Source organism: Sphaerodactylus townsendi, linkage group LG06 (assembly GCF_021028975.2).
Source record: "Sphaerodactylus townsendi isolate TG3544 linkage group LG06, MPM_Stown_v2.3, whole genome shotgun sequence".
Classification (NCBI taxonomy): Eukaryota; Metazoa; Chordata; class Lepidosauria; order Squamata; family Sphaerodactylidae; genus Sphaerodactylus; species Sphaerodactylus townsendi.
The window spans coordinates 118,243,638-118,372,235 of record NC_059430.1 but is presented as its reverse complement, the minus strand read 5'-3'; the positions used below and the strand labels follow the sequence as shown (position 1 = coordinate 118,372,235).

General features: G+C 42.5%; 2 protein-coding genes across 56 annotated transcripts; one reads left to right on the top strand and one right to left on the bottom strand.

Annotated features, from left to right (window-relative positions):
- The first annotated feature begins 11,880 nt into the window (after positions 1 to 11,880).
- On the top strand, positions 11,881 to 87,943 carry LOC125434739 (uncharacterized transmembrane protein DDB_G0289901-like). Of its 50 annotated transcripts, XM_048500354.1 has the most exons (56): positions 11,881 to 11,998; positions 13,183 to 13,197; positions 17,894 to 17,917; positions 19,950 to 19,954; positions 20,264 to 20,288; positions 20,557 to 20,586; positions 20,849 to 20,878; positions 21,142 to 21,171; positions 23,211 to 23,249; positions 23,515 to 23,544; positions 23,807 to 23,836; positions 25,875 to 25,913; positions 32,665 to 32,703; positions 33,556 to 33,594; positions 34,734 to 34,769; positions 37,071 to 37,103; positions 47,217 to 47,270; positions 48,473 to 48,520; positions 48,963 to 49,016; positions 51,064 to 51,111; positions 51,546 to 51,599; positions 52,531 to 52,578; positions 53,022 to 53,075; positions 54,240 to 54,287; positions 54,748 to 54,801; positions 57,656 to 57,703; positions 58,147 to 58,200; positions 59,597 to 59,635; positions 60,609 to 60,662; positions 60,888 to 60,935; positions 61,329 to 61,382; positions 61,608 to 61,655; positions 62,058 to 62,111; positions 62,539 to 62,583; positions 64,013 to 64,048; positions 64,810 to 64,842; positions 66,227 to 66,259; positions 68,882 to 68,917; positions 69,489 to 69,524; positions 69,798 to 69,833; positions 70,084 to 70,119; positions 71,576 to 71,611; positions 72,733 to 72,768; positions 73,036 to 73,071; positions 75,612 to 75,647; positions 77,570 to 77,623; positions 78,154 to 78,207; positions 79,659 to 79,712; positions 81,796 to 81,849; positions 82,278 to 82,331; positions 83,028 to 83,081; positions 83,769 to 83,822; positions 86,769 to 86,813; positions 86,975 to 87,028; positions 87,206 to 87,253; positions 87,737 to 87,943. In XM_048500354.1, the coding sequence occupies exons 1-56, from the start codon at positions 11,891 to 11,893 to the stop codon at positions 87,740 to 87,742; spliced, it is 2,379 nt and encodes a 792-aa protein (XP_048356311.1). In that variant the 5' UTR covers positions 11,881 to 11,890; the 3' UTR covers positions 87,743 to 87,943. The 50 variants fall into 50 exon arrangements, with proteins under 50 accessions (XP_048356311.1, XP_048356317.1, XP_048356313.1 ...); XM_048500360.1 differs by lacking the exon at positions 23,211 to 23,249; XM_048500356.1 differs by lacking the exon at positions 23,515 to 23,544.
- A 3,757-nt stretch (positions 87,944 to 91,700) lies between these two features.
- LOC125435930 (eggshell protein 1-like) lies at positions 91,701 to 108,219 on the bottom strand. Of its 6 annotated transcripts, none has more exons than XM_048502450.1 (12): positions 108,018 to 108,193; positions 106,121 to 106,144; positions 103,982 to 104,023; positions 103,247 to 103,288; positions 102,005 to 102,029; positions 100,912 to 100,928; positions 100,673 to 100,714; positions 98,998 to 99,036; positions 96,746 to 96,775; positions 95,931 to 95,966; positions 93,162 to 93,191; positions 91,701 to 92,041 (listed from the first exon to the last, which is right to left on the bottom strand). In XM_048502450.1, the coding sequence occupies exons 1-11, from the start codon at positions 108,069 to 108,071 to the stop codon at positions 93,180 to 93,182; spliced, it is 363 nt and encodes a 120-aa protein (XP_048358407.1). In that variant the 5' UTR covers positions 108,072 to 108,193; the 3' UTR covers positions 91,701 to 92,041; positions 93,162 to 93,179. The 6 variants fall into 6 exon arrangements, with proteins under 6 accessions (XP_048358407.1, XP_048358403.1, XP_048358408.1 ...); XM_048502446.1 differs by having other exon boundaries at positions 100,912 to 100,953; positions 101,988 to 102,029; positions 108,018 to 108,167; XM_048502451.1 differs by lacking the exon at positions 100,912 to 100,928 and having other exon boundaries at positions 101,988 to 102,029; positions 108,018 to 108,199.
- Positions 108,220 to 128,598: the final 20,379 nt, after the last annotated feature.

Sequence of the window (128,598 nt, the reverse complement as noted above, 5' to 3'; positions counted from 1 at the left end):
GCAGCAAGTGGTAGGCCCTTGGGAAGGTGGTCCTGTTCCCTACCTGGGGCTGTGGTCAGAGTCAGCACTAGCCACTGTGCAGCTCCATTGATGGGGAGCACCTGCACTTAGGAGGGGTGGCATTAGGATGGGCAAAAGTGAATGCCACTACTCAAGAGGCCAGACAATTTGACTCTGATGGAGCCGGAAGCTCAATCAGGTAATAGCACCTGACCCTTCTTTCAAATCAAGGTAACCAAATTAATGGAGGCATTGGGATCTACCAAATTCCTAACAGTTTTTTTTTTAATCTTACAAAATATTTTTGTTAAATGTCTATGGTGGAGCAAGACCAAGTGAAGAAAACCTTTATAAGATGGGTGGGCCTTTTGAATTTACAGTTTTTGCCCTTTGGCCTCCAGAATGCTGCTGCGTCCTTTAAGATATGTTTGAACAAGTTGCTCAAAGGGATAAGTCAGTGTCTGCATTGATTATGCAGGAACACTCAGTAAAACCTGGCAAGAATATTGAACTCACATCAAACAGCACATTGAGGATGCTGGCTGAGAAACAAACAAAACCAAAAGGTGCCGGTTTGGAATGCAACAAGCAAGATATCTGGGTCATCTTGTGGCTAGAGGGGCCATTTAACCAGAGACCCTCAAGATGAATGCAATTGTGAACTGGCCCTCGCCCAAACTAAGTACCAGGTAAGAGCTTTCCAAGGCTTGCTGGATTACCACTGAAGGTTCAGAAGTCTAGCCATTCCTTGTTTTTGCTGACAAGTCACCCCTGACTTATGGCAACTCCTGGTGAAATGTTCAAGGCAAAAGACAATCAGAGGTGGTTTCCCATTGCCTGAAGGGGAAAAAAAAGATTTCCAACATCTATAGTGAAGATACAGACATCTCCGGGGCCTATGGGGAGGTAACAATAGAGCATTTATCCTGTGTTACCTTTGAGAAATAGTGTGTTACTAACTGTGAGGAGATTCAGGGAAATATCCCAAGAAAGATGTTCACTATGTCAAGATTCTGAGATCCTTGGGTTTGGGGAGATATTCCAAGAAAAATCCTTTTTCTCTCCTCAGGAACACCTGTCATTTCTGTAAAACTGTGTGTGTGTGTGTGTGTGTGTGTGTGTGTGTGTGTGTGTGTGTGTGTGTGTGTGTGTGTGTGTGTGTGTGTGTGTGTGTGTGTGTGTGTGTGTGTGTGTGTGTGTGTGTGTGTGTGTGTGTGTGTGAAATTGTAACTTTTCCACAGCAGTGCTTCTGCTCTGCAGTGACTTTTTCCTCTATATTAAGTTGTCATCTGTTGTATGTATACAAAAATCACCTGGTGTGGACTGAAGGACATCAAGACTCAAACAACAAGCTGGGCTTTCCTCATAAGTTAAAATTCCCAAACTCACAGTAACTTTCAAGTTACATTCCAATGTCATCATTCAAATAGTATTATATTATCATTATTTAATTTTGCTTAATATCACAGCTGCCAGTTCTTCAACTGGTTGTTGGCTTTACATTATAATTCAAGCCCCACCCATAGGCCTTGGACATTGTAATGTATTGGTGAACTATTCATTCAGATCCCAAGAGGGCTGCCTTTTGAATCTGAAGAGATGTTGATTTTGTCAATTTGAAAATGTTTCAAGTGTCATCCTAGTGTTTTCCAAATGGCGCCCAGGGTGCCAATTACCACTGGGACGACCTCTACTGGTTTGTGCCATAGTTCCTGAATCTTGCTTTGTTGATAATGGTAACTTTTTTCTCCTCAATCACTGTGATGTGCGGTGTATTATGTGCCAAAACTTTGTCCGTTTAGATTCAAAAGTCCCCAAAGATCTTGACCTCGCAAGACCTTTCTGTGACCTTCTCTGGACAATGTTTCCACCTGTTTGTAACTGTTTTAATGTTGTAATTCTTGCATAAATTATTATTATTATTATTGCGATTATTACTATTATGTACATTTGTAGGCCACCCTTCCCCTTTCAGGTATCACATTTTGTAATCCGTTTCTTGATTGACTGAATAGATATAGCATGGTTGTAATACACCTTGAGTCCAAGTGAGAAATAAACAAATAAACATAAGTAAAAAAATATTTTTTAAAAAATACTAGTCCTCACTGTATGTTATTAATCTAAGAACTCAGAATCACACCTATTGCCAATGGATTTTTTCCAAAAAATTACAAGGTGATCTGCCCTTACTCACTGTGAAGTATACTAACAGTTAGTCTTCACTCCTCTTCAGTACTGGAGAAAATTGCAAGCAGTAGAACAGAAAGAAAATGCAAGTAGTAGGTAGAATGCAGTACTAAAAGACATAGTGCTCAGGGAAGACTGTTCCTTAAATACACTTTCTAAAAGGTGATGTCCATATTAATGGCTGACTAAAACTTTATGCAGTCCAATCTAGCTGGGATGGGCTACCAGCCCTCTCATCCAAGACGTCAAGAGGATTCTGTATAATTGCAGCCATTGTTTAAATGTCATAATCAATCAAAATACCTTGCCAATCTGTTCCAGGTTGTCATTCATCCTTTCTCAGCTTCCTGTTCATGAGGAAAAGACATGGCCAGTATCACTTTTCATTGGTTGGAAACCAACTCTTGTACAATCCAACAGCATCAAACGCTCACGGGTAGTCTGGTTAAGAGAAATGCTGGCCTGTGCCTCATTTTTGTTACATAATTCCATTTGGCTTCATTTAACGGGTGTCTCTCATTTTGACAATCCTTCTAACCATTTTGACAAACTTTCTAACCAAGGAAACCTGATCCTTTTTCCTGTCAAGAAAAGCAAACAGTAGCTACAGTGACAGGTCCCTAAAAACTCACACAGTCTATGTTGCCCCAGGCTGTTCCATCTGTTCCTACATCTGTTGTGAACAAAGGATTCCATTTATGTATTGTTGGCCAGAATCACTGTGGTGTTGTGTGGTTTACAGACTGTATGGCCATGTACTCGTAGCATTTTCTCCTGACATGTTGACTGCATCTGAAGATTCTCTGAAGATGCCAACCACAGATGCAGGCAAAACGTCAGGAGAAAATGCTACTAGAACACGGCCATACACCCCGGAAACCACACAACACACCAGATCCTATTTATATTGAGAGGCAGTTGGGATCATAGCACAGATTTGACTGTTTACATCTTGGCAAACTACCCTTGAACAGGGGAGCTGTGAATACACTATGCATTGCATGGTGATGATAAAGAAAACTTGATAAAGAAAAATGCAGCAGGGCACTTAAGACTGATAGTTCTCCCATACCAAAGAATGACTATTGGAAACACAATGAATAATGAATACTCAGCATACCATCCTGTTCTTTCATAATACTTATGAATACCCACCACTCTGCGCTGACAGCCCAGTGGCAGGACAGTCTGCTTGGCTTTCCAGTGATCAGATGTGCTCTAAGAGTCCACCCCCAATGCCTCAAGTAAGCCCTCCAGCTCGCCTTCTTCCTTAGATCAAAGTTGCCAAAGACTGCACTTGGAACTAGCTGAGCGACGAAGTTGGCTAGATCATCTGTGTGCCATCTGTAAGTAGCCTACAGGATCAGCTCCATGAGGCAAGACATGCTAGGGCAGTGGTTCTCAACCTGGGGGTTGGGACCCTTTTGGGGGTCAAACGACCCTTTCACAGGGGTCGCCTAAGACTCTCTGCATCAGTGTTCTCCATCTGTAAAATGGATAAATGTAAGGGTTGGGGGTCACCACATCATGAGGAACTGTATTAAAGGGTTGCGGCATTAGGAAGGTTGAGAACCACTGTGCTAGGGCAATCCCCGCCACACAGAAAATAAGAGGGACAGTGCAGCAGCAAACTCTCTGCAGAATGCTATTTCTGAAAGCCTACTTCTCAGCATGACCCCTGGACTCTGCCTCTCAGACTTGCTCTCTGGACTTGCTTTTTTGGACTTTTGTTACTCAGTTGGCCAATGAGCCCTGTTGTTTAACTAAGACTGGACTCTGACCATTGCTTTGCCTGGTGTTTTGGGGACTATTTTTCCTGTTAAATAAAGACTGTGGACATTTGCTAACTTCAGCCCGCCTCCTTGGCTTTCCTGGCAGCCAGCCCATGACAATCAGCTTCATAGATCTCCCCAAATGTTCAATGACCCATAAACTTTCAAATGGTATCCATTTAAAATTTCTTAAGCTCATAAAGATAAATGACAGATAAAATATTTTAAAAATTAGAATTCCAATATTTATGTTGAAACCTTAACCCAACAGGAAACACTACAGATTGCGCAATTTAACCTCAATATATCTGAAAATGTTAATGCTGTATCTTGCTTGCGGTGGGGTGTGTGTTACCTTTTGGTTAGCTGATTAATGGCATATCTTATGGTGGATCAATATAGAAAATGGGCTTAAGTTTTTTTAGTGAAAAAAACTGTTTGTCTTATTTACACGGATAATTAATTTGTAGTTTGGGGAACCATCTATAATTTATTGATTGACCTGCAGATCTGTCCTCCTGAAGGTGTTTACCTTTTATCCAGAATGGATGCATATGCCCCCCCAACCCTATTTTTGGAAACAACATTTTTTTTATTGGAAGAAGTAAAATAATATGCTTACACATGGTAAAAGACACACAGAGAGAGAATTTGGAAGAGACCTAAGATTTAAAAAGAGAAGAATAGTTTGGGAATAAAGTGGGTCCTTGTGAGGAGGGTAATAGCTACCTATCTTGAAGAGGATAAGGTCCAAATTGCAGCGTTCAATGTCTGCATTGAATTCCAAGGAGGGTAGAGCAGTGCTTTGCACAATGCAACTAGACCAGGGTTTAATCCAGAAAACACTGTTTGGACAGCCTAGATATAGGAAAATTTGGCTGTTTAGTGATGTTAAGAGAACTAATCTTTCTAAACAAAGGAGGAGAACCAAGGAGAACAAATTCTGATTGGAAGGAATAAGTTGGGAACAGACTTCTGAGAGGCAATTGGGGATCTCCACCATTTTATAAAGAGGTTATCCTCAAAGAAATTCATTCAGAATTAAAATGGAAAAAGGTCCAATTTTATTAAAGAATGAGAGAATTTTCAAGATCCTAAAAAAATACAGAAGAGTGATAGCAGGAATACAAAAGAGTATTGGGAAGGGAAATATTTACCACTCCAGAAGTGAAGAGGTCCAAGGAATGGGGGAGAAATGGTAGAGTGCAAGAAGGAAATCCAAATGTGATTTGCCATGAATTTGGGGGTTTTAGTTGTAGGAGAAATTGACCCTCTGGCGATGATAAGACAGGCAATCCTCATGGAACAAAGCCAAGTTTTATTCCCAGGCATGGATAATGCTGTTGGAAATGATTGGATTGGATTGGATTAAGACCGCAGAGCACCCAAGACTTGATGAGTTTTGGGGCTGTGCTGATGAAATGAAACCAGTGGAAGGTTGATGGCCTGTAATAGCTGACCAGGAGGTTTAAGATTAAGTTAACCTTTGATGAAAAGGTTGCAGGACAATGTAGTTGGTTTGTTGATGACATCAGGGTGCAGACATTGGCAAGTTCCTACTCTAAACCCTGGAACCCACCAAATCTCATAATTTCATTTGGTTATTTCTCCCCATTCATAAACACCCTATGGTGTTTCATATCAAATGGAATCATCCAGCTCAAACTGATCCTGTTAACCCAGTCCAGATTCTAATAAAATCTACTGAAAGATCAGGGTTGTTTAGTTTAACCTCTACAAGCACATGCAGTGTGAAGCATAATATAAAGGCCTATCTCCAGTACTGTTTGAGAAAGGTCCCCAAACATCATGCTTGCCAGCCAAAAAAAAGTGAATTCCACACAGATGTGAATCAAAGGGAGGGTAGGAAGCTTTTGCCAGTAATTCACTGAGGATATGGGAAAGCTTTCACTATGGGAAAGCTTTCAGGGTATGGGAAAGCTTTCAACAGTCCATTCTAGAAGCTCTCATTCTCCCCCCTCCCAAAAGATACAGTCTATTGTGCCTGTGAACTAGGAAATGTTATTGATTGATTGATTGATTGATTGATTGATTGATTGATTGATTGATTGATTGATTGATTGATTGATTGATTGATTGATTGATTGATTGATTGATTGATTGATTGATTGATTGATTGATTGATTGATTGATTGTTAGACTTATATACTGCCCTCCCCCGGAGGGCTCAGGGCGGTTCACAGCAGGTAAATAAATAAACACCATACATTTAGTAATGGTGTACATTAAAACACAGCGTTCAATCATAAAATAACATTATGAAGTAGAAGTCACCATTAGCAAGGGCTGATCCGCATGGGCCAAAAACAGCAGTGTGAAAACAGTATAAACCTTTTACACCATTTTAAATCCTTTTACACCATTTTCACACCGTTTTCACACCGCTGTTTTCAGCCCATGCGGAATCAGCCAAGGTCTCTACTTTTCTTCATTTCCCTTTTCTTTGGAAACTAGCCAGTCTCTATACAAAGGGGATAAGTGGTTGTTCTTTGGAGAATTTATTAGCCACTGAGGAAATGGGCAGCCCGATCCAGAGAGGGGGGAGGTTGGACCCATTTCTGGAGCTAGCACAGCCCTGTGCTGGCATGGGTGCCCATCCCACTGACACAAGCAGCAAATGCACCGGTGGAGGGGGGTTACTTACCCCAGGGGGTGGGTGCTGTGCAGCTCAGCAGCAGCCAACCTGGAAACCATTGTTCCTGCCTAGGTGCATCCTGAGGATGAGCCACAGGGTGGACCCAACCTTAGTTGGCTTCCACTGCCTCATGAGCCCCTGTGCACCAGCAAGGCCAGCTCAGAGATATGCTACGTTTTTCATGCCATATCTACATTATCCTCTGTGGGGGAGTCTCACCTCCAGGGCTGTTTTTTGTCAGTTTTTTTGGAGGGAATGGAGTGGCAGCAGAATGGTGTCATCCCTGCACACCAGTTTACTTTATAAAACATGATATTAGAAGACTACGCAAGTCAGGAATTCTTTACCTGTACATGAACATCAAATCTCAGTTTGGTTTTGGTGTTTCAAGGGAGAGCTGTTTTCTATCCCTAAGCCAAGGGGTAGACAACCAGATTCACGGCTGATATTCTTGAGGGGAAAGGGAAGTCCCATTAAACACACTTCTTTCCAACATGGTCCCTGCAGTGACTATCTCTATGAAGCTGGAGAGTAATACCAGAGGGCAACACTAGATGGAACTGCGTAGACCTTTATAAGGTCCTGCCAGATAACCCTCTATAAACAGAGGAAACTCTCTTATTAGGTCTAGCCTGAAGGAACATCACGGGAGTGACTGCTTTACTAAGACAAAAAGTGTTTTTTTAATTAAAACATGTCCATATGCCAGTTTCAACACCCACATGATGAGAAAATTGTATTTAAAACCTTTAAATAAATATAACCCACACATCATTTTCCTCAATTGTTTTTCTTTCTTTTGTATTTTTCTTCCACTCCGCAAGGAGCAAATAAACAAGAATTATTTCTTAAGTAGTGAAAACAGTAAGAACACTGACATTTCCCTGTCAACCAGGAAAACTCATCTTGCCCCAGGCTATTCCATCCATTCCTTTTTTGCTTCTTCTGAACAAAGGCATCCCATTAATGATGACAGGCAAATGGGATCTTAGCTTGGATGGGCCATTTAACAGATCACTGTACGAACATGTCTTGATATCACCCAAGAACCTGGGCACATTGGAAATAAACTGGACATTGCATGCATGTAGGGTGACTGCATATTTGCTAGTGCATACGAAAGATTTTTGCTACATTAGGGCTAAAAAAAAGGAATTTGGAAGTGCCTGTGTCCATCTCCAAGTCAATGTAGTGGGTATCTGTGGCGGGCTCTGAACTGGAGAAAAGGGTTCAATTCCCCATTCTACCACATGCAGCCTGTTGGGAGACCTTGGGCTAGTCATAGTTCTCTCTCAGCCCCACCTACTTCACAAGGTGCCTACTGTTGGTGGGAGAAAAGGTGATTGTAAGCCAGCGTGGTGTAGTGGTTAAGAGCAGGTAGGTTCTAATCTGGAGAACTGGGTTTGATTCCCCACTCCTCCACCTGAGTGGCAGAGGCTTATCTGGTGAACCAGGGAGCATGGGAGATGAGGCCATGGGCAACTGGCAGCAACAGAGCCAGCTGGCTGGTGTTCAGAGTGGCAGCAACAGCAGCCCAAGAACATGGGCAGCAGAGGTTCCAAATGTGCTCTCCACATGATCTTTTCAAGTTGTGCCCAGGGCCTGAGCCCCTCCCTCCCCCCACAATGCCTATGATGCCATCGGTCTTGAAAGTTAGCTGTTACTTCCATATCCAGTATCTTGGTGGGAAACCTGTGGGAAACCTGCAATAGAAGACCTTGTTCATTATTCATTATCTTGCCCATTGTACGATGATACATGGATTACATTTATAATAAAATGGCTTATGGGTCAAAATGTACCTCAGACTCTGATTTTTTTCCCTGCTAGCAGATGTTAACCCAGTCATCAACTATAATGTTTCTTTGCTTTGGCTGCAAAAGAATCTGCTCCAAATTTATCTCTACAACAAATGACTGTATAATTTCTATAGTAAGTGGGCACCCAGTTGATATAAATCAGTAGAGTTCCATCCTTCCATCCATCCACCCACCCACCCACCCACCCACCCACCCATCCATCCATCCATCCATCCATCCATCCATCCATCCATCCATCCATCCATTCATTCATTCATTCATTCATTCATTCATTCATTGCATTTTAAACCACCCTCCCCCAAAGGGCTCAGGGCAGTGTACAACAGGTAGAATATGCAATCTAATAAGCTAAAATAATGTATAATAAGTTAAGCAATTTAAAACTAACAGCAGTAAAAGTAATAAAAATTGGAACCATTTCATAAAAGCAGCTGGTGATATACCCTCCCACCTCCCCACTCCTCCCTTGCGCCCACAGGAGGCCCAGATGGGTTTTTTTTGGATTTATATCCCCCCTTTCTCTCCTGCAGGAGACTCAAAGGGACTTACAATCTCCTTGCCCTTCCCCCCTCACAACAAACACCCTGTGAGGTGTGTGGGGCTGAGAGAGCTCCGAAAAGCTGTGACTAGCCCAAGGTCACCCAGCTGGCATGTGTGGGAGTGTACAGGCTAATCTGAATTCCCCAGATAAGCCTCCACAGCTCAGGCGGCAGAGCAGCGAATCAAACCCGGTTCCTCCAGATTAGATACACGACCTCTTAACCTCCTACGCCACTGCTGCATTATCCTCAGCCCGGCTGGCCAAATGCCTGGTGGAATAGGTCTGTCTTGCAGGTCCTGGGGAAACTTATACTTATATATCCAGTCCTTTATTGTTGGTATTTTCAGGAATTTCCATTCTTTAGCATGTAAGATTCTTGCAGCGGTGATCATATACAATACTAAAATTCCATTTTCTTTTTTAAATACTATACCTGTGCTTGGCAAGTGGTGTTTTACCACTTTTATACATTGTTCATTGTTGTACATGGTTCTATATTTGTATATTTTAATTGATGAGATCCTATATTGTAATGGCCTTTGGCTGCAAACAATAAAATGTTTGGTATGGCATAGAGTTCTGAGAAGTGGGGAGGCTGCAAGGACTTGCTAGGGTCACTTCATCTTCTCCTGTATCTGCTTTCCACAGTATTTCTCCTTTCTTTCCCCCCGGCATGTCCCATCTCGCCTCTCCTTTCCCTTGCTTCCTTTTCTCCTTCCCACTGACCAACCAAACTTCCTTTTATCTGCCCTCCCAGTCTTCAGTTTTATTTATTTACTTCATTTATACCTCACCTTTCTTCTGAACGGAGAGCCAAAGCAACTTACATCCTTCTCCGCTCCATTTTATGTTCACAGCAACTAGGTTGAGAGCAAGTGACAGGCCCGAGATTATTTAACAAGCTTTCATAGCACAGTGGGGATTTGGACCCAGGTCTCCCAAATCCTAGTCTTTCTAAGCACTACACCATAGAGGCACTCAGCTTTTCCTCTTTCCCTCCCCCTGGTAGAAATTTCTGGAAAAATCTGTCCCAGTGGCAAGTGGTGTTATGGTCACTGCCAGGCACAATCAAGTTACATAAGTTGTGTGTAGGGTGCTGCTGGAACCAAATAAGTGAATTTAGTAAATTGCATGCAGAGGTGTAGCTCCAAGGGAACGGGGGGCCAATGCACCAGGCACGTACCCATGTGGGGGCGTGGTGAGGGCATGGTGGGGGCAGGGAGGGGGCGTTGCGGGGCAGGCAAGGGCACGGAGGGGGCGTTGCGGAGCAGGTAAGGGCAGGGAGGGGGTGTTGCGGGGCAGGGAGGGGCAGGGAGGGGATGTTGCAGGGTGGGGGTGGAGGACATACCAGTGCACCGGGCACTTCCCCCCCTTGCTACGTCTCTGATTGCATGGTATCAATTTGCCCAGTGGTTGCTAGTGGCAACTTGGCACTGATAAGTTCTCCCTTCATGGCAGGAGGGATGGAAACAAGGGTTAGCTGAGTGATCCAAATACCCTTAGAAAAGTCCCTGTCCCTTCTCCCCTTTTCCTGACAGAACCAAAGTGTGAAGAATTACAATATTCTCCTGGTTGACTGGAAACTCTCACAACTGAAATTTCCTATTTCTTAACAGGTACAAGCACTGCTTGTATTTGAGGGGGTTAACACACAATGCAGGTTTTTATCATTTTAATTTCAGATTTTCCTTCAAACCTGGGGCATTTGTCAAGTTTGTAGTCTATCTTGTCTGTTCAAATGGGTCCACAGTCTCCACACTGAGAATTAGATGTTTGAACAAGTGTGGGAAGTGCAAAGACTTATGGTAGGGTTTTCAAGAAGGAAGGAGATAAATCTGAAGGCAGGGAAACAGATAAAAGTAGGTTGGCTATTGGATGGGAAGGAGAAAGGAAATTAGGATAATAGGAGAGGTTGCGGGAGCTCTTGATTCCTTCTCTCTTTCCCATCCAACAGCCAACCTACCTTTGTCTGTTCCCCTGCCTTCAGATTTATCTCCTTCCTTCTTTCTATGGTAGGTTGTCCATGAGCAAACTCTGCTTAAGCTGTGCAGTGTTAACTGAGTCTGGCCCAGTTGTTCAGTGCGGAACCTGCAAGATTTTGTATAGGGTTCCTCTTTAATCCCTGTATCTTTTTACCATTTTGGTTTGTGTGAGTGTGTGATTAAAGTGGCTCCAAGTTGCCTTATGGAAACCTCATAGTGTTTTCAATGCAAGAGACTAACAAATGCCATTTGCCAGCACCTTCCTATGTACAGTGACCCTAAATTCCTTGGTCATCTTCCATCCAAATGGTTCAACTCTGCTTAGCTTCTGAGATCTGATGAGATTGAGATACACTGGGCCACCCAGCTTGTGACAAAGGGTTAAATCTGTGTGTGACTGTGTGTTTTAATAACAGATTTTTCAGCAAACCCATAGCTTTTCTCAGGCTTCAAAAAAGATCTGACTTGTCTGTCCAAGGTCCCGTTCTCCAGATGAAAGTATCCACAGATGAGGCCACGTTGACAACTAGATATATTGATGTTTATTAAGTATGAAGGTGTTATTGAGAATGCCACGTCCCCTCTCACTATCTTTTCCATTTTTATTGAGAATATTAAATCCCCTCCCAATGACTTTTCCACTGTTGTATATTTCATAAGTGTTTTGTGAAAGGGGTTTGTAATGTTGGCCTCTTCATTTCTAATGGATATGTCTGTTTGCATGTACTTAAAAAGAATAATACCATTTACTCTTTGGCATCAAATTGGCCTCTGCCCTTTGGAATCAATATTTACCCTTTATAGGATTAGGGTTAACCTTTCCTGATTGGCAAAAATGATAATTGTCCATAATTATCGTGTTTGTCCAACCAGCCTTTAAATACAAGGAGAGGTGCATGGCCCAAATGCAGAAGATCTGGAGTCTCTGTATGGTTGACTTCATACTTGAAATGGGTGAAAGAGAATTCAAGATGAAGTTCCATGCCGTGGCTACCGTTCTTGTAGTCCTTCTCATTTCTCCAAGGGAAAGTGGATCAGTAAGTATGCATTTTGCTCTTTAAAATGACTTTGTGATGGGCTTCATTCACATTAGTCAGGTTATTCAGGAAGACTCAGTGATAGATATGATTACAAACTTTCTAGGGATGCAAAGGGTGCTGCAAAAGACCTAAGCTAATAATCTGAGAACGTTCCATTTTTTTCTGTGCACGGTGTTAAGAATTCTACAATTAGAGATCACTTCAAAAGTTGTTTGATTTCTTTTTTTTAATTTGCCATTAGACCACACTAGAGGTGTGTGCTTGCAGAATTATTATTTTTCCTTCATTCTGCTTTGGAAAGTTGGGAAGGTCTTTTTTTTCTTTATCATTAAGTACCAGAGGTATTGTTATCCCGCTGGAAAGTTGTTCTGGAGGTATTGGAACAATGCTCCTTATGCTGCCCTTCCCAACATTACCATACAACACGAACATTTTCAAGTGTCTTTCCCTCTGGAAGCAGGAAGAACTGGGAGGGAGGGAGGAAATGTAAGGACCTTCAGCACCAGTTGCTCTGGGGCACATCAAGCACTTCAAAGCATAATTATTTTCAATGAGTGGTAGAGCTGGCCTCCTTAGCTCAGAGTTGGCCACTGAAAATAAGGACTTTTAAAGTGCAATGGTCATGAAGCTGCAGACTGTGAAACATCTCCTCATCTGATATTTCCAATATAGATTTGGAGAAAATATTGGAATCTGGGAAGCCTTTCATGGTAACAGATAGTGCCAATCCGATCTGATATGGTAAATATTGGGCAAAGTATGAGACAAGCAATATCTAATTGCCCACCCCTAGACAATACATGCTTCCTATTTTCTGTCTAAAGCAGTGGTGGCGAACCTTTGGCACTCCAGATGTTATGGACCACAATTCCCATCAGCCCCTGCCAGCTTGGCCAATTGGCCACGCTGGCATGGGCTGATGGGAATTGTAGTCCATAACATCTGGAGTGCCAAAGGTTTGCCACCACGGGTCTATAGTGTAATACAATAGTTAAAGGTAACGTTCTGTAGCCAGCAGGTCCAGAGAAGTAGCTTCGAGCTTTGACTAAAAAGAAAATCATGCTGATTTAAATGATTTTAGTACATAAGGTGCCACTGGAGTGCTGTTTTATTTAGATACTAAGAAGTGAAATTGTGTCTATGGGTATGAAGAAATAACTTTTTTTCCCCTTTTCCTTTAGGCTCCACTCCTTGGGGTAAGTATTGCAAATGGTCGATACATTAAGATAAACTTCCCAACACCCACACATGCTTCAAGAATTCTATAAATATTTCTCATACACAAAGTGAAAACTGTATATTTGCTACTGCAAATGGGCAGCAGGTTACATGTTATTTTGTTTTACCAGTGGTACACACAATGCACAATGACCAATTTGAGATGCCCTATAACATTTTTTGTGGTTTTAAATAGAGAATCTGATATACACCTGGGCCCAATGCTAAATCCGTATTCAGTGCACAACAGTGGTTCTGATATTTTGCACCCAGATGCGCAGAGGTTTCTTCTGGTGAATAACCACCAGATTCCTTCTGGTGAATAATCTTGGAATTAAAATGGGCTGCAACCATTTATTGAGACAGAAGCTGGGCAAGCAAGAGGAGCGCGTTCATTTTGCGGCCGGTCAGCACCCCGGCATCAAACCCCAATCATATTGGGGAGGACAGAGAGGTCCTGGACCATCTGGGCACCCACCTGCTGTGGCCCCCTTCCTGCTGGGGTGTCAGGTTCGAATTGCAGAGGCCTCTGTGGAATGAGCCATGAGCCCGCCCCACCCCAAGCCTCTTATGGAGGCCCCCAACCATGGGGAGGGCCAGCGTGCAAGCTCGGCCTCCCCTAAAGATGCGCTCCTCTGCCCAAACTGCCAAGGCTGTGACAAAATGAGCAGCACAAAAGCCCTGCCCAAATAGGGAGGGTGGGTGGATCAGTTTGGTCCCGGCGTCGAAGAAGGCCGGAGCAACCGCGTGCTCCCTAATATATAGGGAGCGTGCGCCACCCCTAACACTCATGGGCATCACATAATTGGGCCGGGTATGGCTCAGCCACACGTCCAGTCCAGGGCATGCATGCTCACTGCTCCGGAGCTCACCATGTGCCCTGCCCCCTGTCGCAATTACGGCCCAGTTGATTCTGGGGTTGTTATTTCTGAGAGACAGCAAAATAGGTTTTATTCATCTCTAACATCCTTTTTTTTGCCGGAAAGGTTTTGTGTTTGTCAGTTTACCCCACTTTCTAAAAATGTCTTTGCAAATGGATAAAGCATATTCAAGGGTTTAAGATTGCCCTGAGCCACCATGAGCCCTCCAGACAAAAATTCAATTTGGGGCCCTCCCACGTGATCTGATCATAGCCAAATGAGATTGGCTTGCTGTTACTATTTATTAGGTAAGAAACATTTGAGGAAAAGGGATAGAATGACTAAAGATTTTACTTAACTTAGGCCCCTTCTGCACATGCAGAGTAATGCACTTTCAGTCCACTTTCAGTGTACTTTGTAGCTGGATTTTACTGTGCAGAATAGCAAAATCCACTTGCATAAAATTGTGAAATTGGATTGAAAGTGCCTTGTTCTGCATGTGCAGAAGGGGCCCTACGCAGGGCACACTGCAATAAAATATGGTCCCATCCATCATCTCTAGGGCATGGAATGATGGTGAACTTTCCCCCTCTCCACCACTTTTACTAACTCCAGCTATGGGCTCATTTACCAAATGGCAAAGCTGCTCTTGGGACAGAGAAGCTCTCCTGTGCAGCTGAGGAAATGGGGCAGGGAACTGGAAGCAAATGATTAGTCTTTTGCAAGGGAGCAGATGATGAGGGGCAATTGGCTGCTGCTGTGCAGATCTTTCTATGGCCCTTTCCGCACGGGCCGTATATGGCGCCCTGGGGACGGCAAAAACGCTGTCCCCAGGGAGCCGTTCGCACAGGGGGCGCAGTGGCTTCGCAGCCACACCGCCCTCGCTCCACCCGAACGGTGCGAAGCCGCCGTTTTCCAACCTCGCTTCCCAAGCGAGGTTTATGGAAAATCGAGCGGCTTAAGTCACGCTGCCGTGTGGCGACGGGCAGTGGCCTCCAAGGCTGTCTTCCTCCCACCTCATGTCCAGTAGACCTTACCTGTCCCTGCGGCTCCTCTGGCGTGGTCGCTTTGCAGGTCTGGGGACACCCCCTTCTGCCCTGCGACTCTCCCCTGGCGAAGCATCAGGTCGCAGCCCTGATGACAGAGCAGCGCTGTGCCATCGTCCCGGGAGGTCCTGGGACCGTTCATGCGAACGGTCCCAGAGGGGTCAGGTCGGCGTCATGTACGCCGACCTGACCCCTACCTTGGCCGTGTGCGGAAACGGCCACAGTGAGAGAATAAGTAGAAAGAGAGCAGGCAGGGGAAGCTGAACTAACCCCCAGCATCCACCAGTGTGCTTCTGTATGAGAGAGAAACAGACACAGGCCCCTTCTGCACACACAAAATGATGCGTTTTCAAACCACTTTCACAACTGTTTGCAAGTGGATTTTGCCATTCCGCACAGCTTCAAAGAGCACTGAAAGCAGTTTGAAAATGCATTATTCTGCATGTGCAGAATGAGCCACAGAGAGAAAATGAAAGAGAGAGAGAGTGAGATAACTCATAGCCAAAGGGTCAGAGAAGAAGCATTCAAGAACAACTAAACTCTGTTGTATTGGCTGAAGGCCCTTAAGCTCAAACAATGCACTAGTCACTATGATCAACGATATGGTTTATGCATCTGATGTTATTTGAATCCCAGCCTCCCATAATAAGCCAATGGACTGAATAAGCATCATATATCATAGAAATGTAAATTAAATGTATCTTGTTTTGATAAAAAAAGAGATGTGTATCATAAGAATCACAGTAAAACAACTCTGTCTTCCTACGTTTTCAGAAGAAGATACAAAATTCTATTAAATCAGATGAGGCGATTATAAGTAAATTAAATAATAACTTCATCCCAAACTGCAATGTAAAGATACCAACCCGAATAAGGGTAGTGCAGGGTATTCTGGGTATTCTATAATGCATTTTCAAACCACTTTCACAACTGTTTGCAAAAAGATTTTGCTATTCCGCACAGCTTCAAAGAGCATTGAAAGCAGTTTGAAAGTGCATTATTTTGCATGTGCAGAAGGAGCCTATAAGTTGTGCTGTGTTCATGTCCTTCATTAAAAAAAACACCTTGCAAAGCATTCCTCTTCTCTGGCCAAGAAGAGTTGCATGCTAACAGAATTTTAAACCCAATGTCCACAACTCCATTTCAAACCCAATGTCCACAACTTCTTGAGTTAAATGATCCCTCAAAGCTGAAAAGAAACTGTTCAGAGGGAATATTGGAAAAAAACCAATGCCGTAGTTTCATATTCCTGTAAAGATCCTTGGTGGGAAACCTCAGGTCACAAGTTCAGCAGTGGGCTGGCCATTTTTGTCTCATGAGGTTTTCAATAGCTTCTGGTGCCAATTCAGAGGATGTCCTCCTACACCTTCACAACCCTAAGACAATTGATCAAAACTAGCAACATTGACAGAATAAATAATTGTTAGGCTATCCAAAAGTCAAACACATAATATCCAAGACCAATTAGTCTCGTTCTATAGAGAAACTGTAAGAGAATATCTTCTGTCTCTCAAGGCACCTCCTAAAGGAGTTTGCTCCCAAATTTTGATTCTTCAGTAATCTCTTGGAGAAATCATTGGCAGTGTATTTCTGTATTTTGGGCAGGATTGTAATCAATACTAAAAATGTGTCAGTATGCCTATCTTTATTACAAGCATCCAATCTATGTCAGATGGAAAAATGTAGATGGAAATCTAAGAATGATTTCATCTTCTTTTTGTGTTCCCGTATAACCTCTTTCTTCTGCAAACTGTCTTGGTTCTTTGGCAGAGTTTCTGGGGTATGATTTTTCTTATTACTTTATTATATCAGACAAATGTGTCCCCCCTGTTTCTTCAGACACACACACATAATAACACTGGCCATAATCAAGGACATGACTAATGAACTGAATGGTATCAGAATCCCAAGCTCTCTGAATAAGACACCAGAGAAAGGTAAAACTAATTTTTGCTTCTTTACCAGGCAATTCCTTATTCGTTCAATGTGAAAGAAAAAGGAAAGAATCCTTTTTACATTCTTCAGTGAGCCATATAGAGTCAGTGGCTGTTTCCGCACAGTCATAGCTTATACTCAGGGGTCGCGTTTGGCACATATGACATAGCTAACGCTACTCCATCTGGGACCATTCGGCGACTTAATAGTCCCGGTAGAGAAGATCTGGCAAGCAGCCTGGCTTGCCAGAAGGCTAAACATCGTGCCATCGCCCGAATGCCTTACCATCCCTCTGACCTTCCGGCACATTGCCCAGGCCAGGGGACATGCCTCCCTACCCTGTGCAACTGCTCCGGAGTCACAGGACAGGGGGGGAATGTCCCCAGGCCTGGGCGACATGCTGGAAGTTCGGAGGGATGGTAAGGCATTCGGGAAAGGGAGGAATGGCACCTTCCATTTGCTGCCATTCAACTCGAGGGTTGCGATACAGCAGCGGCGGCCATGTGAACTGCTCCCCAGGGATGCTGTTTTTAGCATCCCTGGGACGCTGTATTCCGCCTGTGCGGAAACAGCCCATGATTAAAATGGAGTGGCTATTTTTGTTTCATCAGTTTTTTTAACAGGCAGCACCCAAAGTTTGATTCTTCAATAGGCTCTTGTGGAAATCATTGGCACAGTATTTCTGTGTTTTTCTCAGGGTGTAAATCTATACTAAGAGAGTGTCAGTATGACAATTCCCCCCCTTTTTAACAACCATCCAATCTAATTGTGAAGGAACAGTATAGATGGAAATTTGAGATTGACTCCACCTTCTTTTTTGTGTTCCTGTACAGGGCGGACTCGGAGGAGGCTCTGCGGTATGATTTTTCTTATTACTTCATTATACCAGACAAACGTGTGCCCCCTGTTTCTTCAGAAACACATACATAGTACCATAGGCCATTATTTTTATGCATTTATTTATTCAGTATTGGATTTGTATACCGCCCTCCACCGGAGGGCTCAGAGTGGTGTACAAAATAAACATATACTGATAGGGGAAAGTTAAAACTGGTACAAATATAATACAAGCCCTGCCTCCTTATTAAAACCAATAAACAGCACTACAACCAGCACCCGAGAACTAAAACCAAACCCCCCTGGGGGAACCCGAAAGGCCCCCACTAAAATGTGCCACATAATTAAAACAACCAGAAAACCAGGGGAAGGGTCAGGAGACAGGGGGCAGATGATTAATGAACTGAATGGTGTCAGCATCCCAAGCTCCCCCACCAAGACCAAAGAAGTGTTGTGCAGCAGAGAAAGGTAAAACTACATTTTGTTTCTTTCCAAAATTGTTCCTTATTAGTTAGGTGAGAAAATTCCGTTGTGTGAAAGCCTTTCATGAGATACACAGTGCAGACAACTGCTTTTCTTTCTGCTAGGATAAGTTTCACATTAAAGGAATTTAAAATTTGATGAAACAGCAATATGCTAGCTATTTCTATCAAAAAGAGTAATACGCTAGCTATTTCTGTCTCATGCGATCTTCATTGGGATTTTTTGCACTTGCATGTAATGCTGTAAGCTGCATAAGCATTGCGAGTGCAATAATCGCAAATTCGTGATGATTCGCTTGGCTGTGAGGATACATCGCTGCATGCCTGCATACATGTGTAGCAGGAAAGATGGAAAAAACAGAAGTCTGTCCTTCTGAGGGCGCTTTTGCCATTCCTTCTGAAGACATTTTTTGCCATTCCCGGAGCTCTGTTAATGGCCCATGCAGAATCCACCTCTGTAGAGAAATCATCAGAGAATATCTCCTGTTTGTCAAAGCACCTCCTGAAAAGTTAGCTCCCAAAATTCGATTCTTTAATAAGCTCTTGTGGAAATCATTGGCAGTGTATCTCTATCTTTTGGGCAGGGTATCTATAGTAAAAATGTGTCAGTATGCCTATCTACTTTATTACAAGCATCCAAACTATGTCAGATGGAAAAATGTAGATGGAAATCTGAGAATGATTTCATCTTCTCTTTTGTGTTCCTGTACAACCTCTTTCTTCTGCAAACTCTCCTGGTTCACTGGGTGGTGTTTCTGGAGTATGATTTTTCTTATTGCTTTATTATACCAGACAAGTGTGCGTCCCCTTGTTTCTTCAGACACGCACACATGATAGCACTGGCCATAATCAAGGACATGACTAATGAACTGAATGCTAACAGAATCCCAAGTTCTCTCTGTAAAACACCAGACCAAATAAATGTTGTGCAGCAGAAAATGATAAAACTAATTTTTGCTTCTTTACCAGGCGGTTCCTTATCAGTTCAATATGAAAGTTTAACTGTGTTGTAGCCTTCTACATGAAGAAACATAAGTTTCATCCCATTCAACGTTCCCTCTTGGTCAGAATCCTTTTTACATTCCTCAGTGAGCCATATAGAGTCAGTGATTAAAATGGAGTGGCTACTTCTGTTTCGTCAGTTTTTTAATAGGTTTCTCATGCCAGTTCAAATTGTGTCTCCTACACCATCCCAAAAACATTCCAATCAAGCATCAACACCAGATGGGTATGAATACCTGTTAAGATATACAAATGCCAAACTCTCGTTGCTGGATTCAGCACAAAGTAAAAGTAACAATTGTGGACAATGTAAAATCCGTTTTTGGTTGTGGGGACTTTTTCCCAAGCACCTGCTGAGGAGGTAGCTCCCAAAGTTTGATTCTTCAATAGGCTCCTGTGGAAATCATCGGCACAGTATTTCTGTATTTTTCTCAGGGTGTAAATCTATACTAAGAGAGTGTCAGTATGACAATCTCCTTTTTTTTTACAACCGTCTTTCTAATTGTGAAGGAACAGTGTAGATGGAAATTTGAGATTGACTTCACCTTTTTTTTGTGTTCCCGTACAGGGTCTTGGTTCACTGGGCGCTTTCGGAAAGCTCTGCGATATGATTTTTTCTTGTACTCTTTTTTATACCAGACAAACATGTGCCCCCTGTTTCTTCAGAAACACATACATAGTACCATAGTTCATTATTTTTATTTATTTATATATTTATGTAGTATTGGATTTATATACTGCCCTCCCCCGGAGGACTCAGGGCGGTGTTCAAAATAAACATATACTGACAAGGGAAAGTTAAAAGGAAAGGAGGAACAGTGTAGATGGAAATTTGAGATTGACTTCATCTTCTCTTTTTTTTTAATTCCTGTAATAGGAATGTAGTTCACTGGCCGGAGGTCCTGCGGTATGATTTTTCTTATTACTTTATTATACCAGACAAATCTGTGTCCCCCTGTTTCTTCAGAAACACATACATAGTACCATAGGCCATTATTTTTATGCATTTATTTATTCAGTATTGGATTTGTATACCGCCCCTCCCCCCCCCCGGAGGACTCAGGGCGGTGTTCAAAATAAACATATACTGACAGGGGAAAGTTAAAAGGAAAGGAGGAACAGTGTAGATGGAAATTTGAGATTGACTTCATCTTCTCTTTTTTGTTCCTGTACAGGGTGTTAGTTCACTGGCCGGAGGTGCTGCGGTATGATTTTTCTTATTACTTTATTATACCAGACAAATCTGTGTCCCCCTGTTTCTTCAGAAACACATACATAGTACCATAGGCCATTATTTTTATGCATTTATTTATTCAGTATTGGATTTGTATACCGCTCTCCCCTGGAGGACTCAGGGCGGTGTTCAAAATAAACATATACTGACAGGGGAAAGTTAAAAGGAAAGGAGGAACAGTGTAGATGGAAATTTGAGATTGACTTCATCTTCTCTTTTTTGTTCCTGTACAGGGTGTTAGTTCACTGGCCGGAGGTGCTGCGGTATGATTTTTCTTATTACTTTATTATACCAGACAAATCTGTGTCCCCCTGTTTCTTCAGAAACACATACATAGTACCATAGGCCATTATTTTTATGCATTTATTTATTCAGTATTGGATTTGTATATCGCAGCCTCGGGAGGACTCAGGGCGGTGTTCAAAATAAGCTTATATACTGACAGGGGAAAGTTAAAATGAAAGGAGGAAAAGTGTAGATGGAAATTTGAGATTGACTTCATCTTCTCTTTTTTGTTCCTGTACAGGGTGTTAGTTCACTGGCCGGAGGTGCTGCGGTATGATTTTTCTTATTACTTTATTATACCAGACAAATCTGTGTCCCCCTGTTTCTTCAGAAACACATACATAGTACCATAGGCCATTATTTTTATGCATTTATTTATTCAGTATTGGATTTGTATACGGCCCTTCCCCCCCCCCCCGGAGGACTCAGGGCGGTGTTCAAAATAAACATATACTGACAGGGGAAAGTTAAAACCGGTACAAATATAATACAAGCCCTGCCTCCTTATTAAAACCTATAAACAGCACTACAACCAGCACCCGAGAACTAAAACCAAACCCCCTTATCCCACTGGGGGAACCCAAAATGCCCCCACTAAAATGTGCCACATAATTAAAACAACCAGAAAACCAGGGGAAGGGTCAGGAGACAGGGGGCAGATGATTAATGAACTGAATGGTGTCAGCATCCCAAGCTCCCCCACCAAGACCAAAGAAGTGTTGTGCAGCAGAGAAAGGTAAAACTACATTTTGTTTCTTTCCAAAATTGTTCCTTCTTAGTTAGGTGAGAAAATTCCGTTGTGTGAAAGCCTTTCATGAGATACACAGTGCAGACAACTGCTTTTCTTTCTGCTAGGATAAGTTTCACATTAAAGGAATTTAAAACTTGATGACACAGCAATATGCTAGCTATTTCTATCAAAAAGAGTAATACGCTAGCTATTTCTGTCTCATGCGATCTTCATTGGGATTTTTTGCATATTGCATGTTGCAGCTGCATAGCATTGCAGGTGCAGCCAATCGTATTGCGTGATGATTCGCTTGGCTGTGAGGATACATCGCTGCATGCCTGCATACATGTGTAGCAGGAAAGATGGAAAAAACAGAAGTCTGTCCTTCTGAGGGCGCTTTTGCCATTCCTTCTGAAGACATTTTTTGCCATTCCCCGAATCTGTTAATGGCCCATGCAGAATCCAATTCCTCTGTAAATCATCAAGAGGAATATCTCCTGTTTGTCAAAGCACCTCCGAAGTTAGGCTCCCCAAAATTCGATTCTTTAATAAGCTCTTGTGGAAATCATTGGCAGTGTATCTCTATCTTTTGGGCAGGGTATCTATAGTAAAAATGTGTCAGTATGCCTATCTACTTTATTACAAGCATCCAAACTATGTCAGATGGAAAAATGTAGATGGAAATCTGAGAATGATTTCATCTTCTCTTTTGTGTTCCTGTACAACCTCTTTCTTCTGCAAACTCTCCTGGTTCACTGGGTGGTGTTTCTGGAGTATGATTTTTCTTATTGCTTTATTATACCAGACAAGTGTGCGTCCCCTTGTTTCTTCAGACACGCACACATGATAGCACTGGCCATAATCAAGGACATGACTAATGAACTGAATGCTAACAGAATCCCAAGTTCTCTCTGTAAAACACCAGACCAAATAAATGTTGTGCAGCAGAAAATGATAAAACTAATTTTTGCTTCTTTACCAGGCGGTTCCTTATCAGTTCAATATGAAAGTTTAACTGTGTTGTAGCCTTTCATGAGAAACACATGTTTTCATCCCATTCAACGTTCCCTCTTGGTCAGAATCCTTTTCACATTCCTCAGTGAGCCATATAGAGTCAGTGATTAAAATGGAGTGGCTACTTCTGTTTCGTCAGTTTTTTAATAGGTTTCTCATGCCACTTCAAATTGTGTCTCCTACACCATCCAAAAAGCATTCCAATCAAGCATCAACACCAGATGGGTATGAATACCTGTTAAGATATACAAATGCCAAACTCTCGTTGCTGGATTCAGCACAAAGTAAAAGTAACAGTTGTGGACAATTTAAAATCCGTTTTTGGTTGTGGGGACTTTTTCCCAAGCACCTGCTGAGGAGGTAGCTCCCAAAGTTTGATTAATAATGAAATCCTGTGGAAATCATTGGCACAGTATTTCTGTATTTTTCTCAGGGTGTAAATCTATACTAAGAGAGTGTCAGTATGACAATCTCCTTTTTTTTTGCAACCGTCTTTCTAATTGTGAAGGAACAGTGTAGATGGAAATTTGAGATTGACTTCACCTTTTTTTTGTGTTCCCGTACAGGGTCTTGGTTCACTGGGCGCACTCGGCGGAAGCTCTGCGGTATGATTTTTCTTATTACTTTTTTATACCAGACAAACATGTGCCCCCTGTTTCTTCAGAAACACATACATAGTACCATAGGCCATTATTTTTATTTATTTATATATTTATGTAGTATTGGATTTATATACTGCCCTCCCCCGGAGGACTCAGGGCGGCGTTCAAAATAAACATATACTGACAAGGGAAAGTTAAAAGGAAAGGAGGAACAGTGTAGATGGAAATTTGAGATTGACTTCATCTTCTCTTTTTTGTTCCTGTACAGGGTCTTAGTTCACTGGCCGGAGGTGCTGCGGTATGATTTTTCTTATTACTTTATTATACCAGACAAATCTGTGTCCCCCTGTTTCTACAGAAACACATACATAGTACTATAGGCCATTATTTTTATGCATTTATTTATTCAGTATTGGATTTGTATGCCGCCCCCCCCTGGAGGACTCAGGGCGGTGTTCAAAATAAACATATACTGACAGGGGAAAGTTAAAAGTAAAGGAGGAACAGTGTCGATGGAAATTTGAGATTGACTTCATCTTCTCTTTTTTGTTCCTGTACAGGGTCTTAGTTCACTGGCCGGAGGTCCTGCGGTATGATTTTTCTTATTACTTTATTATACCAGACAAATCTGTGTCCCCCTGTTTCTTCAGAAACACATACATAGTACCATAGGCCATTATTTTTATGCATCTATTTATTCAGTATTGGATTTGTATACCGCCCCTCCCCCCCCCCCGGAGGACTCAGGGCGGTGTTCAAAATAAACATATACTGATAGGGGAAAGTTAAAACTGGTACAAAGATAATTCAAGTCCTGCCTCCTTATTAAAACCAATAAACAGCACTACAACCAGCACCCGAGGCAAAGCCAAAACCCCTTAAGAGTCCAAAAGAAGGCCCCACTAAAAATGTGCCACATAATTAAAACAACCAGAAAGAAAACCAGGGGAAGGGTCGGGGAGACAGGGGCAGATGATTAATGAACTGAATGGTGTCAGCATCCCAAGCTCCCCCACCAAGACCAAAGAAGTGTTGTGCAGCAGAGAAAGGTAAAACTACATTTTGTTTCTTTCCAAAATTGTTCCTTATTAGTTAGGTGAGAAAATTCCGTTGTGTGAAAGCCTTTCATGAGAGATACGGTACGAACAATTGCTTTCTTTCTGCTAAGGAAGAGTTTCACATTAAAAAGATTTTAAAAACTTGATGACACAGCAATATGCTATTCATTTCTATCAAAAGAGTATCGCATTTAGCTATTTCTACCGTCATCATCGCGATCTTCATTGGAAGGACTTTTGCATATGTGCATGTTGCAGCTGCATGAACTTTGCAGGTGCAATACAGCGGTGATGAGCGACGCATTAAGCTTGGCGGTGGGGATTCATAGCTGCATGCCTGCATACATGTGTAGCAAGAAAGATGGAAAAACAGAAGTCTGTCCTTCTGAGGACGCTTTTGCCATTCCTTCAGAAGATGTTTTTGCCATTCCGGGAGCTCTGTTTATGGCCCATGCAGAATCCACCTCTGTAGAGAAATCATCAGAGAATATCTCCTGTTTGTCAACGCAACTCCTGAGGAGTTAGCTCCCAAAATTTGATTCTTTAGTAAGCTCTTGTGGAAATCATCGGCAGTGAATCTCTATATATTGGGCAGGGTGGCTATAGTAAAAATGTGTCAGTATGCCTATCTACTTTATTACAAGCATCCAAACTATGTCAGATGGGAAAATGTAGATGGAAATCTAAGAATGATTTCATCTTCTCTTTTGTGTTCCTGTACAACCTCTTTCTTCTGCAAACTCTCCTGTTTCACTGGGTGGAGGTTCTGGGGTATGATTTTTCTTATTACTTTATTAAACCAGACAAGTGTGCGTCCCCCTGTTTCTTCAGACACGCACACATGATGGCACTGGCCATAATCAAGGACATGACTAATGAACTGAATGCAATCAGAATCCCAAGCTCTCTCAGTAAGACACCAGACCAAATAAATGTTGTGCAGCAGAGAAAGGTAAAACTAAATTTTGCTTCTTTACCAGAAGGTTCCTTATCAGTTCAATGAGAAAAAGTTCAGTCATGAGAAACAGCATGTTTTCATCCCATTCAACGATCCCTTTAGGTCAGAATCCTTTTCACATTCCTCAGTGAGCCATATAGAGTCAGTGATTAAAATGGAGTGGCTATTTCTGTTTAGTCGGTTTTTTAACAGGTTTCTCATGTCAGTTCAAATTGTGTCTCCTACACCATCCAAAAAGCATTCCAATCAAGCATCAATGCCAGATGGGTATGAATACCTGTTAAGATATACAAAAGCCAAACTCTCATTGCTGGATTCAGCACAAAGTATATGTAACAGGTGTAGGACAATGTAAAATCCGTTTTTGGTTGCGGGGACTTCTTCCAAAGCACCTCCTGAGGAGGTAGCTCCCAAAGTTTGATTCTTCAATAGGCTCCTGTGGAAATCATTGGCACAGTATTTCTGTATTTTTCTCAGGGTGTAAATCTGTACTAAGAAAGTGTCAGTATGACAATTTTCTCTTTTTTTTCAACCGTTCAATCTAATTGTGAAGGAACAGTGTAGATGGAAATTTGAGATTGACTTCATCTTCTTTTTTTTGTTCCTGTACAGAGTCTTGGTTCACTGGGCGGGCTCGGTGGAGGTCCTGCGGTATGATTTTTCTTATTACTTTATTATACCAGACAAACTTGTGCCCCCTGTTTCTTCAGAAACACATACATAGTACCATAGGCCATTATTTTTATTTATTTAGTTATTCATTTGTTTGTTTGTTTGTTTGTTTATTAAGTATTGGATTTATATGCCGCCTTCCCTTGGAGGGCTCAGGGGGGTGTACAAAATAAACATATACTGACAGGGAAAAGTTAAAACTGGTACAAATATAATACAAGCCCTCTCTCCTTATTAAAACCAATAAACAGCAATACAACCAGCATCCAAGAACTAAAACCAACCCCCCACCACTGGGGGAACCCAAAAGGCTCCCACTAAAATGTGCCACATAATTAAAACAAACAAAAAACCAGAGGAAGGAGGTAGGAGACAGGGGGCAGATGATTAATGAACTGAATGGTGTCAGCATCCCATACTCCCACACCAAGACGAAATAAGAACATAAGAACATAAGAACTAGCCTGCTGGATCAGACCAGAGTCTATCTAGTCCAGAACTCTGCTACTCACAGTGGCCCACCAGGTGCCTTTGGGAGCTCACATGCAGGAGATGAAAGCAATGTCCTTCTACTCCTGCTGCTCCTGAGCATCTGGTCTGCTAAGGCATTTGCAATCTGAGATCAAGAAGGATCAAGATTGGTAGCCATAGATCGACTTTTCCTCCATAAATCTGTCCAAGCCCTTTTTAAAGCTATCCAGGTTAGTGGCCATCACCACCTTCTGCGGCAGCATATTCCAAACACCAATCACACGTTGTGTGAAAAAATGTTTCCTTTTATAAGTCCTAATTCTTCCCCAGCATTTTCAATGAATGCCCCTGGTTCTAGTATTGGCCGAGAAAAATTCTCTCTGTGGCATTTTCTGCCCATGCATAATTTTATGGACTTCAATCATATCCCCTGAGAGCGTCTCCTCTCCAAACTAAAGGAGTCCCAAATGCTGCGATCTCTTTCTCATAAGGAAGGTGCTCCAGCCTTCAATCATCCTTGTTGCCCTTCTCTGCACTTTTCTATCTCTTCGATATCCTTTTGAGATGTAGCGTGACCAGAATTCGCTTAGCAATGCTCAAAGTGCAGTCGCACCACGGCTTTATATAAGGGCATGACAATCTTTGCAGTTTTATCAACTCCTTTCCTAATTATCCCCAGCATCGAGTTTGCCTTTTTCACAGCTGCCATGCATTGAGTTGACATAGATGCCCAAATCCCTTTCCTGGTCTGTGACCCACGTGCTTTTGAACCCTTGTAGTGTGTAGATGAGAAGTTTGAAGTTTTGCCCTATATTGCATCACTTTACATTTTGATACATTAAACTGCATTTGCCATTTCTTAGCCCACTCACCTAATTTATCAAGGTCCGCTTGGAGCTCTTTGCAATCCTTTGTGGTTCTCACCACCCTACATAATTTGGTATGATCTGCACACTTGGCCACCACGCTTCTCACACCCCTATTTCCAGGTCGTTTTATGGAATAGGTTAAAGAGCACTGGTCCCAAAACGGATCCTTAAGGGGACACCACTCCCGACATCTCTCCATTGTGAGAACTTCCCATTTATACCCATCCTTTGTTTCCTGTTCTTCAACCAGTTTTTAATTCATAGGAGGACTTCCCCTCTTATTCCTTCATTGCTGAGTTTTCTCAATGGTCTCTGGTGAGGAACTTTGTCAAAAGCCTTTTGGAAATCCAAGTAGACAATGTCCACTGGTTCCCTCTTATCCGCATGCCTGTTTACACCCCCAAAGAACTCTAGTAAGTTTGTAAGACAGGACTTCCCTCTGCAAAAGCCATGCTGACACTTCCTAAGCAGGTCTTGCTTTTCTACATGTTTTATAGTTTTATCTTTAATGATAGATTCTACTAATTTACTAGGAATAGATATCAAACTGACTGGCCTGTAATTTCCTGGGTCCCCTCTAGATCCTTTCTTAAGGTGTTGTGACATTGGCCCATCTTCAGTCTTCAGGGATGGAGGCAGATTTCAGGGATAAGTTGACATTAAAGTGAGAACATCAGCAATTTCATGCTTGAGCTCTTTAAGAACTCTTGGATTAATGCAATCTGGGCCAGGGGATTTGGTAGCATTTAGTTTATCAATGGCTGCCAGAACTTCTTTCTTGCCTACCACTAGCTTCGCTAGTTCCTCAGATTTGCCTCCTAAGAAGCCTGGTTCAGGTGCAGGAATTTTCCTCACCTCCTCTTGGGTGAAGGCAGATGCAAATAATTCATTCAGCTTCTCTGCAATCTCCCTGTCATGTTTTAGCACATCATTTGTTCCTTTGATAATCTAATCGGGCCTCACCGCTTCCTAGCTGGCTTCCTACTTTGTTGATGTACTTGAAGAATTGTTTGTTGCTGTGGTCTTGATGTTTGCAGCCATCGCGTTCCTCATAATGAAATCGCACACTTTTGCCTCCCTTACAGCTAACTTGCTTTCTTTTGCCACCATTTGTGTTCTCTCTGGTATTCTCCATCAGTCAAGTTGGACTTCCATTTTCTAAAAGACATCTTTTTTTCCTAATAATTTCCTCAATTTCCCTTGTTAACCATGGTGGCTTTCTTTTGGACTGGGCGCTGCCTTTCCTAACCTGTGGGGCCAGGACCACGTTACTGGTCCTACACAGCAGAATTAGTTGAAGAAAAACTTAGTTAGAAATAAAAGCAAAAGACATCTGACATTAGAAACAAACAGACAGTTTTTACTTAGCAGAATTTAGATAAGATTACAGAATGTGAACTCTCCCGAGGGAGAGACACACCCCAGTGCTCTCAGAATTAGAGAGGACCAGAATTTAGAGCGTTACAGGAGGAGGTTGAAGCCCCTCCGGGTGGCTCTCGAAAGAGGCACACCCAGTAGAGGAAGAACCTTATTTTTTATAGATGCAAAGACGTCACACAGTCCATCCCCTTACTCACTTATTAACCCATACAAGCATGTATGTTCAAACCCCATTGGTCAGAATCTGTCTCCTTGTCACATGAAGACAGCCTGTATTCTACATCAAAGCGCTTTACATGCTGTTGATTGCATGTCACTCTCCTGAATCTGCCCTATGCAAAGGGGCAGCCATAAAAGCTTCATCCCTCTGTCTCAAAGAAATAGGTTTCTGTAGTTTGGCTCCCCGAGAGAGATATCCCCTTCAAGCAATGCAGGCTTGACATTCCTTTGGATCATAAAACTTCCTTCTCCCAGCATGAAATGATTCTAACAATTCCCCAGTTTGAAATGTTAAAACATTTAACAGATTTTACATACACTGATTCTAAAACAATAGAAGAATTATAGTGAAATACTAATACATGTGAATTTCTCATTATCATTTCTGTGTTCATTTTAACTATATAGAAAAACACTTTGTAATTTAACTAATCACATTCATGTAGCTAGTTCTAACCCAAAAACCAAAGTTATAAAATTGCATATGTCTGTTGTCACGTTGGCCCCTAGTGCCAAGATACTAAAGATGTTATCTTGCTTGCCTGCATAGTCACTGACAAGCTGGTAACATTCCTTTGACCTGTTGCAAAATGCAGGCTTTTGGTCACTATACAGAAGCTCCCCGTTTGATTCTTGGCTTCTTTTGGTTCAAACTTGGATTTTCCATATGGCTGTTGATTAAAATACAATTTTTTTATACACATTCTGGCCTGTCTCCACAAACCTGTGGAATACATTCCAGCTGAGCTTTTATTACTGTGTTTTTAAATAACCTCCAAAGCATCTTGGACAGTTTGACTCTCTTGATTTTCCACTTTCAGCTTCCTGCACACTATCCCCTCATCTTTTGAGAATTTCCCTTTCTGAGAGGAGCAAAGGTAAACTACAACTTAGCAGTTGTTACTTGTTTGCCTTGCAGGGTCGCTGAATCTGATGACTTAGCATTGTGAGTGGCTGGAACTGCTATTGGCTCAACAACACTGACTTCCCACACCCAGGTTCCTTGGGTCCCACATTAGAATTAGATCTAGGGTCCACCTCTCCTGGTTGGTTCCACAACCATCTGCTCTAAGCCACAGTCAATTAGCAAATCCAGGAATGTTCTCTCTTTACTATGACTTGAAAATGCATTTTTCTAGTTTATATGGGGATAGTTAAAATCACCCATTACCACTATATTTTTGCTTTTGTTGGCCTCTCTAATTTCTTTTTCCATCTCAGAATTCTCTTGTGCGCTTTGGTCAGGGGAATGATAATATATTGCTAATATTAAACTATCCTTCACCCCTAGTATTGACATCCATAATGCTTCTGTAGAGGAATCAGCCCCCCATTGTCTATTTTATCGCGACTTTTCTGTCTCTCCCCACCCACCACCAATAAAAGCCCTGTCCTATCCTTCCTGTAGGAGCCTGTAAACTGGGATAACATGCATCCCACTGAGGACATATCTCCTCGATCCACCGTAATGTCTCTGTGAATTGCTTACTATATCAATGTCCTCCTTCAAAACTTTCTGTACTCCAGCTGCCCCATTTTAGGTCAAAGGCTTCCTACTTTTTTAGCATTAGAGACACCTGTATACTGTCTCTGTCCTAACAACACGGATTTATGTAATGTTTTGCCCATCAGAGCCTTTTGTAGTAGACACTATTACTTATCCACATTGCTATGCTCCTACTGCGGCTTGTATGGCGGTTGATTTAGGAAAAACCTCCCCTCTCTGTCTGCTTCCCCATGGACACTGCTTATTCCAAACCGAAGTCCACCTCCCGGCTCCTCATACCGGCATTTCCCCAGTGATCAGTTTAAAGCTGTTCTGCCACCTTTTTTTAATGTTGGCGCCAGCAGCCTGGTTCCTCTTTTGGTTAAGATGGCTTGAAGCCCGTCCCTTTTCAATACAGGCAGGCCTTCCTTGTTGTCCCAAAAGGTTCCCCACGTTCCTGAGCAAATCCTGAACCCCTCTGCCTTACACCACCTTCTCATTTGAGACCCTGTATCTCTGCTTGCCCACAAGCTCGTCCCTGTGCGTGGAACAGGTAGCATTTCTGAGAATGGCACCTTGGGGGGTCCTGGATTTTAACCTGTTTCCTAGCAGCCTAGAGATTTAGCTTCCCAGAACCTTCTGGCTACACTTCCCAATGTTGTTGGTGCCAATGTGGACCACAAAAAATAATGGCCAGCTCCATACCCAGCGCACTTTGTCTAACAGCCTATCTGAATAGACAAAGTGCTTGACATCCATAACCTTAAGCGCCAGGCAGGCCAGAGTGCACGCCATGCATTCATCAGCCTCTCACTGAAACCCAACTCTCTATATTCTTAATGATCAAATTGCCCACTACAAGGAGCCCTCCACCTCCCCGAGGGGTATCCTCACTGCGAAAGGATATCTGATCACCAGCTAAGGAAGGGGTCCCATCTAAAGAGGAACATCTTCCACACCACCTCAGACTGGCACCCTCCATCCCACAGACTCTCATTCTCCATGACATCCTGAAGAGATGTCACAGGAGATGGGACCGGGCTGTTAGGTCCCTAGAAAGCCTTGTCTGTCACCCACTCCTGCCTCTCTCTCTCCAGCTTCTCCAGGTCTGCCCGCCCATTGACTTCAAGAGAAGCGGATACATTTCCTACCAGGTGCCAGGGGCTTATTGGCGAAGGCACACCCGCGACCTTCTGTGTCCTGAGTGGCGAGATGGTGAGTAACAAACAGAAAAAGGCTAAAAGATTATGCCCATTAGTAATGATGAAGCTCAGTTGAATCTCTGGCCCCACTACACTGTTTTCAGATTCAAGGATATCGGAATCAAAGTGTAATGTGAATCTTACTCCTTTACCTTTTACCCGATCTCCCCAGATTTATTTAGATTACACTACTTGCTGGACAATCCTGATCCTTCTCTGTGTATGATAGTGGCAGACTTTCTCCTGGAAATTACTAAATGCCAGTAGATTTCCTTCCACTTAACATTTATTTCCTGTATTGTGTATGTTTTTAATCAGTTTTTTACTATTGTTGTACTGTTGTCTATGCCAATAAAGGCTTGGTGATGTGGCACATTTCCTGAGTGCCAGGAGCTCACTGTAGCGAGGGCACACCCACAAGTTCTGTCCTAGTGGCAGATAGTCATATATGTGACACTCAGTGCAAAACACTTGAAAGCCCCGCGCCTTTATCGTCCTGCCACCTTCATATCTAATTTTGTTTAAATATTCAAATACAGATTTTAATGAGCGTCTCCCCGTTCATCCCATTCAATGATCCCTCTAGGTCAGAATCCTTTTCACATTCTTCAGTGAGCCATATAGAGTCAGTGATTAAAATGGAGTGGCTATTTCTGTTTCATCAGTTTTTAACAGGTTTCTTATGCCAGCTCAAATTGCATCTCCTACACCATCAAAAAAGCATTCCAATCAAGCATCAACACCAGATGGGTATGAATACCTGTTAAGATATACAAAAGCCAAATTCTCTTTGCTGGATTCAGCACAAAGTTAATGTAACAGGTGTAGGACAATGTAAAATCTGTTTTTGGTTGCGGGGACTTCTTCCAAAGCACCTCCTGAGGAGGTAGCTCCCAAAGTTTGATTCTTCAATAGGCTCTTGTGGAAATCGGTAGCTGCCGTATTTCTGTATTTTTCTCAGGGGTGTAAAAAATCCTATACTAAGAGAGTGTCAGATATGACAGAAATCTCAGCTTTTAATACCCGTCCAATCTAATTGTGAAGGAACAGTGTAGATGGAAATTTGAGATTGACTTCATCTTCTCTTTCGTGTTCCTGTACAGGTTCTCGCTTCAAAGGGTGGACTCGGCGGAGATTCTGTGGTATGATTTTTCTTAAAACTTTATTATGCCAGACGAATGTGTGCCCCCTGTTTCTTCAGAAACACATACATAGTACCATAGGCCATAATCAAGCAGATGATTAATGAACTGAATGGTGTCAGCATCACCAAGACCAAATAAGTGTTGTGCAGGAGAGAAAGGTAAAACTACATTTTGTTTCTTTCCAAGATTGTTTCTTATTAGTTAAGTGAGCAAATTCCATTGTGTAAAAGCCTTTCATGAGATACACAGTGCAGACAATTGCTTTTCTTTCTGCTAAGAAGTGTTTCACATTGAAATAAATGAAAAATTGACGAAAGAGCAATACGCTAGCTATTTCTGTCTCATGCGATCTTCATTGGGATTTTTTGCATGTTGCATGTTGCACCTGCATAGATTTGCAGGTGCAGCAATCGTATTGCGTGATGATTTGCTTGGCTGTGTGGATTGATTGCTGCATGCCTGCACACATGAGTAGCAGGAAAGATGAACAAAACAGAAGTCTGTCCTTCCAAAGGCGCTTTTGACATTCCTTCTGAAGACGTTTTTGCCATTCCGGGAGCTCTGTTTATGGCCCATGCGCAATCCGCCTCTGTAGAGAAATCATAAGAGAATATCTCCCGTTTGTCAAAGCACCTCCTGAGGAATGTGCTCCCAAAGTTTGATTCTTCAATATGTTCTTCTGGAAATCATTGGCACTGAACTTCTATATGTTTGGCAGGGTAGTAACCTATAATAAAATGTGTCAGTATGCCTATTTACTTCATTGCAACCCTTCAAACTATGTCAGAAGGAAAAGTGTAGATGGAAATTTGAGAATGATTTCATCTTCCCTTTTGTGTTCCTGTACAGGGTCTTGGTTCACTGGACGGACTCAGCGGAGGTTCTGCGGTATGATTTTTCTTATTACTTTACTATACCTGACAAACATGTGCCCCCTGTTTCTTCAGAAACACATACATAGTACCATAGGCCATTATCGAACAGATGATTAATGAGCTGAATGGTGTCAGCATCCCAGGATCCCTCACTAATCTAAGTAAGTGTTGTGCAGCAGGGAAAGGTAAAACTAAATTTTGCTTCTTTCCAAGATAGTTCCTTCTTAGTTAGGTGAGCAAATTCTATTATGTTAAAGCCTTTCATGAGATACACAATGCAGACCACTTCAATTTTCATATTCACAAATCCACTGCTATTTTTGGTTCAAGGAACCCACACACAGGGGAAAGGAAACAGTGTTGGGGAAATATTTTAAAAAATCAATACCTCCATTTTGTCCTCCTATTCAGATGTTCAGTGGACCACCACTGCTCAGTAATTTATCAGTGTGTATGTACTTTCTATCTGTGATGCAATGAGACTTTGGCTTTGGAATATCTTAGCAGTTCCTATTTTGAACTCAGCTGGGTACTGACATTCATTTGGAATAGTATTTTGAAGGAGGCATGAGAAACCAGTTTTAAAAAACCTGTTGAAATATCCATGCCATTGTAGTTCCTGACCTTTATACCTTACTGAGGAATTTAAAAAGGATGCTGAAGTAGAGGTATCATGAAGATTGATTGAAACGTAGGCTCATTCCTCACATGCAGAATAATGCACTTTCAAACTGCTTTCAGTGCTCTTTAAAGCTGTGCGGAATAGCAAAATCCATTTGCAAACAGTTGTGAAAGTAGTTTGAAAATGCATTATTTTGCGTGTGTGGAAGGGGCCATGGTATTTCTCATGAAGGTCTGTAACGCAATGAAACTTTCAAACCAAATTTATAGGGAACTGCCCGTCAAAGAAGCAAAATTTAGTGTTTTGATGAATTCATTTCCAAGTGCAGTTTGCTGATAGTCTCTTGTGGGAATCAGAAGTTGAACATATCTATTGTTTTTGCAGAGCAGTAATTTCCATTAAAAGACTGTCAGCACGTTGAATGTACTTTAACAGAACTATCTTATGTTCTTATCTGAGATATCTCTGAAGTTACTATGGAGGGGTAATGTTAAGAATGACTTCATCTTCTCTTTTGTGTTCCTGCTCAGATTTCTGGATTAAACATAGTGGATGATGCTCATGTGGTATGATTTTTCTGATTATTTTCATATATCAGTCATAGTTGCAATGGTTTCAGAATCCCAAGTTCCATGTCTAAGGCTGTTTCCGCACGGCCTTTTTATGGCGCCCTGGGGATGGGAAAAACGCCGTCCCCAGAGGCCATTAAGCTGGCAGGCGGCTGCTGCAAAATGCAGCAGTGCCGGTACCCTGACTCGCAACTCCCCTCCCTCCAGAGGCGTCGCGGGCGCCCAAAAGAAACAACCACTAAAAAAAGAGGTTGTTTTGCACCAACAAGCGTGTTCGGTATTGCGAACATCTACGCCGAGGGAACCATATTTCTCCGATCCAACTCACCTTGTCCCCGTCGTGCGGCCTGCTGGCCTCTGCAGCCCCTCCCTCACTTGTCCCTCCGACCCCTGGAGTGGTCGGGCCGAACAGTGACTCGTCGAGGCTTCGAGGCCAACAGGCCAGTAAACAATGGAAGCGAAGAGGAAAAAAGCGAAATCCCATCGCGAAGACCACCACCATGTCCCCCGCCGGCCTCCTGAGGAGCGCGCCGCGTCTTGCATCGCGAAGAGCGGCCTCATACGCCCGCGGCAAGAATTCTTTACCGCAGTGCAGAGCGCCCTCGTTTACCCGTCTTGAAGCGGCCTCTCTGTCACTGGACAGAATAATGATCTTGCATGATGAGCCCTTAAAGAAAATTGTATGTGAAACTCTCAGATTGTGTTCACTGGCATGAGAAACACAGTATAAAACATTGCTTTTCTATGTATGTTAAAAAAAATTCAAATTTAATGTCCAAAAATCTGTCAGTTGTTGGAGTAAAGGATCCCACAAAACTGAAAGGGAACTGTGTTGAGGGAATGATTAAAATATCATGACCTCCATTTAATATTCCTGTTCACATCCTCAGTGGGCCATTTCTGGCCAGTAATGCAGCAATGCGATGGCTATTTCTGTCTCCTGCACTGGCTTCTTCTGCCAGTCCAGAGTGAGTTCTCCAACACTTTTAGAACCCTGTGCCTAACAATACCAGCAAGGTTAGGACTACTAACTGCTATTTTACACAGAATACATTTTTGCCAGTATCTCTACATTGGAAAGGCTTTAAATCTCTCATAATGTATTTGATAGGTTTTTAATACGAGTTCAGATGGTGTCTTCTTTAATCTTCAGAACATAGTGCCATTGAACTATCCCTACCAGTAGGGTTAGGATTAATAGCTTTTGTAAAATCAAAATCATAATATCCTGACTGAAAACAAATTATCCTTTCAGCAGATGAAAACCATGGCCCTTTCCGCATGGGCCTCTATGCGCCCCCACACTGCTTAGCAGGGAATTCTGCCGGTGGGGGTGGAGAACCAACGCATGAGAGGCTGACTCCGCTACATGCAGAGCGCCTCTTCCCCTTCCCTCTCCCACTTACCTGCGTTAAGCTGTAGTCACCCTGCTGGCCTCCCTAAGCCCCTCCCACGCTGCCCTCCGACCTGGAGGTGGGAGACACCTTTTATCGGCGAACGGAGGCTTAGGAGAGCGGCAACAGAGCGAAATGGCTGGCGACAGGCTGAAGAAGCTAGCGTGTTCCTAGCCGGTGCCGTTTGCACCGCGCCCGCCGAAGGCTACGCTTTGTTTTCTCAAAAACAACCCTTTAAACAGGTGTTTTTGAGGATGGCCACAACGCCGCCCTGAGGGGAAGGGGAGCCAGATGCGACTTTGCTTTCGTTTCCAGCTTAGCGCCGCCGCCCTGTCTGCGGCAATGACGACTGGAGGCAGCGATTTTTTGCGTCCCCAGGCCAGCGTTTTTATTACGTCGCGAGGAAGGGCCCATGAGAATATTAGCTCTCTCAAAGCACGTGCTCATCTGCTCTTTCCCAATGTTTGATTCTCTAGCAGACCCTCGTGGGGATCATATTTCTGCATTTTTGGCAGAGTAGTAGTAATCTCTATTGTAAGAGTGTCAGCTCCCCAAATCTCCTTTATTAGAAAATTTCAAAATATCTCTAATGGTATTGTGCAGATATTATTGTGAGAATGTCTTAATCCTCTCTTGCAAATCCATGAGCAGCCGTGAAGGAGACAATTTTATAAATTCCACAGTATCCGAAGCCCAACCTCACTTCCTCAGATTCCAGACTGAGAAAGTAGTGTCCAGCAGAGAAACATCAAACTATATTTTGCTTCTTTTCAGATACTTTTTCCTTATCAGTCATGTCTCAAAGTCTCATTGTTTTATAGCCCCTCCAAAATATCTCCAAAGGAATTGTGCAGAGGGACTTTTCAGAATGAATTAATCCTTTCTTTTGGGCTTTCCTTTCCAGTTGGCTCACGACGTTGTAGACAAAGCTTTACAGGTATGATTCTTATTATTCTTTCATTATGCCAGTCAAATCTGTGTTCTCCAACTTCTCCAAAAACATATACATAATACAACACAACAACCTTCATTAGGCATTTAAAATATGCTCTAGAGTGTTACAATATACATAATACCATCATTTACATTTAAGGGAATCATTGCGTGCAGATGGTGAGACCCTTCTCCGCCAAAATAATGACACAACTTCGACCGGCTGGAAAATGGGATTGGGCAGCTTGACTAATTTTATTAACTATACAAACATGATTAATATCAACTATATACAGAGAAGCTGAGGGCCAGCAAGCGAGATTACTTAACATCAAAGAGTTCCCTTTAATCTCCATTGGGGCCCACTGGCGAGGAAGAGGCCCCAGAGGAGTGAAAACTCCGGCTTCCACCCTTCCTGCTCCTCCTGCTGAAGGCGGGCACTGGCTAAGCCCATGGCGATCTACCCGGCCCGCCATCCTCTCCCATGCTTGCTGGGGTTGTGCCGGGCACCGGCTAAGCCCATGGCCAGCCACCACGAGGCCGGCCTCCCCACTCCCTGGGGTGTGGGGCAGCGGCATGACCCAGCCCTACCGGCCTGCCAGCTTGCCTGCCCCACCCCCAGCCCTTCCGCAGGGCACAAGCCTGGGAGAACCTGCTGGATGGCTCGTTTTCTCCCCAGATGTTGCGACTTCCGTTGCCAACCCGCCAGGGACTTTCTGCGACAATAAAAGGCCAAACAACAACCACTTACTCATGGGGAGATTGGGTGGGCCAGCAGCTTTTCTGAGTCTGCCATGCGCCTGGAAGGGCGAGGCTCTGGAGTGTGGTGCCCTTTATATGAGCCAGGCTCCTCCTGCCTTTACCCGGCCCGGAGGCCAATCAATGCACCCTTGTTGCACGGCATAGCCGTCTGGCTATGCTTTGCAAGGCTATTTTGCCTCCTTGGCTCACCCCAGCAGCAATGGCTGTACCTGTTGATTCAGTAGCTGCTTTTTGCGTGCAGTTGGTGAGACCCTTCTCCGCCAAAATAATGACACAACTACGACAGGCTGGAAAAATGGATTGGGACGCAGCCCAGTTTATTAATATACAAACATGATTAATATCAACTATATCAGCATCCCATACTCTTTTTTGTTCCTGTACAGGGTTTTAGTTCACTGGGCGGAGTCGGCGGAAATGCTGCGGTATGATTTTTTCTTATTACCTTATTATGCCAGACAAATTTGTGCACCCTGTTACTTCAGAAACACATACATAGTACCATAGGCCATTATTTTTATTTATTTCTTTATTTAGTATTGGATTTGTATACCGCTCTCCCCTGGAGGACTCAGGGCGGAGTTCAAAATAAACATATACTGACAGGGGAAAGTTAAAACCGGTACAAATATAATACAAGCCCTGCCTCCTTATTAAAACCAATAAACAGCAATACAACCAGCATACAAGAACTAAAACCAACCAGCGAAATTACGCCAGTGGAACCCAAAGGAGCCACATAATTATGAAAACCAGGGAAGGGTTGAAGTGACGGGGCAGTTGATTAATGAACTGAATGGTGTCAGCATCCCAAGCTCCCCCACCAAGACCAAAGAAGTGTTGTGCAGGAGAAAAAAGTAAAACTACATTTTGTTTCTCTCCAAGATTGTTCTTTATTAGTTAGGTGAGCAAATTCCGTTGTGTGAAAGCCTTTCATGAGATACACAGTGCAGACAATTGCCTTTATTTCTGCTAAGAAGAGTTTCACATTAAAAGAATTTTAAACTTGATGAAACAGCAATATGCTAGCTATTTCTATCAGAAAGAGTAATACACTAGCTATTTCTGTCTCATGCGATCTTCATTGGGACTTTTTGCATGTTGCATGTTGCAGCTGCATAACTTTGCAGGTGCAGCCAACCGTATTGACTGACGACCCGCTTGGCGGTGGGGATTCATAGCTGCATGCCTGCATACATGTGTAGCAAGAAAGATGGAAAAACAGAAGTCTGTCCTTCTGAGGGAGGTTTTGCCATTCCTTCAGAAGATGTTTTTGCCATTCCGGGAGCTCTGTTTATGGCCCATGCAGAATCCACCTCTGTAGAGAAATCATCAGAGAATATCTCCTGTTTGTCAAAGCAACTCCTGAGGAGTTAGCTTCCAAATTTTGATTCTTCAATAAGCTTTTGTGGAAATCATTGGTAGTGTATCTCTATCTTTTGGGCAGGGTAGCTATAGTAAAAATGTGTCAGTATGCCTATCTACTTTATTACAAGCATCCAAACTATGTCAGATGGAAATCTGAGAATGATTTCATCTTCTCTTTTGTGTTCCTGTACAACCTCTTTCTTCTGCAAACTCTCTTGGTTCACTGGGCGGAGTTTTTGGGGTATGATTTTTCTTATTACTTTATTCTACCAAACAAGTGCGTGTCTCCCTATTTCTTCAGACACACACACATAATAGCACTGGCCATAATCAAGGACATGACTAATGAACTGAATGCAATCAGAATCCCAAGCTCTCTCAGTAAGACACCAGGCCAAATAAATGTTGTGCAGCACAGAAAATGGTAAAACTAATTTTTGCTTCTTTACCAGGAAGTTCCTTATCAGTTCTATGTGAAAGTTTAACTGTGATACAGCCTTTCATGAGAAACACCATGTTTTCATCCCATTCAACGATCCCACTAGGTCAGAATCCTTTTCACATTCCTCAGTGAGCCATATAGAGTCAGTGATTAAAATGGAGTGGCTATTTCTGTTTCATCAGTTTTTTACCAGGTTTCTTATGCCAGTTCAAATTGTGTCTCCTACACCATCCAAAAAGCATCCCAATCAAGCATCAACACCAGATGGGTATGAATACCTGTTAAGATACACAAAAGCCAAACTCTCATTGCTGGATTCAGCACAAAGTAAATGTAACAGATGTAGGACAATGTAAAATCCGTTTTTGGTTGCGGGGACTTCTTCCAAAGCACCTCCTGAGGAGGTAGCTCCCAAAGTTTGATTCTTCAATAGGTTCTTGTGGAAATCATGGGCACAGCATTTCTGTATTTTTCTCAGGGTGTAAATCTATACTAAGAGAGTGTCAGTATGACAATCTCCTTTTTTTTACAACCGTCCAATCTAATTGTGAAGGAACAGTGTAGATGGAAATTTGAGATTGACTTCATCTTCTCTTTTTTGTTCCTGTACAGGGTCTTGGTTCACAGGGCGGACTCGGCGGAAATGCTGTGGTATGATTTTTCTTATTACCTTATTATGCCAGACAAATGTGCGCCCTGTTACTTCAGAAACACATACATAATACCATAGGCCATTATTTTTATTTATTTATTTATTTATTTAGTTTTGGATTTGTATACCGCTCTCCCCTGGAGGACTCAGGGCGGTGTACAAAATAAACATATACTGACAGGAGAAAGTTAAAACCAGTACAAATATAATACAAGCCCTGCCTCCTTATTAAAACCAATAAACAGCAATACAACCAGCATACAAGAACTAAAACCAACCAACCGACACCCCTCCGCCCCCGCCGGTGGAACCCAAAAGGCCGCATAATTAAAACAACCAGAAAACCAGGGGAAGGGTTAGGAGACAGGGGGCAGATGATTAATGAACTGAATGGTGTCAGCGTCCCAAGCTCCCCCACCAAGACCAAAGTGTTGTGCAGCAGAGAAAGGTAAAACTACATTTTGTTTCTTTCCAAGATTGTTCCTTATTAGTTAGGGGAGCAAATTCCGTTGTGTGTAAGCCTTTCATGAGATACACAGTGCAGACAATTGCCTTTATTTCTGCTAAGAAGAGTTTCACATTAAACGAGTTTAAAATTTGATGAAACAGCAAAAAACTTTACCACTGCTGAAGCAGTATGATAACTTCCTTTTACAGCAATAAAGCGTTCAAACAAGCGTTCAAACTATGTCAGATGGAAAAATGTAGATGCAAATCTGAGAATGATTTCATCTTCTCTTTTGTGTTCCCATACAGCCTCTTTCTTCTTCAAACTCTCTTGATTCATTGGGCGGAGTTTCTGGGGTAAGGTTTTTTCTTTTTACTTTATTATACCAGACAAACGTGTGCCCCCCGTTTCTTCAGAAACACAGACATAGTACCATAGGCCATTATCGAACATATGATTAATGAACTGAATGGTGTCAGCATCCCAGGGTCCCTCACTAATCCAAGTAAGTGTTGTGCAGCAGAGAAAGGTAAAACTAAATTTTGCTTCTTTCCAAGATAGTTCCTTCTTAGTTAGGTGAGCAAATTCTATTATGTTAAAGCCTTTCATGAGATAAACAGTGCAGACCACTTCAACTTTCATATTCACAAATCCACTGCTATTTTTGGTTCAAGGAACCCACACAGGGGAAAGGAAACAGTGTTGGGGAATATTTAAAAAATCGAAAATACCTCCATCTTTGTCTCTCCTATCTCAGATGTTCAGTGGACCACACCACTGCTCCAGTAATGCAATTTATCGAAGGTGTGTATGTACTTCTTCATATCTGTAATGATGCAATGAGACTTTTGGCTCTTCTGGAATATCTTTTTTAGCAGCAGTTCCTATTTTGAACTCAGCTGGGTACTGACATTCATTTGGAATAGTATTTTGAAGGAGGCATGAGAAACCAGTTTTAAAAAACCTGATGAAATATCCATGCCATTGTAGTTCCTGACCTTTATACCTTACTGAGGAATTTAAAAAGGATGCTGAAGTAGAGGTGTCATGGAGATTGATTGAAACGTAGGCTCATTCCTCACATGCAGAATAATGCACTTTCAAACTGCTTTCAGTGCTCGCGCTTTAAAAGCTGTCTTGAATAGCAAAAAATCCAATTCTGCAAACAGTTGTGAGAAGTAGCTTTGAAAATGCATTATTTTAGATTCTTGAAAGGGAAGGGGCCATGGTGTTTCTCATGAAAGTCTGTAACGCAATGAAACTTTCAAACCAAATTTATAGGGAACTGCCCGTCAAAGAAGCAAAATTTAGTGTTTTGATGAGTTCATTTCCAAGTGCAGTTTGCTGATAGTCTCTTGTGGGAATCAGAAGTTGAACATTTCTATTGTTTTTGCAGAGCAGTAATTTCCATTAAAAGACTGTCAGCACGTTGAATGTGCTTTAACAGAACTATCTTATGTTCTTATCTGAGATATCTCTGAAGTTACTATGGAGGGGTAATGTTAAGAATGACTTCATCTTCTCTTTTGTGTTCCTGCTCAGATTTCTGGATTAAACATGAGTGGATGATGCTCATGTGGTATGATTTTTCTGATTATTTTCATATATCAGTCATAGTTGCAATGGTTTCAGAATCCCAAGTTCCATGTCTAAGTCACTGGACAGAATAATGATCTTGCAGTGATGAGCCCTTAAAGAAAATTGTATGTGAAACTCTCAGATTGTGTTCACTGGCATGAGAAACACAGTATAAAACATTGCTTTTCTATGTATGTTAAAAAAAATTCAAATTTAATGTCCAAAAATCTGTCAGTTGTTGGAGTAAAGGATCCCACAAAACTGAAAGGGAACTGTGTTGAGGGAATGTTTAAAATATCATGACCTCCATTTAATATTCCTGTTCACATCCTCAGTGGGCCATTTCTGGCCAGTAATGCAGCAATGCGATGGCTATTTCTGTCTCCTGCATTGGCTTCTTCTGCCAGTCCAGATTGAGTTCTCCAACACTTTTAGAACCCTGTGCCTAACAATACCAGCAAGGTTAGGACTACTAACTGCTATTTTACACAGAATACATTTTTGCCAGTATCTCTACATTGGAAAGGATTTAAATCTCTCATAATGTATTTGATAGGTTTTTAATACGAGTCCAGATTGTGTCTTCTTTAATTTTCAGAACACAGTGCCATTGAACTATCCCTACCAGTAGGGTTAGGATTAATAGCTTTTGTAAAATCAAAATCATAATATCCTGACTGAAAACAAATTATCCTTTCAGCAGATGAAAACCATGGCCCTTTCCGCATGGGCCTCTATGCCCCCATGCACCGCAAAGAATTCCCGCCGAGTGCGGGTTTGGCGGCGAGGATGGCAGTGGCGCAGAGGCTGACGCCTTACAGAGTCAGCCTCTTCCCCTTTCCCTCTCCGCTTACCCACTGCATTAAGCTGTGCATTAGCCCTGCTGGCCTCTAAGCCCTCGCCACGCTGCCCTCCAACCTGGAGGTGGGAGGGGCAACATGAAGCGGGCTTAGGATACCGTAACAGGGCCGGGCGATGTTTAACGGCACAGCGGCAAGTGGAAACAAAGGAAGAGAAACAGCGCATGTTCCCCAGCGGTGCCTCGTTTGCACGGCGAATTTCCGCCAGGCTGCGCTGTTTTCTCAAAACAACCGATTAAGCGGGTGATTGTTTTTGAGGAGCTGACCTATTGCCCGCCTCTGAGGGAGGGAAGGGTTGAGCCAGGTCAAGCGGCTGCTCGCGTTTCAGCAGCGCCCATACCAATGCGAAGCTTAAGTGACGTCTGAAATGGCGTTTTGCAGCGCTTTTTTGCCGCCCCCAGGCGGTGGATTTTTAACCCGTCTTGAGGAAAGGGCCCATGAGAATATTAGCTCTCTCAAAGCACGTGCTCATCTGCTCTTTCCCAATGTTTGATTCTCTAGCAGACCCTCGTGGGGATCATATTTCTGCATTTTTGGCAGAGTAGTAGTAATCTCTATTGTAAGAGTGTCAGCTCCCCAAATCTCCTTTATTAGAAAATTTCAAAATATCTCTAATGGTATTGTGCAGATATTATTGTGAGAATGTCTTAATCCTCTCTTGCAAATCCATGAGCAGCCGTGAAGGAGACAATTTTATAAATTCCACAGTATCCGAAGCCCAACCTCACTTCCTCAGACTCCAGACTGAGAAAGTAGTGTCCAGCAGAGAAACATCAAACTATATTTTGCTTCTTTTCAGATACTTTTTCCTTATCAGTCATGTCTCAAAGTCTCATTGTTTTATAGCCCCTCCAAAATATCTCCAAAGGAATTGTGCAGAGGGACTTTTCAGAATGAATTAATCCTTTCTTTTGGGCTTTCCTTTCCAGTTGGCTCACGACGTTGTAGACAAAGCTTTACAGGTATGATTCTTATTATTCTTTCATTATGCCAGTCAAATCTGTGTTCTCCAACTTCTCCAAAAACATATACATAATACAACACAACAACCTTCATTAGGCATTTAAAATATGCTCTAGAGTGTTACAATATACATAATACCATCATTTACATTTAAGGGAATCATTGCGTGCAGATGGTGAGACCCTTCTCCGCCAAAATAATGACACAACTACAACCGGCTGGAAAATGGATTGGGCCGCAGCCCAATTTATTAATATACAAACATGATTAATATCAACTATATACAGAGAAGCTAGGGCAGCAAATGGGTCGCAACATCCCAATTGGCCATGCTGGTAGGGGCTGATGGGAATTGTAGTTCCTGAACATCTGGAGAGCCGCAGGTTCCCTACTCCTGTTCTATGGGCTCATAAGATGCTTTAGAAGAATTTTAGCTTTCATGTGCACAGATGCAAAGCTTATTTTATCTAATGGATCCCCAACACCTTTGAGGTAATGTTGAAAAAATCAGTGTCCCCATTGCGTATTCCTATTCAGATGCTCCTTGGGCCACCTTCAGGCAGCACATTAGTAGTGTGCTGGTTATTTCTACCTCATGAGGTCTTCAATTGGGGTCACATGCCAGCACCAATCATGTCTTCATTCATCTTCAAAACCCCATGCCTAATTAAATTCTTTACCACCAGGGTTAAAATTAGCAGCAGTTAGAATGCCCAAAAGCAAAGGATGTCATACCTTAAGCCAGGACAATTTAGCCTTTGGCTGCAAAGAAACCAGTGCAGAACATTTGCTGTCTTTCAAATCATATGCAGATGAGCTCACTCCCAAAGTGTGATTCTCTCATTGTGGGAATCAGAAGCTGAACATTTCTACTGTTTTTGCGGAGTAGTAATTTCCATTACAAAAAAAATTGTCAGTACATTGAATCTTCTTTAATAGAACTATCCAAGGCTCCTTCCACACATGCAGAATAATGCACTTTCAATCCACTTTCACAATTCTTTGCAAGTGGATTTTGCCATTCTGCACAGTAAAATCCACTTGCAAAGTTCATTGAAAGTGGATTATTATTATTATTATTATTATTATTATTATTATTATTATTATTATTATTATTATTATTATTATTATTATTATTATTATTATTATTATTATTATTATTATTATTATTATTATTAATTCAATTAAAAGTGCATTATTCGGCATGTGAGGAAGGGCACAAGATATCTCTGAAGTTGCTATGGATGAGTAATGTTGAGAATCACTTCATCTTCTCTTTTTTGTACCTGTTCAGATTGCTGGATCATTAAATTTAACAACAACAACTTTTATTAGCCATATAAAATAAGGTCCAGAGTGTTACCAGACATGTGTGAAGTACAAATCAAGAGTACATTTGAAACATAGAAAGACTGTATCTAGCAGTATATGTTACAAGTTCTGTCACTTGTAAAAGAAATTTTACACGACATCTGTATTGTTTAACAGAAGTTCCACAACAGAACTGTCAGAGGCTCATTCCGCACATGCAGAATAATGCACTTTCAAACTGCTTTCAGTGCTCTTTGAAGCTGTGCGGAATAGCAAAATCCACATGCAAACAGTTGTGAAAGTGATTTGAAAACGCATTATTTTGCGTGTGTGGATGGGGCCAGAGTCTCTCTCAGGTTTGTGTAGCGCCACCTGGAAGTAAGCTCGGTTGCTGGCAATGGGGTTTGCTTCTGAGTAAATCCTCCTTGGGTCGTGATTCACTCATGTGAAGCATTGCACGGTTGCTTCAAAGCAAAGCCACTGACTACCACCAAGCTTACTCCCGAGCAACGCACGCCTCTGAGCCAACTGTTTTTTCAAAACTAAAACAGTGATATTCTGGTTAAATTGCCGTGTTGGCACTTTGCAATAAATAGGTGGGTTTGGGGTTGCAATTTGGGCACTTGCTCTCAAAAAGGTTCGCCATCACTGGTCTAGAGGTTGTCTTCTGAAATCATCATAACACAGTTCCATATAACCATCACTACAACTAGGGTTAAAATTAATAACAATTACAAAATCCAAAAGTCAATGTCGTAATGTCTAAGCCAGGACAATCATCATTGTGCAGCAGTTAAATTTTAAAAAAGTTTCCTGTCAAAGGCCCTTTCCGCACGGGCCAAAAGCGGTGGAGGTGGTGGCGGGCTGGTAAAACAGTGTTTTGGCGGGAAATGCTCGCACAGGGGCCGCTTTTCTTTGATTCCCCATTAGACACTTGTGGGAATCGTGGGCATTTCTACTTGTTTAGCAGAGGAGTAATCTATATTTAAGGAGTGTACTATGCTAAACCTCCTTTAATATTAAAATCCAAAATATCTCTCAGAGAACGTTGAGAATGACTTAATCCTTTTTTTGTGTGTGTTCCTATTCAGATCCAGGGTTCTTCAAGTTCTGTTCATCCAGGCCCAAGCAAGGGAGTTTCTAATGTATTTCTTAGTATTCCAGAAAAAAAAACTATTGTTGTTGTCATAATTTGGAGACACATACGTAATACCGCCAGCTGCAATCAAGGAGAAAGTTAATAAATCCACAGTATAAGAAGCCCAGCCTCCCTTACGAAGACCCCAATCCATTAAGTAGCATGCAAGAGAGAAGCAGCAAACTAAATGTTGCTTCTTCCCAGAGCAGTTCCTCATCAGTGACCTCTCAGAGCACCTGCTGAGGAATTCACACACAGTGTTTGATTCTCTGATAGACTCTTGGGGGATCATAGGCACAATATTGCTATTTTTGGGCAGAGTAGTAATCTACATTTGAAAAGTGTCAGGCTCATTCCGCACATGCAGAATAATGCACTTTCAAACTGCTTTCAGTTCTCTTCGTAGCTGTGCGGAATGGCAAAATCCACTTGCAAACAGTTGTGAAAGTGGTTTGAAAATGCATTATTTTGCGTGTGCGGAAGGGGCCTCAGTGTCCCAAATGTTCTTCAGTAGAACTTACAAAATATATTTAAAAGAATTGTGCAGAGGGAATGTCAAAAATTAGTTGAATGCCACTTTTGTGTTCCTGTTCAGGTCATTGAATCATCAAGCTCTCAGTCTCCAAACCCACAAAATATTGTTTCTCAGGTACCTTTTTTATGATTATTTTAATTTACCAGTCATGTTGGTGTTGTCTATCTTCTTCAGAAAACCAAATATAATACGACCCATCACACTAAACAAGAAGATTAATAATTTCAATGGTATGAGGATTCCAACCTTCCTCACTAGGACAACAAATGAAATAATCAATTTTCAGCAGAGAAACTTAAAAAAAATTGTTAGGTGGGAAACTTTGATTTTGTTACAGTCTTTCATGAAAAACAGAGTGCATATCACTGTTATTCTATCTATTCCTGTTCAGATCCTCAATGGGCCACTTCTGGTCATTAATGCAGTAATCTGTTTACTATTTCGTTCTTTGGCTTGGCTTCCTCTACCAGTTCAGAGTGTGTGTTCCTACACTTTCAGAACCCTATATGTAACATAAGCCAAAACCAACAAAATTAGGACTAATAAATGTCACTACATACAAATGTAGAATGGCTTTTTTTCTCTCATAATGTATTTGTATGGGTTCTTATACCAGTCCAGAGGGTATTCTTTTTAATCTTCAAAACACAGTGCCCTCAAAACTGTTACTGCAAGTAGGGTTATGATTAATACTAGTTAGGACATCCACAATATCTCTGCAAGTAGGGTTATGATGAATAGCAGTTAGGACATCCACAATATCTCTGGCCGTTTACGCACGAATGCGGAAGCGCCCGGGTCAGCATACTCGATGCCGACCCAAGGCAGGAGCGAAGCGCCAGCGCCCGGCTGCGGAGCACCGGTGCCTGGCCGACCCAGCGTGTCCCCAGGCCTCCGGCATGTCGCTGAGGCCTGGGGACACGCCCCCTGGCCCTGCGCGCCTGCTCCAGCGGGGCAGGGCAGGGGGTGTGTCCCCAGGCCTCGGCTACGTGCCGGAGGCCCGGGGACAAGGTAAGTACAGGGAGGGAATGGGGAAGCACCGGGAAGCCGCTGCCGTGCGAACGGCAGCGGCTTCCAGCCGGCGTTTCCTCAACAAGTGCACTTCGAAGTGCACTTGGGAAACGCCGGCATCGGGACAGGCTTCCGGTGCGAGGGCGGCGTGGCTGCGACGCAGCTGCGCCCCCTGTGTGAACGGCGGCCTGGGGACGGCATTTTTGCCATCCCCAAGCCACCATTTACGGCCCGTGCGGAAAGGGGCTCTGAGAGAACGTTGAGAATGATTTAATCCTTTCTTTTATGTTCCTATTCGAATCCAGGGTTCTTCAAGTTCTGTTCATCCAGGCCAAAACAGTGGATTTTATAAGGTATTTCTTAGTATTCCAGAAAAAACTATTGTTCTTGTAATAACTTGGAGACTCATACGTAATACCACCAGCTGCTATCAAGGAGAAAGTTAATGAATCCACAGTATAAGAAGCCCAACCTCCCTTACTAAGACCCCAATCCATTAAGTATCATGCAGGAGAGAAGCAGCGAACTAAATTTTGCTTCTTCCCAGAGCAGTTCCTCAACAGTGACCTCTCAGAGCATCTGCTGAGGAATTCACACACAATGTTGGATTCTCCGATAGACTCTTAGGGGGATCATAGGCACAATATTGCTATTTTTGGGCAGAGTAGTAATCTACATTTGAAAAGTGTCAGTGTCCCAAATGTTCTTCAGTAGAACTTACAAAATATCTTTAAAAGAATTGTACAGAGGGAATGTCGAAAATTAGTTGAACGCCTCTTTTGTGTTCCTGTTCAGGTCATTGAATCATCCAGCTCTCAGTCTCCAAACCCACAAAATGTTGTTTCTCAGGTATCTGTTTTATGATCATTTTAATTTACCAGTCATATTGGTGTTGTCTATCTTTTTCAGAAAACCAAATATAATACGACCCATCACACTAAACTAGAAGATTAATAATTTCAATGGTATGAGGATCCCAACCTTCCTCACTATGACACCAAATGAAATAATCAATTTTCAGCAGAGAAACTTTAAAAAATTGTTACTTCAGAAAGCAGTTACTTATCAGTTAGGTGGGAAACTTTGATTTTGTTACAATCTTTCATGAGAAACACAGTGCATATCACTGATCTTCTATGGACTGATAAAACATGCATGTTAAAAGAATTTCAAATTTCATGTCCAAAAATGAGCCATTTGTTAGGTGAAAGGCTCCTATAAAACAGAATGGAAACACTGTTGAGGGAATGTTGAAAAACCCACTTCCTCCATTTCATTTTCCTGTTCAGATCCTCAATTGGTCACTTCCGGTCATCAATGCAGTAATCTGCTTGCTATTTTGTTCTTTTGGCTTGGCTTCCTCCGCCAGTTCAGAGTTTGTGCTCCTACACTTTCAGAACCCTATATGTAACATAAGTCAACACCAACAAGATTAGGACTAATAAATGTCACTACATACAAATGCCATTTAGGGTCATTTCCTCTACTGTAGAATGGCTTTTTTTCTCTCTCATAATGTATTTGTTTGGGTTCTTATCCCAGTCCAGAGAGTATCCTTTTTAATCTTCGAAACACAAGGACCTAAAAACTGTCACTGCAAGTAGGGTTATGATTAATAGCAGATAGGACATTAAAAAAAACACCCCGAAGTCATAATATCATGACCCAAAAAGGTAGCCTCTTGCAGTTGAAAAATCAAAGGAGAATGCTGTCTCTCAAAGCAACCACTGGTGTGTTAGCTCCCGAAGTTTGATTCTTTGATAGACTCTGGTTCGGATCACAGGAACAGTGTTTCTCCATATCTGGCAGAATGGTAATCTATATTAAAAGTGTGTCAGGCCCTTTCCGCACCGCAACGGTGCGGGGTGCGTCGGCTTAAACAATGCCGACGTACCCCCCCTAGGACCGTTCGCATGGACTGTCCCAGGAGGGCTGCAGGCGGCGGCACAGCCTTCGCACAGGCTGCACCGTCGCTGAACGCCTACCTTGTCTCCTGGCTTCCAGCTTGTCGCAGAAGCCGGGGGACCCGCCCCCGCAGCCTGGAGCGACGGCTCTGGAGTCGCAGGCCAGGGGGGCATGTCCCCTGGCCTCTGCAACAAGCCGGATGGCAGGAGACCAGGTAGGCTTTCAGGAAATGGGGGGGGGAATGGTGCCTTCCAGCCGCTGCCATTCGCATGGCAGCGGTTGGAAGCTGCTGTTTCCGAAATACCTCGCCCAGGAAGCTGGGGTTGGGAGACCAACTGGCTTTACACTGCTATGGGGGGAGATCAAGGAGCGCTGCTCGCTTGATGATTGGTGAATTGCCCGGCCGTGCAAACCTCTCCCTAGGGACGCTGTTTTTAGTGTCCCTGGGTTGCTGTATTCTGCCGGTGCGGAAACAGCCTCAGTTTCCGAAATATTCTTTAATATTCTTTCTTTAATATTCTTTCCCAAATATTCTTTTCCCAAATATTCTTTAAAAAGGTAGCCTCTTGCAGCAGATAAATCAAAAGAGAATGCTGTCTCCCAAAGCAACCGCTGATGTGTTAGCTCCCGAAGTTTGATTCTCTGATAGACTCTTGTGCCAGTCACAGGGATAGTTTTTCTCAATACCTGGAAGAATGGTAATCTATATTAAAAGTGTGTCAGTTTCCCAAATATTCTTAAATACAACGATCCAGTATACCTCTGATGGAACTGTGCAGATGTAATATTGAGTATAACTCCATCCTTTTCATGAATTCCCTATTAGACACTTGTGGGAATCATGGGCATTTCTACTTGTTTGGCAGAGGAGTAATCTATATTTAAACAGTGCACTATGCTAAATCTCCTTTAAAATAAACATCCACAATATCTCTGAGAGAACGTTGAGAATGACTTAATCCTTTCTTTTATGTTCCTATATCAAATCCAGGGTTCTTCAAGTTCTGTTCATCAAGGCCCAAGCAGTGGATTTTATAAGGTATTTCTTAGTATTCCAGAAAAAAACTATTGTTCTTGTAATAACTTGCAGACACATCCGTAATACCGCCAGCTGCAATCAAGGAGAAAGTTAATGAATCCACAGTATAAGAAGCCCAACCTCCCTTACTAAGAGCCCAATCCATTAAGTAGCATGCAGGAGAGAAGTAGCAAACTAAATTTTGCTTCTTCCCAGAGCAGTTCCTCATCAGTGACCTCTCAGAGCACCTGCTGAGGAATTCACACACAATGTTGGATTCTCCGATAGACTCTTAGGGGGATCATAGGCACAATATTGCTATTTTTGGGCAGAGTAGTAATCTACATTTGAAAAGTGTCAGTGTCCCAAATGTTCTTCAGTAGAACTTACAAAATATCTTTGTGCAGAGAGAATGTCGAAAAATAGTTGAACGCCTCTTTTGTGTTCCTGTTCAGGTCATTGAATCATCAGGCTCTCAGTCTCCAAACCCACAAAATTTTGTTTCTCAGGTACATTTTTTATGATTATTTTAATTTACCAGTTATATGGGTGTTGTCTATCTTCTTCGGAAAACCAAATATAATACGACCCATCACACTAAATGAGAAGATTAATAATTTCAGTGGTATTAGAATGCCAACCTTTTAAACTATGATGCCATATGAAATAATCACCTTTAAGCAGAGAAACTTAAAAACACATTCCTGTTCAGATCGTTAATGAGCCATTTCTGGTCACTAATGCAGTAATGTGCTTGCTATTTCATTGTCTTGGCTTGGCTTCCTCTGCCAATTCAGTGGATGTGCTCCAACACTTTCATTACCCTCTACTATGGAATGGCTTTTCCCCCTCTCACAATGTATTTTTATGGGTTCTTAAACCAGTCAGGAGGGTGTCCTCTTTAATCTTCAAAACACAATGACATAAAAACCGTCACTGCCAGTACGGTTAGGATTAATAGCTGTTAGGACATAAAAAAACCAAAGTCATAATATCATGACTCAAAAAGTTAGCCTCCTGCAGTAGATAAATCAAAGGAGAATGCTGTCTCTCAAAGCAACTGCCGATGTGTTAGCTCCCGAAGTTTGATTCTCTACTAGACTCTTGTGCGGATCACAGGAACAGTATTTCTCCATATCTGGCAGAACGGTAATCTATATAAACAGTGTTTCAGTTTCCCAAATATTCTTTAAAACAATGATCCAATATATATCTGATGGAACTGTGCAGATGTAATATTGAGTATAACTCCATCTTTTCTTTGATTCCCCATTAGACACTTGTGGGAATCATGGGCATTTCTACTTGTTTGGCAGAGGAGTAATCTATATTTAAACAGTGCACTATGCTAAATCTCCTTTAAAATAAACATCCAAAATTTCTCTGAGAGAATGTTGAGAATGACTTAATCCTTTCTTTTATGTTCCTATCCAAATCCAGGGTTCTTCAAGTTCTGTTCATTCAGGCCCAAGCAGTGGATTTTATAAGGTATTTCTTAGTATTCCAGAAAAAAAACTATTGTTCTTGTACTAATTTGGAGACACATACGTAATACCGCCAGCTGCAATCAAGGAGAAAGTTAATAAATCCACAGTATAAGAAGCCCAGCCTCCCTTACTAAGACCCGAATCCATTAAGTAGCATGCAAGAGAGAAGCAGCAAACTAGATTTTGCTTGTTCCCAGAGCAGTTCCTCATCAGTTACCTCTCATAGCACCTGCTGAGGAATTCACACACAATGTTTGATTCTCCGATAGACTCTTAGGGGGATCATAGGCACAATATTGCTATTTTTGGGCAGAGTAGTAATCTACATTTGAAAAGTGTCAGTGTCCCAAAGGTCCTCAGTAGACCTTACAAAATATCTTTAAAAGAATTGTGCAGAGGGAATGTCGAGAATTGGTTGAACGCCTCTTTTGTGTTCCTGTTCAGGTCATTGAATCATCAAGCTCTCAGTCTCCAAACCCACAAAATGTTGTTTCTCAGGTACCTTTTTTATGATTATTTTAATTTACCAGTCATATTGGTGTTGTCTATCTTCTTCAGAAATCCAAATATAATAAGACCCATCACACTAAACAAGAAGATGAATAACTTGAATGGTATGAGGATCCCAACATTCCTCACTAGGACACCAAATGAAATAATCAATTTTCAGCAGAGAAACTTAATAAATTGTTACTTCAGAAAGCAGTTACTTATCAGTTAGGTGGGAAACTTTGATTTTGTTACAGTCTTTCATGAAAAACACAGTGCATATCACTGTTATTCTATGGCCTGATAAAACATGCATGTTAAAAGAATTTCAAATTTCATGTTCAAAAATGAGCCATTTCTTAGATTAAAGGCTGCTATAAAACAGAAGGGGAACACTGTTGAGGGAATGTTGAAAAAACCACTTCCTCCATTTCATATTCCTGTTCAGATCTTCAATATGACACTTCCGGTCATTAATGCAGTAATCTGCTTGCTATTTTGTTCTCTTGGCTTGGCTTCCTCTGCCAGTTCAGAGTGTGTGCTCCTACACTTTCAGAACCCTATCTGTAACATAAGTCAACACCAACAAGATTAGGACTAATAAATGCCATTTAGTGTCAGTTCCTCTACTGTAGAATGGCTTTTTTTCTCTTATAATGTATTTGTATGGGTTCTTATACCAGTCCAGGGGGTATCCTTTTTAATCTTCAAAACACAATGTCCTAAAAACTGTCACTGCAAGTAGAGGCCCAAGGACAAGGTAAGTACAGGGAGCGAGGAGGGGGGGAAGCCGCTGCCGTTCGCACGGCAATGGATTCCAGCCAGCGTTTCCCCAACAAGTGCGCTTCCCACGGCGTTTTTGCTGTCCCCAAGCCGCCGTTTATGGCCCGTGTGGAAAGGACCTCAGTTTCCCAAATATCCTATAAAACAACGATCCAATATATCTCTGATGGAACTGTGCAGATATAATATTGAGTATAACTCCATCTTTTCTTTGATTCCCCATTAGACACTTGTGGGAATCATGGGCATTTCTACTTGTTTGGCAGAGGAGTAATCTATATTTAAACAGTGCACTATGCTAAATCTCCTTTAAAATAAACATACCAAATATCTCCGAGAGAACGTTGAGAATGACTTAATCCTTTCTTTTATGTTCCTATTCATATCCAGGGTTCTTCAAGTTCTGTTCATCCAGGCCAAAACAGTGGATTTTATAAGGTATTTCTTAGTATTCCAGAAAAAACTATTGTTCTTGTAATAACTTGCAGACACATCCGTAATACCGCCAGCTGCAATCAAGGAGAAAGTTAATGAATCCACAGTATAAGAAGCCCAACCTCCCTTACGAAGACCCCAATCCATTAAGTAGCATGCAGGAGAGAAGCAGCAAACTAAATTTTGCTTCTGCCCAGAGCAGTTCCTCATCAGTGACCTCTCAAAGCACCTGCTGAGGAATTCACACACAATGTTGGATTCTCCGATAGACTCTTAGGGATCACTTAGGCTAACAATATTGCTATTTTTTTGGGCCGGAGAGTAGTAATCTACATTTGAGAAAGTGTCAGTGTCCCAAATGTTCTTCGAGTAGAACTTACAAAATATCTTTAACAGGGTTATGCGGAGGAGAATGTAGAAGAAGAAATTGGTTAGGAAGCGCCTCTTTTGTGTTCCTGTTCAGGTCTTTGAATCATCCAGCTCTCAGTCTCCAAACCCACAAAATGTTGTTTCTCAGGTATCTGTTTTATGATCATTTTAATTTACCAGTCAAAGTGGTGTTGTCTAACTTCTTCAGAAAACCAAATATAACACGACCCATCACACTAAACTAGAAGATTAATAATTTCAATGGTATGAGGATCCCAACCTTCCTCACTAGGACACCAAATGAAATAATCAATTTACAGCAGAGAAACTTTAAAAAATTGTTACTTCAGAAAGCAGTTACTTATCAGTTAGGTGGGAAACTTTGATTTTGTTAGTCTTTCATGAAAAACCCAGTGCATATCACTGATATTCTATGGACTGATAAAACATGCATGTTAAAAGAATTTCAAATTTCATGTCCAAAAATGAGCCATTTGTTAGGTGAAAGGCTCCTATAAAACAGAATGGAAACACTGTTGAGGGAATGTTGAAAAACCCACTTCCTCCATTTCATATTCCTGTTCAGATCCTCAATGGGCCACTAAGTGCCACTTCCGGTCATTAATGCAGTAATCTGCTTGCTATTTCGTTCTCTTGGCTTGGCTTCTTCCGCCAGTTCAGAGTGTGCGCTCCTACACTTTCAAAACCCTATATGACACATAAGTCAACACCAACAAGATTAGTACTAATAAATGTCACTACATACAAATGCCATTTAGGGTCATTTCCTCTACTGTAGAATGGCTTTTTTTTCTCTCATAATGTATTTGTTTGGGTTCTTATCCCAGTCCAGAGAGTATCCTTTTTAATCTTCGAAACACAAGGACCTAAAAACTGTCACTGCAAGTAGGGTTATGATTAATAGCAGATAGGTCATTTAAAAAAACACCCCGAAGTCATAATATCATGACCCAAAAAGGTAGCCTCTTGCAGTTGAAAAATCAAAGGAGAATGCTGTCTCTCAAAGCAACCACTGGTGTGTTAGCTCCCGAAGTTTGATTCTTTGTGTGGCGTTCCCCCTGCCCCTCCTGCAGCCCGGGCTGGCAAACCGTCCCTCCGTCCCTAACCGAGGTGATGTGCCCCTCGTCAGTGGCCCCGGTCTTTGGGGCCCGCACTGCCAGCTGCCGAAACCACAGGGTGGCCGCCAAGGGAGGAGGTAGAAGGACCCTCCTCCCGCTCGCCTGAGGCTTGCCTACACGAGGCTGGGGTCGACCGCCCCTTGGGTGCAGACCCAAATAACCCCTTGAGCAGCCTCCCTTTCCTCCTTCACTCCCTTTCGCGCCTCTGTGTCTCCTCCGCTCTCACTCTCTGTTCTCGCCCCAACTTCTCTGTTCTCTCGCCTCCTTTCCTTCTCCCTCTCTCTCTCTCTCAGTCTTTGTCCCACGCCTGTCTCTTCTGCTCTCGGCCCCCGCAACTCCCTCCCTCGACCCGTTGCGACCAGCCGCGCTCTCCCGTCTCCCTCTTCCTTAAATAGTTTTCCCCCGTGATTGGGGCTGTTTTCGGCCTGGCTGCCGGCCGCCGGCCGCTTCTCCAGCCGCAGCTGCGTTGCGGTCCCGCCGGCCGTTGCCGGCTCAACCAGCCGCAGCTGCGGCGTACCGGGGCCGCCTCCCGCCCGGCCTGCCTCCTTGCCGGCGCTCTCCTCGACGAGCCAGCCGCTGCCGGGTCCCGCCGCCGGCCTCCCTCCGGCCCCGCCTCCCAGCTGGGCGAGTCCGGGGCGAGCCGTCGCGGCAGTCGTGGCGACCCCCGGACACTTTGATAGACTCTGGTTCGGATCACAGGAACAGTATTTCTCCATATCTGGCAGAATGGTAATCTATATTAAAAGTGTGTCAGGCCCTTTCCGCACCACAACGGTGCGATTTCTCCATATCTGGCAGAATGGTAATCTATATTAAAAGTGTGTCAGGCCCTTTCCGCACCACAACGGTGCGGGGTGCATCGGCAAAAACAATGCCGACGTACCTCCCCCTAGGACCGTTCGCATGGACTGTCCCAGGAGGGCTGCAGGCTGCGCCGTCGCTGAACGCCTACCTTGTCTCCTGGCTTCCAGCTTGTCACAGAAGCCGGGGGACCCGCCCCTGCAGCCTGGAGCGACGGCTCTGGAGTCGCAGGCCAGGGGGGCATGTCCCCTGGCCTCTGCAACAAGCCGGATGGCAGGAGACCAGGTAGGCTTTCAGGAAATGGGGGGGGGAATGGCGCCTTCCAGCCACTGCCATTCGCATGGCAGCGGTTGGAAGCTGCTGTTTCCGAAATACCTCGCCCAGGAAGCGAGGTTCGGAAACAGCGGCTTTGCGCTGCTGGGGGGAATCAAGGCAGCTGCTGCTGCGATGTGGTGGTGCCGGCCGTGCAAACCCCTCCCTAGGGACGCTGTTTTTAGCGTCCCTGGGTTGCTGTATTCTGCCAATGCGGAAACAGCCTCAGTTTCCGAAATATTCTTTAATATTCTTTCTTTAATATTCTTTCCCAAATATTCTTTTCCCAAATATTCTTTAAAAAGGTAGCCTCTTGCAGCAGATAAATCAAAAGAGAATGCTGTCTCCCAAAGCAACCGCTGATGTGTTAGCTCCCAAAGTTTGATTCTCTGACAGACTCTTGTGCCAGTCACAGGGATAGTTTTTCTCAATACCTGGAAGAATGGTAATCTATATTAAAAGTGTGTCAGTTTCCCAAATATTCTTAAATACAACGATCAAGTATACCTCTGATGGAACTGTGCAGATGCTTAATGAAATTGAATTATAACTCCATCCCCTTTTCATGGAGCGAATTCCCTATTAGACACTTGTGGGAATCATGGGCATTTCTACTTGTTTGGCAGAGGAGTAATCTATATTTAAACAGTGCACTATGCTAAATCTCCTTTAAAATAAACATCCACAATATCTCTGAGAGAACGTTGAGAATGACTTAATCCTTTCTATTATGTTCCTATTCAAATCCAGGGTTCTTCAAGTTCTGTTCATCAAGGCCCAAGCAGTGGATTTTATAAGGTATTTCTTAGTATTCCAGAAAAAAACTATTGTTCTTGTAATAACTTGCAGACACATCCGTAATACCGCCAGCTGCAATCAAGGAGAAAGTTAATGAATCCACAGTATAAGAAGCCCAACCTCCCTTACGAAGAGCCCAATCCATTAAGTAGCATGCAGGAGAGAAGCAGCAAACTAAATTTTGCTTCTGCCCAGAGCAGTTCCTCATCAGTGACCTCTCAAAGCACCTGCTGAGGAATTCACACACAGTGTTTGATTCTCCGATAGACTCTTAGGGGGATCATAGGCACAATATTGCTATTTTTTGGCAGAGTAGTAATCTACATTTGAAAAGTGTCAGTGTCCGAAATGTTCTTCAGTAGAACTTACAAAATATCTTTAAAAGAATTGTACAGAGGGAATGTCGAAAATTAGTTGAACGCCTCTTTTGTGTTCCTGTTCAGGTCATTGAATCATCAGGCTCTCAGTCTCCAAACCCACAAAATATTGTTTCTCAGGTACCTTTTTTATGATTATTTTAATTTACCAGTCTTATTGGTGTTGTCTATCTTCTTCAGAAATCCAAATATAATACGACCCATCACACTAAAGAAGAAGATTAATAATTTCAATGGTATGAGGATCCCAACCTTCCTCACTAGGACACCACATGAAATAATCAATTTTCAGCAGAGAAACTTAAAAAAATTGTTACTTCAGAAAGCAGTTACTTATCAGTTAGGTGGGAAACTTTGATTTTGTTACAGTCTTTCATGAAAAACACAGTGCATATCACTGAGGTCCCTTCCGCACACGCAAAATAATGTGTTTTCAAACCACTTTCACAACTGTTTGCAAGTGGATTTTGCCATTCCACACAGCTTCAAAGAGCACTGAAACCAGTTTGAAAGTGCATTATTTTGCATGTGCGGAATGAGCCTGATATTCTATTGACAGATAACACATGCATGTTAAAAGATTTTCAAATTTCATGTCCAAAAATGAGCCATTTGGTAAGTTAAAGGCTCCTATAAAACAGAAGGGGAACACTGTTGAGGGAATGTTGAAAAAACCACTTCCTCCATTTCATATTCCTGTTCAGATCCTCAATGGGCCACTTCCGGTCATTAATGCAGTAATCTGCTTGCTATTTCATTCTCTTGGCTTGGCTTCCTCTGCCAGTTCAGAGTGTGTGCTCCTACACTTTCAGAACCCTATCTATAACATAAGTCAACACCAACAAGATTAGGACTAATAAATGTCACTACATACAAATGCCATTTAGGATCAGTTCCTCTACTGTAGAATGGCTTTTTTCTCTCATAACGTATTTGTATAGGTTCTTATACCAGTCCAGAGGGAATCCTTTTTAATCTTCAAAACACAGTGCCCTGAAAACTGTCACTGCAAGTAGGGTTATGATTAATAGCAGTTAGGACATTAAGAAAAACACCCTAAAGTCAAAATATCATGACCCAAAAAGGTAGCCTCTTGCAGCAGATAAATCAAAGGAGAATGCTGTCTCTCAAAGCAACCGCTGATGTTTTAGCTCTCAAAGCTTGTTTCTCTGATAGACTCTTGTGCAGATCACAGGAACAGTATTTCTCCGTATTTGGCAGAATGGTAATCTATATTAAAAGTGTGTCAGTTTCCCAAATATTCTTTAAAACAACGATCCAATATATCTCTGATGGAACCGTGCAGATGTAATATTGAGTATAACTCCATCTTTTCTTTGATTCCCCATTAGACACTTGTGGGAATCATGGGCATTTCTACTTGTTTGGCAGAGGAGCAATCTATATTTAAACAATGGACTATGCTAAATCTCCTTTAAAATTAACATCCACAATATCTCTGAGAGAACGTTGAGAATGACTTAATCCTTTCTTTTCTGTTCCTATTCAAATCCAGGGTTCTGTTCATCCAGGCTCAAGCAGTGGATTTTATAAGGTATTTCTTAGTATTCCAGAAAAACAACTATTGTTCTTGTACTAATTTGGAGACACATCCGTAATACCGCCAGCTGCAATCAAGGAGAAAGTTAATAAATCCACAGTATAAGAAGCCCAACTTCCCTTACTAAGACCTTAATCCATTAAGTAGCATGCAGGAAAGAAGCAGCAAACTAAATGTTGCTTCTTCCCAGAGCAGTTCCTCATCAGTGACCTCTCATAGCACCTGCTGTGGAATTCACACACAATGGCCATTTCCGCACGGACACGCTGGGGGTTGGGTCAGCATACATGACACCGACCCTACCCCCCCAGGACCATTCGCACGAATGGTCACGGTTGCGACGGGGAAGTCGGCTCAGCCTCCGCACAGGCTGAGCCGTCCACCAAACACCTTACTTTGTCCACCGGCCTCTGGCGTGTCGCACAGGCCAGGGGACACGCCCCCGCCCTGTGCAACAGCTCGGAAGTCGCAAGGCAGGGAGGGCGTGTCCCTGGCCTGTGCGATGCGCTGGAGACCGGAGGACACGGTAAGGCGTTTGGGAAAGGGGAGGGGGAATGGCGCCTTCCAGCCGCTGCCATTCGCATGGCAGTGGCTGGATGCCATTGTTTCCCAAAAACCTTGCTTGGGAAGCGAGGTTGGGAAACAGCGGCTTCATATCGCTAGGGGGGATCGAGGGCGGTGCGGCTGCGATGCAGCTGTGCCCCCCAATGTGAACAGCTCCCTGGGAATGGTGTTTTTGCCGTCCCCAGAGCACTGTAAAGGGCCCGTGCGGAAAGGGCCAATGTTTGATTCTCTGATAGACTCTTAGGGGGATCATAGGCACAATATTGCTATTTTGGGGCAGAGTAGTAATCTACATATGAAAAGTGTCAGTGTCTGAAATGTTCTTCAGTAGAACTTACAAAATATCTTTGTGCAGAGGGAATGTCGAAAATTAGTTGAATGCCTCTTTTGTATTCCTGTTCAGGTCATTGAATCATCAAGCTCTCAGTCTCCAATCCCACAAAATGTTGTTTCTCAGGTACCTTTTTAATGATTATTTTAATTTACCAGTCATATTGGTGTTGTCTATCTTCTTCAGAACACTTGTGGGAATCATGGGCATTTCTACTTGTTTGGCAGAGGAGTAATCTATCTTTAATCATTGCACTATGCTAAATTGCCTTTAAAACAAACATCCAAAATATCTCTGAGAGAACGTTGAGAATGACTTAATCCTTTCCTTTATGTTCCTATTCAAATCCAGGGTTCTTCAAGTTCTGGTCATCCAGGCTCAAACGGTGGATTTTATAAGGTATGTGGAGAAACATACGTAATACCGCCAGCTGCAATCAAGGAGAACGTTAATAAATCCACAGTATAAGAAGCCCAACCTTCCTTACTAAGACCCCAATCCATTAAGTAGCAGGCAGGAGAGAAGCAGCAAACTAAATGTTGCTTCTTCCCAGAGCAGTTCCTCATCAGTGACCTCTCATAGCACCTGCTGAGGAATTCACACACAGTGTTTGATTCTCCGATAGACTCTCAGGGGGAACATAGGCACAATATTGCTATTTTGGGGCAGAGTCGAAATCTACATTTGAAAAGTGTCAGTGTCTAAAATGTTCTTCAGTAGAACTTACAAAATATCTTTGTACAGAGGGAATGTCGAAAATTAGTTGAACGCCTCTTTTGTGTTCCTGTTCAGGTCATTGAATCATCAAGCTCTCAGTCTCCAATCCCACAAAGCGTTGTTTCTCAGGTACCTTTTTAATGATTATTTTAATTTACCAGTCATATTGGTGTTGTCTATCTTCTTCAGAACACTTGTGGGAATCATGGGCATTTCTACTTGTTTGGCAGAGGAGTAATCTATCTTTAATCATTGCACTATGCTAAATTGCCTTTAAAATAAACATCCAAAATATCTCTGAGAGAACGTTGAGAATGACTTAATCCTTTCCTTTATGTTCCTATTCAAATCCAGGGTTCTTCAAGTTCTGGTCATCCAGGCTCAAACAGTGGATTTTATAAGGTATGTGGAGAAACATACGTAATACCACCAGCTGCAATCAAGGAGAACGTTAATAAATCCACAGTATAAGAAGCCCAACCTTCCTTACTAAGACCCCAATCCATTAAGTAGCAGGCAGGAGAGAAGCAGCAAACTAAATGTTGCTTCTTCCCAGAGCAGTTCCTCATCAGTGACCTCTCATAGCACCTGCTGAGGAATTCACACACAGTGTTTGATTCGCCAATAGACTCTCAGGGGGATCATAGGCACAATATTGCTATTTTGGGGCAGAGTCATAATCTACATTTGAAAAGTGTCAGTGTTTGAAATGTTCTTCAGTAGAACTTACAAAATATCTTTAAAAGAATTGTACAGAGGGAATGTCGAAAATTAGTTGAACGCCTCTTTTGTGTTCCTGTTCAGGTCATTGAATCATCAGGCTCACAGTCTCCAATCCCACAAAATGTTGTTTCTCAGGTACATTTTTAATGATTATTTTAGTCATAGTGGTGTTGTCTATCTTCTTCAGAAAACCAAATATAATATACTACCCGTTACACTAAATGAGAAGATTAATAATTTCAGTGGTATCAGAATCCCAACCTTCTGCACTATGACCGCAAATGAAAAAATCATCTTTCAGAAGAGATACTTAAAAATGCATTTTGCATCCATCTTTGATGGAATTGTGCAGATGCAATATAGAGAATGACTTCATCCGTTTCTTCGATTCTCCATTTGACACTTGTGGGAATTGTAGGCAGAGCATTTCTACTGGACTGGCAGAGGAGTAGTCTATATTTAAAGAATGTCAAAATGACACATTTCTTTAGCAGAACCATCCAAAATATCTCAGAAAAGATTCTGAGAATGACTTAATCATCACTTTTCTGTTCCTATTCAGACCCATCAATCTTCAAGCTCTCCTAGTTCAGTCGATGTTTCTAAGGTATGATTTTTTATATTACATTAATATTCCAGTTAAATTGCAATGGTAATAACCATATTTCAACAGAGAAATTTAAACACACATTTTGCTTCTTCTTCAAATAGTCACTTATCAGTTAGGTGGAAAACTTTGATTTGTTACTGCATTTCAAGAGAAAGTGCATATCACTAATGTTCCACAGGCTGATAAAACATGCACATTAAAAGAATTTCAAATATCATGTCCCAAAATCAGCCTTCTTGTTGGGTTAAAGGATCTCACAAAACTGAAAGGGCTGAGCGAATGTTGAAAAAGCCACTATCTCCATTTCATATGCCTGTTCACATTCTGAATGGGCCACTTTCAGTCCGCAAAGCAGCGATGTGCTGGCTATTTCTGGTGTTTTCCGGATGGACATAATATCCCGGGGGAAAACCAAGGTCAGAAATACCAGGTTGTTTCTATCCTGGGCTCATTCTGCACATGCAAAATAATGCACTTTCAAACTGCTTTCAGTGCTCTTTGAAGCTGTGCGGAATAGCAAAATCAATTTGCAAACAGTTGTGAAAGTGGTTTGAAAATGCATTATTTTGCATGTGCGGAAGGGGCCTTGGTTTCTCCCTTCACACGGCTGCCTGATATTGCATTAAGACCAGGAGGAAGAACTCCAGGTAATTAGGCACAAACCCCCAGTTTATTTTCATTTTTCATACCAATGTTTCTGCACATGCATGAACATTTCTGTTTTTCTGCTGTTCTGATTGGCTCAGGCAAATGGGGAGGTGTGCGGCCGGGCCTGGCCTTATAAAGGCCCCGGCCCCACCTCCCCTGTGATGTTGGGCTGCTCCAACGTCACCGTTCTGCTCTGGGGCTGCTTGCCGTGGCTGCATGGCAAGCCAGGTCCCCTAGCCTTACAAGCCATCGGAGGCTCGCAAGGCAGCAGGGAAGGAGGCAGCCGTCAAGGGAGGCTGTCCCTTCCCCACCAGAAATGGCGGCCATGGTAAGTCACAGCCACTTGTTATGGAATTTTGATATTCATTGGGCTAACAAGACATGAACATTAGAAGAATTTCAAAATCAGTATCCGCAAGTCCGTTGCTTCTTGGGTGATAGGATTCCAAACCTAAAAGGGAATTGCATTGAAGGAATTTTTCGGGAAATTATAGCACCCTTTCTTGTTACCTTCCAAGTGCTAGGTGGGCTACCTTCATCCACTAATATAGTAAATCACATGCGGATGAGTTTGCACGCGAAGTGCAATTCTCTGATAGTGTCTTGTGGGAATCACAAGCTGAACATTTGTATTTTTTTTGCAGACTAGAAGTTTCCATTAAGAGACTGTCAGTATGTTGAATGTTCTTTAATACAACTATCCACGATATCTCTGAAGTTACTATTAAGTTACTAATGTTACTAATGACTTCATTCTCTCTTTTTTGTTCCTGTTCAGATTTCTGAATCCAACTCAGCAGATGGCATTTCTAAGGTATGATTTTTATGTTTGTTTTAATATATCAGTCACAGTGGTGTTGTCCATCTTTTGCAGAAAATAATGTATAATTCTGAAACATAATAAAGGCAATAGTTACAATGGAATCAGAATCCCAAGTTCCCTCACTATATCACCAGACGCAATAATCATCTTGCAGTGAGGAAACCTAAATAAAAAATGTGCTTGCCCCCCAAAATATTTATTTTTGCTGCTTCTCTCCTGCATGTCCGAAGCTCCGCCCCCCCCCCCGTTTGTGAGTTTTTTGTATTTTAAAGGTTTTTTTGTTTTTGACCTGCAGAGGACACATTTTTAGGCTAGCAGCACTAAAAGGTTATCGTCAGGTGACACTCCAAAGTTATGGACTCCCAAATCGGTGCCCGCATCCCCCATTGTTTCCAATGGGAGCTAATAGTAGATGAAGCATATACATAACTAAAGTCAATACCAGCAGAGTTTGGACTAATAATTGCTACTATATACAAAAACCATATAGGGTCAATATCTGTACACTGGAATTGATTTTTTCCCCTTCATAATGGATAAATCAAAATTGGTGAAACTGCAGACTGAAAAAGTATTGCAGAGGAGAGAAACATCAAACCACATATTGCTTCTTTGCAGATACTTCTTACTTGTCAGTCACATCTCAAAGCCCGATTGTGTTTCAGCTTCTCCAAAATACCTCTGAAGAAATTGTGCAGAGGGAATTTTTAGAATGAATGAATTAATTCCCTCTTTTGGAATTTCCTTTTCAGATTGTTCACCATGTCGCAGACCCAGCTTATGTGGTATGCTTTTTCCTATTACTTAAATATACCAGTCAAATCTGTGCTCCCCAACTACTCCAAAAATGCATGCATAATACCACCATCTTGATTCAAGGAAATCATTAGTGCCTGTAATGGTATCAGCATTTCAAATTCTCTCATTAAGATACCAGACTGAACAATCATCACACATCTGAAACCCACCCCACAAGAAAGCGTTGCTTCTTCCCAAGACTGTTCCATATCAGTTACATGTGAAACTTGCATGGTATTACAACCTTTCATGAGAAACACACTCCAGAACATTACTTTTTTATGGGCTGATAACAGATGCACCTTTAAATAATTTCTGTGTTCATGTCTACAAGAAGGCCTCTGTTGGGTGAAAAGATCCCACAAAACTGAAAGGGAATATTGTTGAGGGAATAGTGAAAAAAAAACACTACCTCCATAACCATTTCATATTCCTGTTCAAATCCTCAATGGGCCACTTCTGGTCACTAAGGCTGTGATGTGCTAGCTATTTCTGTCTCTTGTTTTAGCTTCATCTGCCAGTCCAGAGTGAATCCTCCTACACTTTCAGAACCCTATACATAACAAAAATCAATATCAGCAGGTTTTGGACTAATAACTGTTAATACATACAAAAACCATGTAGGGTCAGTATCTCTACATTGGAACTGATTTTTACCCCTTATAATATATTTTATCAGTTTCTTATTTCAATCCAGTGGGTATGCTCTTAAATCTTCAGAACACAGTGCTATAGAACCATAAGTACCAGTAGACTAAGGTTTAATAATAGTTAGGAGATAAAAACACCAACGTTCTAGTATCATGGCTGAAAACAAAGTAGCCTCTTGTAACAGATAGATCAAAAGAGAATGCTTGCTCAAAGCAACTGCTGATATGTTTGCTCCCAAAGTCTGATTCTGTGGTAGAACCTTGTAGGGATCATAGGCACAGTATTTCTATATTTTTGGTAGAGTAGTAATCTATATTAAATGAATGTCTGTTTCATAAATTTTCCTTAGAAAATTTCAAAGTATCTCTAATGGAATTGTGCAGAGAGAATTTTGAGAGTGTCTCGATCTTCTTTCGCAGATCAAAATTGGTATCCTCGTACTATTTTGTTAAAACCTACATAATACCATGAGCTGCAGTGAATTTATAAATTCCACCGTGTCAGAAGCCCAACCTCACTTCCTCAGATTCCAGGCTGAAAAAGTATTGTGAAGGAGAGAAACGTCAAACCACATTTTGATTCTTTGCAGATCCTTTTTCCTTGTCAGTCACATCTCAAAGTCTCATTGTGTTACAGCCTCTCCAAAATAGCTCTGAAGGAATTGTGCAGAGGGAATTTTCAGAATGAATTAATCCCCCTCTTTTGGGATTTCCTTTCCAGGCTGCTCACCAAACCGCAGATGCAGTTTCTCGGGTATGATTTTTCTTATTACTTAAATATACCAGTCAAATCTATGTTCACCAACTGCTCCAAAAATGCATGCATAATACCACCATCTCGATTCAAGGAAATCATTAGTGCCTGTAAGGGTATCAGCCTTTCAACCTTCCTCATTAAGATACCAGACTGGGCAATTATCGCACAACTGAAACCCACCCCACAAGAAAGTGGGGTGGGTTTCAGTTATTAGTTTGGAGAGGAGGCGGCTGAGGGGGGATATGATTGAAGTCTACAAAATTATGCATGGGGTAGAAAATGTTGACAGAGAGAATTTTTTCTCTCTTTCTCACAATACTAGAACCAGGGGGCATACATTGAAAATGCTGGGGGGAAGAATTAGAACTAATAAAAGGAAACACTTCATCACGCAACGTGTGATTGGTGTTTGGAATATGCTGCCACAGGAGGTGGTGATGGCCACTAATCTGGATAGCTTTAAAAGGGCCTTGGACAGATTTATGGAGGAGAAGTCGATTTATGGCTACCAATCTTGATCCTCCTTGATCTGAGTTTACAAATGCCTTAACAGACCAGGTGATCTGGAGCAACAGCCGCAGAAGGCCATTGCGTTCACATCCTACATGTGAGCTCCCAAAGGCATCTGGTGGGCCACTGCGAGTAGCAGAGAGCTGGACTAGATGGACTTTGGTCTGATCTAGCAGGCTTGTTCTTATGTTCTTATGTTCTTAAAGTGTTGCTTCGTTCCAAGACTGTTCCAGATCAGTTACATGTGAAATTTGCTTGGCATTACAAACTTTCATGAGAAACACACTCCAGAACATTACTTTTCTATGGGCTGATAACAGATGCACCTTAAAATAATTTCTGTGTTCATGTCTACAAAAAGGCCTCTGTTGGGTGAAAAGATCCCACAAAACTGAAAGGGAATATTGTTGAGGGAATAGTGAAAAAAACCACTACCTCCATAACCATTTCATATTCCTGTTCAAATCCTCAATGGGCCACTTTGTTCATGACGCCGACCCAACCCCCCCCCAGGACTGTTCGCATGAACGGTCTCGGTAACGACAGGGAAGACAGCACCGTGGAGTGCCATCGCCCGATCGACGTATCTTCCCTAACACCCACACATACAACAAAAGGAGACAATCATTACAATGGTATCAGAATCCCAACCCCAAGTTCCCTCACCAAGTCACCAGACAGAATATCCATCTTGCAGCAGAGAAAACTAAACACAGATTTTGCTTCTTCCAGAAATAGTTCCTTAACAGTTACATGTGAAGCTGTCATTATGTTATTGCATTTCATGAGGAACACATTACAGGATATTGCTATTCACTGAGCTAAAATGTGCACTGTAAAAGAATTTCAAATTCAATGTTCGCAAATACACTGCTTCTTGGGTTATAGGGTTCAACAAATCTAAAAGGGAAATGTTTTAGGGATTTTTTCAGAAACTAATACCACCCTTCCTTGTTCTCTTCCAAGTGCTAGGTGTACCACTTCCAGTCAGTAATTTGCCACCCAAGGTTGGGAGTGGTACAGATCAGAGTCCCAAAGACAACAATGGCAACACAACACACTAACCTATGGGAGGGGGGGGGGTAATTTGGCCATAACCAAACCATTTTATTGACAAAGGATGATCAAGGTGTCTCCCCTGCCAGGTAAGTATGGATGACAAAGGATGAAAGAAGTGTGAGGTGCTGCATGGTATCTGATCTGTGTACTGGGAAGCCCGAGTGCTGTCCCCCAGTGACACTTTCCTCCAATCCACCTGTTGAAGGAAATCATTAACCTTGCACAGCAATAGTGGAAGAAGGCCACTTCCTGGAGATCCATTTTACTGCATTCCACAGCAATAGTGGGACTCAGCTGGGCAGAAGGCCTCTTGCTGGACAACCATTTTACTGCTAAGCCTCAGTAGCCACAACCTGGGCATTCTGACTTGTGACTTGCTCCACAAAAAAAAAACACTTAAGGAGGTTCCACCAAAGAGGGGTAGCTCCCCAGCTTCCCTCACCATTAGATCAGCTCTAATATAGCAACCCGCCACTCTGGCTATGACAGCGAACACAAACATAAGCATTATAAAAAGGAGGAGAGATGGGTGGGAAACCTGTCATGGCCACAGAAAAAATGGAGGGGCTAAGGGTCGGGTGAAGGTTTATAAAGGCTCCCAGCCAGCCCCCGCTGATGACGGCATGATGATAAGCCACAGGGGCCTCCTTGCCATGTCCTCTCTCGGGCGGCAATGGTGGCCATGCTAAATCGCTGTCGCCCTTTAGAAGTGTGCTGCTTATTTCTGTCTCATGAAGTCTATAATTTGTGTCTTATGCTAATACAGATCATATCATCACGCACCTTCAAAACTCCATTCCTAATGATTGTCTCTACCATGAGGGTTAAAATTAGCAACAGTTAGAACGCCCCAAAACAAAAGTTGTAAATCCTAAATCAGGTCAATTTAGCCTTCAGCTACAAAGAAACCGATGCAGAATATTTGCAGAACAGTAACTACCATTAAAAGATTGTCACTCTGTGGAATCTACTTTAATAGTGCTATACAAGATATTTATGAAGGAACAATATTGAGAATAACTTCATCCTCTCTTTTGTCTTCCTGTTCAGATTCTTGGACCAAACCAATTGAATGGCATTTCTGGGGTATGATTTTTCTGATTATTTCAATATAACAGTCATATTGATGTCATACGTTTTCAGAACCCAATGCCGAATTAATGTCTGTACCAAAAAGGTTAAAATTAGAAACAGTTAGAATGCCCAAAAGCAAAAGTCGTCATATCCTAAGACAGGACAATTTAGGCTTTGGCTGCAAAGAAACCAATGCGGAATATTTGCTGGCTCTCAGATCACATGCGGATGATTTTGCTGCCAAAGTGTGGTTCTCTGGCTCATTCCGCACATGCAGAATAATGCACTTTCAAACTGCTTTCAGTGCTCTTTGAAGCTGGGCGGAATGGCAAAATCCACTTGCAAACAGTTGTGAAATTGGTTTGAAAACGCATTATTCTGCATGTGCAGAAGGGGCCTCTGATATTCTCTTGTGGGAATCACAGGCTGAACATTTGTATTTTTTTGCAGACTAGAAGTTTCCATTAAAAGACTGTCAGTATGTTGAATGTTCTTTAATAGAACTATCCATGATATCTCTGAAGTTACTATGAAGGGTTAATGTTGAGAATGACTTCATCCTCTCCTTTGTGTTCCTGTTCAGATTTTTGGATCAAGCCCATTGAATGGCCTTTCTGGGGTATGCTTTTTCTGATTATTTCAATATACCGGTCAAATTGGTGTTGTACATCTTCTGCAGAAAACCATATATAATATCAAACCATACAATAAATAGTCACTTGTAGGAATCACAGGCTGAACATTTGTATTTTTTTGCAGACTAGAAGTTTCCATTAAAAGACTGTCAGTATATTGAATGTTTTTTAATAGAACTATCCAATATATCTCTGAAGTTACTATGCAGGGATAATGTTGAGAATGACTTCATCCTCTCTTTTGTGTTCCTGTTCAGATTTCTGGATCAAGCCCATTGAATGGCATTTCTGGGGTATGATTTTTCTGATTATTTCAATATACTGGTCAAATTGGTGTTGGACATCTTCTGCAGAAAACCATATATAATATCAAAGCGTACAATAAATAGTCTCTTGTGGGAATCCGAAGCTAAACATTTCTACTGTTTTGGAGAATAGTATGTTGAATGTTCTTTAATAGAACTATCCAAAGATATCTCTGAAGTTACTATGCAGGGATAATGTAGAGAATGACTTCATCCTCTCTTTTGTGTTCCTGTTCAGGTTTCTGGATCAAGCCCCTTGGATAGCTTTTCTGCGGTATGATTTTTCTGATTAATTTACCAATCAAATTGCTGTCATCCATCTTCTGCAGAAAACCATATATAATACCAAAGCATACAATAAAGAAGACAATAGTCGCAATGGTATCAGAATCCAAAGTTCCCCTATGTAGGTCACTGGACACAGTAATCATCTTGCAGTGAGGAACCCTTAAAGAAAATTGTCCTTCTTCCCCAAAATAGTTCCCTTTCACTTCTATAAGAAACAGTGATTGTGTAACAGCATTTCATGAGAAATACATTACAGAATTTTGGCTAATCATTAATCTTACAAGACATGCACTTTAGAAGGCTTTCAGAATCAGTGTCCACAAATCCACTGGTTCTTGGATTTAGAGGATTCCACAAACCTAAAAAGGGAACTGTATTGAGGGAACAATATTCCACAAACCTAAAAAGGGAACTGTATTGAGGGAACAATACCTGCATGGTTGAGAATGACTTAATCCTCTCCTTTGTGTTTATGTTCAGTTTCCAGGATCAAACTATGTGAATGGCATTCCTGGGGAATGATTTTTCTGATTATTTTAGTTTACCAATCAAATTGCTGTCATCCATCTTCTGCAGAAAGCCATATATAATACCAAAGGATGCCATAAAGAAGACAACAGTTGCAATGGCATCAGAATCCAAAGTTCCCTGACTAGGTCACTGAACACAGTAGTCATCTTGCAATGAGGAACTCTCTAAAATTGTGCTTCTTCCCAAACTAGTTCCTTATCACTTATATGTGAAACTTTTATTGTTTTCCAGCATTTAATGAGAAACACATTATGGAATTTTGCAAGTCATTGGGCTAACAACACATGCACTTTAGAAGGATTTCAAAATCAGTGTCCACAAATCCATTGCTTCTTGGATTATAGGATTCCACAAACCTAAAAAGGGAATTGTACTGAGGGAATTTCTAAGAAAACAATACCACCCTTTCCTTTTTCCTCCCAGGGGCAGGGTGGACCACCTTCAGTCACTAATTTAGCAGAGTGCTGGTTATTTCTATCTCATGAAGTCTTTAATTGGTGTCTTATGTCAGCAGGAATCATGTCCTCATACACCTTCAGGACGCTATGACTAATGAATGTCTGTACCACCAGGGTTAAAATTAGCATCAGTTTGAATGCTCAAAAGCAAAAGTCATCATATCCTAAGCCAGGACAATTTAGCCTTCGGCTGCAAAGAAACCAATGTGGAATATTTGCTGGCTCTCAGATCACATGCAGATGATTTTTCTGCCCAAGTGTGCTTCTCTGATAGTCTCTTGTGGGAATCACAAGCTGAACATTTGTATTTTTTTTGGCAGAGTAGTAATTTCCATTAAAAGATTGTCAGTATGTTGAATGTTCTTTAATAGAACTATCCAAGATATCTCTGAAGTTACTATGAAGGGTTAATGTTGAGAATGACTTCATACACTCTTTTGTGTTTCTGTCCAGATTTCTGGATCAAGCCCATTGAATGGCGTTTCTGGGGTATGATTTTTTTCTGATTATTTCAATATACCGGTCAAATTGGTGTCATACATCTTCTGCAGAAAACTATACATAATACCAAAGCATACAATAAATAGTCTCTCGTGGGAATCAGAAGCTGAACATTTCTACTGTTTTTGCAGAGTAGTATGTTGAATGTTCTTTAATAGAACTATTCAAAGTATCTCTGTAGTTACTATGAAGGGTTAATGTTGAGAAAAAAATCCAAACTTCACATACACGCTACAGGGGTCAGTGCTATCAGTCACAGACCAGGAAAGGGATTTAGGCGTCTTAGTTGATAGTTCCATGGGAATGTCAACTCAATGCATGGCAGCTGTGAAAAAGGCAAACTCTATGCTGGGGATCATTAGAAAAGGAATTGATAATAAAACTGCAAAGATTGTCATGCCCTTATATAAAGCAGTGGTGCGACCGCACTTGGAGTACTGTGTCCAGTTCTGGTCGCCGCATCTCAAAAAGGATATTGAGGAGATAGAAAAAGTGCAGAGAAGGGCAACAAGGATGATTGAGGGACTGGAGCACCTTCCCTATGAGGAGAGGCTGCAGCGTTTGGGACTCTTTAGTTTGGAGAGGAGGCTGAGGGGGGATATGATTGAAGTCTACAAAAGTATGCATGGGGTAGAAAATGTTGACAGAGAGAAAATTTTCTCTCTTTCTCACAATAATAGAACCAGGGGGCATTCATTGAAAATGCTGGGGGGAAGAATTAGGACTAATAAAAGGAAACACTTCTTCACGCAACGTGTGATTGGTGTTTGGAATATGCTGCCACAGGAGGTGGTGATGCCCACTAACCTGGATAGCTTTAAAAGGGGCTTGGACAGATTTATGGAGGAGAAGTCGATTTATGGCTACCAATCTTGATCCTCTTTGATCTGAGATTGCAAATGCCTTAACAGACCAGGTGATCGGGAGCAACAGCCACAGAAGGCCATTGCGTTCACATCCTACATGTGAGCTCCCAAAGGCACCTGGTGGGCCACTGCGAGTAGCAGAGAGCTGGACTAGATGGACTTGGTCTGATCCAGCTGGCTTGTTCTTATGTTCTTATGTTCTTATGAGAATGACTTCATCCTCTCTTTTGTATTCCTGTCCAGATTTCTGGATCAAGCCCATTGAATGGCGTTTCTGGGGTATGATTTTTTCTGATTATTTCAATATACCGGTCAAATTGGTGTCGTACATCTTCTGCAGAAAACCATACATAATACCAAAGCATAAATTAATTGTCTCTCGTGGGAATCAGAAGCTGAACATTTCTATTGCTTTTGCAGAGTAGTATGTTGAATCTTCTTTAATAGAACTATCCAAGATATCTCTGAAGGTATTATGTTAATTATGTTAAGGTATTAGGTTAATGTTGAGAATGACTTCATCCTCTCTTTTGTGTTTATGTTCAGTTTCCAGGATCAAACTTTGTGCATGGTGTTCCCGGGGTATGATTTTTCTAATTATTTTAATTTACCAATCAAATTGCTGTCATCCATCTTCTGCAGAAAACCATGTATAACAGTAAAGCATATCATAAAGAAGACAATAGCTACAATGGTATCAGAATCCAAAATTCACTGACTAAGTCATTGGCCACAATAACCATCTTGCAGGGAGGAACCCTTAAAGAAAATTGTGCTTCTTCCCAAAATAGTTCCTTTTCACTTCTTTGAGAAACTGTGATTGTGTTCCAGCATTTCTTGAGAAACACACTACAGAATTTTGGCTATGTGTATAAGTCGACCCGCATATATGTCGAGGCACCTAATTTTACCACAAAAAACTGGGGCCGTTTCCGCACGGCAGCGGAAACGGCTGGGTCGGCGCTTTTGGCGCCGATCGGAAGACGCTGGGACCGTCCGCATGGACGGTCCCGGGAAGAGGCGGGCAGCCGGCGCCACGGAGCGCCGGCGCCCGCACGAACCGGCTTGTCCCTGGGCCTCCGGCGCGTCGCCGAGGCCTGGGGACACGCCCCCCTGGCCCTGCGTGCCTGCCCGTACGCGCAGGGCCAGGGGGAAATGTCCCCAAACTTTCAGCGACAGCGCCGGAACACCAGAAGATAAAACGAAGATAACTGGAGTGGGGGAGGCGCCATTAAGCCGCTGCCGTTATTTCGACGGCGGCTTCGTAATGGCATCATTCCCAAAAGAACACTTTCTGGCGTTCTGGGAATACGCGTACGGCTGCAAGCCAACGGGCCTGCGTGGTGGCGGAAAACAACGCTGCAGCTGCGCCGCCCGTCGCGAATGGCAGCCTGGAGGCGGTGTTTTTACCATTATCCGGGCAAATTTCTGGCCGGCCAGAAGCGGCCTGGGAAACTTATTGGCTTCATATAAATTGAGGGTGAAGAATGCAGCAGCTACTGGTAAATTTCAAAAATAAAAGTAGATACCATTAAAATTACATTAATTGAGGCATCAGTAGGTTAAATGTTTTTGAATATTTATTTCAAAGAGCAATAGTAAACTAGCTCTGTAAGTGGAAAAGAGGGTCAATAAGAACAATATGGTATCAACAATAACTTTAAAAGTACAAAAACCTTACCTTTTTTGTAAGGAAGGGTTTAAAAAAATGGATCATAGAATAAAAACTGGAATGAACATGCCTCAAAACTACCCTGATTTTTAAAAGAATAGTTCATTATTTTTAGTGTACATATTTTTAAAATTGCACATGGCAGGAGTCATTTTAGAAGGAAAATTCACACAACCTGTCAGGGGAAGAATGTTTGTGTTAGCAGTACCAACATTTCAGAGTATCTTTGGGAGACCCTCCTGATGATACCACCCAGGTTTGGTGAAGTTTGGTTTAGGGGGTCCAAAGTTGTGGACCCTCAAAAGGGTAGCCCCATCTACTATTAGCTTCCATTGGAAACAATGGGGGATGAGAGAACCCACTTTGGGGATCCATCATTTTGGACCCACTGAATATCACCACACCTGGCTGGTATCAGCAGGAGATTATCCTGATGATACCACCCAGGTTTAATTAAGTTTGGTTCAGGGGGTCCAAAGTTATGGACCCTCAAAAGGGTAGCCCCATCTACTATTAGCTCCCATTGGAAAAAATGCGGGATGGGGCACACCCTTTGAGGGTCCATAACATTGGACTCCCTAAGCCAAACTTTACCAAACTTGGCTGGTATCATCTGGAGTGTCACCTGATGATACCCAGAAATTTTGGTGCTGCTAGTCTAAAAACTGCGCCCCCTGGTGGCCAACAAAGTAAAATCCCTAAAATATTTTTTTTTAAACACCTGACTCATGTATAAGTCGAGGGGTGCTTTTTCAGCACAAAAATGTGCTGAAAAACTCGACTTATACATGAGTATATACAGTAATAATTAATCTTACAAGAATTGCACTTTAGCAGGAATTCAAAATCACTGTCCACAAATACACTACTTCTTGGAGTTAGAGGATTCAACAAACCTAAAAAGGAACTGTGTTCACGGATTTTTTTTGAAAACAATACCACCCTTTCTTATTTTCTTCCATGTGCTGGTTGGACCACCTCCAGTCACTGAATTTAGCTATGTGCTGGTTATTTCTATCTCATGAGGTCTTTAATTGCTGTCTTATTCAGCAGGGATCATGTCCTTATACACCTTCAGAACCCCATGACTAATGAATGTCTGTACCACCAGGGTTAAAATTAGCAGCAGTTTGAATGTTCAAAAGCAAAAGTCATCGTATCCTAAGCCAGGACAATTTAGCCTTTGGCTGCAAAGAAACCAATGCAGAATATTTACTGTCTCTCAAATCACACGTGGATGATTTTGCTGCCCAAATGTGGTCCTCTGATAATCCCTTGTGGGAATCACAGGCTGAAAATGTGTATTGTTTTTGCAGAGTAGTAGTTTCCATTAAAAAGATTGTCAGTATGTTGAATGTTCCTTAATAGAACTATCCAAGGTATCTCTGAAGTTACTATGAAGGGTTAATGCTGAGAATGACTTCATCCTTTCTTTTGTGTCCCTGTTCAGTTTCCAGGACCACACTTTGTGAATGGCGTTCCTGGGGTATGATTTTTCTGATTATTTTAATTCACCAATCAAATTGCTGTCATCCATCTTCTGCATGGAGCCACACATAATACCAAAGCATACAATAAAGAAAGCAATAGTTGCAATGGTATCAGAATCCAAAGTTCTCTGAGTAGGTCACTGAACACAGTAGTCATCTTGCAATGAGGAACTCTCTAAGGCCCCTTCCGCACGGGCAGAATATGGCACCCTGGGGATGGCAAAAACGCCGTCCCCAGGGAGCCATTCGCACAGGGGGCGCAACTGCTTCGAAGCTGCTGTTTTCCAACCTCGCTTCCCCAGCAAGGTTTTTGGAAAACGGCAGCTTGGAGCCTCCAAGGCGCCCTCCCCCCCTTCTGCCCTCTACCTACCTGTCCTGCAGCCCTCCGGCATGTCACTGAGGCCTGGGGACATGCCCCCTCTGTCCTGCAACTCCAGAGCAGTCACACAGGGCAGGGGGGCGTGTCCCCTGGCCTTGGAGACGCGCCGGAGGGTCGCAGGACGGGACGGTCGCCCTGACGACGGCGCAGCTCTGCGCCGTCATCCCAGCCAGTTCTGGGACCGTCCATGCGAACGGTCCCAGAGGGGTCGGGTCGGTGTGGAATACACTGACCCGACCCATTCCGCCTCTGTGCAGAAACGGCCTAAGAAAACTGTGCTTTTTCCAAATAAATTTCCTTATATGTGAAACTTTAACTGTGTTCCTGCATTTCATGAGAAACACATTACAGAATTTTGCTGTTCACTCTGCTTACAAGAGATGTATGTTAAAAGGATTGCAAATTCAAAGTCCAGAAATCAACTGGATTTGGTTAAAATACATTTGGTTAAAGCATCCCACAAACCTGGAAGGCAGCGATGAAGAACCTTTTTAAGACCGAGTGCCCAAATTGCAACCCAAACTCAAGTTATTTATCACAAAGTGCCAACCTGGATATTTAACCTGAATGCTGAGGTTTTAGTTTAGAAAAAACTGGTTGGGCCAACCTGCTCTAGCCCTCCAGCAAGTCCTGCGTGCACTGCTCTGTGCCTCTCTAGCATCTCTGCCTCCTCTGCGCCCCCCACCTCGGGCAGCAGCCACAGCACAGGCACCAGGCCTGCCAGCCGAGTCATCCCTGCTTACCGTGATGCATGCATGTCATGCTCAGTGACCCAGGCCAGCCTAGATGTGTGTGTGTGTGGGGGGTGATTTTCTGCCCCCCACATGATGAACTCTGTGTGCGTGTGCCCACAGAGAGGGCTCCGAGTGCCACCTCTGGCACCCGTGCCATAGGTTCGCCATTACTGCTGTAAGGGATCTATACTGGGGCAATGTGTAAAGAAAAAGACCCTTTCTCCTTGCTCAGAATTTCAGCAGGACACCTGCAAACAACCATTAATCAGTGAGCTGGCTATTGCAGCATCATATGGTCTTTAATTATTTTTTTCTCCCTGTTCAATGGGAGTCCTCCTTTAGCACAAACCCATGCCAAACTACCCACATGAATAGGTCATTAACTCCACAATCAAATGCCCATTTTATTCTCATACTGTTTTTCATTGGTTTCTTTAGCAAATTTAGTGTGTGTCGTCCTAAATCTTCAAAAAACTGTTCCAAACAACTGTCACTACCTTTTGGGTTCGGATTAATAACACTTCCAAAAGTCAAAATTGTACTATCATCTGCAAGACAAATTAGCTTTGTGCAGCTGATAAACTAAAAGAGAATGTTTGCTGTCTCTTAATCCTCTGTTTGAGTCTCTGATAGACGCTTGCAGGAACTCCTAGCCCTTGCATTGGTTTGGCAGGGTAGCAGTCAATATTTGAAGAGTGACACTATGATAAATCTTCTTTAATGGAACCATTCAAAATATCTCTGAAGGAACTGTCAGAGGCAAAGTTGTGAATGAATTTATTTTCTTTGTTGTGTTCCTGTTCAGGCTTCTGGATTACCAGGCTTTCCTGATTCAAAACCACAGAGTGTTGTTTATGAGGTACATTTTTTTCTGATTATTTCATTATGCCAAAAAACCAGCTATAGTACCTCCACCTACAAGAAAGGAGATTAATACTTTCAACTGCATAAGAATCCCAAATTTCCTCACATAGACAGCAGCGAAACAATCATCTTTCAGTAGAGAACTTAAAAACATATTTTGCCTCTTCCCAAAAAAATTGCTTATCAGTTAGGTGGAAAACTTTCATTCTTATTACAGCCATCCATAAGGAACACAGGCTCATTCCGCACATGCAGAATAATGCACTTTCAAACTGCTTTCAGTGCTCTCTGAAGCTGTGCGGAATGGCAAAATCCACTTGCAAACAGTTGTGAAAGTGGTTTGAAAACGCATTATTTTGCGTGTGCGGAAGGGGCCGTAGACACAGTTTTTCTATATTTTTTGCAGAGTAGTAATCTGTATTAAAAGAATGTCAGTATGCCAAATCTTCTTTAATGCATGCATCCAAAACATCTCAGAGGGAATACTGAGAATGATTGAATGCTTTATTTTGTGTTTCTATTCAGAACCCTGGTGCTTCAAGTTATGTTGTTTCTGGCTCAAGCAGTGGACATTCTGAGGTATAATTCTTCTCACTACGTTAGTGTACCTGTGACATTTGTACATTTTTGGAAACACATACAAAGTATCACCAGCTGCAATACAGGAGACAATAAATTCCCCAGTAGCAGAAGCACAACCTCACTTACTGAGACCCCAAACAGAATAAGTAGTGTTCAGGAGTGAAACAGCAAACTAAAGTTGGCTTCTTCCTCATTCTTCCTCAAACACCCTTTCTGCATGGGCCATTAAAGTGTGCTAAATGCCAGATAAAACCCAGGCTGGAGGGGGACTTCGCATGGACCCTGCTCCTAATGAGGATCCACTTCGCATTTCCCCACCCAACCCAGGTTATTCAGAATCATGATTTTTCAATTATTTTGTTTTAAAGCCGCACAGCTGAGAGAATGACTAGGCAGGAGTCACATAAAGCGGGTGCGATTCTCTAGTGGGATTTAAATCTCTGAGGCCCCTTCCGCACACGCAAAATAATGCATTTTCAAACCACTTTCACAACTGTTTGCAAGTGGATTTTGCTATTCCGCACAGCTTTAAAGAGCACTGAAAGCAGTTTGAAAGTGCATTATTCTGCATGTGCGGAATGAGCCTGACTCAAACTTGTAGACCAATGCAGGGACTAAGGGCCATATGACGACCCTGGGGGCCAGTAGTGCCTGCCTGAGAGGGGAGGTAAGAACCACAACAAAAGATGCGTGGCCGTGCAAAGGTGTGCAGGCTGTTTGCATGGCTAGCAGTCCACGGTTCACCCAGCCATGCAAACGGGCTGGGGTGAGGATGGGTTCATTTGACCTGCCATTCACCTGCATTTATTGGCCTATGCAGAAAGGGCCAAAGTTTCATTGTTTTACAGAGATTCATAAGAAGCAGTGTGCAAAACATTGCTTTTCCATGGGATAAAAAGAAATGCCCGTTAAACAAATTTCACAGAATAGGTCCACAAATCTGCTATTTCTTGATTTATAGAATCCCAAAAAGCTGAAAAGGAACTATGCTGATGGGATGTTAAAATATCAATTCCTTGATTTCAGAATGCCCTTGAAATCCCAAGTTTCTGGAATAGTATTTAGCAGATCTGTCTGAAATATCTCTGAAGGAACTGTGTGGAGGGAATTTTGACAAGGACTGTTAAATGCCAAATAATGCCATTTAAAGTCTGTTAAATGCCAAATAAAACCCAAGTTTCTGGAATAGTATTTAGCAGATCTGTCCGAAATATCTCAAAAAGAATTGTGCGGAGGGAATTTTGAGAAGGACTCAATCCTTCCTTTTGATTTACCATTGGACTCTTGTAGCGATTACAGGCAGAGGATGTCTAAATTAAATAGATTAAAGTAGTAATCTAAATTAAAAGAATGTCACTATGCCACATCTTTTTTTAATACAACCACCCAAAACATTTCAGAGGGAATATTGGGAATGACTTAATGCTTTTTTTGGTCTTTCTATTCAGAACCCTGGTGCTTCAAGTTATTATTATTCTGGCCCACTCAGTGGAGGTTTTCAGGTATAATTTTTCTCATTACTTTAGTATGTTTGTCAAATGTATATCCTTGTGCACTTTTGGAAACACATACAATGTATCACCAGTTGCAACAAAGGGGACAATAAACTCCACAGTAGCAGAAACTCAACCTCACTTACTGAGACCCCAGACTGAATAACTAGTATTCAGGAGAGAAACAGAAAATGAAATTTTGCTTCTTTTTCATCAGTTACATCTCAAAGTCTCATTGTGTTACACACATTCATGAGAACCACTCTGCAAAACATTACTCTTCCATGGGAGAAGAAATACACATTAAAAGAATTTCACCGATTAGGTCCACAAATTAGCTACTTGTTAGTTTATAGAATCCCACAAAGCTGAAAAGGAACTGTTCTGATGGGATATTGCAATACCAATTCCTTGATTTCAGAATGCCCTTTAGATCCCAAGTTTCTGGGGCCCTTTCCGCACGGGCCAAAAACGGCGGCCTGGGAACGGTAAAAACACCGCCCCCAGGCCGCCGTTCGCACAGGCGGCGCTGCTGAAACGCAGCAGCGCCGACCTGGCTCCCCTTCCCCTCCCTTAGGGTGGTGTCGGGCAGATCCTCAAAAACACCCCTTTAAAGGGGTGTTTTTGAGAAAACAGCGTGTTCCCTGCGGCGCGGTGCGAATGGCACCGCCGGGAACACGCTGTTTCCCCCTTTCCTTTCTTACCTGGAGGTCGGAGGGCAGCGTGGGCGGGGCTTAGGAAGACAGCAGGGCGACGACGGCGACAAGGCAAGTAAGAGAGGGACAGGGAAGAGGCGGCTCCATGCGGAGCCGCCTCTCCTGCGCCGGCCTCTGCTGGGGCCGCTCGCACGCTTGCGTGCGAACGGCCTCCACCCCCATGCCGGCAGAATTCTTGCCGGCGTGAGGGCGCCCGGAGGCCTGTGTGGAAAGGGCCAAAAATAGTATTTAGTAGATCTGTCCAAAATATCTCTGAAGGAATTGTGTGGAGGGAATTTTGACAAGGACTGTTAAAGGCCAAATGATGCCATTTAAATTCTGTTAAATGCCAAATAAAACCCAGGCTGGAAGGGGACTTTGCATGGACCCTGCTTCTAATGTCGATCCACTTCACATTTTCCCAGCCATACCAGGTTATTAGTTTTAGTTATGCCAGGTTATTCAGAATCATGATTTTCATGATTCTTTTGTTTTAACACATCTTGCAGCATGGCTGGGTGAACGACTAGGCAGGAACCACATTAAGCAGGTTCGATTCTCTAGTAGGATTTAACTCTCTGGCTCAAAACTGCAGACCTATGCACAGGCTAAGGGCCATATAAAAGCCCTGGGGGTCAGTAGTTCCTGTCAGCGAAGCTGTACATCAGGGGAAGGTAAGAACGACAATAAAAGATGCGCTGCCATGCAAAGGTGCACAGCACGATCACATGGTTGGCGGTTCACGGGACACCTACCCATGCGAATGAGCTGGGGCAAGAACGGGTTCATTTAACCCGCCTTTCACCTGTATTGGCCCATGCAGAAAGGGCCAAAGTCTCATTGGGTTACAGACATTCATAAGAAGCACTGTGCAAAACATTGTTCTTCCATGGGATAAAAAGAAATTCACATTAAAAAAATTCACCGATTTGGTCCGATTTGGTCCACAAATCAGCTATTTATAGAATCCCACAAAGCTGAAAAGGAACTATTCTGATGGGATATTAAAATACCAATTCCTCAATTTCAGAATGCCCTTTAGATCCCAAGCTTCTGGAATAGTACTTAGTAGATCTGTCCAGAGCCCTTCGGGGATAGGGCAGGATACAAAACTAAATAAACAAATAAACAAGCAAGCAAGCAAGCAAGCAAACAAACAAACAAATAAATAAATATCTTGGAAGGAATTGTGCGGAGGGAATGTTGAGAGGGGCTCAATCCTCCCTTTTGATTCACCATTGGACTCTTGTGGGGATTACAGGAAGAGGATATCTAATGGTTTGGCACAGTAGTAACATAAATTTTTAAAAAATGTCACTATGCCAAATCTTCTTAATACAACATCTCAGAGAGAATATTAAGAATGACCTAATGCTTCATTTTGTATTTCTGTTCAGAACCCTGATGCTTCAAGTTATTTTGTTTCTGGCCCAGGCAATGGAGCTTTTGAGGTATAATTTTTCTCATTACTTTAGTATAGCTGTCAAATATGTATCCTTGTGCATTTTTGGAAACACATACAAAGTATCACCAGCTGCAATAACGGGGACAATCACTTCCATAGCAGCAGAAGCTCAACTTCCTCAGTTTCAGAATGCCCTTTAGATACTATGTTTCCCAAGTATAATTTAGTAGATCTGTCCAAAATATCTCTGAAAGAATTGTATAGAGGGAATGTTGAGGACTTAATCCTCCCTTTTGATTCACCATTATACTCTTGTGGGGATTACAGGCAGAGGATATCTATTGGTTTGGCACAGTAGTAATCTAAATTAAAATAATGTCAGTATGCCAAATCTTCTTTAATACAACCACCCAAATCATCTCAGAGGGAATATTGAGAATGACTTAATGCTTTTTTTTTGGTCTTTCTATTCAGAATTATGGTGATTCACGTTATTTTGAAACAATCTCACATGGTGGAATTCCTCAGGTATAATTTTTCTCATTACTTTAGTATATCTGTCAAATTTGCATCCCCATGAATTTTTGGAAACACATACAGAATAGCCCCAGCTGCAATAAAGGGGACAATAAACTCCACTATAGCAGAAGATGACCTCACTGATACCCCAGACTGAATAAGTCATGTTCAGAAGAGAAACAGAAAATGAAATTTTGCTTCTCCCTTATTGGTTAAACCTCAAAGTCTCATTGTGTTACAGATATTCATAAGAACCACTGTGCAAAACATTGCTCTTCCATGGGATAAGAAGAAATGCACGCGAAAGGAATTTCACAGATTAGGTCCACAAATCAGCTACTTATTAGTTTATAGAATCCCACAAAGCTGAAAAGAAACTATGCTGATGGGATGTTAAAATACCAATTCCTTGATTTCAGAATGCCCTTTAGATACCATGTTTCCCAAGTATTATTTTGTAAATCTCTCCAAAATGTCTCTGAAGGAATTGTGTGGAGGGAATGTTGAGGACTTAATCCTCCCTTTTGATTCACCATTATACTCTTGTGGGGATTACAGGCAGAGGATATCTATTGGTTTGGCACAGTAGTAATCTAAATTAAAATAATGTCAGTATGCCAAATCTTCTTTAATACAACCACCCAAATAATCTCAGAGGGAATATTGAGAATGACTTAATGCTTTTTTTTTGGTCTTTCTATTCAGAATTATGGTGATTCACGTTATTTTGAAACAATCTCACACGGTGGAATTCCTCAGGTATATTTTTTCTCATTACTTTGGTATATCTGTCATGAATTTTTGGAAACACATACAGAATAGCCCCAGCTGCAATAAAGGGGACAATAAATTCCACTGCAGCAGAAGATGACCTCACTGATATCCCAGACTGAATAAGTCCTGTTCAGGAGAGAAACAGAAGATTAAATTTTGCTTCTCCCTTATCAGTTACACCTCAAAGTCTCATTGTGTTACAGATATTCATGAGAACCACTGCGCAAAACATTGCTCTTTCATGGGATAAGAAGAAATGCACATGAAAGAAATTTCACAGATTGGGTCTACAAATCAGCTACTTGTTAGTTTATGGAATCCCACAAAGCTGAAAAGGAACTATGCTGATGTATTGTTAAAAAAAACCACAATTCCTCTATTTCAGAATGGCCTATAGATTCTCCGTTTTTCAAGAATTCTTTAGTAGATCTGTCCAAAATATCTCTGAAGGAATTGTGCAGAGGGAATGTTGAGAAGGATTCGATCCTCTCTTTATATTTACTATTTTACTATTTTACTTGTGGGGATTCTAGGCAGTGGATTTCTGTTGCTTTGGCTGAGCTGAATCTATACTAAAATAATGTCAGTATGCCAGATCTTCTTAATACAACCACCCAAAATATCTGGGGGAATATTGGAAATGATTTGATGCTTTTCTGTCTTTCTATTCAGAACTCTGGTGCTTCAAGTTATGTTGTTTCTGGCTCAAGCAGTGGAATTCCTCAGGTATAATTTGTCTCATTACTTTAGTATACCTGTCAAATTTGTATCCTTGTGCATTTTTGGAAACACATACAATGTATCACCAGCTGCAATTAAGGGGACAATAAATTCCACAGTCAGAAGCTCAACCTACCTTACGGAGACCCCAGACTGAATAAGTCCTGTTCAGGAGAGAAACAGAAAGCTAAATTTTGCTTCTTCCTTATGAAGAACGATGCTGATGGATGTTAAAAAAAATCAATACCTCTGTTTCCCCTTTAAATCGAAGGGCATTTCCTGGAGTCGTAACTGCACAGTGCAATGCCTATTTCATATTGTATTTAATAGCTGTTTTGTATTCGTGCAAAGGGTGTCCTCATAAATTTTAGAACACAATGCCATACCTTTATGGTTAGGATTAACAATTGCTTTACATCTGAAGGCCAAAGTGGTAGTATGATAAGCCAGGACATGTTATCTCCATGGAAAAGATAAATCAAAAGATATTTGCTTTCTCTCAAAGCACCTGCTGAAGAGTACACGCCCTAGTTTGAAAATTCAATAAAATTTTGGTGGATCACACATGCACCATTTCAACATTGGGGTGCTGTGTGGTTTCCGGGCTGTACGGCCGTGTTCTAGCAGCATTCTCTCCTGACGTTTCGCCTGCATCTGTGGCTGGCATCTTCAGAGTGATTCCGGCCGTGAAAGCCTTCGACAATACATTTCAACATGTTGGTAGATTTATATTCTACATTAAAATGCTCTCAGTTTAGCAAATATTATTTATTAGATCTATCCAAAATACCTCTGAAGGAATTGTGCAGTGGGAATGTTGAGAATGAGTTAATCCTCCCTTTTGATTCACCATTAGACACTGCAGTGAATTATAGGAAGATGGCATCTATTGGCTGGGCAGAGTAATAATACATATTTAAAGAATGTCAGTATGCGAAATCTTCTTTAATGGAACCATCCAAACTGTCACAAAGGGAATGTTAAGAATGTCTTCAGGCTCTGTTTGTTGTTCCTATTCAGATTTGTCATTACTTTCTGAGCTCAATCCCACACAGCGGATTTTCTGAGGAATGATTTTTTAAAATTACTTTAGTATTCCAATTGGTGCCCTCATACTTTTTGAGAAACACATCAATATGATCACCACAACAATCAATGAAACAATTAGTAAATCCAATAGTTTCAGAAACCCAACCTCAGGCCGTTTCCGCACGGAGGCGGAAGTGGCTAGGTCGGCGCATTTCGCGCCGACCCGACGACGCTGGGACTGTCCGCACGGACGGTCCTGAAAAGAGCCAGGACGCCGGCGCCGCGGAGCGCTGGTGCCCGGCCGACTCGGCGTGTCCCTGGGCCTCCGGCACGTCGCCGAGGCCTGGGGACACGCCCCCCCGCCCTGCGCGCCTGCACCAGCAGCGCAGGGCAGGGGGGCATGTCCCCAGGCCTCGGCGACGCGCCAGAGGCCCGGGGACAAGGTAAGTGCCGGGATGGAGTGGGGGGGAGGCATCTTGAAGCTGCTGCTGTTCGCTTGGCAGTGGCTTCAAGGCAGCGTTTCCCCAACAAGTGCGCTTCCGGCGCGCAGAACTTGACGATAACGCCGGCTTCGTGGCAGTAGCGGCGCGAAGCGCTGACTCGCGATGCAGCTGCGCCCCCTGTGTGAATGGCGGCCTGGAGACGGCGTTTTTGCCGTCTCCAGGCCGCCATTAAATGCCCGTGCGGAAACGGCCTCAGTTATTGAGATACCAGAGCAAATACATTGTGTGAAGCAGAGAAACAGCAACCTAAATTTTGCCCCTTCCCAGAGCCGTTCCTTACCTGATATGTGTTGAAGTTTCATTGTGTTACAGCCATTTATCACAAGCACTGTGCAAAACATTGTTCTTATTGGAACAAGAAAAGATCCCTGTTAAAAAGAACTTCAATTATGAGGTCCACAAATCAGCAGCTTGTTAGTTGGAAGAATCTGTCCGGCTGAAAGTCCTGATGGGCTGTTAAAAAAACATACCTCTATTTCAGAATTCTCTTTAGATCCCAAGTGGGCCACCTTGGCTCAGTAACTCTACAGCCTAAGAGAGTTTTCACTGTCTCTCAGAGCACCTGCTGATGTGTTCATGTCCAAAGTTCATTCTCCAATAGACTCTTGTAGGAATCATAGGCGCAGTATTTCTACTTTTTTGGTAGAGGAGTAATCTGCATTAAAAGAGTGTCAGTGATCCACTCTTCACAGCACAAATAAGGCATCCCAAAGATGCAAAGGGTGGAAGTCAATACAGCTTTTTCCCAAGACATCCTCAGGACACCTTATTTTAGCTCAAGGCTTTTTTGGGGGGGGGGCCCAAAATGTGTATTTTTTCTTTAAGACATAATATCCTACTTGGCTGTGCAAACACAAACAAGCAGGATACTTTTTTTGCTTTTCTCTTCCCTTCCACCAATACAGCACTTACTTTCATTTTCACAGCAGCTTGCACCCCAGATTTTCTGCAGCTTGAGAGTTCCCGCTGATGCCATTTGCTGTATTTGTTTCCCACTGAGTTTTCCTTGTAAAACGTTCATGAAGGAAGTTTGTTCTCCCTGGTGATCCTGTGGACATGCCATTTTCCTCTCTCTCTCTCTCTCTCTCTCTCTCTCTCTCTCTCTCTCTCTCCCCCCCCCCCCCCCCCCCCCCCGGGGAGCTTTATTTGTAGCTATGATGATATGGATAGGAAACTCGCAGCTGCTAGGATCTGGTGCACTTCCCATTAAAATGCATTGGCCTCCCACTAAGAAGCATTTTTCTGTTCAGTAGGGAAACACTAAGGCCTGGTCTACCCAGTGCTTTTTAATTGGTAGTAATCTGTATTTGAAAAGTGTCAGTATTCCAAAACTGCTTGAATTTTCTTTAACAGTACCATCAAATATATCTCAGAGGGAATGTTGGGAATGACTTACCCTTTATTTTGTGTTTCTATTCAGGCCCAAAATTCTGCTGGCTCAGGCACAGTGTATAGATATCATGAGGTATGATATTTTTCTTATTATTTTAATGTCTATTGTTTTGCCAGGCAGTAATCTCAATCTGTATCCCAAATCTTCTTTAATTTTCTTTAATAGAACCATCCAAAAATATCTCAGAGGGAATGTTGGGAATGACTTACCCTTTATTTTGTGTTTCTATTCAGGTCCAAAATTCTGCTGGCTCTCTGCCCTCAGGCGCAGTGTATAGATATCATGAGGTATGATTTTTTTTCTTATTATTTTAATTTCTATTGTTTTGCCAGGCAGTAATCTCAATTTGTATCCCAAATCTTCTTTAATTTTCTTTAATAGAACCATGAAAAAATATCTCAGAGGGGATGTTGGGAATGACCTAATCCTTTTGTGTTTGTGTGTGTGTGTATGTTCCTATTCAGATCCATAATCCATCTGGCTCTCTGCATCCAGTGCATAGCATTTCTGCGGTATGATTTTTTTTTCTTGTTATTTTAATATACCAGTCAACTTGGTGTCCTCCAACTTCCTCTGAAATCAGGATCCCAAGTAACCTCACTAGGGCCCTTTCCGCACGGGGCCAAAAACAGCGGCCCAGGGACGGGAAAACACCAGAATTTTAATGCTGTCAATTCAATTGGTTTCTTCTCTTCCTTCAAATTACCTCTGCCAAGTCAATCTTTTTTTTTCTTTTATAACCATTCTTACATGGTGGCATCTAGCATGTATTTTCTCCTGTTTCCTTTATCACATTAGAAGCTTGCATGTCTTTCTTAATTTCTGGTATATGGTAAAAGCAATAGAAGTAGGAGCGCAATCCAGCAAATTTGAAACATTGCCAAGTGGCCCTAAACAGAACAGAAGTCTACAGTAAACAAGCAAATCCATGTGTGATGTTTTCAACCCTAGTTCCTTGGGAATTTTTAGACTAATATCTATCGTTTGTTCTCTAGGTCTAGGACCACTGAGGCCATGACTTACGGAAGACACTGGTCCACAATGCCTTGCCGTTGGTCTGCCTTCTGCCTCACCATTTCCAGCCAATCATAGATCTTAGTAATACAGTCTATATAAATTCTGTAATCCTTGCTGATTTTTGTCATCTTTATGACAACTACTGATCTACTTTGTGCAACAATAAAAAAGCATTCATGTTAAAATGGTTCTGTTGTTTTTACTAATGGTCTAAGAAAGAAACAGCATTTTTATCATCATCATGATTTCCAGCAGTCTGGGCAGCCATTGATTAGGGACGTTCTAATTCTGGATTTCCAGCATCTAACAGTCAGTAGAAGGCTTGTGAGGCCCTTTCTAACTTTTCGATCCTATCCCCTATCTGCTATCGGGAGGTGGGAGCGGTTGCTCAGTGGTAAAGCATCTGTTTGGCATGCAGAAGATGCCAGGTTCATATCCACGACAACTCCAGCTAAAAGAATCAGGCAATAGGTGATGTGAAATACTTTCATTGGAGTTGCTAGAGGGTGACTGCTAGTCTGAATACATAATACTGACCTTGATGGACCAAGTGTGTGATTCAATAGAAGGCAGCAGCTTCCATCTTTTCAACAATATAATTCAACAAACATATTCATGCAGTTAAACCTCATGAAGTTTTTCAAAGTCCAACTGACGGCACACTAACCTGAAATGGAACACAGGGCGTATGCCTTGAAAATTTTTTTGGCAGGGCCAGCTCTTCAGCAACTTTATTGACAACCTGTGCCTGATGTACTCATGTTCCAACTTCTGGCTAGCCTGCATACACCAAAGATTGCAGGTGGACAAATACACAGTCCTACATTGCATCAGTCACATGAAATCTCTTCTGATCAGCCTGTTTTTTATAGTCCACTTTGGCCTGCTGCAAAGAGTCTTGGATCACCCCCCCCAAGAGTCACTTAAAGAGGCCCCCCAGGCTTGCCAGTCTGCTGGTCCAGTGGGTGGATCTTCCACCAATGTAAAGGGCTTCCCTTCTTGTCCATATACCACCGGAAAGGAACTTTTACCCATTCTGTGTTGGACCACATTGTTGTAAGCATATTCTGCAAAAGGGAAGTAGCAACCCAGTTGTCCTGATGCTAGTTAACATAGCAGCGCAAATATTACTCCAGGATACCATTGACCCATTCTGTTTGGCCATCACTGCAGGGGTTGAATGAAGAGGAGAGCCCTTTTTCAACACACAAGAATTTTAAGAAATGTTTCCAAAATTGTGTCACGAACTGGCTCCCCCTGTCTGAAATGATTTTCAGGGCCACTGAGTGCAGCTGGTATTTATGGGTCACAAACATTCAAGCCACCTTCTCGGCATTGGGTAGCCCTTTCATGGGATGAAGTGCGCTTGCTTAGAAAACAAATCCACTATCATCCAGATCACCTTTTTCCCGAACAGGCCGGCAGATCAGTTATAAAGTCTATGGAGATCACCCACTAGGGGGCATCCGGTGTCTCTAGTGGTTGCAAAAGCCCGGGCTGTTTACCAGGGACCATCTTGGCCATGGCACACACTGGAGATCCTTTCACATAAGTGTTCACATCCTTGTGTAGTGTATGCCATCAAAACTGCCTCTGCACCAGGTGCAAGATCTTCACAAACCCAAAGTGTACAGCTGCCTTGACATCATGCCCCCGCTGCAAGACTTTCTGCTGGAGGCTCAAGGGGACATACAACTTGCCATCTCACCACCAAAGCCCCCCCCACCAATTCCTCCCAGCAGGAGTCCAGCTCTGGGTCAGCTGTCACCATAGCTTGCAGCGCACTCTCCAGGTAACCCCCACTACCAGAACGAGTGGGGTCCCAGGCATTGCTTAGACTTGCTGTGATTGGTCACAGCTAACCCCAGTATACTCAATTCTTTATGAACAGGAGGTTGCAGCAACCGTGACAGAGAATCAGCCAGGACATTTTTCTTCCCCAGGAAGAAATGCAATGTTAAACGTCAAAAAGAAATCAGCCTAGTGGAATTGTTTAGAATGTCGTTTGCTGGGGGTCTTTAGAACAGCCAAGTTTTTGTGGTCAGTCCAAACCTCAAAGGGGTGTTTGGCCCCCTCCAACCAAGTGGCCAGGGCCTTCTTGATAGCTCCAGCCTCCTTTCCCCCCCAGTTCAATTAAGTTCAATCTCTGACAACTTTTTAGACAAGTAGATGCATGGATGAAGTGTACCATCCTGCTCCCTCAGGAAGAGAGCTGCCCCCATGGTGAAATCTGAGGCATTCATATGTACCACAAATGGCTCGTCAGGGTTAGCATGCCTAAGAACTGATTCTGTGGTAAAGGAACATTTGAACTGGTCAAAGACTAACTGCCATTTTTCAGTCCAGTTCAAGTGGTATCCTGGGCTGCTAGCCTGGGGACCTTTCTTCTTGGTTTTCAGCAAGTTGGTGAAGGGAAGGGTCAGCTTGGCAAACCGTGGAATAAAGTCCCAATAAAAATTGGCCAAGCAAGTGCAAGCAGTTCCCAGTTCGACATATCTCACACCATTTGGGGGTCCATCTCAATGCATGTCTGGACACCCAATACCCCAGGAAGTCCAGTTTATCCCTGTGGAATTCACACTCAGATAGTTTAGGAAAGAGATGGTTGTTTCTTAACCGTTGGAGCACTTCCAGAGGTGGGATCCAGCAGGTTCTCAAAGGTTCCCGAGAGTAGGTTACTAATTATTTGTGTGTGCCGAGAGGGGGTTACTAATTGGTGATTTTTTGCCCATAATTTTGCCTTAGTTAAGCCCCACCTCCTCTCAACATTAGCCAGCATGAACGAAAACAGACTAGCAGGGTGCGTGCGTGGCAGCCTGTGCCGGTGTGCATTCGTTTCTTGCCCAAGGACCGGCACAGCGGCTGCATCCTTGCCACAGCCCTGCCCAGGAATGCCCCGCCCCGGAATGCCCGGCCACGACCCTGCCGTGCCCCGCCCAGCCCCATTGGTGCTACATCACAGTTTGAATCTCACCACCATGGGAACCTGTTACTAAAATCCCACCATTGGATGCTTCTGTTTTTTTTATTGTCCTGTAACACTTGCATAGCTACCCGGGCAGGCTGAAATGAACCCCTGCAGCCATACTGATGTCCATCAATAGGACCAGCTGCACCTGCATAGCTACGCAGCAGCAAGCCTCAAAAAAATTTTCAAAAAGGAAAGGGGGTCTCCCTGCAATGGTTGGGCAATGGTGGGTGGCTTCTCCGTGACCATAAAGAACAGAGTGGAAAGGAGAGAAATCAAGTGCCTGCTGCCTGGCTGTTTGCTCACGGGTGGCTCCAATCCAGAATTTTTAAAAGAATCACTTGTTCAGCGATTTAAAAAAATGGGTTGGGGGAAATACAACAGGGCAGACTCATTTTGGGGGTAGTCCCCCATAAAATGGGTTATATAGCATCCACACCTCTGTTTCTTGGCCCATGTGGAATGGGCCTAAGTCTCACCTACCTCATAAGGTGTCTGCTGAGAGGCAAGAATAGAAGGAACTTTTAACCTCCTTTGACTTCTTACAGAAGCATTTGTTTCCATCGGAACCCGGCGTGAGTGGTTCGTCCTTGCCACAGCCCTGGGAATGCTAGCCCGGATGCCCAGCCATTGCCCCATTCGTGCCCGCCCAGCCCCATTGGTGCTATGCCACAGTTTGAATCCCACCACCATAGGAACCTGTTACTAAAGTTTATGGGTCCCACCACTGAGCACTTCCCTAATTAAACACATTTGCTCTGCCATTGCCTCTGAGTAAATCAACATATCATCTAGATACACCACAACTGCCCAAAACAGGAGATCATGCATGACCACATTGATCAAGTTCATGAACATCCCCAATGAATTGAGCAGGCAGTAGAATTAGATGATTCCCATCAACAAAGGGGGCAAAATTCTGTACTTAGGGTCTTGTCTGCACATGTAATTAAAAATATGAATCAAGAAGGATGTTCATGCAGCTATTTTTTTTATTTTTGAGTCTTTGCAAAACCCAATAGGCACAATATTCTGTTAAACAACCCAAAGTACAATCAAGTCTTCACCACCCCCAACGCCCAGATTAGTTTGCTTACTTAAAATGTATTTATGGAGGAAAAACAAATGTTAACATGAGCCTTTTCCCTTAATTACCAGGTTGTTACAATAGTCCCTGTTACATTGTGGAAATGCAGATTTAGCTGAGATTTTTCAGATGTTGCAGCATCTGTAGAATTGGTTCATATATTGCTGGATTATATGAGCTTTCCAAGGTATCGATTCCTGCTTTCAATTTTTAAACATTTCAGAATGTCTGCAGAATAAAAGAGAAGTATTCTAAAGGAATGTTCTAAATAAGATTTCATCAACTACTTATTTATTTAAAGGTAAGGTAAGGGAAAGATAGTCCTCTGTGCAAGCATTGGATCATTACTGACCAATGGGTGACATCATTTCATGACATTTACCAGGCAGACTATGTTTACAGGGTGGCTTGCCATTGCCTTCCCTAGTCGTCTACACTTTACCCCCAGAAAGCTTGATGTTTATTTTACTGACCTCAGAAGGATGAAAGCAGTGGTGGGATCCAAAAATTTTAGTAACAGGTTCCCATGGTGGGTGGGGATTTCAAACAAGTGTGCGTTAAGCGCCAATGGGGCCTAGGCGAGGGGTAGCTGTGGGGAAGAACGTGGCCGGGCATTCCCGGACGGGGCATTAATAATTTCTCTGTTACTGTAAAAAACTCTTACTGTAAAAAAAAAGTTCCTAATTTCCAGCTGGTATCTTTCTGTCCATAATTTAAACTCATTATAGCAAGTCCTATCGTCTACTGCCAACAGAAACAACTACTTCTCCTCTAAATGACTGCCTGTCAAATACTTAATACTTTCAAATACTTAATTTTGTTTCTAGAAATCAAAAGAAGGATACTTTCCTTAAACAAGGAACTTGACCATATTTCTAAAACATGTTTTTAAAACAGCCCAACAGGGAGAATTACCCCGTTTTCTACCTTCGCTAACCAGCCACATAGGAAACAACAGGACTTTATGATTTTTGGACCTAATGGAATTTCTAACGGAAAAGCAGACCCAATTAGTAACCCCCTCTTGGCACACACAAATAATTAGTAACCCACTCTCGGGAACTGGTGAGAACCTGCTGGATCCCACCTCTGGTCAAACCTGGATCTCCCAGATTCTAATTTGCTATTATAAACACTGTTCTCACACTAACTCTAACTGGCTACAATACTTTGGGTCAAATCTAATTCCCAAAGAAAACTGTTTTTTTTAAATGTATTTATTTATTAAAACATTTATAGCCCATCTTTCCTTGTAGTTCAAAGCTTTCTTACAATAATAATTAAAACATCCTCAACTAAAAACAAAAATAGAATAACAAGCACCAGACCTCTCCTCTCTGCTACATACCGTTGGTTGGCCTGCTTTTTATTCTTCCTTCTGCAAGTGGGGAAAAGATAGGAATCAGTTCTTTTTATATCTCATTCACTTCAAAACAAATCAAATCTACTCCCTGATTCTGCAGAGATGTATAGCTGCAATAGCAAACCATCATCTAAGACATTGAAACTGCAATATTATACAACATTAAGCAACTGGATCCACTCCATCCAATTCTACTGCAATCATTATTATTGGTATTTAGTAACTTTCCAGTTCAGTTCATTATCTGTCCAAAAGTTGCAATCAGCAAAGTTGAATATCTGACACTTTGGCAGTGTTCAAACAGATCATGGGTATCCAATTGAGTATAAAACTGATTGCAATTTGACAGTGCTTTCTTGTGATTCTCCCATTCCCTAAGAAGAACTACCTACCCACACATAATTTGCTACAATCCATATGTACATAAAATGTTAACATTTCACTGAGAGAAATATTAATAGATACGTGACTTAGTACACATTAAAGTCAAAGGCAGGACTGTCCAGATCTGGAACACTATGAGCATGTGAATTCATGACCATCCAGTTCATGAGAACTTGATTTTTAAATTGATTTTATTGATTTATTTCATTAGTTTTATATGCCTCCGTTTCCCTTGCAGGTTCAGGGTGGCTTCCAACATTTCGCAACTCTGAATAAAACCACAATAGGTTTTAAACCACAATAAAACTACAGTCAGTTTTAAAAGCCCAATCTGAAATTTGATGGCATCAAAGTTGTCGAAAGGGAATGGAGTAGGTAGGGAAGACCAGATGATAAAAGAGACTGTAGCTGCATCAACTATATGACTGGTAGAACAGCTCTGTTTTTCAGGCCCTGTGGAATTACATCCCACAAGCAGTGGTGGGATCCAAAAATTTTAGTAACAGGTTCCCATGGTGGTGAGATTCAAACTGTGGCATAGCGCCAATGGGGCTGGGCGGGGCACGATGGGGGCATGGCCAGGCATTACGGGGGTGGGGCATTCCTGGGACAGTGGCAAGGATGCAGCTGCTGCGCCAGTCCTTGGGCAGGAAACGAATGCACGCAGGCACAGCCTGCCACACATGTCGGTGCACCTCCTGCTAGACTGCTTCAGGTTTTGCACACTACTGCTAAGAAGAGGGGCATAACTAAGGCAAAAATCACGTGGCAAAATCACCAATTAGTAACCCCCTCTCGGCACACACAAATAATTAGTAACCTACTCTCGGGAACCTGTGAGAACCTGCTGGATCCCACCTCTGCCCACAAGGCCTGAGTATCATTGGACAGAATGTTTCACCAGGTTGGAACCAGGGCCAAAAAGGCCCTGACCCTGGTCAAGGCTAGCTGGACATCTCTTGTGCCAGGGACCATCAGTAGAATGTTATTCACTAAGTGCGGTGATCTTCGGGGAACATACCAGGAGAGAAACTCCCATAGGTACATTTTGCTGGTGGTTTTTCTAGCCTTATGTTTGTTTTTCATTTGTCTCTTCTTCAAAGGGATTGGTTTTTAAAAATAATAATAATAATGGTTGTTATTTTGTAGTACACTACAGTGAACTACTGGGCAGGGCAAGCTACTTAATTTTCAGTAAATAAATACTTGTTCCCTAACTCTGTAGGTCATTTAAATGATGTATCCTGACTATATGGGTGCAATGAAGGAGAAAAATGCAGGTTATTTGTGCTTGAGAAGTAAATCCTTTCAGTGAACCAGCTATGACCCAGAGATTACACGACTTCCCTAATATTTAAGAAGCATAAAGCATAAAGAAGCCCTTATTAGTCAGTAAAAAAGTACAATTATGGGAAAAGAAGAATATTATTTCAAAATATTCAAAACACATAATAGGAACGTGGTTACAGCTTCCAACCTTTTGTATCTCAAAATTATTCAATAGCTTAGGCCATTTCCGCACAGGCCTCTGGGCGCCCTCACACCGGCAAGAATTCTGCCGGCATGGGGTGGAGGCCGTTCGAACGCAAGCGTGCGAGCAGCCCCAGCAGGGGCTGGCGCAGGAGAGGCGGCTCCACATGGAGAGAAGCGGCTCATCCCCGTCCCTCTCTGCACTTACCTCATCACTGTCGGCCGCCCTGCTGTCCTCTAAGCCCATGCGCTGCCCTCCGACCTCCAGGGGTGGGAAGACAAGCGTCGTATCAGAAATGCTGGCAAGAGCATGCTAACGACGAGGTAAAGTAAAGAAGAAGGGACAGGAAACAGGGAACACGCTGTTTTCTCAAAAACAACCCTTTAAACGGGTGTTTTTGAGGATGGCCTGACGCCGCCCTGAGGGAAGGGAAGGGGGGGAGCCAGGTCAGCGCTGCTGCGTTTCAGCTTAGCGCCCGCCTGTGTGAAGCAGCTGGCCTGAAGGCGGCGTTTTTTGCCGTCCCCCAGACGCCCGTTTTTTTGGTCCACGTCTTCTTGAAAGGGCCCAAATCATTTTTGTTTTATCTGGAAGAGACACAAATTCTGTGGGGAATAATGCTACCAAATCAGATCTGTTATGTTTAGGACAATGAAGCAGAATATGAACAAGGGAGTCAACAATGTGAGGACAAAACAGTTGATGCTCAGAATGAGAAATGTGTGTGGGGGTGTAACTCGCTGCAACGTACTATTGCTGAGCTCTGAAGGCAGCCTCAGAACTCTCTTTGCTTTTCCATGCTTCATTTGAACCTAGCAATAAGGAAACCTTTGAAGTTTCTACAAGTGTTTCATTGTCTGGTCAATGGGAGTCTGACACCTTCCCTTTGTCATCTTCCTTACCTGTCCTTTTTTGTTTCTTTGCTTGTTTTTTCTACCCTGGAAGGCAAAAACAACCAGAAATTACTTCCAGGCTTGCGAAAAGCGTGGACACATTGGCCTGACCTATCAACAGAGAAGAGTTTTGTTACCCTAGATTCCTCTGTCTGTTTCTGTTCCCTTCACCTGAACTAAGAGGAAATGTTGGGCACAATTGTTTTAATAACTGATGCTAATAAATGATAAGCTAATGTTCCTGTTAAGAGCTACAGGCAGATGGGATCAAAGCATGCATGGGATTGGCTATTACTTCAGCGGCATATTTTTATCAATATTGTCACCCCATTGCCTAGAAGCTGGAGACAAAGGACAGAAATATGATTACATGGTACAACCTTCCAGGGACTGTGCCTATTCAAAATGCAGGGGCAGGGTTAAAAGTTTGATTAACCCTTACTGTAAAAACTTGAAGTGTCCGTAATATGTAGGGCTTGTTCTTTTATCTTCAACAACACTTCTCTGCCTTCTCTCCATACCGTTCTACAAAGCACTTGTCCATGGGCTGAGGAGTACCAACTAATAGTTCACCATAGCTTGTTTGGCCTTGGAAATTCCCCTGAGTGACTCATTCCTGAGAGCTGGTTATGCCATGGTGAATTAGAATTCACTCAACAGGCATTTCAAATAAGCTTTACTGTTATCTATATTGCTAACTTTCAGTGATGGAAAACAGCTACAAGGGTGCTCACTACAGCTGGCATGAAGCATTATACCAATATACTTTGCTGGGGGAAACACGAAACATCAAAAAAGCAGGTGATTCATGGGAAACTTCTTGCCTTGTTTTTCTTCCTTTTATTTTTTGCACCCTGTAGAAAGAGAAAGAAATTGTACTAGAAGACACTAATGGAAAATAAACTAGTACAGTGCGAGTTGATATATCTCAAAAGGATTTCAGTAATGACTAATCCTTACTTATCAGCTCCAAAAACGTATAGATTCAGGAGAATGGTGGCTAAGATTCCTTTAAGGGAGGACTGGAGTTCTCTCAGGATTAAAGTGAGCACTGGAGTTCTCTCAGGATTAAAACTGATCTATCAACTGCAGAGATCAGTTCCCTTGGATAAAATGGGCCACTGCGAGTAGCAGAGAGCTGGACTAGATGGACTCTGGTCTGATCCAGCTGGCTTGTTCTTATGTTGTTATGTTCTTAAAATGGTTTCACAGCCATATTGGTCTGCTGTAGAACATCTCGATTTGAGTCCAGTAACGCCTTAGAGATCAACAAGATTTTCAGGATATGAACTTCTGAGAGTCAAAGCACCATTTATTAGATGCATCAAGGAATGGAGAGCCCTGGGTCCTTAGTCAGATAAATGTAACAACGTAGCAAAGAAGGAACAGCAGTTTCAGAAGTACAATGTACATTAAAATCAGCTTGATTAGAGTAGGGCAGTCCTTAATGCAAAACAAATGCATATAAATTTGACATTAAAAAACCACAACCTCAAAAACCAGTAGAAGAATATTTTAATAATATTCCAGAACATCCCATTGCTGACATAAGATTGGCAGTCTTGAAACAGAGGAGATTCAAGAGCAGACTGCAATGTGAGACTGCTTGAGTTCATTTACAAGTTCAGAAGCATTGCACAGATCCTGCCCCTAAAATGAGTGTCCTGTGTTATTTCCCCCAAACCAGGTTTTTTGAGAATTGCACTGTTCATGAGTCTTTTGGAAAATAGTGAGTTGCAGCCACTTGTGAACGAACGGCCGGGCAGGAAGTGCTTTATTTGCCTCCATTTCCTTTTTTTTTAAAAAAAAATCACTTCTTACATCTGCGTGGCCATGCAGGTGCAGGTAGACATGTTGTGAGATGTCAGCATGGTTATGGGCATTCATTTGTGCATGCCTGTGTAGTTACCTCCATGCTAAGCAAAAGGGGAAGGTGCACAACCAAAATGAAAAGAAGAAAACTCGTACCAACCAGGCTACAATAATAACTTCAAAAAAAATTTGTCTCCCACCAGAGTAGCAATTTACTGATAAGTAACCAAAATAATTTTCCAATACAATAACAAAATGTTTTGGAACAATTATTACATCTCTCCCACTGGAGTAATGAAAAAACCTTTTTGTATACAGTTAGAACGGCACAGCAGTATAATCTTAACACAAAGATAACAGCTAGCCAGATTCTAGATAAGTAACAGGCCTCGTATTACTTCAAGGCTGTTAAAGGCAGGTCAAGGTTTTTCAAAAGTACAATAGTGCTTATAATCAAGGAGGACAGCGCTCTGCAATTAATTTTTTCTTATGCTTCTCGAAATGTCCTTCGAGTTCCAAAACATTTTGTTATTGTGTTGTAAAATTATTTTGGTTACTTATAAGTAAATTGCTACTCCAGTGGGAGACCAAATTTTTGAAGTAATTATTGTAGCCTGGTTGGTACAAGAAAAATTTAAAAATGGGTAACTTCAGCCCGAGTTCAACCCGCTATTAATTTGCTGTGCAGAAAGGGCCAAAGTAATCATGAACCAAAGTCGCTAATCAAATGTGCCTTCTTTGCAGTGTCTAATAAAGATCTACTGCAAAGACAAAAGACACCCTGCTGGCAACTCCCCAGCCCATGCTGGTAGACCAGTAAGACCAGTAAGGTAAAAATAAAAATTAGTAGACCAGTAAGGGTTAATGCCATCCCCTCCCTAATCCTGTACCCTCCAGTTTCCTGCTGAGTTTCAGCCATGGGGTGCTCTTCTAGGCTGACGGCAAACAAAGCCAAATTGCCTGTACTTTAAAAAGTCCTATTGGTTGCTGCCTGTGTCAATTTATAGATTAATTCAAATAAAAACATTTGGAAGTATGCTCCCTGCTCCCCGGAGTATTTTGCACTTGTTCAAGTTTTCAAAATCCCCCCGCTTTCATTGGATATCAAAACTGCCCAATGCTGCTTTGTTTAATGTGATGTTACCTTTTCTTTCAGGAAGCGCTAACATTTATGCCAATCACAACTTGGTGACAAGCTTAGTTTCACAACCTCCTAGTGGCATCACTCATGTTCGGTCAGAACAAGTATGTAATGGATAGTTACCTCCAGATTGTTGCCACCTCCATTTAAAGCTGATAAAACCTACAAGAAAAAGGAAAGATGTTCATCCCTGTTGAATGCATGGGTTCAGGGGGAATGATGACATGAAACAGTTAATTAATTGAAATGTTAATAAATAAATGTTAATAAATAAATAAATATCATAATTCAATTTCAGCCTTCACAATAGCCATTTCCACATGAAAAAAACCCGTCCCTAGAGTGCTGTTCACACAGGAGGCACTGCTGCATTGCAGCAGTGCCGTCCTCACCCCCCCTCCAAGTGGCGTGAAGATGCAGCTTTTAAACCTCACTCGTTGAGTGAGGTTTTTGAAAAGTGGCATCTACCTGCTCGTGTGCCGCTTTTGGCCCCTCCAGTGTCTGCAAGGGACTTACCTTGCGTTCCTGTGCAGCTCCGGGTGGCTGGAAAGACATGCCCATGCTGCCCTGTGACCCTGAGGGTTGGAGGGCAGCATGGGCGTGTTTTTCCAGCTGCCCAGAGCTGCAGAGGGATGCAAGGTAAGTCCCTCGCAGGCAGTGGTGGTGGCAGGACTGCCCGCATGGGACCATGTGAACAGTCCTAATGCTCCACCAGAAAATTCCACCCAAACACTTGCTGATTCATTCTCCACCCTGGGACATGGACAATCTATACCCCACTAAAACATTCCCTTCGCACTGGACACAGTGTGTAACAGACTTCCCTCTGTGATACACCTCTGAAGATGCCAGCCACAGATGTAGGTGAAATGTTAGGAACAAAATCCACCAGACCACAGCCACACAGCCCGGAAAACCCACTACAACCAAATTCTTATCGGTGTGCTTACACAATCAAGGAGCATATAATGAATCTGAAGATATTCACAGGTCCCAGGTAGATCTCAAAACTGTCCAGCTGATTAAACTTTCTTCCTCCTCTTCTTTGGCTGACCAGACAGAAAGCATGAACTTGGTCTAGAGACCCAAAGCTCTCCAGAGAGAAAGGCTGTTTCCGCACTGCCATGGAAATGCCCCTCCACCAGCATAAATTATGCTGGTGGGGGCTCGGGGGGCATTCGCACAGTATTGTGTGAGCGGCCCCCGAAGAGCTGGGGAGGTGGAGAGATGGCTCCACACAGAACCACCTCCGGTTTGTCCCCTCCACTCACCTCTCCTTCCAGTGTCACTCTGAAGGGCTGGAGGGACATGCCCATGCTACCCTCCGACCTCCAGGAGTCGGAGGGCAGTGTGGGCTTGTCCCTCCAACCCTCCAGAGTGATGCTGGAAGGAGAGGTGAGTGGAGGGGATGGCAAAAGTGGCACCCTCACGCCGGTGTGGTTCACACTGCATTGGCTTGAAGGCGTTGCTTTTAAAAAAACCTCGCTCAATGAGGTTTAAAAGGGGCATCTTCGTGCCACTTGGGGGGACCCAGGATGGCACTGCTGCAATGCAGCAGCACCTCCTGTGTGAACAGTACCCCAGGGACCAGTTTTGTCCATCCCTGGGGCACTGTTCCCCCCCCCCCGTGCGGAAACAGGGAAAGATTGCCTGGCACAACTATTTATGAAATGTATGATTCAGATGATAGTTGAGGGCCTCTTGATATGAAGTTGCAATCCATCTCATAGTAATTGTCACTTTTGTAGACAAAACCATGATGGGAATGCCATATGCTATGTAGTGGAGAGCATCTTACCTCTAGACCTTCACCACCTTCTCCAAGTAAATTTCCCAAGTTCTAGGAGAAAAGGAAAACCTGTTAATTCTTTAATAATAATCTCTTTATGGGCACATGGTGACAAAATTTGCTCTTTAATTACTATGTATGTTTCACTTTTTAATATAAACAAAGCAGTAATATCAGCCACATCAGTCAATTTTCAAGATAAATGCACGATGAGAATAGCACACACCATGTAATGGAGAGCATATTACCTCTAGACCTCCACCATCTTCCCCAAGCAAACTTCCCAAGTTCTAGGTGAAAAAGAAAAGCTGTTCATTCTTCATTAATAATCTCTTTGTGAGTGTACAGTAACAAAATTACGGTGACAACCAAAGAGGGCCCCCCAAAACTCTCAGGAGTCAGCATGACCCTGGTGCAAATGCCACTTGTACCTACATAAGGCAGAAAGCACATTCACTGGTGAAATTATCTGTGAATGGCCAAGCTCCCTTTTCATCCTTGCCTTGCCACATCTGGGGCTGCTCAGATATTGGGTGCCAAGCTGTGGTAATAACCTCCCCATGAATCAACGCAACTGAGGGAATGTATTGTTTTGGCAGGGAAGGCCAAGGCCAGGGATAAATCTCCACAGGGTCCTAGTCTCCCCTCATGTAAGGGGGGGAACATAGGGCCAGCAGTAGTGTGCCTCTATGTGGATGCGGGCTGCGGCAGCCCCCAGGTTGCCCGTATGCAAGTGTGTGAACAGTCTGAGGACTGTGCCGGTGTCATGTACACCAGTGCACCACCACTCCCGAGACCAGTGCAGAATCTACTTAAGAGTAAGCAATTCTACTATGGCTAAATTAACAAATCTTGTAAACAGACAGTCAAAGCATGAGTTCAATGAGAAGTGGGAATTGTATTTTCTATATGTGGCTGAATCAATCACTTTAAATAATTAAAACAATAATAATAATCTTAATTGAGATAAAAATTAGACTTCTAAGAATTGATGGAACAGGTTAATATGTAAATCATATGGCAGTAGTTAAGGTGTAAGAAATTGTTCTGATGATCAGGACCAGTGAGTGTTAATTAAATCATTAAATAGCAGAATGCTAGATTAAATAAAAAGGATAGGAAGTTTAGGTTTTATGGAACATTAAGATCTATCCTGTTGTTTGTTATATGGTTAGTCATTGTTTCTGTTATATGTTTTCCTAGTCTCTGTCTGTGTGTGTACGGATAAAATTAATAAAAATATTTTAAAAAGCAATGTTATTTATTTTTTCCAGATAAATTCATGATGAAAATAGCACCCACCATGCGGTAGAGAGCATCTTACCTTTAGATCTCCACCACCTCCTCCAAACAAGTCTCCCAGGTTCTAGGAGCAAAGGGGAAAGCATTCACTTGTTAGTAATTTATTTATGGGTGCAAAGTACCAAAATCAGAATGGTAAAGATTGTAGCAACTTTAAATATCAGCAAAGTGGTAATATCAGACATGTCAGTCATTTTTCAAGATAAATTCATGCTGTGATTAGTGCACACCATGCAGTGGAGAGCATCTTACCTTTATTTTATTTTTTAAAAAATTTTTTATTGTATAGAATAATTATACATTTGTTACATTCAATCTCTCCATTTTATCTATACATTTTTTCATTTCCCCCCCTCCCCCCCCTTTCTATTAATTATATTATGCAAGCAGTAGGAGATTCATTCTTCTTATTCTTTTGTTCCATATTTCTTTGTTAAATCCGGCTTCTTCCATCCATGTTTCATACACTGTCCATAGTTTCATTATATCTTCCATCTTTTCTTCCCATAGTTTATTTTTTTGTCAGTTTTTCAAAAATCTCTAGTTGTATTTGTTCCCATATATATATTCCAAACCATTTTGACACTGGGTCCATTTTTTTATCATCTTTTCCAGCCTAACGCCAACACAGCGTGTGCTGCTCTTATCATTATTTTATACATTGGTTCCAAACTTCTATTCACTCTTTTATCATCTATTATCCCCACAATTAATAATTCATTATTTATGTCAATTTTTACTTTTACTAAGTGTTCCTACATATTTCATTATATTTTCCCAAAACTTTTTCACCAGTTTACATTCTATCCACATATGAGTATAATATGCTCCTTTTTCTCCACAATGCCAGCATTTTGAGCTTAATCCTTTTATCATATAGGCTAGTTGTATTGGGGTTCGATACCATTTAAGTAAAATCTTTCTTTCTAATTCCACATATTTTTCTATCTTTACCTTCTTCATACTCTCCATGATTCTTTCTATTTTTTCAGCATCTAAGATATTTTCTTTCTCCCATTTTTGATTCAAAGTTCTCAGCATAAAATCTTTATCCTCTACCATATGCTTGTATACTGCTCCTATAATTTTTCCTTGTAATGTTTCGTGGAGTTTCAACCATTGATTTATTATACAGTCATCTTTTATTCTAAATTTCCTTAATTTTTCCCATAGGCCTCTTATTGCCAGCCAATTCTCTCTCCCTCCCAGTTCTATTAAATTCTGTAATGGTATAATTTCTCCTTCCCTAACTAAATCTGATACTTTATGTAAGCATCTTACCTTTAGACCTCCGCCACCTCCTCCAAACAAACCTCCCAAATTCTAGGAAAAAAGACGATAGTGTTCACTTGTTAATAATGTCTTTGTGGGCGCACATAGTGGTGTACCTAGGCAAACTGGCGCCCTGGGCAAAACCTGAGTTTGATGCCCCCCCATGGGCGGAGGTAGCTCTGCCCACCTGGCTGAGGGTTGCTCTGCCCTCCAGATCTGGGGTTGCTCTGCCCTCTGGGGATTAGATCCCTCTGGGCTCTAGGGGGGTTTCTCTACCCTCCCCACTGGATGACTTGCCTTCCTGGCCCCCCACACCCCGATCTTGCCTGGATCTGGCATCAGCTCCAGCTGGAAAGGGCAGATCGTCCTCTGCGGCGGCATGAAACTCCTTGCTGGTCCCGGTATACACTTCAAACTCAGTAACTTAAAAAAACTTTCCTTTCAATGTTAAACTGGTCTTGGCAACTGGTGGCTTGTGGGCCACCGTAGAGAGTGGGTGGGGCTTAGAAATCAGGCCGCCCCACATGACTTTAAATTCCTGCGCCTTGGCCAGCTGCCCAGTTTGCCCAATGGGCAGTATGCCACTGGGTGCACAGCAACAAAATTGGAATGTTGAAAAACTGTAGTAACTTGAATATTCTGGTTTTAAATATAAGCAAAGCAGTAATATCTGCCATAACAGTTGTTTTTCAAGATAAATTCATGGTGTGCATTCAGTGGCTCCATGCAGCGGAGAGCACTTACCTTTAGACCTCCACTGAATCCTCCAAACAAATCTCCTAAGCCCTAGGAGAAAAAGCAAAAGGTTTCTGATTGATAATCTGTTTCTGGGTATGCAGTAACAGAATTGGCACAAAAAATGATAAAATGTCTGAATGCCTTTTTCAGAACCTTCACAATGCATTGCTTGGTCAGCTTTACTGACACACTTCTCGCTTAGGCTTTTTACCATAGATTTTCCCAGTGGTCAAACCTTGCATCTTGGAAACTGTTTCTGTGAAATTATTCTCCGCACTTCCATTTCCCCTGTCGTTTTCTCCTTTGTCTCTTGAGTTGCATTTATTCCACAAACTATGCTGTAATCAGCTGGGCCAGGGAACTGCGAATCGTGCCATGGGACAGTGTTGCTGGCTAGCTGGCCACACTCAATTGCTTGTGAGCACAGTTCCTCAGATCTACCTGCCTTACCACAATTGGTAAGGAAGTTGGTCAGCTGCTGAACAGCACCTGTGGTCCCTGAGGCGTAGCTAGGGGAAATGGAGCCCAGTGTAAAATTGGAGTTTTGCTGCCCCCCCATGTTCGTTTGTGTTTTTTGTATTTTTTGGTGTTTTTTTCAGTTTTTGGCCTGCAAGGGGCGCAGTTTTTAGGCTAGCAGCATCAAAATGTCAGGTTATCAGGGTATCAACCTTCTAGGTTTGGTGAAGTTTGGTTCAGGGGGTCCAAAGTTATGGACCCTCAAAAGGGTAGCCCCATCTACTATTAGCTCCCATTGGAAACAATGGGAGATGGGGCACCCCCTTTGGGGGTCCAAAACTTTAGACCCCCCTAACCAAACTTCACCAAGCCTGGCTGGTATCAGAAGGAGACTATCCTGATGGTACCACCTACGTTTAGTGAAGTTTGGTTCAGGGGGTCCAAAGTTATGGACCCTCAAAAGGTAGCCCCATTTACTTTTAGCTCCCATTGGAAACAATGGGGGATGGGGGCACATTCTTTGGGGGTCAATAACTTTGGACCCCCTAAACCAAACTTTACTAAACCTGGCTGGTATCATCAAGAGTGTTGCTGGACAATATCCTGAAATTCTGGTGCTGCTATCTTTAAAAATGCGCCCCCTGCTGGCCGACAAAGTAAAAACACCAAAAATATCAAAAATATATTTTTGCTGCACCCCAGGCTGCACCCTGGTGCAACGCACACACCCCTGCCCCATAATAGCTATGCCACTTTGTGGTCCCCTTCTGCCTTGACAGCTGTCCCTGCATCTGTACAGTGAACTGTATCAGCTCTCTCCAAGCTCAAAGATGGTCAGATTGGGTAATTGAGTGGATCCCAAAATTATGCATGGGGTAGAAAATGTTGACAGAGAGAATTTTTTCTCTCTTTCTCACAATACTAGAACCAGGGGGCATACATTGAAAATGCTGGGGGAAGAATTAGGACTAATAAAAGGAAACACTTCTTCACGCAACGTGTGATTGGTGTTTGGAATATGCTGCCACAGGAGGTGGTGATGGCCACTAACCTGGATAGCTTTAAAAGGGGCTTGGACAGATTTATGGAGGAGAAGTCGATTTATGGCTACCAATCTTGATCCTCTTTGATCTGAGATTGGAAATGCCTTAACAGACCAGGTGATCGGGAGCAACAGCCGCAGAAGGCCATTGCTTTTACATCTTGCATGTGAGCTCCCAAAGGTACCTGGTGGGCCACTGCGAGTAGCAGAGAGCTGGACTAGATGGACTCTGGGCTGATCCAGCTGGCTTGTTCTTATGTTCTTATGTTCTTATCCAAGGTGTTGATGCTCTGACTTCCAAGAGGTTATGTGAGAATGTGCATGCACAAAACAGCTGCCACAACAGTATAGAACCAGATGGACCCCTCAGCTTTGGATCTGTTTAACTGATGTTCTTGCTTGACATTTTTAAATTAGTTACCAGCCTCTTTGAAAACGCAGAGTGTCTGTATGTCTGCAATCAATAAATAAAGGTTAGGGGTAGGATACATCTCCTCATGGGCTCATTGGAGGAAACATGAGAAGAATTCCTGTAGGGACTGGGAGAATCTTTCAGGGCCATGCATCCTCTGCCCCTCCAACATTATGAACCTTTTCAATTCTGCAGTCATATTATTGTGTCAGAAATTCAGTTTCACTTTACTTACCGCACCTTCTCCTTCATCTGAGCTCTGAAAGCAAAAAAGGGGGGGGTTGTTACTTAGCTTTTTCACTTCCTGTTATGACACTCGCAATTTAAATAGTTGTACAGACTTGTATGAATACTGCCCTGGCAGTGTTAGTTTTTCTGTGGGTTTATATTCCAAAGTAGGCAGGCTGAAAATTTCATTGCAGATCCCTGGCAATTGATGGCATTATTGTCTTCAACTGACCTTTATTAGGCATATCAGTAAACAACAAAAACAAAATGCAGGACAGAGTGGGTGTTAAAACAGGACATAAAACTGGACAAAGCACGTAAGGTTGGTACAGGAGAGGTGATCAAGCTTCCATTCAAGTCTTTGGCTCCTTCCGCACATGCAGAATAATGCACTTTCAAACTGCTTTCAGTGCTCTTTGAAGCTGTGCGGAATAGTAAAATCCACTTGCAAACTGTTGTGAAAGTGGTTTGAAAATGCATTATTCTCTGTGTGTGGAAGGGGCCTTTGACTTGAGCACTTTTAATAAAAATTCAGTGGTTTTTCCAGTTATCCCGCCATTGCTGTTATTCAGCAGGTGAATAGTCTTTGTATGCTCCAAACAACTTTTTTTTATTCCCTAGAGCTGGGACAAGTAGGGAGAGTCTAGGTAGCGTGTACCTCGGGCAAGAAAACATAATATGCTCCAGGGTCTCAACAGTATCCTGACAATAGGCATTATTGTCCACATGTAGCTGCCTTACAGTGAATCAGGTCATTGGTCCATAAGGTCAGTATTGTCTATGCTGGGTGGTTGCAGCTCACCAGGGTCTCGTTACTATTCACACCACTGTCTTCTTGATCCCTTTAATTTGTGATGCCAGGGAGTAAAACTGGGACTTTTTGCGTGTTAAGCGCATGCTCTCCCACTGAGCTACGACTCCTCCCCATGTTCAGTTTGGACTTCTTTAGTTACATACAAGGAAGCCACTGATCAGTTTGCCTCAATGTTTCCTGGTGAAGCCTATACAAGTGGGCAAGTGTTCCATCATAAAAAATTTATACTTATTTTATCATGGTTGTTGTTGTAGGGCAGTGGTGGCGAACCTATGGCACTCCAGATGTTCATGAACTACAATTCCCATCAGCCCTGCCAGCATGGCCCATCAGCAGGGGCTGATGGGAATTGTAGTCCATGAACATCTGGAGTGCCATAGGTTTGCCACCATGGTTGTAGGGTGCTGTGTGGTTTTTTTGTAATTGCCTTTCGCTGTGTGATCTGAGTGAGTTCTCAGAGAACTGGAACAAGCCCAAGGTCACCCAGCAGGCTTCATGCAGAGGAGTGGGGAATCGAACCCAGTTCTTCAGATTAGTCTGCCACACTTAACCACTACACCATGCTGTCTTACAGCATATTGATTACTATTACTTATACATGATATAATGTTATAAATATAACATTTAAAAAGTCACAACATTAAAAATGCACAGTGTACCTTGCAGCTTTAAAAAATCTGTTTCAAATGAATCTTTGGGAGAACCTTTCAGTGCGAACACGGAACAAAAGTTGGTTGGGGGAATTTAGACCAAGGACTGTGAAGTACTATCCTTGGATAAGGTAATGCACATTCCTAAGTGAGCATGTGTTGATGTGCATGACTATCTCTGCTTAGGAAGTTTTATTCCAGGGGTCTGCAACCTGTGGCTCTCCAGATGTTCATGGACTACCAATTGGCCATGCCAGCAGGGGCTGATGGGAATTGTAGCCCATGAACATCTGGAGAGTCACAGGTTGCAGACCCCTGTTCTATTCAGTTGCTGACTCCAAAATTCAAACTGAAGAATATCAAAAGCTGGCCACAATTTGGACCGATTGGGTCCTTCCAACTGCACCACCATTCCATGCCAATGCTATATCCCCTCTTACCCAGGTTGGTGCTGACAGAGCACAAAGTATAACAGCTACAAAAAGGACACGCATCTTCTTTCTGCCTCTTGTGTACTTCCAAACCTTGACCTTCCCGCACTGACATTGCTCACTTCAGTTTGCTCCATTTAACACCTCCTCAGCAAGCCTGATTGCCCAAACCTAACACGTCCATTGTCAATGGTTGTCTGTTCACTTTGCTTACAAGGAAATGTTGAAGGATTTGTGTTGCATCTGCTAAAAAAGGCTACACTGTATTTAGCTAAAAAGTAACAAGGGATAATTATGCAGTTATCTCCTCACCGAGTCTCCAGAAATGCTATCCAAGAAAAACCTGATATGTCAAATATGGGATATCAAATGAAAATAATGATTTGGGTAGTGAATAGAAGCCGTTTATCAGGTTGTGTTAATACTTAATTCTATTTGACAAAAACCCTTTAAAATAAAGCCAGTGATCATTGCAAGGGATATGCTTCGCCTCATCAAAATGCACATACTTTCTCAGTTTTGACATTGTACAATCAAGATTCAGATTCAGAGACCTTTATTAGGCATATACAACACAGGGAGAGTAAAGAGTAAATCCAGTAGAGAACAGTAAAAGTAATATGGTCAGCAGTCAAGGGAACCTACCGTGTTTCCCTGAAAATAAGACAGTGTCTTATATTAATTTTTGCTCCCTAAGATGCGCTATGTCTTATTTTCAGGGGATGTCTTATTTTTCAGCTCCACAGCTGCATGCTCTGGTGTTCTGTTCGCCAGGCATGCTTCCAAACAAAAACTTTGCTATGTCTTACTTTTGGGGGACGCTTTAGCGCTTCAGCAAAACCTCTACTACGTCTTATTTTCAGAGGATGTCTTATTTTCGGGGAAACAGGGTAATTCAAAACACACAGCAAGCATTTGGCTATGATTTCCATTATTTCAGCCTTGGGATTGTTGAGCAGGAAAGTCATTGCATTGATAGGCAGATTCAAGAATCCAACTGAGAATTCACCCAAGATTAAGGCAGATAAGTCCGGCCTAAAGCTGTTATACTTAGAAGAGCAAGATGTGTTCAAGGGAGTCAGGGTAAGTAGGGCAGAAAGAACAGTGTCGATCATGCTGAGTGATGCTTAAGAACCGGCCTTGAAGTAAAGACGATGAAAAGGAATTGCATCTTGCTCTTGACAAAGCCCATCTGAGTTTATGATTAGGAAGTTTGTTCAGATAATGGGCAACACAGAGCTTTCGGGGAACAACCCCGAAGTACAAGGGTGAACAGAAACTCTGCCTTATGCAAAATATATTGGTATTCCTGCTCAAATAATTTTTTTTTTAGTTGAAGATAAACCTCTTTGGTAGTGAGCATGAGCAAAGAGTCCCACGCAAGGCCCAATGAGGAGATCTTAGCCTCAATTAGTAGCCACCATTCAGAGGTCTGGAGTTTATGCATCACTAGTTGGACCAAGCTGTGGAAGTTGGAATGGAAACAGAAGCGCATACAAAATTTTAAAGTGGCGACCCACACCCTGGTTTCCAGAAGGTGCGGCCTGCCTCAAGGCAAAGGACTGCATAGGGGACACAATGTGGAACTCCAAAGATTTTATATAGGAAGCTGGACTGCAACTGTTCAAGCTTGGATTTCCATGCAGGGATCCATATAGGAACCCCATACATTAGATGTTGAACCACTTTCGTGTTGAATACTTTCAGGGCCGCTGGGATGAATCTGCTACCATTAAGGGTAGAAAACTTCAGAACAGCAGCAGAGGCACATTTTCCATCCTTCAGGGCCTTGTCTCTATGTTTAGCCCAGCCAGGCTTTTGTTGGAAGATAACCCCTAAGTATTTGAAGGATCTAAATTGCTCAATAACTGAGCCCTGAATAGCCCAGGTCATAGGGCTACAAGCTTTTGAGAAAACCATCACCTTGGCTTTTGATGGATTGATTAAAAGCTGATTAGATATGCAGTAGTTGTTACATTTGCAGAGTGCATTCTTGAGGCCGACCCTTGAGCAGGACAGCAGAACTGCATCGTCTGCATATAGAAGGATTGGAACCGTAACATTTTCCAAATGAGGACAATGAGAATTTATGCTATTCAAGGTCGGGGCAAGATCATTCAGGAAGAGATTGAACAGAACAGGCTCACACACAACCTTGCTCAAGTCCTTAGGAGACAACAATGTTAGGGGTTAAGTGGCCTGAAGGACTGATTCTAATCTGACAGGTGGGTTTTTTATGCAGTGACATAATTAACATGAGGAGTCTGGGGTCCATTCCAAGTTTCATCAATTTAGGCCACAAGAGGTCCCTGTCGATGGAATCAAATGCCCCTTTTAAGTCTATGAAGGCTGTGTAAAGACTGGATTTACTTTTCTGCACATATTTTGAGATGAGCATACTCAAAATCAGGCAATGATCTAGGGTGGACTTCCCTTTCATAAAGCCAGTCTGTTCAATGCCAATTATCTTTTTCATTGAGATCCAAGTAAGAAGGTGATTCAGTAGAAATTTGGCATACAGCTTGCCAGAAATTGCTAAAAGGCTGATTGGTCTATAGTTATCTGGCAGGTTGTGATCACCTTTTTTGAACAAGGGGATAATGGTGACATTTGTCCAAGAAGAAGGGACATGACCTGAGTTATTCACCATGGTGAATAGGGCGGCTAATAGGGGAGACCACCAGTTGATGAATGATTTGTAGATTTTGGCTGGGAAGCCATCGGGGCCAGGTGCCTTGTTGGCATTGTACAATCCCAAAGTTCATTTAGTCATGCATAAGGAGGTGGTATTTTATCTTCTTTCCAACAAAAAGCAACCGGGGAATTATAGACCTATAAGTTTGCTGGATATCTCCTATAAGATGTATCTGTGACTAAAAGCTTAATGGAGGGCTTGTACAGACTGGGCAGAGGAAAACAATATATTTGCTTATAGAACAAGCGGAGAAAACTTTAGGAAAAACCACAGCACTGTCGATCATTTGCATGGGCTTATCAGTTATAATACAAAAAAGAAATACAGCCTGCTAAAAGCAACGGCAGAGCTCTCTATTTGCATTCATTGGACCTATCCTCAGCCCATTTGGTTCTATTGACAGAGTCGATCCTGTAGCAAAAACTAGAGTAGGACAAATGTGTGATAGAAAGCTTCTAGCTATTCTCATAGAGTTACACACAGATATCCCAACAAGGAGCAGGAAATTAGGAAATAGAGGCCAACTGACAGATTCAGTTCAGTTGGGGAAGGGTGTAAAACAAAGGTTGCTTATTGGCCTTCAGTGCTGTCCAGAGACTTTCTTTATAAAATGGCTGTGGCCACAATTTATGGGAGACCCTACTGCTTTTATCCCTCCAGTTCTGGAAGGGAGACAGATGCAATACTCTTATATGCCGACAACATAGCTGTCATGTCAATCACCAAAGTAGGAATAAGAACAAGAATGCTGTCTAGATTAGCAGTGGCCACTGCAACATCAATGAAGCTAAAAATTGAAAATGGCAGCAAGACAAAAATAATTTGTCTTTGGAAGCAGAAATAAGAAACAAAACTGGAAAATAAGGCACCGGCTGAAAGTCGAGAACAAACCTCCCTATATAAATGGCTGGGACCTAACCTTCCAGGATTCTTTATCCTGGAGGGAGCCCAAATCAAAGGGAAAAAAATTTCCAGAAAACTCAAATCACATCCAATGGAGCAACAGATTTTTCTTTGGTAAAGGAGGCCTACTGATTCCTCCAATTCTTAAAGAGTGTTTTGAGTAAAAGTGCTGGCACAAGTGCTATCATAGAGCAGGAAATCCTAGAGGTTGGGACATCGCCACAGTAGGAAAACTGGAGAGCAGTTCAAAATATCTTTCAGAGAAAGGTGCAGCTCTACCACCCTCCACCCCACGCCCCGTTGCTTGCTCAGATGATAGGTGGGCCACCCTCCATCAGGACTAGAATCCATGTAAGAATACTTCTGTACTATAAAACCCTGGCTTGGCCTCCTAAAGCCCAGCCAATTAGTAAATCTGGGTTACAGACACATGATGTAAAGGAACAAATGGGTGGAAGGACCAAATTTCTCCCATACTGGCTCTCTATATGAAATTCCTGACCTGGAAACTATTATTCATATATGGGGCGTCAACAAAAGTCGTGACTGGCTCTATAGTAAAGATGCTCTACAAGACAACCAACTTATCTACATCCAGAAATACTGCATGGTTCTCTGCCATTGTTAAAAAGAACCAAATATTATGCACAATATCTATCAAATCTCAGGGAAGCAAACCTACAAGAAAGGTATTCAGCCCTGAGATAGCCGGACATTTTAAAATCAGAACATTTACTGGGGAGATTTGCTAAAATACCAAGAGAGCTCTGAGTATGTAGATGTGGCTTAAATCAGTGTGAGGACATAATACACTGCACACTTCATTGTCCATTTTATTCTACCATCCGTAACAAATATATCAATGATATCCTATCAGGCCCTGACAGGCAGTGAGGAGGAGAAAGTTTGCTTTCTGATGGCTGATGTGTATGCTGAGGTTACATCCAAAGTAGCAATATTTATGTTTCTAGCAGCAAAAATCAGAGAAAGTTCAACTGATGTTCAAACCGCAAAAGCTAAGTTGTAATAAAGGTGGTTAAAGATTCCTAAAATTATAATCCTGTTTTAACTAAATTTATGATATTCCGTTTAATGTTATATAACTGCATTGCTTCTGTACTCTAATGCTTGAAAAACTCTCATAACATGTTTTATACTTTTGTAATCTGAGGGGAGGAGGGCTTTGGCTGATGTATCTTTGTATGTGTATATGACCTAAGGCTAATAAACACTGATTTGATTGATCTTCTTTCCAGATGTGGTAATAGTTGCTAGCTTTAATAACTTTAAAAGGAGGCTGGGAAAATTGAAAACCTGAAACTACCTTATACTAAATCAGATCACTGGTCTGTAAGGTTAGTATCTATTCTAACTAGCAGGACTCTCCAGGCTCTTAGATGGTTCTCTCCCCCATCATGTACCACTCAATCATTTTAGTTTCTAGGGATTGAACTTGGGACCTTCTGGATGCCAAGTAGATGCTCTACCAATGAGCCATGGCCCTTCCACCAACTGCAACAGAGGCTACCAATGTCTTTTCACTGTGATTGTTAATGGGGATTCCATGTTCAGATTCAACCTCCCTCTGAAGACCAGTTGATGTGAGGCAGCAATGTTGTTTTCATGCCTTATTTGTGGGTTTGTGAGGACATTTGTTTGGCCATGATGGGACAGGGGTTGATGTAAAAGTCTGGGAAGCCCTATTCTGCATGTTCAGCTTGTCCACACGGTTTCGAATGATGCCTGAGAAACCAAGATAAAAGATTTCTCAGTTGACTTCCCAGCAGATTGGGTAGAAATGAAGTTGGTGGGGATCTAAGGCTGATGCCCTTCAAAAAATTACTACCCAAGGCCACCACTTAATCTCAGCTCATTGTATTATCTGCCATATCCACACTTGTAGGAGAATGAAATGGTGGCAAAGGGGCTGAGTGGACTGGAGGCAGAGGAAACCATTCCTCAATGTTCTTTTACAGAAAAGCACACTGCTCGAGAAAAGGAATCAGCATAACAGGAAGAGTCTGTACCAGTTTGTTCCTTGGTTTGATATTTTTGTATGCTCAAGAACATTTTTACTTTATGGAAGGGAACTCCTAATAACATGATTCTGTACCACCACCTGCAATCTAAAATGGTGCAGTCACCATCACCAACTCTGTTCCATCTTATGGTTGAATTTGGGAGCAGGGAGGGCTTATTTTAATCTCCCACAAGGATTCTTCTTCTTCTCTTCCCTCCATTCCACCTGCTGCTTTTGAATCATCGACCTGGGAAACAGCAGGTATGCCAAGTGGCTGTTATCAATGCATGGTGCTCTTCCAATTGGCTAACATTTTTTTATTGATAAGCACATTTTCTTTAGTCTCCATTATCAGTGCTTAGCTCCCTTCCTCAAACAATCCATGAACCATTCAATGTTCCTCAACGATCTGAACAGTAAACATTCTCAGAGTTTATCCCAGGCTGTGTTCTCTTTATGAGTCTCTCAACTGCAGTGAATGTCCCCACTTTCTCTCCTAAAAGAAGGTTCAAAGCAGGTCTGAGCTCCACACAGTGAAGCTGCTTCTGATTTAGATACTTATGTGTTCTTAAATGACTGGGTGAAGATACTGCACATGGTTGCCAACTTCCAGCTGAATCTACCATAATTCACAGAAGGGGGGGGGGTTGTGCAAATAGTGTCAAAATTGAATCAAATTTTCACAATACAAGGCTAGCAGTCACTACAGACTGAAGAGGAGGAGGAGGAGGAGGAGGAGGAGGAGGAGTTTAGATTTATATCCCCCTTTCTCTCCCGCAGGAGACTCAAAACGGCTTACAATCTTCTTGCCCTTCCCCCCTCACAACAAACACCCTGTGAGGTAGGTGGGGCTGAGAGAGCTCCGAGAAGCTGTGACTAGCCCAAGGTCACCCAGCTGGCGTGTGTGGGAGTGTACACGCTAATCTGAATTCCCCAGATAAGCCTCCACAGCTCAGGCGGCAGAGCTGGGAATCAAACCCGGTCCCTCCAGATTAGATACACGAGCTCTTAACCTCCTACGCCACTGCTGCTCCTAAGTTAAGAATAAGTTCAAAATTTACTTGCCAATATAAATTAATAACTAGGTACAACAAGAACTTTCAAGTAAGTTGGCCTCAAATACAGGGAAATGCACATAAGGCATTTTTCTCAGACTATAGGATAAATTCTCTCATAGTAGTATGTGAAATCAATATCAAAATATAACCCTTCTCTCATTTGGGCTAGGCAAAAAGTCCCAGGAGAGAGTTTTAGCTTCTCTGTAATGAGCTAGTGCTGAACAAGCTAGCGGCCAATTTCCAGTATATGCCTGGCTTTGATTAATCTTTGGAAGCCTATGGTATATTCAGAGTTCATCAAAGTTCTGAACAGTAAACATTCTCAGAGTTTATCCCAGATTGCCCTCTCTCTACGAGTTCAGTTGCAGTGAATATCCCCTTCTTTCTCTCCTGTAAGAAGTCAAAGGAGGTTAAAAGTTCCTTCCATTCTTGCCCCTCAGCAGACACCTTGGCCCCTTCCGCACATGCAAAATAATGTGTTTTCAAACCACTATCACAACTGTTTGCAAGTGGATTTTGCCATTCCGCACAGCTTCAAAGAGCATTGAAAGCAGTTTGAAAGTGCATTATTCTGCATATGCGGAATGAGCCTTTGTGAGGTAGGTGAGACTTAGGCCCATTCCACACGGGCCAAGAAACACAGGTGTGGATGCTATATAATCCATTTGGAGGACTACCCCCACAATGAGTCTGCCCTGTTGTATTTCCCCCAACCCATTTTTTTAAATCGCTGAACAAGTGATTCTTTTAAAAATTCTGGATTGGAGCCACCCGTGAGCAGAAGCAGCCGGAGACTGTGAGCACATAGTTTCCTGCTCCTTTTCCACTTTCTGTTCTTTATGGCGTCACGGAGAATACCCACCCATTGCCCAACCATTTGCAGGAAGTTGCCACTTTCATTTTTGAAGATTTTTTTTTTGAGGGCTTGCTGCTGCGCTAGCTATCTACGAAATTTTAGCTAGTCCCTATTGATGATGGACATCAGTATGGCTGCCGGGGTTCATTTCAATACGCAGTGTAATACCACCATATTTACAGGACAATACAAAACCAGAGAGCGCTAGCATCCAATGGTAAGAGTTTTAGTAACAGGTTCCCATGGTGGTGAGATTCAAACTGTGATGTAGCACCAATGGGGCTGAAGTGACGGAGACACGTGAGGTTGTAACCGAGGCATTCAGGCGGGGCATTCCTGGAGCAGGGCTGTAGCAAGGATGCAGCCGCTTCTGCATGATCAGCAGGCAGGAAGCGAAGATACCAGAAGCAGAAGCATGAACTTCCTTACGCACGCCGGTGCACCTCCTATAGACTGCTTTAAGAGTTCTCGCGCGCTACTGCTGAGAGGAGGGGCGTAACTAAAGACCAAAAGAAATCCATTTAAGCGAAATCCCAATTAGCAACCCCCTCTCAGCACACACAAATAATTAGTAACCTACTCCCGGGAACTTGTGAGAACCTGCTGGATCTCACCTCTGGAAGCATCTCCATGCGAAGATGTGACACCAACACAGATTGTTTCTGTGTTGCTGCCTGCATGGGACCCACGTGAATGGGAAAACAGGAAAGTGGGTTCCTTTATCATGACTGCAGCCTGTTATACATTTGCTGTGTGAAAGGAGCCTGAGAGAGTTCCAAGAGAACTGTAACTGGCCCAAAGTCACCCAGCAGGCTTCATCTGTAGGAGCAGGGAAGAAAATCTAGTTTACCAGATAAGAGTCTGTCATTCATGTGGAGAAATGGGGAATCAAACCTGGTTCTCCAGATTAGAGTCCACCCCTCCTAACTGTCACACCATGCTGGCTTTCAATAATAATGAACACTCTTTCTCCACCAAAGAGGCTGAAGGCCTCAGAGGAACCACTTGTGCAATGTTTTTTTTAAAAAATATATTTTTATTGGAGATTTAAAAGGAGCATTATACAGAGTTGTAGCAAACAACTTAGAATGCCACGCACACAATATTTTCTATATTGGTCCAAAGGTCTTAAGGCTCTGTTGTTTGGGGAAAAGGAAGCTAAGGAAAGGGGAAGAAAGGGATAAGAGTGAGAGAATTTACATAAAATCGTAACATCTCACAAAAGCCTAGATAAAGAAGAGAGATAGGGCAGACAAGGAAGGAATAAGAGAAAGAAGAAAAAGAGAGTTTAATACAAATTAATGTGTGCTTTGGAATCCAAGAAAAAGAAAAAAAGTTAAACTAAACAGCACAGTTAAAAACGCCGATTCACGCATTGAGTTTTAACCAGATAATTAATTTGTGCAATGTGCAATGTTGAAATCTACAGTTTTATTCCACCAAGATTAGCAGCGCTCCCAAACTGTCAAGCCAGTAAATTCCACATTAAGTATCCTAAATTGAAATTTAATTATGCCTTCGCACATTTTAGTAGAAGATGTAATTACAAGTTTACAACTGAAGATGCTATACATGGAGATTTTAAAAAAGGATTTTACCAAAAAAAAAGGAAATCTATGGCTCATTCCGCACATGCAAAATAATGCACTTTCAAACTGCTTTCAGTGCTCTTTGAAGCTGTGCGGAATGGCAAAATCCACTTGCAAACAGTTGTGAAAGTGGTTTGAAAACGCATTATTTTGCGTGTGCGGAAGGGGCCTATCTTGCTTTTACTGTTTCTTCAACCAAGTGGCCACGAACAGCCGAAAACAAATCTGAAACTTGTCAAATAATTCAACTGCACCTGAGAACCAGATTTGGAAGCCCCATAGCATGGTAGGTAAAGCTAGCCTCCTAAAATGCTCTCAACAGTGATAATATAAGCAAAGCATTTGTCGGGGCTTCTTGGTTATTGAGAAAGATAGTTCTGAGAATTGGAGCAAATCCGGTTGTTGTTTTTTAGGAGTTGGCTATTTGGTTTGGATAACATAAAGCAAGAGATTAGTCTAGATAAGGTTATCGGATTTTCTAAGCCCCACAAAAGCTACAAATAAAGTACAGGTTGAACTTCTCAACTTCAGATGAGTCAAAATTCACATTCAGATCACCTGATCAGGCAATGACACATCGTCCAGTGTGTCTTTCTTTTTGGTCGGTGCTGTGATATTGTCCCCGACAGTGGCTCAGGTGATGCAATCTTCCCCATGACCTTTTCTCAAAGATAATGCCATTGGCAGCCTGCATGGACAATTGAAGCACTGGTGTGGGGGCACTAAAGGTATAAATGTGGCAAGATAGCGATAGACAAGACCACAACAGGAGTGTGAGGCAGAGAAGATGCTGCAGCTTCCTCTGATTGCAGCTTTGTTCCTGGTGGCCTTTGGTCCTGTAGTGGTAAGAGTGCTCTGTGCACGGATCTCATCCTTAATTATAGCATTTGGTTTCATCCTGAATCACAGCCAAAGATCTGGTATATTTTAAATCCGTATGTAAAATCATCTAGCTACGTGCAGTTTTCCTCTCTAGGCCAGTGGTGCGATTCAAATAATTTAACAACTGGTTGTTTACAAGCACCCTTTTAACAACCAGTTCTGTCAAAGTGGTGAGAACCTGCTGAATCCCACCACTGTCTCTACCCATTCTCTCGTCCAACTTTCATTCTCTCTCCTCTTTTTGGTCTTCCTCTGTCTTCATTCTTCTGGATCATATCTTCATATCATCTTTACACCAGTTTAATGATCAAGGTGGTGGGAGTAGCTTGAACTCAGAGCCTCTGTGCCTTGGAAATAAGAGCATAGCAACATAATATGCATGTATGCAAACCACTTCTGCTATTTAAAAACCTAACATTTGCCTTCATGCTAAGAATGTGGGAAGGAGCAAGCATAAGAAACTGGATTTATGCACAATACGTGTAACCTACACCACAGCCTCAGATTAAAAGTGGTCTCTAAATACAAACAAAAATGACTAAAACTGTTACATTTTCACTTTTGCTGCCATTATCATGCTCAGGGGCCTCGTAAATTTGATAGCCGAAGGGCCCAGCATATCTTAATCTGGTCCTAGGATCATACAACACTTGGTTAAGAATAAGCTTTTTAAAACCGGGGATAATACTGTTTGCTATACTTGTGCAGTTAAAATAAACTCACCCGATCCATATTGCTTAAAATATGGATGATAACAATGCAGGAAGAATCCTGAATATTTTTCCCTTTCTTCCAACAGGAGGTGAGAACTGCAAAATGATGGAACAGTCTTATCACTGTTATGTCCAAATATATATGTGTTGGAAGACCTATGTGTGCAAGTAAAATATTTTTTGGACCTTTAATTAGTATATTTAAAGAGAATAACTGCAGATTCCATCCTTCTGACATTTATTTATTTATTTATAATTAATTTTATATACCACCCTTCCCCCAAAGGGCTCTGGGTGGTGAACAGCACAATAAAACAACAATTACATTAAAACCCCATTAAAACAGCAAATTAACAAAATTACATTGGCGTCCAGCATAAAACTTCATAAACCCACCCTGGAAGGAAACAAGATAAGAGAGCAGAGGGCCCCCATAAGTATTAAGACCCAGAGTGTAAAAGGGGAAGGAAAGGGGGGAAAGGGACGCTCATCAGCGGCTGCCCCCCCCCCCAAAAGCCCGGTGGAACAATTTGGTCTCACAGGCCCTGCGGAGCTCTCCAAGATCCCGCAGGGCCCGGATAGTTGGTGGTAAGGTGTTCCACCAGGACGGGGCCAGAGCTGTAAAGGCCCTGGCCTGGGTAGAGGCCAGCCACATCATCGAGGAGCCAGGGACCACCAGCAAGTTGGCCTCTGACGAACGTAGAGGCTGTGCTGGGACATATGGGGTAAGACATGATGTGAACCCAGTGGTTTCACAGTTGGGACCACAGATGTATGCTTGGTTGGCATGAGTACTAGATCAGACATCCATTTTATCTTCCTGTAAGGTAGGCTGTCACCAAAACACAGCTATCATTAAACATACTTGCATGGACATTCACAAAATCAGGGCTCTCCACAAGCAACCTTTGCTGCAGACTCCTCCTTCCCCCACCATCTCATCTGTGTGTGTCTCTGTGTGTGTATGCTCCACCAGTTGCATTGGCTCTGAGTGGAATACCAGATCAAGTCCAAGCTTTTCATCTTAACCTTTAGAGCCCTAAATGATCTGGTGCCTGTGTATTCAGAAGGGAAGGATTTTGACCAAGACGGGGGCTGAATGGTTCTGTCATTTGCAAAGAACGGTGACGATGAGTTAATTTGTCAATCCAATCCATACCCACTGACTCCAACTAAACCCCAATAAACATTTCTTTCCCTGAAACTAAACCTGGGGGAAGCAGAGACTGCTAACCTCTGTGTTTTCTTTCCTCCCCAGGTCGTTTCTCCATCTCCGCTACTCTCAAAAAACCTTCTGCATGTAAGTGTCAGGCTGCCTATTGACCAAAATTAGCAACTATAGTACAGAGTGAAGTTGAGAACCACTGAAAGAAAGCATGGGCGGATAAGAGTTTGTGTGTAGAAAAAGGACAATGTCATGTGGAAACATGGCAAGGGGATAAACCTGCCTGGGAGCTGAAATGTGGGAAATCCTTGATGGGAAAGCAGCCTTGGAAACCGCTATTCAATTCTCAATGTTTCAAATCAAATTTTCTTACATTTGTTAAATGCAATTTAAAATTAATGTAAATGTTAACATCTTCTGCACGTGTGTGTCTGTGTGTATGCATGTGCGGGTGTACACACACACAGTCCACCAGCTATATTGACTCCTGGTGGAGTACCAGATCAAGTTCAGTGTTTTAGTATAAACCTCTAAAGCCCTAAACAATATAGTACCCACTTATTTAAAGGACCTTCTCTCCTGGTACATCCCTCGAAGATCATTGAGGCCAGCAAATGAAAATCTGTTGGTGATCCCTGGCCAAAAAATGGTCCCGCTAGCCTCAACTTGGGCCAGGACTTTTTCTGTCCTGGCTTCAACCTGGTGTAGTCACTGGTGTAATGCCCATTGGGCAAGGTGGGCAGCTGCCCAGGGCATCACCCCACACCTTAGAGAACAGCATCAAAATGCTGGAGTTAGATTTTAAGGTATTTTAGTGTAGTTTTCCATTTTTGGCTATACAAGGGCATGATTTTTTAGGCTAGTAGTGGCACCAAAATTTCAGCGTATCATCAGGAGACTGTCCTTATGCTACCCCCCAGTTTGGTGAGGTTTGGTTCAGGGAGTCCAAAGTTATGGACTCCCAAAGGGGGTGCCCCATCCCCCATTGTTTCCAATGGGAGCTAATAGAAGATGGGGGCTACAGTTTTGAGGGTCCATAACTTTGGCCCCCCTGAGTCTCTGGATGACACCATCCAGGTTTGGGGAACTTTACTTCAGGGGGCAGTGGGAGATGGACCCTACCCTTTTTGGGTCCCATAGAATTAAACCCCCTGAGGGCAAACTGCCTAAACAGATGGTATCATTAAAGGCAATCTCCTGATAAGACTGTTCTGAGAATGTTGAGACTGTACCTTCAGAAATGTACACCCCACAGCCCTCTACCAGAAATTCCCCATTAGTAGCAATACAGAAAACTCAATGCAGGAATAATAGAATCTTGAGCCAAATTTCTAGGATGTTCCTCCAGGGGGGGCATTTTGAGATGTATCAGCACAAAATTATCAGGGAGTATGTCAGGTGACAGTCCTGATGGTAACTAGGATTTAGTGCAGTTTGGTTCAGGTATGGACCCTCAAAAGGGGTGCAACTTTCCCCCATTGTTTCCAGTAGTAGCTGATAGGGGATGGGGGCTACACCTTTGAGAGTCCATAACTTTGGCTCCCCTGAACCAAACTGCACCAAACTTTGGGGGTATCATCAGGACAGTCTCCTGATGATACCCTGAAAGTTTGGTGTCACTAGGTTTAAAAATGCTGGTTTGCGTGTTTCACCGCTCACTCACTCCAGCAGGCTTCATGTGCAGGAGCGGTGAAACATGAAAACCGGAATTTTTAAAGCTAGTGGCACCAAATTTCAGGGTATCATCAGGAGACTGTCCTGATGACACCCCCCAAGTTTGGTGCAGTTTGGATCGGGGGGGCCAAAGTTATGGACTCCCTCAAAACTGTAGCCCACATTGTTTCCAATGAGAGCTAAGGAGATGGTTGCTCCCATTTTGAGGGTCAATAACTTTGGCCCCCCTAAACCAAACTGCACCAAACATGGAGGTGTCATCAGGACAGTCTCCTTATTTATTTACTGATTTTATTTATTGTTATATTATTCAAAATGCGCCCCTGCAGGCACCCCCAAAAATTTGCCCAAGATTATTGTTTATGCAGTGACTTGTTGCATAGCTGTCTATGGCTAATTTCAGGATGGGAGTGGGGTACAAATATATTCAAGGTACAATGAAAATGAAATGAAAGAAATCTACAGGATCGTTCCTGGATGACACCATGGGTCTGAGGAACTTTGCTTATGGGGGCAGTGGGAGATGGACCCTACCCATAACATTGAACCCCTTGAAGCAACAGTCACCAAACCTGGATTGTGTCATGAACAGACTCTCCTGAAGACACCCTGAAAGTTTTGTGGGTTTACCATGAGAAATGTGCACTCCACAGCCCTCCCACAGAAATTTCCCATTGGCTGCAATGGAGCCAGCCAGCCACTACAGAGCGAATCCAGGGGGCACATTTCTTTGCGTGACTATGAGGGGTGCAGCAGCTACAGTCTCAAAACTTTCAGGAGTCTCATCCAGGGAGACTGCCCTGATGATACCCCAGGTTTAGTGCAGTTTGGTTCAGGGGGGGCCAAAGAGTATGGACCCTCAAGAGCACAGTAGCCCCCATCTCCTATTAGCTCCCATTGGAAACAATGGGGGATGGGGCACCCCCTTTGGGAGTCCATAACTTTGGACTCCTTGAACCAAACCTCACCAAACTTGAGGAGTAGCATAAGAACAGCCTCCTGGTGATACGCTGAAATTTTGGTGCTGATATGTCTAAAAATGTACCCCCTGCAGGCACCAATGTCCTGGTGCAAAAAAAATTTGGTTGTGGTGGAGTGGCCGCCCATGCGGGGGGGTGGGGGGTGGGTCCAACTCAGGTTTTGCCCAGGGCTACAGTTTGCCCAGGGCTGCCTCGTTACGCCCCTGGGTGTAGTGATATGCCTAGTGAGACAAGGGCCTTGGGGGATTTGTTGCAATTTTGCAGGGCCAGTAAGAATGAGTTGTTCCATCAGGCGTGTGCTTGAGGCAGCTACTATTTTCCTTCTTTTGGTCTCCCTCTTTCCCACCCATCTTTTTCTGTCCTGGCTCCAACCTGGTTGGAATAATTTTTATTCTATTCTTGTATTTTAGTAAGTATGATTTAGATTTGTCTCACATAGTCAATGCCGGGGTTAGCTGACCAATAGCTTAATCAATGAACTGGCCATAAAACTCTGGCCTCACTACCTAATTAGCACTATCTACTTAACATAGTTAACCCCTTCCTGTCTGAATTGTGGCAGACACTTGCAAGTCCCAACAAAAATTTCTGTGACTTTTAGGAGTCATCCTTCCTGGTAGAATTCTTCACATTTGTATATGGCCACCATAAGGAAAGGTAAAGAGCTATAGAAATGTGTACTCAGAAGGGAAGGATTTTGACCAAGTCAGGGGCTGAATGGTTCTGCTATTTGCAAAGTTCTGTGGAGATAGGTTCATTTGTCAAACTAATCTACACCCATTGACTCCAACTAAACCCCAATAAACATCCCTTTCCCTGTAACTAAACCTGGGGGAGCAGAGATGGCTAACTCCTCTGTTTCCTCTCCTTCACAGGTTGTTTCTCCATCTCCGCTCTTCTTTAAAAGATCAGTGCATGTAAGTCTCGGGTTGGCTAATGAAACATTAATCTAGTTGAATCAAAATTAGAACTATAGCACAGAGTAAAATTATGAACCACTGAAAGAAAGTATGAACAATACCGAAAGTATGAACAATACTTGAGCAATACCGAAAAAAATTGGTAAAATTTGGATTCAGCTTCATTCAACTGTAAAATTATCATTATAGCTAAATCTCTGATTTGGTATATCGGGATATATTCGGGAATACTGAAAATTCTGACATTAGCATTTTTTGTATTTTTAGTGTTTTTACATTTTTGGCCTGCGGGGAGTGCATTTTTAAGTTAGTGGCACCAACATTTCAGGATGTCTTCAGCAGACTCTGTTGATGAAATCATCCAGGTTTGGTGAAGTTTGGTTCAGGTAATCCAAAGTTATGGACCCCCAAAGGGGTTTCCCCTTACTCCATTATTTCCAATGGGAGCTAATAGATGGGATCTACCCCTTTGAGTGTCCACAATGTTGGACCCCATGAACCAAATGCCACCAAAACTGGGTGGTATCATCAAGAGAGTCGAATGAAGATATCCTGAGATTTTGGTACCACTAGGTTAAAAAATGCACCCCTGACAGGCATGCAAAAAATCTCCCCAGATTCTCCCATTGAACTGACCTGGCTCCATTGCAGCCCACGGGGAATTTCTGGGTGTGTAAACAGGGTGCACATTTTCAAGGTAGAGGGCATCAAGCTTTCAGGGTGACTCCAGCAAATACTCCTGCCAAGAGCACCCAGGTTTGGTGAACTTAGCTTCTGGGGGTTATGGTTTGGTGCCTCCACCTTGAAAAAGGTGCACCCTAAAGACACCCCCAGAAATTTCTGCAATGGAGCCAGGTCAGATCAGAAAATCTGCCAGGCTCCTCAGCAAGTTTGTGGTGGGAAAAAGTAGTTGTTTTTTCCACACCATAGACTTCAATGGGGCTATGACGTTTCAATTTACTTGTTCCCTGAATCATTTTTCCTTTGGAAAAAAAATGTTTTGTTTATCCCAATATGTTACATTGTTTAGGACAAGTAATATCACAACAGCAATTTGGAGAAGGAGGAAGAGTCAGCATGGCTTTTGCAGAGCCAAGCCCTACCTTACAAACTTACTAGAGTTCTCTGAGGGTGTAAACAGGCATGTGGATAAGGGGGAACCAGTGGACATTGTCTACTTGGATTTCCAAAAGGCTTTTGACAAAGTTCCTCACCAAAGACTATTGAGAAGTTATCTGATCTCATGAGGAGTCACGGGTGGCCAGGAGTTGTCAGGGGGTAGCTCTCCTGATATGGGACTTCTGGAGGTCTACCATGGTTTCCAAAAAAAATTTGTACCACTGGGTACCATTCAACAGAGAATTTCCAACAGATGTTGGAGGCAGCAAATAAAACCTGTTCCCCTCTGTTTCTGGAAATTCCCTTTGTTAGATTAGCAGCGGCCAAATATCTCTATCTATTGATTGAGGTTTGGTGGTGTAGAGCACTTACTCTTGCCAAGTGTAATGTTCTACCTTCCTCCCTCCAATAAGGATGCCATCTCGGGATCCCATATGAAGATAGGAAATGCCCACGTGACCTGGACTGTGTGGAATCTGTAGCCCACATGTTGTTATACTGTCCCTTCTATGGTTCAGATAGGGAGAAGTTTATAACCCCCCTCTTGGGTGAAAGGGAAGAGACAACTGATAAACAGAAGGTCATATTTCTTTTAAGCAGCGATTGCTACGCGGTGCTGGAAGCTGCGGCCAAATTTTTAAATGCTGTTATTTTAGGTCGTTCTAACTCTGTTAACAGAAAGGATGTGATGTTAAGTTTCTTCTATTTATATGCCATTAAAAGTATTTGATTTGATTTGAAAAAAAAAATCATGGGCTCATGGCCTCCAGGGCTTTCAATGGATGGGGTGGGGTGGTGGGGGATGAATGGACTCTAATGGCCAAGATTGCAATTGTAGAATTAAGCATCAATGGAAGAAGGAGACCACCTAGTCTCCCTTTCCTGTTACATGTAGAGAACAGATTAAAGGGAACATTACCCATAACGATCACTTTCGGAGAGGAATATATGGCTCAGTCCGCACATGCAGAATAATGCACTTTCAAACTGCTTTCAATGCTCTTTGAAGCTGCGCGGAATGGCAAAATCCACTTGCAAACAGTTGTGAAAGTGGTTTGAAAACGCATTATTTTGCATGTGCGGAAGGGGCCTATGAGTCATTTGGGACCGCACTACACTGCTGAACCCCCAAACAAGTGCTTCTTTCACATAAATCCTATCAGGTTTTTTTCCAAGACCCAGATCTTCTTCTATTCTCTCCACAGCATCTTCTCCATGACTATGACTATGATGATGTCAGCAAGCATGTCGTAAGTGTTAAAAAAATAATACCATAATCTTGATGCTAAAACAACCCCTAAGAGAAGGGCTGAAGTATATTAATCACTACTTATAGTAGTAACTATAAACTATAAGTAGTAACTATAAGTATCTATAACTATGCAGCAGTGGCGTAGGAGGTTAAGAGCTCGTGTATCTAATCTGGAGGAACCAGGTTTGATTCTCCGCTCTGCCGCCTGAGCTGTGGAGGCTTATCTGGGGAATTCAGATTAGCCTGTGCACTCCCACACATGCCAGCTGGGTGACTTTGGGCTAGTCACAGCTTCTCGGAGCTCTCTCAGCCCCACCCACCTCACAGGGTGTTTGTTGTGAGGGGGGAAGGGCAAGGAGATTGTAAGCCCCTTTGAGTCTCCTACAGGAGAGAAAGGGGGGATATAAATCCAAACTCTTCTTCTTCTTCTTTTTATAGGCTGTTTCCCAGGTCCAATACTTTCCCTGGCAAGGAATTTCCTGGGCATCTTTTAGGAATGTGTGGAGGGATGTGTGAACTCCCTGGGCATCTTTTACGAATGCCCTCTTTCATTTTCTTCCCTTAGGCTGATTCTGCATGGGCCAAAAAGCAGCAGTGTGAAAATGGTGTGAAAACAGTAAAAACCCTTTTACACCGTTTTAAACCCTTTTATACCATTTTCACACTGCTGGTTTTGGCCCATGTGGAATTGCCATTGTGAGTGCTTTCATTGCCCCTACTTGTTTTGTTTCTTTGACTGCAACAGGCCGTGGAGAAAAGCAGCCGCTGAGAATAGTCTGGAGGAGAGGGGCAAGAAGAGAAAGGATTTAAGCCATCTTTTCCTTGTTCATTCTAAGAGGAAAATGTAGCATGATTGGCATTTTTAATGGGGAAGGGGAAGTTTAATAACAAAATGGAAGATGGATTAATTCATATTGTAAGTATCATCCAGTTTGATCCTCAGATGAGAACAGGTGTCATAATTAAATAGAAGTCCCAACAGAGTCTTCTCCCTGGTTTGGTGTGATCCCAGATACAATCCTGGCTTAGAAATTTGCCTGAAATATAAAATTCCATGCATGTCTTCTCAGAAGTAAGTCACACCATGTTCAATGGTGCATATAGGATCACATTTTTGTCACATGAAGAATTTTGGATGACCTATAATAGAGCTACCAAACTTCATTAAGTAGTGGTACCTGTGCATTTATCTGTACAAGATATGTTTCTCCTTTGCTATAGGAAGACATTAGAATCATTTTAGGAGTTGCAAAAAGTTCCCACTTCTCCAGGGTCTGAGGGAAGGAAGCATCTTGATGACCTTATGATCAGTAACCAGGTGGTCTTGCAGTCAATAGCCACCAGAACTGTTTCTGCAGTTGGATTTTCATGCAAGGATGCAGAATTGAATTGTTGTGGAATTAGTAAATCTTGACCCATGTTTACATTGAAAGTAGCATGAATCCTTTCCAAATGGACCTTGCTACTCTACAATGTGTGACTTATCATTGCTTTTTGATATTGATGTTTCTAAGGTAATGGCTTAATGTGCATGTAGAGTGGAATCCCTCAGGTTATTAGAGTTCTCCTACTCTTAACCGCTACACCATGCTTGAAAGCTGCAGGGGCCCCTACACAAAACTTGGATTACTTTGTTAATTTTAATGAATTATTCCCGAGCATAGGATTCTTTTTCAAACCAATCACAGTATGGGGTCACCCATCATATTAAATGGGGTACGTGTACCTGAAGATTTGTGAATTTAGAACTCTGTATTTGGATATATTATGATTTGGAAGTTTAAGTTTTGAGTATTTAATTACAAATGAGACTGAATTGAAGACAAGATGATTTCAATATTGCTTTATTTTATTGGTATGTTTGCACTATGGGATCAAAAATAAATACCACCCCAGCACCCACACCTTTCTCCCTTACTAGAGATAAAATAACAGAGATCATTTTCTCTGGTTTCTTTCTCCTCCTACAGGTACTTGTGAAAAGATCAGCACAAGGCGTAAGTTCCTGTTTATTTGTATTTATGTCTTTTACAATGAATGTTCATAGTTTGCCTCTCATGAAGGCTGAAGGAGGCTGAAGGAGAATCACACAGTATAAGTCAATGCAATCAGTAGGATGAGATAGCTAATAAGCAGTGCACCAAGACTAAAACCCCTTCCGCACATGCAAAATAATGCACTTCCAATCCACTTTTCATAATTGTCTGCAAGTGGATTTTGCTATTGCGCTCAGTAAAATCCAGCTGCAAAGTGCATTGAAAGTGGATTGAAAGTGCATCATTTTGTATTTGTGGAAGAGGCTTAGGATTGAAGAAACCTGAACCAAGCTTAGGGTATTAGACATGATTCTAAAAGCAGATGCAATGCAGAAACATGGTATGGTATCGTTAGATTCAATGTTAAAAATTATACTGTATCAGGCAGTAGAAAATAATGCAGTGTCAGTAGGATAATGCATTCAGGAAATAGATAGCACATCTTATACACAGTGATATAGAAAAAAAAGCAGTGGTTACCTGCTCTTTATCAAATTAACAGAGGCTCATTCCGCTAACCAAAGCAGAATAGCGATGCACTTGCGTCATAACCGTGCCGGCGCCTCGAAAAAAAGCGTTACGCACAGACAGAGGCGGACTACGGTCCGCCAGCCCGCAGATAAATGTGCGCGAGGAAAGCGCTCGCAGCGGCTGCTATTCTCCACCATCGTAGCGCTGGAGCAGTTCATCCCTCAAAGTGGCGCGCTACCGAGGATCGTTTGGCAGGC

Coding starts and splice junctions, on each gene's coding strand:
- LOC125435930 (XM_048502446.1), bottom strand. CDS start 108,071: ATGCGTGTCCTTTTTGTAGCTGTTATACTTTGTGCTCTGTCAGCACCA. Junction 106,145..108,017: donor CTCTGTCAGCACCAACCTGG/GTAAGAGGGGAT, acceptor TTTTGCTTTCAG/AGCTCAGATGAAGGAGAAGG. Junction 96,776..98,997: donor GAGGTGGCAACAATCTGGAG/GTAACTATCCAT, acceptor CTCTTTCTACAG/GGTGCAAAAAATAAAAGGAA.
- LOC125434739 (XM_048500354.1), top strand. CDS start 11,891: ATGGTTGACTTCATACTTGAAATGGGTGAAAGAGAATTCAAGATGAAG. Junction 66,260..68,881: donor CCGCAGATGCAGTTTCTCGG/GTATGATTTTTC, acceptor CTTCCTGTTCAG/ATTCTTGGACCAAACCAATT. Junction 73,072..75,611: donor TTGTGCATGGTGTTCCCGGG/GTATGATTTTTC, acceptor GTCCCTGTTCAG/TTTCCAGGACCACACTTTGT.